Here is a 144179-nt window from a genome sequence, read left to right as displayed (position 1 = left end):
GTGTCTGAGGCCAGATTTGAATTTAGGAAGATGAGTCTTTCTGACTCCAGGCCCAGCACTCTATTCACTACAGTGCCACCTAGCTGCCCAATCAGTGGCTCATTTTTTACTTAAAAAGTCACAACTTTCACACATCTCTCTTATGAAATCCCAGTCCTATTTCAACCATCTCAGTTTCCAAATATTTTTAGGATTTTTTCCTTTTCTTAGTTTTACCCTCTTTAGTTTTAAAGCGTGAATATGTAAGTTGGCTGAGGTACCTATCATTTATTTCTCCACTTAATTTTCCAATAAGGGAGTCTGTTTCTTTGGTGCCCTTGGAACCGTGTTTCTTCACACTCACATTTCTCTATCTTTTAATAAATAAAAGATATTTCTCTGCCTCTTTAAAACATTAAACTCTTCCCTCATAAGCAAGGCATCTCTCCACATTGTTAAGAAAGAGATCCAAGTCCTTAAATCCACACCACAGATCATTTTCTCACCAAAACTGTTTAAAATCCCAACTAAAAGTTGTTTCTTTATATACGTATTTTAGCAGTTTATATTAAAACAAAGTTCTTTTTCTACTGGTATGAAGTATCAAAATATTCATCCACAATAATAATGTTTTAGATCCCTTGACAATCATACAAATCTCCTCCTTTGCACAACACTTTTTCTATCCTTTTCATCATTAATTGGTCCATGTAAGGAAGGGCCTTAAAGAGACAGTGTACTTTATACCTAGCAAAAGCAGCAATGATTGAAGAAAAGGGTCACATCAGACTAACCTTATTTTCTTTTTCTGATAGAGTCTCTGTTGTAACCCAGGCCCATTTGGTGTTTCAGTTCCAGGTTTGAAACAAAATAAAACACTGATAGGTCACCTAACAGTTAATAAAAAGGTGTTTTGGAAATGATATTAAGCAAGATTACAACACTAGTTCAGGTAGATGCACATCCCTTTGTTTCCATAAAAAAAACATGTCTGGTCAGCAGGGTATGTCAGGTATGGTGACTCACATGGCAGTGGGATATTTGCCTAGCCTGAAGGCACTGACTTGTTGTGGGCTGTCCTTTTATGATCAGGCCAAACACATGGCTTGGGGGCCACATGTGACCCACAATACCCTCAAATGCAGCCCCAAACCAAACTAAAATATGATTGGGAAATAGTTAACAAAAATAAATCAAAATACAATAAAATATAGATAATATTACTATGTGGTTTTCTAAGTAATTATGCAGCCCACAGAGATCCTTATGTACAGTTTAGTTGGTCCCTATTTCTGTTTGAGATTGATACCACTGTTCTGGGAAACCAAGAAGCCACAGCAATGATTTAAGCCTTAGTCTTCCATACCAATCAAGTTTCAGGTATAGTGTTCCTGCCTTTTAGGAGTGAAAAAACTAACTTAACTAACATGGCGGCTATTGCTCCTTTTTTACCCTACCCCTTGGTGGTAAGATACTAAAGTTCTTCTAGAGCAGAGGTGTCAAACTTGTGGCCCAAGAATGCCCCAAACAGATTAAAATATAATTGAAAAATGTTTAATAAAATAAATAAAAATACAATAAAATGTAGATAATGTTAATTTGTGGCTTTCTAGGTCGATATGCTATGTGAATCAGCTTCTATTTGAGTTTGAGCTCATTGTTCCAGGATGTGCTACCACTTAAAATGCTTTAGGACCATTACTGAACAACCTTAATCTTGTGGACAAGTAAGCACCACTGCAGTAAGAGATCGAGACAATGAAGGAAGAATAGAAAGGCAAATACAACAAAGGCAAATACAAATACAACAAGCAATAGAATCATCCCTTGAAGAAGTGACCAAATGTAGAGGAGAATAAAGACCAGAAATTCCAAGTTTCACCTTCCCCTTGGAAGGACCAGTTTCCAGATCTTAATGATCTAGTCTATGTTGTAGCTACCGAAATCCAGTTGCAGACCTCTCACTTTTGGTGACTGAAGCCATCCATTACCTAATCCTCATAGATGGTGGCTATTGGGCTAAGGAAGTAGGTAATGTCTCAGGACCTCTCAGGCAATCACAACCTTTTCATGAAAGGCATGAACATCCAAGGAAACTGGATGAGCTATATTTTGACTATGCCAAGCATATTTCACAATAGAAGTCACTCTTCAGCTACCTTCTCCCTCTACCCCTGCAGGCTTCACTTTCCAGACTTCACCACCATGCTTTGGTTGCTCTCTCCCACTGCCCCTATGACCCATTCTCCAACTGGTGTGTTTCTCCCAGAATCCTCATTTTGAAGAAGGGCTCAGACCAGTCGTGCTTCATTCTCCTGACTTCACCACTAACACCCTCTAGGTACCTTCCCCCCTTCCATCCCATTGCTTTTCAGCTCCCTTTAATGTGCTGTCTTCCCTCATTAGAATGTAAGCTCCATGAAGGCAAGGATTCTTTTCTTTCTTGTATTTATATTCCTAGCACTTAGCACAGTGCCTGGTACATAGTCAATACTTAATACAAGTTTGTTGACCTGACTTGAATTCTGTGCCCTACCCATCCTATTAGCAAGAGACTACTTATTATAGACATGTATGGAAAAAGGCTGATAGCATGACCCTAGCCATCACTTCAGCAGCAAGTAGAACCCAGTAAGAGGGAAGCAACTACTATTCAGAGACAGCTAGGTGGTACAAGTGGATAGAGTCTTGAACCAGGAGTCAGGAAGACCCAAGTTCAAACCTAGCCTCAGACATTTAGTAGGTATGTGACCCTGGGCAAGTCACTTAACCCTTGTTTGCCTCAGTTTCCTCTACTATAAAATGGGGTTAATAATAACACCTGCCTCCCATTGTTACTGTGAGAATTAAATGCGATAATATCTGTAAAGCACTTAGCACAGTGCCTAGCACATAGTTGGTTCTTAATAAGTGCTTATTCTCTTCCCCTCCTCCTCCTGTTCAAAAATGGTATAGTGATTGATCACTTTAGGGACCTGCAGCTGCAGAAGCCTGTTGTTTGATCTGGCCACCATTAAGTGCCTGCCAAAGACTCCCCTTAGCCTGATATTCATTGACAGAGAAATTTGATTAAGATTTGTTCTTACCTAGTTACAGTATCAGAGCTAAAATGGTATGGGTTGGCTTCAATCCTACCTTTAAAACTATGTAAATACTTGTATACTAAGATAAGGTCAAAATGGGTCCATGATTTAGACATAAAGGGTGAAAATTAGGACAGCAAGGAATAGTTTACCTGTCAGATCTATGGAGAAGGGAAGAATTTATGACTAAACAAGAGATAGAGAACATTATGAAATGCAAAATGGATAATTTTGATTACATTAAATTAAAAAGTTTTTGCACAAAGCCAATGCAACCAAGATTAGAAGGGAAGCAGAAAGCTGGGAAACAATTTTTATAGCCAGTGTCTCATAAAGGTCTCATTTCAAAAATACATAGAGAACTGAGTCAAATCTATAAAAATACAAGTCATCCTCCAACTGACAAATGGTCAAACGATATGAACAGGCAGTTTTCAGATGAAGAAATCAAAGCCATCTATAGTCATATGAAAAAATGCTCTAAATCACTATTGATTAGAGAAATGCAAATCAAAACAACTCTGAGGTACCACATCACACCTATCAGATTGGCTAATATGACAAAACAGGAAAATGATAAATGTTGGAGAAGATGCAGGAAAATTGGAACATTGATGCATTGTTGGTGGAGTTGTGAACTGATCCAACCATTCTGGAGAACAATTTGGAACTATGCCCAAAGGGATATAAAACTGCGCGTACCCTTTGATCCAGCAATACCACTACTAGGTCTGTATCCCAAAGAGATCATACAAAAGGGAAAAGGACTCACATATATAAAAATATTTATAGCAGCTCTTTTTGTGGTAGTAAAGAATTGGAAATTGAGGGGATGCCCATCCATTGGGGAATGGCTGAGCAAGTTGTGGTATATGAATGCAATGGAATACTATTGGGCTATAAGAAATGATGAACAGGCAGACTTCAGAAAAACCTGGAAAGACTTGCATGAACTGATGGTGAGTGAAGTGAGCAGAACCAGGAGAACACCATACACAGCAACAGCAACGTTGTGCAATGGCTGACTCTGTTAGACTTAGCTCTTCTGAGCAAATCAATGATCTAAGACAATTCCTAAAACACTCGTGATGGAAAATTTCGCTATCCACATCGAGAAAAAGAACTATGGAGTCTGAATGCAGGTTGAAGCATACTATTTTCTGTTTTGTTTTGTTTTGTTGTTTTTGTTGTGTTTTTTTTTGTTTGTTTTTTCTTTCTCGTGATTTCCCCCTTTTGTTCTGATTCTTCTTTCACAACATGACTAATGTGGAAATATGTTTAATATGGTCATACATATATAGCCTATTTTAGATTGCATGCTGTCTTGAGGAAGGGGGAGTGGAAGGAAGCAGGGAAATTTAGAACTCAAAATCTCATAAAAGCAAATGTTGAAAACTAAAAATAAATAATTAATTAGAAAAACCACTACGTAAATATAATTTTGTCTCCACAATTAGAATATAAGCTACTTGAGAGCAAGACTATTTTGCTTTTATCCTTGTAATCCCAGTTCCCAGCATAGTACTTGGTACATAAAGGCAATTAATAAATGCCTATTGATTAATTTAAAATAGGAGAAACAGATCCAATCAGGGTACTGCCAGAAAGAGACCTAGCCTAAGCATTAAGCTTTTCACTCTCCTAATTGTCTTTCTTCTTCATTTTATCAGCAGCTCTGCATTTTTTAAATAAAGATTCAAAGAAGAGTTTACTTCAGGCAGAGCCACACATTTCTAAAATCAGCCTCAAATAAAAATAATTTAGGTCATTTGAAACAAATGCAAAGTATTTTTAACAATAAGAATAATACATGATATTCCATTAAGATTTAAGTCTTTTAGTAAAATTATCCAAGTATTCTTGTTTAAAAGTTTTATCTGTTCATTTTTAGTACTATTAGTTAAGATCAAAATATTAGAGGTTTTATTTTTGTTCTATTCTAGCCTTTTCTATGAATATGGAAAACAACCACAACAATAATAACATTTATATAGTACAAAAGTATCCCCAGATAGACAGTTAAATTCATACCAAAAAACTCAAATACTTTCTAGTTATGTGACTCTGGACCAGTCATTTAACTTAGCCCAAGTATCCTTATCTAGAAAATGAGGAAAGTAATAGTGTTGAGCTCATATGGTAATAGTAGTAAAGATCAAATGAAACTACATATATAAAAGAATGTTTTGTTTTGTTGTTGTCTTTGTATGTTCAATGCATGGCACAAAGCTTGTCAATGTTTGTTAAGGACAATAAATTACGGTGAAATGAATTTAAATTTTTTTTTATTCTCCTTTCTTATATTCTGGTACCTATCAATCTAATTGTTACCATTTTGAAATAAAATGCTCATTTTCAATAAAAAAATGATAAAGGGAAGGAAAACATCCATACACTATTGCTTCAAATGTATGCTGTTATTGTAATAATGGTGAATAAACCTATTTTTAAAGGACCTATTATTCCTATGTTTTAAAGAATCATTTGTGTAACATTTTGGTTGATAACTCTGGGAAAACCTCTACAAGCAAGATGTGAAGAATCAATTCATACTCTCAAAGCGAGGTGGCAATTTTAAGCTTAGACAACTCCTTGAAATAGTCTGCAGTCCTGGAGGGAGACTGTAATCCCAGTGGGAATCAGGAGGACCATGTGCAGAATTTCTCTGAGCTACTTTGATGGCCTGTCAGATCAGCGCCACAATTATTACTTCTTGGCAAACCTGTTCTTCCCTGAGCTACTTTTGCAGGTCCCTTGGCCTTTTCTGTTCACTAATAGTTTCTTTGACATACAGAAAATAAAACTCAGGTAGGAAAAACCATCACTGAATTTGGAGCCAAAGGATGTGGGGTCAAATGCCAGCTATGTTGCTAAACAGCCATGCGATCTTGGGCAAGTCACTTGCTCATCTGTAAAATGAGTGGGTAGGACTAGACAACCTTTAAAGTTCCTTCTGGCTCTGAACTCATTTTGAAATCAGCAGCCATGTGTACAGAACCATCAAGCTCATTATAAGAGCCATTCTTAATCTACACACTGCAGCTCTGTGCGCTTCAGGATCAAGACTACTTACAAGAAACTGTTAAGAAACTGTTGTTTCCTCATCATCTAGTCTCATAAATTTCCAGTTGCCCATGCTATTTCATTTTTTATTCATTTATTGCTAAAATATGAGTCTGAGAGAGTGGTGAGCAACTGATTCTCCAGAAGAAAATCGTTAACTTTTTGAAGGTAAAATGGTTTCTATTTACTAAGTCACCTCTGGAACATATCCCTAAATGTATGACATATTAGGTGATCTCTCCCATTTGGAGAGGTGGTATCAATCAAGCTAGCCCAGGTAACTTAGATGGAAATAAGAGGGTTCAACTCGATGGTGAAGGAAATCTTTACCTTTTGGAGTGTGTTGGTGTCTTACTAAATGATAGTCAAATTCACATCCAAAAAGTTAATGATTTTCTTCCAGAAAATCAACCAACAAGCATTTATCAACTAGTTACCATACGCCAAGCTCTGTGCTAAGAGATGAGGATAGAAAATGTCATTCTTTACTGAGACTATCAAGGCTATTTACCATTAGCTCCCCCTTCTCCCCTTCCCCACATCTCAAAACTCCTCCATATCAATCTTCCATTTTCTCCTTTTTTACTTCACTCTCTAATGAAGAGGTAGCCCTTCTCCTTGCCCAAATCAGCTCCTCTACTTTCAACCTCAAACACCTCACCTACCATCTCCTCCAGCCCATTGCCTCTCCCTCTACCCAATCATTCTTCTCCTAACACTTCTCTAACCTTCAGTCTCTCCTGTATTGGAGTCTTTCTTGTCACCTACAGACATGCCTCAGTATCCTCCATCATTAGAAAACCCTTACTACCTGACCCTCCCATACTCTCAGGCTACTGTCCCTTATTTCTTTTCCCTTCCACAGACAAACTCTTAAAAAACTGTCTACACTCTTTGTCCACTTCCTCTCCTCCACTCAATTCTCGTCTACTTCCAATCTGACCTCCAACTCAACTCAAACTGCTCTTTCCAAAGTTACCAACTCCAATGGCCTTTATTCAAGCTTCATCTCTCTTGACCTCTCCACAACATCTGGTCATATTGATTACCCTCTCCTCTGGGACATTCATTCCTAATCAGATTTATGAGACAGTGATATCATCTCTTGATTATTCGCCTAACAGTATGGCTGCTTCTAGGTCTTCTTATGTGCGTCACTATCCACATCTCCCTTTAACGTGCCTGTACTTAAGGCTCTGTCCCGAGTATTTCACTTTATACCAACTCTCAGGGACAAGACACTCTAGCTCCTATAGATTCAATTTTCATCTCTGATCTCCAGACTTACACATCCAGCCTTAGTCTCTCTCCCGAGTTCTAGCTTAACATCATAAACTGCCTATTTAAAATTTCATACTTGATGTCCCACAGGCATCTTAAACTCAACACAGCTAAAATTACCCCCATTATCTTCCCTCACACAACCCATGCCTATTCCTAACTGTCCTGTTTCAGACAGGGCCATCCTTCCAGTTATCCTCAACTCCTCCTTCTCATTCACCTCTCATATCTCATTATATACCAATATCTTCTCTCTCTTCACATACCCACTCCCCTACTTCAAGTTTCAAAATTCCGCATCTGGACTACTGCAATCAAGAGCCTCCTGACTGGTCTCACTGCTTAAAATTGCTCTCTTCTCCAATACATCTTCCACACCAGTAGTAGAGTATCAAACTCAAATAGTAATAAGGCCCACTAAATCATACATAGGGACCCATGTAGGGGCATAATGACTTAGAAAATCACATATTAACATTATCTATGTTTTATTGTAATCTTATTTTGTTAAACTAGATTTACAATTCCATTTTGATCTGGTTCAGGAGTACTATGGGTTACAGGTGACCCACAGGCTCCATGTTTGTCCCTGCTGCTCTACATAATTGTCCACGTGAGAAGCCTAAAGTTAAGTTCTGATCATGACACTATGCTGCTCAATAAATTCTAACTCAGTGCTTCTTAAACTTTTTTTTCCCCACTCGAGACCCCTTCAGTGCTTCTCAAACTGTGGGTTTGTCACAACCCACTAAAGACGTGCTGCTTTAGTCGAATTTCTCCCTATTCTCACAGAGATCAACTACACACTTTTCTTTTTGGATCACAGGATTACAGATTTAGAATCCAATGAACCTCAGAAGTCATCTAGTCTAAATCATTTAGAGATTAGGAACCTTAGGTCCAGAGAAGTTAAGCAATTTGCCCAAAGTCACACAGCTGGCAAAGTCCAAATTCAAGCTCCGGTACTCTTCATAGTGTGGCTCCACCCTACACATTACCCCCTTCCCTTCATGTACTCTATGCTAACAATAAACTAACCTTACCACTAATTCTTACACAAACACCCCATCTCTAGTCTCCATGCCCTGGCACAGGCTATCCCCTCTGCCTAAAATGAGCTTTCTCCTCACTTCTGCCTCTCAGAGTACCTAGCTTCTTTCAAAGTTTAGCTGAACATAACTTTTTCACTTTCTTTTTCTTGCCCCCCCCACTTTTTTGCAAAATGGCTTCTATGGAAGCATGTTTTGCATGACTTTACATGTATAATTGATATCATATTGCTTGTCTTCTCGATGGGTGAGGGAGGGAGAAAATTTGGAACTCAAAATGTTTAAAAAGGAATGCTGAAAATAAATCATTTTTAAAGAAAAAAAATGACAGAGTTTAGCTGAAGTGTCCTTCAATTAGGCCATAGCTGTTAGTGCCACCTCCAAATTACATTGACTTTATTTGCTCTGCATTCTGTGTATGCCTATATGTATATGTCTTCTTTCCTCTGCCAGAAGGTAAATTCCTTGAAGGTAAGAATTGTTTCATTTTTGCCTCTGTATCCTCAGCACCTAGCACAGTTACAAGCACATAACAAGTGCTAAACCATTTCTTGTTAATTGATTAAAAAGCAAAATTGTCCCTGGCCTTGAGGAGTTTACGTTCTGTTGAGGTTTACAGTCTTTCTTGGCCATAGTTGTTATGTTGTCTCCTCCATCAGAATGAGCTCCTTGAGAGTGAGGACTGTCATTTTGCCTTTCTTTGAATCCCCAATATTTAGCCCAATGACTGATACATAGAAAGTGCTTAATAAATGCTAGTTGAATGACTTCTAATGGGGGACACAACTGTATACATATATCAGTTGTCTACAGGGGGTCTAGTCACCCAAACCTGCTAAATTTCTTCAAATATTCATTCCAAGAACCAAGGAAGGTGAGATATTTTTCTCAGATATATTCCCAGGGAAGTGGGAGTTATGTAGAGACATAGGATGTCACCTCAACCATCTCATTTCAAAAAGGAAGCTTAAGCCCACAGAGGCCAAATAATTTAAAGTCACAAAGCAAGTTGATGGCAGAACAAAACCTAGACCCAAGTTAGGGGGCCTAACTTCCAGTCAAAATTTCAAAGGTAGATGGGACCTCAGCGGCTATTCAGTCCAATCTACTCCCCCAAAAGAATCCCCACTACAACATATCCAACAAGTGGCCGTGTGGGTTCTGCTTAAAGCCCTTTAAAGGGGGAGAATATGCTACTCTCTAGGTGGCCCACTGTGCTTTTGGATAACTCTAATCAGTAGGAAGCTTTTCCTTAGATTGAGTGAAAATCTGTCTCATTGCAAAACCCAACCATTGCTTCTAGTTTGGGCCTCTGAGTCAAATAGAACAAGTCTAATCCCTACTCACCATGACAGCTCTTCAAACATCTGGAAGAGAACTGTCAAACTTTCCCTAAGTTTTCTCTTTTCTAGGCTAAGCAACCCAAGTCCTTTCAACCAATTTTTATATGGCATGATCTCAAGATCCTTCCTGTGTTTTCCTGGGAGCTCCCCTCTGGACATGCTCACACTGTTGGCTCATACTGACCTTACAATCCATAACAACATCCAGATCCTTAAAAAATCTACTCATCTCTCCAGTCTTGTGTTTTTGACTTTTTTAACCTCAGTACTTTACATTTTTTCCTACTAAATTTTCATCTTATTCAATTTAGCCTAAAAGTCTAGCCTGTCAATCATTTTTAGATCTTCATTTTGCCACTCAATGTATTGGCTAGGCTTCCATATTTTGCGATACCTGCAAAGGTGATAAGCTAGTCATCTATGTCTTTATCTAAGTCATTGACAAAAAAAAATTAAGTAGCACAACACCCAAGGACAGATTCCTAAGGCACTCTAGTGCAGCAGTCCTTCCCAGGTGATATCAAACCACTCTTGGAGCACGCCCATTAAATCAGTGCTAAACCCACCTAATTGTATATCACCTAGCCCATCAGTATAGGACATTTGCCAAATGCTTTGCTTAAATCTAGAAAATTCTTATTTATAGAATATTTCCCTTTGTGATTTCAGAATTTCACCTTTAAAAGTTTCCTGTTGCTCCTAAGTTTACTTCCATATGGCATGAGATTCTATTTTTCCTTGCTCTTAACCCTTTGAAATCTGCTTTTCAAAAACTCTTTGAGCACCAGACTATACTTAAATTATCTCTCATGCTCTACACCACAAATTCTGAGATATAATGGTTACTTTCTACTCACCTCCTCAACCCTCCAAGATTCCCATCATTGCTACCCCGCCACCAAATCTTCCTGGTTACAGAAAATTGAATCCAAAATTTCTTTCACTGGGTCTTCTACCTTGCGAAACTTCAAATTATCATTTACTCAAGCCAAGAAATTATTAGCTGCTCTGCTTTTGATTAATAAGTGGAAGGGAATCAGCATTTATTAAGTATCTACTATGTTCCAGGCACTGTGCTAAGCACTTTACAAATAATATTTCATTTGAGGAAGAGCTCCGGCAGATGTCTGGATAACTGAAATGCCCTGTAACTTCCAGGGAATACTGTGGAATGCTCTTAGCCCCATCTAGCCAAACTCCCAGGAATTAGGTTCCTGGAAGCCCAAGGGGAAGCTTGGCCATCATCACTATATCATACCTCTGTTCTGGGCTCATCTTCTATTTCCCAAGTCCTAATCTATTTCAGTTTTCTACCCAGGTTGTGGTTTATGATACTGTCCAAAGACAATATCCCTTCTCCTGCCACCACTGACCTACAAATGATCCCTGCCTCCCTCCTGTTTCTAGGCTCCCGGTGAGTATATTTTTAGTTTATAAAACTGCTATACCTTCCCTTCAAATTTTTTTTCCTTTAACAAAGTAATAAAACACATCTTCCAGAGCCATATTATATTCATGAGCTCCTTACAAAAAAATCCCAGTGATGCCTCAAAATTGCTTCCTTGCATTAAGATCTCTAGTTTATTTTTCTTGTTGCCCAAACTTTATGCATTTGTATATAGACATCTTAGGCAACTGGTATTATTGCTGGTTCCTTTCTTGGATTTTGTTTCTTATGAATTTCTGGATATTTTTATCGCTATTCTTTGTTCTATGTTATCATTACTCTCCATGGTATCTCACTAGGCAAATATGCTAAGGCACTTTTGTCCCTCTCAGTTTCTTTTCAGTTTAAAGCTCTTTTGATTAGATTTGCAAGACTCCAGGCAAATGTATTCTCCTCTTCCCTTCTTAGAACCCTTCTACCCCTGTTTGGGAGTCTATTGTTCCTACATTTGAAGAGTATATTCCTATATTACAATACTTGCTTCATTCTGAAATGTACGCTTTATGTTTATATTTTAACACTGTGATCTGAGGTTGTTTTTTCAATATCTCCAGAACAATTACAGGAAAAAAAAAACACAAAAGAAAACTTGCATTGAAAGTGATATTGATCAGATATTCCACAAAATACTGGTTATTGTACATAAGGCACCAATTCACAATGTTTATGATTCCTATGATTCTCCTGACTAGATAACAAATAGAGACAGGCAAGAATTTAAAAATCAAAAGGTGTTAAAACAAACACTCCATTGCCAGAAATAAGTAGTGGGAAGAACACTGGACTGGGAGTCAAGGCAGCCATGAAAAAGCCAAAGCTCTACCTGAATCTGGAACCCAGGAGTCCTGCCTGTGCCACTGAATGAGTGTGCCATCCTGGGGCATTTTCTTCACCTCTCTGGACTTCAGTTACCCTTCCTAGTTAAGTGAGGGTGTGCACTTAGGTCTGCCTTGAGGTTAATTAACACTCAAACTTTCTCTGATTCTTGCAGCTGGATTCATTTCCCCCCTTTCAATGTCTTCTCCGAATGTCTCTTCTCATTCTTTAGTGCCTCTAACCTGCAGCCCCCTACTATCTTGAGGAGATGAAGATAGATGTGTCCACGTGTTTGAGACACTGAGGTATGAGTTAATGAATTAGCGAAGGAGGTAGAATATGGACAATGAGAAATGAGGGAGCTCCTGGAGTCATGTACATTAGGGGTCATCTTGCCTTGTTCTCTTTGGAGAATTCCAGATTTGGTGTAGCATTTGACTACGTGATTAAATCTCCCTTAGTCTCCCTATACCCCTTTCTGAATCCCCATGCTCTCCATTTGGTTATTCTTCTTTTAGATTGCAACAGACAAAAGAAACATCCAATCCATATGCTCTTATGATTCTTCACCTGGTCCTGGAGGCTGCCTATACGTTTGCACAGCTCAAGTTTATATTGCAACACTGTTGATCTCCATCCAGTTCTCAGATATTTTGAGCTTGGAACTGTTCTGGCTTTCTCCTCAAGATAAAATTTTCTGTATGCTGCCTCCCTCTGGCAGCATTTTGCCACTCTAGTGTTCTCCCAGACTCCTCCACTCCAGTGCTTTGTTCCACTGTGACCCCCCAGTCTTGTCTGATATTTGCAGCCCTAGAGGATACTTATCTAGCTCTTGCCATATAATTTAATGAACTCGTTATTTTTGAGGCCCATCCCCAATATATGTATATAGACTCATACTATAGTACTAATGATTATGTACATTCTAAAATACAGGCAAATTGCAATTTTTTCAAAGGATGAGATAAAGATGAAATAATATTTAAGTCTAGAGTCAATAGGGAGCCACTGGAATTTACAGAGCAGGGGAACAACGGCTAGATCTACACTTTTAAAAATCACTACGACTTTGTGGGGGTGGATTGTACTAGGGAGAGATTAGAAAATCAATTAGGTTGCTATTTCAATAGTTTAAGAAAGGTGATGAGGGACAGAATTAAGGCAGCTGCTGCATAAGAGAGAAGAGGACACATCAGAGAGCCATAGAAATGACAAGATTTGGCAACAAAAAGGATTATGTGGGGTGAAGGAAAGTGAGGAACTGAAGATTGACAAAAAGACTGCAAATCGGGGTAACTGGAAGGAAGGCGATTCCCTCTACTGTAATAGAAAAGGTTGGAACAAGGCTGGGTTTTAAGGGAAAAGAAAATATGATGAGATCTGTGACAGGTCACAAATTATCCATGCTTGCTCATCCTGTACAATTCAGTCTGCCCCACCCCCTAGTTCCCAAATAGGAGAGGTGGGGATATTATTCACAATGTGGGGAGGTTGCCATGGACATAAGATAATCTGGAGGGCAGGGATGGATATAATGGAGGTGTGTGGAATTTTCTCAATGACACCAGTGCAGCTGGGACTGTAGGTACCTGGGTAGTAATGGTCAGGTTATAACTGCACTGGGGGGCTTATGCCTATCTCAAAAGGGGAGAGGTTAATTTGAAAGGAGAAAAAGAGTGTTAGGGGATTAGGGTAGGGATGATTGGAGACTCAAGCCATGAGACTGGCTGTCATGGAGATGATAGGACTAAACCATCCAAATGTAGGGTTTATCCTACGTGCCCCTCCCACCTCCCCCCACCCTGAGGTCAGGCCAAAGGTTCGCTTTATGTATTTCACTTGTGTGCCCTGGAATCTGATTCTTTAAGACCAACCAAAGTCTCTTACATTTACAAAAGACTTCACATTTTTTGTTGTTATTGTCGAGTCATTTCAGTTATGTCCAACTCTTCATGACCCCATGTGGGTTATTCTTGGCAGAGATACTGGAGTGCTTTGCCATTTCCTGCTACAACTCATTTTATAGATGAGGAAACTAAGGCAAGCAGGGTGAAGTGACTTGCCCAGGGTCACACAGCTAGGAAGCCTCTGAGGCCAGATTTGAACTCAGGAAGAGGAGTCTGGTTCCAAGCCCAGTGCTCTGTCCACTGCACCACAGTTACAAAACGCTTTTCCAGACTTTATGTTAGTTGATCCTCTCAATCTGACTGTGACATAGGGAGGAGGAATTCTTAGCCTCATTTAACAGAGGAGGAAACCTAGGTAAACAGAGGAGACTTGTCAAAGGTCCCGTAAGCGGCAGAAGCAGCTCTCAAACTCAGACTTCCTGTCTCCGAGGCAAGAACTCTACCATACTATATTTATTAACAGTAACGATGATAGCTGACATAGATGTAAGTGCTTTAAGGTTTGCAAAAAACTTTACATACACTATCTCATTAAAATATCACCCCAATCCTGTTGTACAACTTCATTTAAAGAGGAAGACTCTGGGGTCCTGGGGGAATTAGTTGTGCCAAAAGTCACAGAGCAAGGCCCTTAGGCAGTACAGACTACCACCATAAGCACCAAGTCTCACTGGGTCAGGCCTGGGCCTCCTTCCCCATCCCTAGGCAGAGCCAAAGCATGGGTCCCATGCTCAAAGTCCTCTCTCACCATTCTGTCACTGGCTTGCTAGGGTGCAGTTCCACCCTCACCCCAACACCAACTAGCACAGTACAGCCACCATGCCTTCCCTTGCCTTCTTGTTTAGACTACTACAATGGCTTCCCAGCTTCCCTTTAAATTTAATCACTGGAAATAGCTCACGTCACGTCACCTCACCTTAGCTGGAACGCCAGTTATAGTGCCTCCCAAAATAATAAAACACAAATGAAGCCTCAGTTCTATGCAGCCCCTTTTGATCCTATGGTGATAGCGGCAATGCTGCAAAAAGAGAGATGTAAAGGGGAAGCATGGGAAGCTAGGTGACGCTGCAGTGGATAGAATGCCAAGCCTTGAGTCAGGAAGATTCATCTTCCTGAAGTCAAATCTGGCCTCAGATACTTACTAGCTGCGTGACCCCAGCTGGGCAAGTCACTTCACCCTGTTTGCTCCAGTTTCCACATCCGTAAAATGAGCTGGAGAAGGACATGGCAAAGCACTCCAATATCTCTGCCAAGAAAACTTTAAATGGAATCACAAAGAGTTAAAACTGATTAAATGACAAAGGCATTAAAAATGCAATTAGACTAGACCATTCATAAACTTCAGTTTAATTGTTTATACTTCAAATGAAGATTTTTTTTTTCTCATGGCCAGTGAGTTAGTATCCTGCTGGAAGAACTTAATCATATCCATCATGATTTTCTCACTATAAAAGAAACCAGAAGACAAAAGGCTTAATGAAAGGATTGACTACCTAGCTCTCTTCACTGAGGTAAATAAAGCAGTGAGTGGAGCTGCTTTTGTACTTAGCCCAAAGGCATAAAGAAACATCATTTCAAGATTTATTTGGTTACCTTGTCTAGCAGTGATATCAATGAGCAAAAAGAAAGAGAGGTCATGAAGACACTGGAACTTATGTGCCAACATCTTTTTTCATTTGAGGATGAAGTACAGAAATCTTATGAAGAACCTGAAAAGATCCTTCAAAACAAGTTGACAGATACCTTGGTATTCGATGCCTTAATTGCAAAGATGACTACAGGGAAGGCTGGCCAAAAACTTATGGAAAATACAGGTCAAGAACTGAACGATGCCAGAGGTTTGCAGAATATTTGGGAACCTCATACTTGTATTGCAAATGCTATCCTCAGTAAGAAAGGCAGAAGGTGCTAGATATAGCAAGACCTGAAATCATTACTGAAAGCGAAATGAGCAATCTCACTGAACGGGAACCATTGAGTTACAGTTATAGGTGCTCTTTTGGAATCAGGTATCAGCTCAGTTGCTGGACAGAGAGAATTTCAAAACAGGAAATGCATAAAATCCAAATACTGCATCTGATTTATCACTTTTTCTTAGAGAAATCTGAATTCCTAAAGGGAACTTTTTGGGTTGGTTTTTTGTCTTTGTTCCCCCAGGGCCTAGCACAGGATCAGGCATACAGTATGCACTTAATAAATGCTTATTCAATTGATAAAAGACAGTTGACACTAGAAGGAGGTCAAATGAAGAGAGAAAGCAGGCAAGGGCAACCTCTGCTTAGAGTACAAGTTCATTTGCCAAGCATTATAGGAGAAATAAGTGGAAAAAGTACAAGCATTATCAACTCCCCCCCACACACACACCCTTAGAGAAGAAACGGAATCAATTCTCTAGTTCATAGCCTCTACAGAGGATTCTGGGGAAAATGTCACCATGTATATTGATACCAGCTCCTCACTTCAAAGCATGCAGTTCACATTACTAAAAGAAAGATCATCTTAATGAAAACAAAAGAAAAACAACAGTAAATTCCCAGTCACTTACCTCTCTCTGAATAAGGGGCTTCCTCTACCTCCCCAACAACCTAAAGCTGGCTCACAGCAAGCCCGGCTGCTCCCAGCACTTATCATCAGGAGCTACTACTCTCAATCAAAGCTCCTCTTGCCCTCTTACGTGCTTCATCGCTTCCAGCAAGGGTGCCTAGTGTGACCCTCTCTTGTTCACTCAGATGCCAGTGAAGGCAAAAAACATGCCAAACTTTTTTCTGCCCTTGGGTCTTAGTCTTTGACTTCACACTAGTGAGGGGGGAAGGAAGGCTAACTAGGAGGAAGAGGCTCAGGAGTTTCCCTGCTGGCTGAAAACACCATACACCCTATGTCACTGCTTCAGGAGTTTCTTTTCTCACTGACTTTACTACCACAGAGTTATTTGCCACAGAGTTTGCTGGCATCTTCGATGTCTGACCAAGCTCTAATACTCCATAGCACCTGTTTCAGTCACCTTCATGACCATTGGAACAAATTGTTTTCATCCTTTCCACCATGGAAACTCTTCACAAGCTTGGAAGAGACATCCCTCTAACTCATCAACAGATTTGAGGCCTGTCAGTTACCCTCAACCTGGTTTAGCCCATCTGCCGTAACTGTTTGACCAGGGTGTGACTGCTGCTCATGCTAGAGCTTCTTGGAGCCACAGGTGAGAGATGAGTGAAGGTGGACACAAAAAGTGGATGAGCTGGGTCAAAGGGTATGCACATTTTTGTAGCCCTTTGGGCATAGTTCCAAATTGCTCTCCAAAATTTAATTAACAAAAATATTTTTTTCTCCCTCCCACCTTTTCCCCATTCTCATTGGAGAAGGAAGGAAGGAAGGAAAGATTTATTAAGTGTTTATTATGTACCAAGCATTTGCAGATGACATGATGTTATACCAAGGGAATCCTAAAGAATCAACTAAAAAACTAGTGGAAATAATTAACAACTTCAGCAAAGTTGCAGGACATAAAATAAACCCACACAAATTACCAGCATTTCTATATATTACCAACAAAGTCCAGAAGCAAGAGATAGAAAGAGAAAATCCATTTAAAATTATTATAGACAACATAAAATACTTGGGAGTCTATGTGCCAAGACAAATCCATGAACTATATGAACACAATTACAAAAACTTTTCACACAAATAAAGTCAGATCTAAACACTGGCAAAAAATTAATTGCTCATGAGTAGGCCAACCCGATGTAATAAAAATGACAATTTTACCTAAATTCATTTACTTATTCATTACTATATCAAACTACCAAAAATTATTTTATAGAGCTAGAAAAGAAGTCATAACAAAATTCATCTGGAAGAACAAAAGGTCAAGAATATCAAGGGAATTAATGGGAAAAAAACATGAAGGAAGGTGGACTAACTGTACCAGATCTAAAACTATATTATAAAGTGGTAGTGACCAAAATAATCTGGTACTGGCTAAGAGTTAGAATGGTGGATCAGTGGGATACATTGTGTACACAATACACAGTAGATAATAACCATAGTAATCTAGTATTTGATAAACACAAAGATCCCAGCTTTTGGACAAGAACTCACTATTTAACAAAACCTGCTGGGACAACTGGAAATTAGTATGGCAGAAACTAGGTATAGACCAACATCTCATACTATATACCAAGATAAGGTCAAAACAGGTTCGTGATTTAGACATAAAGAGTGATACCATATGCAAATTAAGGGAGCATGGAATAGTTGACCTGTCAGACCTACGGATAAAGGAAGAATTTATGACCCAACAAGAGATATAGAGTATATGGGATATAAAATGGATAATTTTGATCACATTAAATTAAAAAAGTTTTGCACAAAACCAATGCATCCAGATTAGAAGGAAAGCAGAAAGCAGGGGGGGAAATTGTATAGCAAGTGTCTCTGATAAAGGTCTCATTTCTAAAATATATAGAGAACTGAGTCAAATTTATAAGAATACACGTCATTCCACAACTGATAAATGGTCAAAGGAGATGAACAGGCAGTTTTCAGATGAAGAAATCAAAGCCATCTATAGTCATACGAAAAAATGTTTTAAATCACTATTGATTAGAGGAATGCACATTGAAATAACACTGAGGTACTGCCTTACAACTATTAGATTGGCTAATATGACAGAAAAGGAAAATGACAAATGTTGGAGGGGATGTGAGAAAACTGGGACACTAATGTATTGTTGGTGGAATTGTGAACTAGTCCAATCATTCTGGAGAACAATTTGCAATTATGCCCAACGGGCTATAAAACTATGCATACCCTTTGATCCAGCAATACCACTACTAGGTCTGTATCCCAAAGGGATAAAAAAAGGGAGTAAGTACCTATATGTAAAAAAAAAATATTTATAGCAACTCTTTTTGTGGTAGCAAAGAATTAGAGATCGAGGGGATGTCCATTAATTGAGGAATGGCTGAACAAGTTGTGGTATATGATTTTGATGGAATACTATTGTGCTATAAGAATGATAAACAGAGAAAAAAGAGAAATGACGAGCAGGATGCTTTCAGAAAAACCTGGAAAGACTTACATGAACTGATAAGAAAGCGAAGTGAGCAAAACCAGGAGACTACTGTACACAGTAACAGCAATATTATATGATGATCAACTGTGAATAATTTAGCTATCCTTAGTAATACAAAGACTCAAGACAATTTTGAAAGACTTGTGATGAAAAACTCTATCCACCTTCAGAGAAAAAGCTGATGGAGTCTGAATGTAGATCAAAGCACACTATTTTTTACTTTATTTTTTGTCTGTGTTTTCTTTCACAGCATGACTATTATAGAAATGTTTTGCATGACTGTAAATATATAATACATCAAATTGCTTGCTGTTTCAAGGAGAGTGGATGGGAGGGAGATAATTTAGAACTCAAAATTAAAAAAAACAAATGTTAAAAATAATTTTTATGTAATTTAAAAAAATAAAATATTTTTTAAAAAGAAAGAGGAAGAGGGGACCAGGGTGTAGGGGTAGGTTTTGATGTAAGTCTGTGTTGTGTTCTTGGATCGGCTAGTGTAGCCTAGCACTAGCCTGGGAGGTGAATGACAGGAGTACTGAGTGAGGTCTGGGTCAGTGAACCTCTGTTCATGGGTTATAGATTTTTTTTTACTTTGTTTTGGATTCTTGGTGTTCTAGACCATGGAAATAGCTGAAGATGGTTTATTTTCAGTATTGAGGAAGTTTGAGAAGTTATGGGGATCAGAGAAAATGTCTGGTCCACTATCTTATTATTCTCATGACATGGAAACTCCTGAATGTTTTAAAAGAGAAAGGAGAATTATGAGAGCAAAACTTATATCCTACACAGCAAAAATAACGAATGGAATAGAAAAACTGGAATTTGCAATGGAAAGCCTCACCAAAGAAATGAAAGAAAACAACAGCAAAAAAAAAATCCCTCTATCAATTTTGGATAAGGCTAACAGAAAGATAAACAAAAGGGTAAATATGAACTTAATAAATTTCTGGAGAAACTAGAACTACAAGATTTATGGCATCTTTTAAATGAGATAGCAAAAGGATATATATACATATATACACATATATACATATATATATATATACACACACATATATCTATACATAGACATACACATTTCTCTGCATGACATGGACCTTTTACAAAAGCTGACTGTGTACCAGGGCACAGAAATATTGCTAGCAAATGTAAAAATGAAGAAACACTTAATATATCTTTTATAGACCGTAGTGCAAGACAACTCAACATTGGTTCTGGGACCACAAACAAAAGACTCAGATCCATATGGAGACCTAACAATGAAATCTTAAATAATGAGTGGGTCAAAGAACAAATCATAGAAAAATAACTGTGTAAAAGAAAATGATAATAATAAAACAACATTCTAATATATTTGTGATGCAGCTAAAGTATTCCTGAGGGGGAAATCATATCCATATGATCATACATTAACAAAATAGAAAAAGAGAAGATTAATAAGCTGAATATGCATTTTATATTAGAAAATCAACATAAACCCATTAAAGAGGAGATATTAAAATTAAAGGAGAAATAAATAATTTGGAAACAAAAAATCAAGTGGAAATGATAACTAAAACTAAAAGCTTGTTCTTTGAAAAAAATCTAATAACATTAATGAATCCTTAGCTAATCTGATTACAAAAAAAGAGCAGAAAATCAAATCTATAAAATGGCAAATGAGCAAGGTGAAATCACAGTAAAAAAAATAAAAAGAATAATCAGAACATACTATGGACAATTATATACTATCCAAACCAAGATCACAAAAGAAATAGAGGAATACCTTCAAAAATATAAATTATAAAAGCTATTAGAAGACCAGAAAGAGATCTTAAAATCATTCAATTTCAGAAAAGAAAATAAATCAAGTTCTAAAGGAGCTACCAAAGAAAAGAAAATTCCTAGTCCTGATGGATCCACAGGAGAATTATCAAACTTTTAAAGAATAGTTAGTACCCATACCTCACAAATTATTCTCAAAAATTCAGAAAGAAGGGCAGCTAGGTGGCATAGTGGATAGTGCACTGGCCCTGAAGTCAGGAGGACCTGAGTTCAAATATGGCTTCAGACCAAACACCTGACACTTACTAGCTGTGTGACCCTGTACAAGTCACTTAATCCCAATTGCCTAAAAAAAAAAAATCAGAAAGAAAGCTACTGAAATCCTTTTATGAGACAAATATAGTCCTAAAATCTAAACTAGGGAACGATAAAACACAGAAAGAAAACTATTGATCAATATCATCAATGAACATTGATTCAAAAACTTTAGACAAAATCCTTTCAGACTACAGTGATTTATCCAAGAAATCATTTATGATGATCAAATAGGATTTATACCAGGGATACAAAGATGGTTCAACTTTAGGAAAACAATCAATAAAATTAGTCATATTAAAAACCAAAACATTCAAAACCACACAATCATCTCAACAGATGCAGAAAAAGTCTTTGACAAAGTACAACCCTACATAGCATAGGCATAAAGAGACTTTCTTTTAATATCATAAAAAGCATCTATCTAAAACCAGTAATGAGTATCATATACAATGAGGATACACTAAAGCCTTTCCTAATAAATAAGGGAATGAAGCAAGAATGCCTACTCTCCCCACCATTATGTGATATGGTTCTGGAAATTCTGTTGTTGTTCTATAATTTCAGTCATTTCTAACTTCTTGTGACTTCTCTGGGGTTTTCTTGACAAAATTACTGGCGTGATTTGCCTTTTTTTTTCCTCTAGCTCATTTTACAGATGATAAATAATACCCTGCCAAAAGCAGTTCTCTAGACTTACAGGGAAAATCGAATGGCTAAATTGAGGGTGGAATTAAAGTTTGCATTACTGTTAACTTTTAATTAATTAATGAAACTGCCTACCCTTGACAACACAACACTCAGAGAAAACACTTCTGACAAACAATTCTAAGCCAAAACGTGTGTTACTTCTGCTGCTCTGGGACCTGTTATGTCAAGCAATCTGATCAAAAGCAGGAAGAAGTGTTTAAGGTGATTAGGACATCCAAGAGAGAGTTCTAACTGAAAACATTCGATTCTAACCTGATATTTCACAGGTACTTCTGAGGAAGTATTCCTGTTAGTACATCAAAATGAGGTGAGATGCTGGGTCATCCAAACAGTAATGCTAAGCTTAAAAATTAGTCAATTAGGAATAAAAGAGTATGAGGTGAGGTGGGTGGGCTCTTCTCCAAACAGTCTCTCTTCTTTCTGGAGCAGGACAACTTCAGAGCCCAGGTTTCTGTGAAGAAAAGACTGGGATATCTTCAAGTATTTGAAAGTCCATCATGTGGAATAGGAAACAAAAATCACCGCCCAGCATTAGTTATCCAAGAGTGAAATGCTCTAGTCTCTCACCTCCAACTCATTTCTTAAGCCTTTGCAATCTGTCTCCCATTCCAATGCACTAAAACTATTCTCTCCAAGATCCATAACCATCTCTTTATTGAGAAATTCAATGGCTTTTTCTCAGTCCTTATCCTTTTTCTTACCTCTCACTCTTGTATTTATAGCCTCAGTGTCCAGCATACTGCCTTGCATACAGTAGCCACTTAATAAATATTTTGTTGTACTGAACCCAGATGTCTTGATGTGAGGGATTCAAAGCACTAAGCTTCAAGTCATCATCTCAACAAATATTTGCCAAGTACTTGCTGTATGCAAGATACTGTGAGGGATAAATACAGCAATGAATAATTCGGGGTTCCCAGCCCTCATTAACAGCTAGGTGGCGCTGCAGTGGATAGAGTGCTGGGCTTTGAGTCAGGAAGACTCATTTTCTTGAGTTCAAATCTGGCCTCAGACATTTAAGTAACTGTGTGACCCTGGGCAAGCCACTTAACCCTGTCTGCCTCAGTTTCCTCATCTGTAAAATGAGCTGTAGAAGGAAATGGCAAAGTACTCCAGTATCTCTGCCAAGAAAACTCCAAATGGAGTCATGAGGAGTTGGACACAACTAAAAAATTACTTAACAACAAGCCCTCGTTAAGCTTATAGTCTGGTGAAAGAGCTGAGACATTTAGGGGAAGTAGTATAATGTTCAAATGTGGCAAATGCATAAGAAAAACATAAAGCACTAACAATGCTGAGGAACCAAAATTCCTCTCTGGATAAGATAATTAGGGAAGGCTTCTTGCAAGAGGCAGCAGATTTAGATCCCGAAAGATGAACAGTTCACATAGACAAGATGGCAAAGAATTTCAGAGGTGCAAAGATCTGTAGTGGACATCTAGTTCAACTCATGCCTAAACAGAAATTCCTTTTACAAGGTCACCATAATTGGTCATGTATCCTTTGCTTGAAGAGCTCCAATGAGGGATAACATACTAAGGCCCCTAGCAGCTCATTCTACCTTGGGATAACTCTCATTTTTAGAAAGTTTTGCCTTACAGCAAATCTAAATTTGCTTTCTTTCCACTTCTCTTCATTGCTCCTAATTCTCACCTCTGGAGAGGACAGAACATACCTAATCCTTCCTCCCCATGACAGTCTTTTAAAGACAGGTACCATTTCTGCCCCACTCGTACCCTACCCCCATCTTCTGTCCCCTCTCCCCTTGCCTCATCAAGTGCTAGTTTTCTTCTGGCTAAACATCCTCAGTTCTTTCACCTCATTGTCATTTGATCTGGAAGCTCTTCACTATCCTAATTCTATCCCTTCTTTATTCCTAGGTGAGAGACCTTTCTTAATGCAGTCTAATAGGACCACATTAGCTTTCTGGCTATCTGTACTGAAGGATCTCACTGTAGGTTCATATCGAAGTTAGAGTCCAAGCCAAAGATAAAGAAGAAGGCATTATTCCAAGGCAGAAGACTGCAAAGACAGCCAGGACGTGGGAAAGTAGGGAAAAGTAAGCTTTCTGGTTGGGCTTGAACACAGACTACATGAAGAAATAAATTTAGAAAAGTAGATTAGAGCCAAGAGAATAAAGGGCCTGGATTTACATATTAAGTAGTTAGAACTTTATTTGGTAGACAATCAGAATTCATTGAAGGCTTTACAACAGAACAGCAACAAGATATGATTCCTCTGCATTAGGAATTTTAATCTGGCCGGATGCTTTAGAGGGAGGAGAACCTGCAAGTAGGGGAGCCAGTTAGGAAGCCACAAATAGTCCAGAGGAATAGAGAAAAGGGGACAAACTGATATAAGTAATATAATGGATGTAGAAACAGGATTTGGTGAGTGACTGGACATAGGAGCAAAAGATAAAAAAGTTTCAAAAATGACCGAGGTATCAAGCCTGGGTGACTGAGAAAATAAATGAGGATGTTCTTGATAGTAATACAGCAGTTAGGAAAATAAGCAGGTTGCAGGGTGTGGGAAAAGGAAGAGGGTGCATTTAGTTTTACACAACCGTTTCAGGTTCTGAACACTTTACTGGGACGTTGGGTAAACTCTGCTTAAAAGTTACATTTTAATTGGATGATGAACATTATCACTTATCATTCTCTATCGAAAAAGTCATATAATCTTTTCTTAAGCTTATAGCTTAATAAAGGATGTTTATAGGCCTTCTGCTTGAAGTGGTTTAAAGTTGTGCATTGAAGGAGTGCCCATATAGTTCCTAAAGAGTACAGTCTTCCCTATGTTATAAAACCCTAAATGGATCCATCTCAGAGATGAAGTTTATTGTCTGCTCCTCTTACTCTGTCTTATAATTCTGAAAACTTGGATTTCAATTTCGGGTCTGGTCTGAAATGAGACAGCATTTGATAATTTTATATTCATCATGAAGGCATCAAAATATAATTTTCTACAATTGACAACTACTTGCAGAGGAGAAAAACACAGAAACAATATAGGATTTGCAGGTCAGATCTTTTTTTAATTGGGACTTTTCAGTGAAATCTGACTGTCTACATCAGTGTTGACCTCAATATACAAAAACAGTTGCTAGGTGACACAGTGGATAGAGCCCTGGACCTGGAGTCAGGAAGACCTGAATTCAAATCCAGCTTCAGATATTTTACTAACTGTGTGACCCTGGGCAAGTTACTGCCTCAGTTTCCATCTATAAAATGAGGATAATAATAGCACCTATCTCACAGGGTTGTTGTGAGGACCAAATGAGATAATAATTGAAAAGCACTTAGCACAGTACCTGGCACATAGTAGTGCTATATAAGGTAGTTGTTATCATGATTATTATTATTAGCTAGTGCCCTCTCCCACCCCAAATTACCTTGCTTCTATTCCGCTTTTACCCATGAGTATATGTTGACTCCACTAACAAATTATAAGCTCCTTAAGGGCAGAGACCGTTTCTCTTTGATCCTGTTATCCCCAGTATCATGTACAGTGTCTGGCAGACAACAGATGGTTAATAAATTCTTATTAATTGATGATGGCCCAGCTTTAAGGACTATTTCAAGCCTCTCCTCCTTCATTAGGCATTTGTGAACTACTCCATCCTACTCTGATCTTTTTCTTCTACAAGTCCTATTATGCTTATAATCAGTATTAGAATCATAGTTTCATAGTTTGGATGGACTTTAGAGGTTGACTAGTCTAAAGCCCCTTTCATTTTAATGATGAGAGAATTGAATAGAGAGAAGTTAAGTGACTTGGCGAAGGTCACCAAGCTAGGAAGTAGCATGGCCATGATTAGATCCCAGGTCCTCTGACACTATGTTAATTGCTCTTTCTACTACACTAAAGTGCCCTCTGATATTTCCATTTATCTCGTTTGTGTCTCCTCAGCTAGACTGAAAACTGCTTGGGAGCAAGGACTATGTGATATATGAAACAACTTATGTGGCAGTGGGTTGATCAGGGCAAACCATGATCATTTGAGATGCTCCTCCATTCACTTTATGAAATTAAAGGGTATGAACCTTTATCAGAAAAGGGTACCTTCCACATCACACCTATCAGATTGGCCAACATGACAAAACAGGACAATGATAAATGTTGGAGGAGATGTGGGAAAATTGGAACACTAATGCATTGTTGGTGGAGTTGTGAACTGATCCAACCATTTTGGAGAGCAATTTGGAACTATGTCCAAAGGGCTATAAAATTGTGCGTACCCTTTGATGCAGCAATACCACTTATAGGTTTGTATCCCAAAGAGATCATAAAAATGGGAAGAGGACTCACATGTACAAAAATATTCATAGCAGCTCTTTTTTGTGGTGGCCACGAATTGGAAATTGAGAGATGCCCATCAATTGGGGAATGGCTGAACAAGTTGTGGTATATGACTGTAATGGAATACTATTGTGGTATAAGAAATGATGAGCAGACAGACTTCTGAAAAACCTGAAAAGACATATATGAACTGATGTTGAGTGAAATGAGCAGAACCAGGAGAACATTATACACAGTAACAGCCACATTGTGTGATGACTGACTTTGATAGACTTGGCTTTTCTCAGCAATGCAAGGATCTAAGCCAACTCCAAAAGACTCCTGATGGAAAATGCTATCTATATCCAGAGAAAAAAACTATGAAATCTGAATGCATATGGAAGCATACTGTTTGCTCTCCTATTCTTTTGTTGTTTTGTTTTATTGCTTCATTCTGATGGTTCCTCCAATCAGTTCTAATTCTTCTTTACATCATGACTAATGGGAAAATATGCTTAATATGAATATATAACTAGAGCCTATATCAGATTGCATGCCATCTTGGGGAGGGGAGAGGAAAAAGAGGGGGAGAAAATTTAAAACTCAAAATGTTATGGAAATGAATATTAAAAACTAAAATTTAATTAATTAATTATTTTTAAAAAAGAAAAAAAGAAAAGAGTACCTAGATATGTGCTGGATATGTGCTCTTACTCCTTGGTGAAGGGCATGTACTTTGCTGGGAAGACATAATAGCTCCTGATTTGTCTCCATGACTGAAGGCTATCAAAGATGACCAGTGACTAAGATTCATTGTGGAGGAACATCTCTCCTAGATGGTCTATAAAGGTTGTGGAAATGGCACTCTCTCTTTTAGGCCTTTGTCTTCTGTGAATCTTCCATCACCTTCTTTCCTTTAGACTTCCACTAATATTTCCCTCTCTCTCCCCTACTCCTGTCCCTCTAGAAGCAATAGGGACTTAGTTGAAAAACATATGGCAATGGCTATCAGCCTGTGTATGCCTAGGCAGATCCAAACCTTGCCCTCAAATCTCTGGCACCCTTTCTGCTTCCTTTTCTGAGCATTGGCTCATGGCAATCAATCCTGAGAAAAAGACATTTTCAGCCTTGGTTACTACCCTGTGAGACTGTGAGGTCCTGAGAAATGATATCCATAACACCACTTCTCAGAGGAGAATATCACTGCCAGAATCATCCTATGGCTGCAGGAATAAAGAAAGTCATGCCCAGCTGACCCAGAGATCTGGACTTTGTGAATTGTTTAGGCAATGAAGAACAAAGATTAACATGAAATATCTGAGGAGCAGTCCTACAAAGACCCTTCACCCTTTCAAGGGGATTTTGACAAATTTAATTGTCTATTTGAAATGTGTTGCTTCTATGTTTCTTAGTGAGTCTTTAATATCTTAAACAGTTTCTGTGGTAGAAGAAATCAACTGATATACTGTAAAGGATAGTCATATTGTACATTGAGCACTTTTTCGAGAAAGGATCATGTTATCTCTATTTTGAGAAGGCCATAGATATGAGCCATACCTAAATTTTGTTTTAGAGATTTCCCTCAAGTTAGTCTGGGGTGAGGGCAATGATCTGGAGAGCAAGAAAAACATGGCGCCCTGACTTATTGTGGTCAGGACCCATTCCAGGATAAATCTAGATCTATGTGAACCCAGAAACAAGCTCTCTTGTGGACAGGGCCTCTTAAGAATAAAAGAAAATCTACTCCACATGCTCTCACTAACTGAAGCTACTAGTTCAGCCCAGTTAGGTCCTGTATGTCTCTGCTGGGCTCACCTACTCTCTGTCTGCCCCCTCCAGTTGGCACCATTCCACTCCTGTTATGAATCTCTTCTTGCTCTCATCTCCCTATATCCATGCTCATTTTTTCAAAGAGATTTTAGTTCCTACTTTGCACTCTCCTGCTTTTGGCCTTAGAGAGCAACATGCCTACCTCGTTCTCCCTAAACAAGAGAAGTTCACTTCATCCTCCTTCCCTACTTTTCTGTCTATGTGTAGTCTGAAAAGCCCACATAGAAATCCCTTCAAGTCTACAAGAACCAGAAATCAAAGGATTCTTATGTCCACATGAACATTACAGGCCACTAAGTCTCTATGCCCTTTGATGCTCCAAAGATGGGCTACAATAATTCTTCACTAATATTTGTATAGTGCTACCGGGTTACAGGGTGCTTCCATAGACACTGTCCCATTCAGACCTCATAACAACCTGTCAAGGTAGGTAATGCAAATATTATTATTCCAATTTCACAGATGAGGAAACTGAAACTCAAGCATGTCAAATGGTTTGCCCAAAGTCACACAACTAATAAATGGTACAGCTAGGACTCATCCACATCTGCTGCCTCCCAATTCGGTGAACTTTCCACTGCTATATAGTTCTTCTCCATACTCCTATAGCAACTAACACAATGAGGGACACATTAGTCAAATTCTTGTAAGTTCATTGATTCACCAGCAGCAATATATGAAGCTATTATATTATAACCTCTGAATCATCTTTATTTTCCTCTGGAAGATAGGGCAAACACAATAAAGAGAAATGGAATTATTTGGCCAAGGGAAAACATGGAAGGATTCCTACTCCTATCTGTGCAGGTCTCAAACTAGACAACATCCTAGCCAGCTAAATGCCAGCTCTGGCTCAGTGTGTCCTCCCAAGCAGTGGTTTGTACAACATCTTTTATCTAATAATTCTATTAGTGAGTGGCCTGACAAGGGTTCTGTGAAACTCCCTTTCTCCTTACATCTTTGAAAAACATTCAAATGACAGACAGTTGCCCAAAGTTGCCTGTCTTCTCCAAATATCCTGGAATGAACTGCTTCGCTCAGAATGCCACTGACTGTCAAGATCAATCTGTTTTCTCCAACTTCTTCTTGTGCATTCTCGTGTGGATTTCTTTCAGCTCACACTCGGGCTTGGCTGTCTCAACTAATACCCTAAGACGTTTGACTGCACCATTAACGTGGGATGTTTCCACCTCTCGTTTTAAACTCTTCAAATAGATACAGAAGACCAATATGGTCTGGAATCAGAGGTGGGGAAAAACAGCAACATTCAGGTGAGTACAATGCAGTGTTTTCTTTCTAATGCTCTAAACTCGTACAGTCTACCAAAGTTTTCAATATTTTTCTACCTTTGATAGTTCTTCATTCTTCTGAGTTAAATAGATTGCCTTAAGAACCTAGGGGCAGGGGAAGCAAAGAATGACAAAGGCTTAATCATTAGCAAATTCTTACCTCTAGTATCCACATCTGATTTTTTAGCCAAAGAGTGGTCTGATTTTTCAAAAGTCCCTCATCTGCTTAAAAAATGGCCATCACTTCATCCCTTATTAGACCAACTGGATTTTAGTAGGTACATGATTATCAAATCTTTTTCCCTTGTTAGGAATAATTTGCTCATTTTCCACTTTAGTAGGATTTAAGAATGTGCTAGGGATGATGACTGAGGTAAGTGACCTGGATAGGAATCCCTGAGGAATAATCCCTAATGGAAAAAAGCACTCACCTGAATATGAATCCTGGGCTTCATATTCAGTCAAAAGACCTGAATAGGAATCCTGGGCTTCACCACTTAAGGACCTTGAGATCTTAGGCAAGTCATTTAACTCTTTGAGGCCTCAATTTCCTTAACTATGACATGGAGATTAAAATATACACAGTTCCTACCTTATACGGTTGCTGTAGAGGTAAAATTATCTCATACATATAAACTGAAAGCATGATAGAAAATGGAAGCTACATTTATCAGAAGGAAAAATATTTGTTACTAGTAGGAGTAGACATCACTGTTGTTGAGTTGTTTCCCTCATATCCAACTCCTTGTGACCCCATTTGGGGTTTTCTTGGCAGAGATACTGGAGTGGTTTGCCATTTCCTTCTCCAGTTCATTTTACAAATGAGGCAAACTGGGTGAAATGACTTGCCCAGGGTCACATAGCTAGTAAGTGTCTAAGACAAGATTTGAACTCAGGAAGATGGGTCTTCTTAACTCCAGGACTGGCTGGCACTCTATCCACTGCACTACTTAGCTGCCCTGGGAACAGAATTGAGTACTGAATTTAAGAAAACAAACTCCTTTTTTTCTGAAATTGACCACAGTGGATAGAGTGTGCCAAAATCCAGAGCTTCCAAGCCAAAAAGAATACTTCAAGCAGCTAGAAAGAATGAATTCAAGTACTGAGGAGTCACAGTCAGGATCACAAACAATTTAAGACTATAAAGAAGCAGAGAACTTGGAATATGATATTCTAGAAGAAAGATATGGGTTTACAGTCAAGAATAACTTACCCAGAAAAGCTAAGTATAAGCAACAAGGGAAAAAAATAGACCTTTAATGAAATATAGAACTTCCAAGCATCCTCGATGAAAAGACCAGCACTGCAGAGAAACTTTGAAGTTCAAACATAGAAGTGAAGAGAAATATTAAAGGTACACATAAATGAACAATGATAAAAGACTTAATAAAGAAAAACTCCTTATGTTCAAATAAAGGGAGATAATATATGTGTTCCCTCTGAAACTTATCATCATCAGGTTTTATGGAGGAGATTCAATAAGACAAGGCCTAGGATTGGTTCTTAAGATCTTGATGGACTTAAGAAAAGAATGGAGAGGGAAGAGAAATAAATTGGACGCTGGAGTTGGGAGGTGGGGTGGAAGATTAAAGGAAATTGTCACATGCAATCAGAGTGCACAAGTAGAAATCTAAATAAACTAGGAGGAGGGGAGGGGAGCTTCTGACACTTGAAACTCATTCTTATCTGAACTGGTCAAAAAAAGGAAGAATACACACACAGTTGGGTGTATAATTACATTTCAACAGGGAAATAGGGGGAAGGGGAAAAGGAGAAAATTAGAGGAAAGGTACATTAAGTGAAATATTAGTTCTACATAAAACAAACTCTAAGGATAATCAGAAATATTTATAGATCTTTTTGAGGTGGCAAAGAATGGGAAACTGAGGTGGCATTCATAAATTAAAGAATGGATAAACATGTTATGGTACATACATGTGATGGAACAGTATTGTGCTGACCTCTTATCAGAATAATGACCAGCCAGGATTCCAGAGGACTAATGATGAAACATACTATTCACCTCCTGTGGTTGTGTGGTTTGTCCTTTGTTCTCGAAGAGGACCATGGTATCAAGGAGATGATGATATGACTTGCAGTTGACTTTGATTTGAGTGAGGGAAGGTTGTGCAAAGTCACCAGCCTCACTTTCTCCTCCAGAACCATCTAGGTCCAGTGGCCAGATATTGATCAGGACTACTGGAGATGGCCCAGGATGCAGTGGGACACCTTGGCTCTTTTAAGCTAAGGTCTTTTCAGGTTCTAGATATAGAGGTGAAGGACTCAGAATATAGAATGAGACAATTTTTTTTTATCATAGCCAATATGGAAATTTGTTTTCATTGACTATACATGTTTGTAATAGGGAAAAAAAAAACAACTGTGAATAGTCTTTGACCCAGTGATACCAATAGGAGGCCTTTATCGAAAAAGATTTTAAAAAAAGAGGCAAAAGTCTTATTCAGAGAGTCCAAAAGTCTTAGTGCAGTTTATAGAGCTTTAATAATTTGAAATTGACTAAGACTTCTGGGACATCATGTAATATACAAAAATATTTATAGCATCTCTTTCTATGGTAACGAAGAACTAGAAACTAAGAGGGTACCTATCATTAGGGATGGTTAAATAAATTGTGGTATATTAACATAATAGAATACTATTGTCCTTAAAGAAATGATGAATGGTGTGGTTTCCAAAAAGACTCGCATGAACTGATACGGAGGGGAATGAGTAGAATCATGAAGACAAAATATGTAATAACAATATTGTAAAGACAGACAACTTGGAAAGACTTAACTCTGGTCAATGAAATGACCTACTACAATTTCAGAGGAGCAGTGACAAAAAACGCCATCTCCTTCTAGCCAGAGAGGACATGGACTAAATATACAGAATGAGACACATTTTTATTATTTCTTCTGTGAGAATTTGTTTTGTTTAACTATGCATATTCATTACAAGGGTTTTTTTTTCCTCCTTTTTTCAAGCTGGGGTGGAGAGAAAGGAGAGAGAGAAAATATGCATGTTAATTGAAAAAAAATTAAATAAGAAAAAGTTAATTGAATTGCAGGGAGAAATAGGCAATTAAACTATAATAGTATAGCACCTCAGTGACCCCTTTCAGACCTAGACAAATCTAACAAAGAAGATAAACAAGAAAGAAATTAAGAATTTTTAGAGAATTTGAGAAACGTTAGATATGACAGATGTTTAGTGATTCTTGAATGAGAACAGAAAAGACTTTATATTTTCTCAGGACTGTATGGCACTTTTGCAAAACCTGACCATGAATTAGGGCAGGAAATCCTCAGAAACAAATGTAGAAAAGCAGATTCTATATTAAGTGTCTTTTACCAATCATAATGCAACAAAATTCTATTCAACAATGGACCTCTGAAGAAAAGAGTCATAATGTTCAATAAATCTAAATAATTCAACTATTGTGGTAAAGACTCACTATTCAATAAAGACTTCTAGGAAAACTGGAAAAAATCTAACAGAAATTAGATTGAGACCAACATCTCACGCCACAAACCAAAATAAGTTCCAAATAGATGACCTAGATATAAAATATTAACTCATAGAGAAATTAAGGGAACAAGGAAGAAAATGCCTTTTGTAACTATCAAATCGGTAAATATTCATGAACAAACAAGGTACAGAGAGGGTCACAGAATATGAAATGGACACTTTTGATTAAATACATTTAAAAAGTTTTGCACAAAGCCAATGCAGCTAAAATGAAAAAAGAAACAGTTTAATTGGGAAAAGCATCTTTGCAACCAGTTTCTGTGATAAAGTTCTCATATTTAACATGTATTAATAACTAATTCAAACAGATGAGAATAAGAACCATTCTCAAGAAGATACATGGTCAAAAAAGATAAAGAGGCCATTTTCAAAGGACAAAATCCAAGCTATCCAAAATGCTCCAAATTAGAGTAGATAAATTAAAACAACTCTGAGGTTCTACCTCTTAGTCATCTTACTGGCAAAAGACAACAAAAGAAGAAAATGACATTTGCTGGAGAAGTTGTGGGAAAACATTTACACTAATGTATTCTTGGTAGAACTATGAATTTGTTTAGCCATTCTGGAAAGCAATTTGCAGATATGTCCCCAAAGTCACTAAATTATGTGTAACCTTTGACCCAGCAATACCACTATTTGGCCCCCTATCCAAAAAGATCAAAGAAAGACGAAAAGGACCCGTATATACTTAAACTCACTAAGCTTCAATTTTCTTATCTGTAAAACTAAGGAAATAACATCACAGGATTGCTATTAGGAGCAAAGGAGATAATGTATACAAAGTGCTTTGCAAATTTTTGAGTAACATAAGCATCAGGTGCCAGTGAACAAGCACTTATTAAGTGCCACATGGGTGCCAGGCATTGTGCTAGGTGCTGAGGATATCAAGACAAAAAAATGCAACCATCCCAGGCTTAAAGTAGCTTATATTCCATTGGGAATATGACATATATACATGTAAGTATATGGCAAGTAAATACAAGGTAATTGGTGGGAAGCAGGGAGATACTAGCAGCTAGGAGGAATCAAGGAAGATATTATTATCATTTCACCATCATTATTATTTCTTCATGAGCCTGAGGCTTGGGGGTGCACCTGGTGTCATCTCTAAACTTCCTCATTATGTGGCAATCAATTTCTATATACCTCTAAATGGAGTTCTGGCATATTATCTTTTAAAGGCTGCCAACTCCTAGTGTAGAAATAACATTTTTGTTATTTAAAAATGTTTTGAAAATCCATTTCCTCTCCATCTTTAATTCAGCCACATAAGCTATCATATTTTCTAGTGCCTGATATTCAGACAATTCAGTCAATAGATTCTGACAGGGATATATGGGAAGGTGCCGTCCCAACTGATTCCAATATTTTTGAAGTGCAGTCCAGCACCGCACTAGTTTGCAGCAACTTTTCCTTTTTGCTGCATCCTCTAATAGGGAAGCCAACAGTTTAATAATGTCTGGACCATCTATAAAACAGTCTGACTTATAAGAAGACAAAAAAAGATGTCAAAGAAGGCAGAAATATTTATCCTTAACCAGCTGTTAGGAAGAGCTATTGTGTCAGAGCTCAACTCCTGCTAGCAAGAGAAAAGGCATAACAAATAAGCACAGGGAAGGCTACCAGTCTTGGTACATTTTCAGAATTGGCATATAATACCTTGGGTGGTTGGCATGGACTCTTTAAGTGTGTTATGGTTCAAGGTACATTATTCATTCCAAACAATGCTCTTCCCAAGAAAATCCTTTGGTGTGATCAACTCTTAGGAGCTTTTGTCCCAAAATTCTTTGGGCGAGCAGAGAGGTGAGCTGTGACAGAAAGAGGGAATAAAGCAACTGTGGTGATCATTCATTTGGTTTCCTTCACTCTAGTCATTTGTAAGGCATCACTGCAAATGACGTGGCTGTGCCTCCAAGTAGAAGTCAAAAGCTCATACAGTCATTAGAGTCATTAGAGTCAAAAGACCAGGACAACCTAAGACAGAGGCTCAAAAGTTCATTCAGGCAATCCCCTATTATTGACTTACTAAGCTAGGAGTCAGAGTACACACAACCCACCTTTGAAAGAGAGGTGCCCTCTGAATTACCAGGGAAGACTCACTGGATGGAGGGGAGAGGGGTGGTGGCAGAGGAGGGGCATTATAACCAGAAATGAATGTAATGTAAAAATTAATGTATGAATAGGTCGAAGTCCTCTTCTAAGTCTGGGAACCAGATGGTCTTCTGATTTGTGGACATCAGCACAGTCGAAAAGACATGGTTTCCAAATCAGAAGTCCCTATTGTTGTTTCAAACTAGCTCTCTCTTGCTAAAGGCAAAGTAGTATAGTAACTGGAGTGTGGGACTTAGAGTCAGGAAGACCTTTGTTCATCTTCCACCTCTGCCACTCATTATCTGTGGAACCACGGGTAAGACTCTTGACCTCTCTGAGTCTCAGTTTGCTCATCTATAAAATAGAGATAACCATAGCTTTGGTAGCTTCCTCAGGGGGCTGCTGCACTCTGAAAACTCTTAAGTGCTATATAAATGTCCCTTATTACTATGCCAGCCTTCCACTGCCCATTGCCTCAGTCCCTTTAGTTAAGTACAGGAGCTGCAGGCTCTCTTTGGGTTCCAACAGAAAGGAATTCCAGAAGAGGGTCTCCTGCCACAGAAGGTTAAAAGAAATTCGAGAAAATAAAGGCTACATATAAAAGGCAACCAAATGGAAGAATAGAAAGGATTGCTCTCCTTAGCCTCCTCTCATGCTCTAATGCTGGGGTGGGGAACCTGTGGCCCTCAGGCCATATGTGACCTTCTAGATCCTTAAGTGTAAGCCTTTTGACTAAATCCAAATTTTACAGAACAAACTTAGTTTGGATTTGGATTCAGTCAAAAGGCTGCACTTCAGGACCTAGAAGGCTACAGGTTCCTTGTTCTGTAAAATTTGGATTCAGTCAAAAGGCTTACACTTAAGGATCTAGAAGGGCACATGTGGCCTGAAGGCTGCAGGTTCCCCACCTCTGCTCTAATGCTTCTAGTTTTTCCAAAAGTAGCAAAAATAGATCCCCATTAGGCACCAGAACAAGCACAATTCAAGTCATCAAGAGAAAAGGAATCCAATCAAAACCCAGTGGGCTCCCTTAGTGAAAAGTTTGTCCTCTTGTAAGTAGAAGGAATACTATATCTCTATGGCAGCTCCAACTCAAAACTTGTGGTCTTGGTATAACCAGTGCTCTTCTTCTGCTTGTCTCCTGATAGAGATGAAAGCCATCACACTGTGCTAAGGTCCTAAGGTACTAGTTAACCTTCTCTGATGTAGTTTTGTTTTCTAAGAGGAAAGCTGAAAAGGATGGCTAACTCCCTGCATTGCTTCTCTTCTGGAGTATTGGAGTATTGCAGGAAAGGAAGAAATCCTTTTCTACCCCAAGGAAACACTGATGACAAAACGCAACAGAAGCACATTGCTGAGGAAGGCACGTGTTTGCCCACAGCCTGAGAGGACAGAGCCTAAGAGGAAACTTTCCAAGCTCAAGAGACAGCAGCAGCTGGAACACTGATTGATTTTTTGTGTAAGTACATGAATGGCAGCAGTCGCAGCAAAGTGTGTGTGCCCACTCAGGCTGAGGGGACTTCATGAACAGTGCTCCTGAACCACAAACTCCTGTGTGAAAGAGAGGACAATTCAAGTTACTATGCATCATGATCTCAAAACTGAACTTTCTAGCAAGAGAAGGGAGATTCTTTGTAGAGCCAGCCTTGGCCATTGCCTTATGGATAACCTCATATCTACGAAATCCCAAATCAGAGACTTTAGAGAACAGTCTCCATAGAAAGTGAACTCTGAATATAATACTTTTTGAGGGAAGAAGAAGATTGTCTAAGTGACCTCCGAGGTTAGGACAGCACTAAAGCGAATCCTGACCCTTGACTTCGAGACCTCAGCACCTCCTTCCATTACCATGAATGATTCAGACAGTACATGTAGGATGGGAAGGAATGCTGCTTGTTTGGTAGCCCTAAAATATGATTGTCTTCTGGGGGAGCCTACTGCCTATGTGTTTTCAGTATCTGCTCAGAAGATCCTGTGAGTTCCTGGGCATCTTAGACATTTTCAGTGGATTGAGTGAATAAAGGCTTTTCTACCTCAGTCGCATCTGTTTCTATGACTGCTTATATGAGAGGTGGAGACCCTTTTATCCACATTTGGGGAAGCCTAGACAAAGCTGTACCTAAATTATATTTGAAGATTTCCTAGAGAAAACTCCAGGAGGCATAATGAGCCAAAAGAGAAAATGCTCCTTCTTGGACCAGCACCCAGGATGGGATGTGATCTTTGGGAGCCCACAGGATTTAGGGGGCCTTGGGCTATGTATGCAGAGAATCACGAGGTCAGCTCTGCTCATGCTCTACTACATATTGCATTAGTAACAATAGTAGTTCACATCTCTATGACACTGTAAGGTTTATACAACATGTTTCTTATAGTAACCCTATAACATGACAGAGTACCATTATCCCCATTTTACAGGTGAGTAAACAGCCCCAGAAATATGAAATAACTTATCCATGGTAACACAGCCAGCCAATGTTGAAGGTGGAATTCATTACCAGGTCTTCTAACTCCAAGCTCAGCTCTCTCCTGACCCCCAGTCCAGAGGGAATGTAATAGAAAGAGCATTCAACTTGGCTTCTAAAAATTCCTGAATGTAAAACCATCACCTCCTCAAGGGCAAAGACCTCCTAATTCTTTAGGTAACCTTGCAGCTAGGTGGAGCAGTGGATAAAGTGCTGGGTCTGCAGTCAGGAAGACCTGAGTTCAAATCCAGCCTTCAGACACTTACTAACTATGTGACACTGGGCAAGTCACTTAACCCTGTTTGCTTCGGTTTACTCATCTGCAAAATGAGCTGGGGAAGAAAATGGCAAACCCCTCCAGAATCTTTGCCAAGAAAACTCCAAATGGGGTCATGAAGAGTTGGACACGACTGAAACTACTGAACAGCAACAACAACAACAAACTTTGCATAAATTAGTATACAATAAGCACTCTATAAATGCTTGGTGACCAATGCAAGCATAATAAACACAACCCTATTTAAAGGAAGATTTGATTGCAGACTTCAGAAATACAGATGAATAGGAATCCTGATAGTTGGCCTAATATTCTAATTTATTCTAATAATAATAATTCTAATTTAAATAAATTTTCTAATTTAACTGTTATTCAATCTTCATTTTCAATACTTTCTCAGGAACCAAACTGTTGGGATTTTCCCTGACATGTATTTAAATCAAGTTCACTAGACCATGTTATTAGAAGTTCTTGGTTATAAATTTTGTCTTCCCACTGTCATTTAGAGGCCTTCAGGATGATATCAACACATACATATAGTCCCTTCCAAGTCAACATTTGCAATTTGGTACTGGTATTAGCATTATGAAATTCTACTTTTACTAAGTAACTTCCAACTGATGAAAGACATTAGAGAGGAGAAAAGAGAATTGTTCAAACCTCTATCACAAAGAGTTGCCTTTTCTATTTAACTGCACAATTCTGTTTATTTTCCTGGGACTGAAGAACAAATTATCAATTATGGGCAGATGGACATTAGCATAATCTATAAAGCCAGAAGACATTAAAATGCTCTGTATCTATCACCATTGATTAGTAGCAGAACATTTCATTAGTCTTTATATAAATAACTCTCCGTAACAGAGTCAGGTTTTTGACAAAGCAAAAGTATCTCTCTCACTCTCTCTTTCTTTTATTTTTTTTTTCAAAGAAAGAAAATATTTTCCAGATCCCCAGCCATGGAGTAAAATGTTTCCAAAGAGAAGTTCTAATTTGGCTGTTACTGATCTATTCTAAACAAGGATGAAACACATCCACTTTAAAGAAGCCAGTCCATTTAGACACAGACTTAGAAGTGCAACAGGAATCATCTTTTATGGGCTAACCAATTTGGGATTTCTAACGAAACAGTGAATGGTTTAAGGGATATAGCTGTTTTCTGCCTCCAGAAAGGAAAGCTTACATTTTCAAATATGGTTAGCTTTGAAAATCTTCCCTTGGATTTAGCTTGACAGGTCTTTGACAGCTTCTATTCTACTGGCCTTCATTAAGTTCCATACGCCACTCCCCATAAACATATCACCCCCTCCCCACCCAGCCACCAAAAAAGAAATCTAAGCTCCTGGATAACAAGACCTAAGCGCCTGCATGGACATGTTTGCTTCGGTTTACTCGGACAAGATTTCCCTTACAAAAATGCATGGGCATCTACTTCAGATGTTTCTGCTTCCTGGTCCACTTGACATAGCTAATGTTAAATTCAAGAGGCCTGTTTTTCCCCTGGGCAAAATTCATGTCAAGTTCTGGGAGTTGTAACAAACATGCCCACAAGTTGTATTAATCTGCTATGGTAGACTTGCTCTCATTGTCATGAGGCACTGTGGTTCATTGGAGAGTCTTGGCTTAGCCTCGGCAGGCTTTCTTGGCAGCCACAGCCTAGATCCTTCTCTGAGCTCAATTTTTGTCTGTACCATTATGTGTTATTTTTGCATCGTACAGACAAAAAGGATCTAGGCTATAGCTGCCAGGAAAGGCTTCAGAGAAGAAGTCTATAGAGAAGGCTTTTTCTCATCCAGGGTCCTTCTGTCCTTTCTTTTCTGGCAGGTAATCAATCCATTAATCAACAACCATTCATGAAGCATTTATACTGTGTGTCAGTCACTACACTAGATATTATGTTCATTTCAACTGTCTAACTCTAAAGAATAACAAATAAGAGACGGTATAGCCTAGGAAATTTGCTTGGAAGGCACAGAACATAGAACCTCTTCCTCTCAATGACTTTCCATGTGACCTTCAGCAAATTCCTTTCCCTCTCTCAGCCTCAGTATCTTCCTCTATAAAATAAGGGGATTGGAATAAATGATTTCTGTTTCCTTCCAGCTTTAACAGTCCATTATTCTTTGAATTTCAAAGTGAGTTTTGGGACCAGGGAAGGCTGGATAACAACATAGGAAGGTGGTAGAGAAGACATTTGGGGCAGGCTGCATCTTGTAAGGTTATAGCCGCTACATAGGACTGTCCCAAGTGACATAAAGATTATTCAATTATGAGCTTTCTAATTATATGTAGAATTAATAAAGAAGTGATGGATAACATTTCTATAAGCCTTTAAGGTTTTCAAAGCAGTTTACATACATTATCTCATTTGATCCTCCCCAAAACCCCTTAAAGTACAGGCTATTATTATGTCCATTTGACAAAGGAGGATACTGAGGCTTATAGAAGTTGAGTGACTTGTCTATGGTCACATAGCTAGTAAATAAGAGAGGCAGGATTTATCCCAGGTCTTCTAGATTCCAAGTTCAATATTCTAGCCACTGTACCACACTATCTCTCTTTTTTCTTTTTTTAAAATTATATATATATATATATATTACTTACATATTTTTAACATTCTTTTCTTTTTAAATTTTGAGTTCCAGATTCTTTCCCTTCCTCCCAACCCTCCCCTACCCACTGAGAAGGCAAATAATATGATATCAATAATACATGTGAAATCATACAAAACATATTTCCATATTAGCTATATCACCAAAAAAAACCAACAGAAAGAAAGATGAAGGAAAAAAAAGCAAGAAAATTATACTTCCATTTGCACACAGAGTTCATCAATTCTCTCTCTGAAGGTGGATAGCATTTTTTCATCATGAGTCCTTTGGAACTGTCTTGGATCATTGTCTTGATCAGAGTAGCCAAGTCTTTCACATTTGATCATTGTTACAATATTGCTGTTATTATACACAATAATTTCCCAGTTCTTCTCACTTCACTTTGCATCAGTTCACAGAGGTCTTGCCGTTTTCCCCCCTGAAACTACCTCCGTTGTCATTTCTTATAGCACAATGTCTCGTATTACAATCATATGCCACACGTTGTTCAGCCATTTTCCAATTGATGGGCATCCCCTCAATGTCTAATTCTTTGACACAACAAAAAGAGATGCTATAAATATTTTCATACAAATATATCCTTTTCCTTTTTCTTTGATCTCTTTGGGGTACAAACCTAGTAGTGCTATTGCTGAATCAAAGGATATGCACAGTTCTATCGTCCTTGGGGCATAGTTCCAGATCGTTCTCCAGAATGGTTGGACCAGTTCAATACTCCACCAAAGTTCATTAATGTACCTATTTTCTCTCATTCCCCCCAGCATTTGTCATTTCTGATAGGTGTGAGGTGGTACCTTAGTACTATTTGAATTTGTCTTTCTCTAATCAATAGTGATTTAGAGCACTTTTCATATGACTGTAGATAGCTTTGATTTCTTCTTCTGAAAACTGCCTGTTCATATCCTTTGACCATTTATCAGTTGGGGAATGGCTCTTATTTTTATAAAGTTGACTCAGTTCTGTATTCAGTATATATTTGAGAAATGAGGCCTTTATCACAGTAAAAAAAATGTTTAATATTACTTCATTGTGTATGATACATCCTAGCAAAATGTAGTCTCCCTGATTATATTTTTCAAATAGGTTTAATTTTGTTTTTGCTTTGTCTGTGATCATGATTGCCACCCCTTCCCTCTTCACATTAGCTGAAGCATAATAGACTCTGCTCTAGCCCTTCATTTCAATTCTCTGTGTGTCCTTCAGTCCCAAGTGTGTCTCTTGTACTCTGGTATTATTGGATTCTGGTTTCCAATGCATTCTGTTTTCCACTTCCATTCTATGGGTTGGCTCATGCCATTCACATTCACAGTCATAATCACCAACTTAACATTTCCCTCTATCTCTTTTTCTTCTGTTAATCCTTCTCTCTGTCTTTTTCTTCTGTTCCTCCTCAAAATTCTGTCTTGCTTCTGATTACTGCCTCCCCAAATGCCCCCTTCCCTTCATTATCCTCTCCCACCCATATCCCCTTCCCCTCCTATCTCCTCCTATTGGTGGCATAGATTTCTACACTCAGCTGAGTGTATATATATATATATCCATCCCTCTTTGAACCACTTCTGATGAGACTGAGGTTCAAACCCCATCCCCATTTTCCCCTGCACTATAAAAGTTCTTCTTTGCATACCTTCTTTATGTGAGCAAATCTGCACCATTCTACCTCTCCCTCACAGTAACTCTTTTAGTAGTAAGTCATATAACTAAGTAGTACCATTCAGTGTGATGACTTTGAGAGGCTCTTTGCCTTCCAATTTTTTTCTACAATAAAGTATATCAGGGCATGTGATGTAAGTTGGTGAGGCAATGGTGACAGGTGGCCTTTTTCCTTGGTTTGATTTTTTTTTATTCTGCACAAGTGGGTTCATAAGAAACCAGGTCTAGTGTTACTAGAGTTAATTCTTTGGTTCAGGTCTACTATAGAATGGCCTAAAGTATCCTAAGCTAATCATGGTCCCAAATCTTTAGGTTGGTCTTAGAAGAAACTCAGCTTCGCAAACACCATTTTTTGTTGGTAAAAGACCATGGGTGTCTTGTACCTGGGCCTGACTTAAACTTGAGCAGGAAGGGCAATGACAGTACTTGCTAAAAAGATTTAGAAGAATGAGCTAAAAACGAGATGAAAATAACTCCTGTGACTCTGAGCCAAAGAAGACCCTGGAGAAAGCTAAAGTCAATGAGCCACAAGGCCTTGCCCTACCCCCTTTTCCCCCATCAGGAATAATCCCTTGGAAATGGCCTGTCAGGAGTATGATTTTTCACACCCACTATGGGTTTTGGCAGCATGCCTTGGCCTACTGTAACCTTGTTCAGTCACTCAGATCCCAGAACCACTGCTAATAAACAGGGGGCATTTTAAAAGCCTTTAGCAGCTGTGAAAATTCATACCAATGGCAATCCATTTTATAGTGATTATTTCTGTGTTTTCTTTTTAATTTAAAGAAATGAGAGGCATCATGGTATAGAGAACAGCGGGCTTATCTTATACTCAGGGAGGCCTAGCTCCCATAAGTCCTGCCTCTGACACATACTACCCATGTGATCAGAGGCAAGCCACCTGACCTCTCTGTGCCCCAGACAATTCTAAATTACAGATGAATTGCCACACTGTAGTGATGGAGAGTTTGCACACTGGGAATTCCACACACTGATAAAATCGGAGGTTGGAACATAGAAGCTCAGAGTATGATGGGAGCAACTAGCACAATAGCCCACTGAAAGCATGAGCACCCTGCATAGCATCCCTAACAGATGTCCATTCAACCTCCTCTTTGACATTTTAAAGAACACTAAGGCAATCCTGGAATAGAGTGATAGTCATTCAGAGCAAGGCACTGAACACTTCTAAAGAAAGTCATCCAGCTGTGGTGACTGGGTTCACTAATTTATGCTATATCACTTCAACTAGATCCTTACTAATGTACCACCTTTCATTTTTCCCTGCTTTTCTGCCTATTGCCCTCAGCAGGTGTTCCAAACTTTTTCTTCTCTTTTCCATCCCATATACTCTTCTTCCTCCAATTGTGTCTACTTAGAGGACCTTGCCTTTATCAAGGAAATAGAGGTAATTTGTCCTAAATTCCCTCATATCCCCTATGTCATGCCTAAAAACCACTCAATATCACCTCTCATTTTCTCCTCTTTAATTCCAGGTTCTGAGGAACAGACAGCTCTTCTCCCTGCCAAGGCCATCCTTTCTACTTCAGCTCTTGATCTCACCCCCCCCTTGTCATCCACCTTTTCCTTCCATAATTTCTCCATCTCCTTTTGTTTTTGATCTTTCCTTATCCACTGAATGCTTCCCTGTTGCCTACAAATGTGCCCTCCTCTTCTTAAAAGAGGTCACTTCATATATAGAGAACTGAATCAAATTTATGAGAACATAAGCCATTCCGTAACTGACAAAAGGTCAAAGGATATGAACAGGCAGTTTTCAGATGATGAAATCAAAGCTATCTATAGGCATATGAAGAAGTACTCCAAATCACTTTTAATTAGAGAAATGCAAATTAAAACAACTCTGAAAAACCACCTCACACCAATCAGATTAGCTAATATGGCAAAAAAGGAAAATGACAAATATTGGAGAGGGTGTGGGAAAATTGGGACATCAATGCACTGTAGGTGGAGGTATGAACTGATACAACCGCTCTGGAGAAAAATTTGGAACTATGCCCAAACGGCAACCAAACTGTGCATACCCTTTGATCCAGCAATAACACTACAAGGTCTGTATCTAAAATAGACCATAAAAAGGGAAAAGGGATCTACATGTGCAAAAATATTTAGAGCAGCCCTTTTCTTGGTGGCAAAATATTGAAAACTGGGGGGATGCCTATCTGTTGGGGAATGTCTGAACAAGTCATTGTATATGAATGTGATAGAATACTATTGTGCAATAAGAAATGATGAACAGGCAGATTTCAGAAGAACCTGGAAAAACTCGTATAAACTGATGCAAAGTGAAATGAGCAGAACTAGAAAAACATTGTACGTAGTATCAGCAACATCACGTGATGATCAACTATGAATGACAGCTCCCCTCAGCAACACAATGATCTAAGACAAGTACAAAGGACTTATGAAGGAAAATGCTATCCACATCCAGATATAGAACTGATGGACTCAGAATGCAGATCAAAGCATATTTTTTCCACTTACTTTATTCTTTTTTAATGGTTTTATTTCCTTTTGATCTGTTTTTTCTTCCACAAGTGTGACAAACATGATAATATGTTTTACATGATAGCACATGTACGAACTCTATCAAATTATCTACCATTTTCAGTAGAGGGGAGGGGAGGGAGGGAGAAAAATTTGGAATTCAAAATCTCAAACTCAAAATGAATGCTAAATTTTTTTCTTGACATGTAATTGGGGGAAAATAAAATACTATTTATATAAAAAATAAAGAAAAAAGAAAAAAAGAAAGACAAAAAATGGTCATTTGACTCCACCTTTCCCTCAAATTCTCCTCTTATATCTCTTATCTTTTCTACTATCAAACACATAAAAAATATCATCTACATAATTTCCCCTTAATTTGATGACATAAGAGGGCACAATGGAGCCTATCTCTACCATATATACTTCAGCAAACATATAAAAGGGAGTCATATAGAATGATAATACCAAAGAGAAACAAAAATAAGTTGCTTCATCCAGTCCAGGACTGTTAAAAAAAATTACCAGAAGACTATAGAGTGGTCTCCCTAGGGAAGCTAACCTGAACTCCAATAAACACACTCTAAATTAGGTGTTCCAGGGTATCAGAAGTCAGCATGAGAACAGACAATTGGTCCTGAGACCAGAGAGATCTGTCAGAACAGAAACTATGGAAAGAGTCATACCTCAGAGGTCATTTCATAGGAAGAAAATTCCCAGCTATGTGCTTCTTAGAGCACTAGAAGCTACAGCATCTGGGCACATATTAGGGTGACTTATAGGAGGCCTGGGACTAGTAGAGTCTCCAGCATTTAACTGGGTCCTGTCAGGGACACAGAAGGGAAGAGAACCAAATACTGATTTGGGAGGGTGCAAAGAAAAGGAGGCAAAGACAAGTTAAAGTCAGTTGCCACACTGGAACACCATCAGAATGAGACAGAAGCTAGGGGCTGAAGCAGATTGTGGGGTAGAGGTAGGGGTGGAACTAGAAATAGCCACCCCCTCATGAACCACAGAGGCAGTGTCATCCAGAATGCAGAGGGGACTGGACCAAACAGGGTCCACTAAACTCACCCAAGAGTACAAGATAAGGTAGTAACTAATTATGGCCAAAAGTCTAAATTCAGGAACTGATATTGTAAATATAAATAAACAGAAGAAAATACCAAACACAATTAAGAAATATTATGAGTTAAAAGAAATCCAAGAGACAAAATCAGGTGAAGACAGCAACTCCACAACAGGTTCAAGCAGAGCTTCAGAGGGGAAAAACACAGCTTGGCATGAGGACTATAAGAGTGGCCAGAAAAAAAATGAAAGAAGAAATAAAAGTTAAATTAGAATTGAAATAAGAATTCTAGAAGAAAATATTAGAAGGAAAATAAATAGCTTAGAACAAAAACTGCAAAATCGTACCCGAGTAGTAGACTGAAAAACAGAATATAGAAAACAGAAACACATGAGACAACAAGAAATACTAGAACAAAGTCTAAAGATAAAAAAAATAAAAAGAAATGTAAGGTATCCTCTATCAAAAACAACTGACCTGGGATATAAAAACAAGAAAGAAAATTTAAGAATCATCAAACTTCCTAAAAAGTATGGCCAAACATCAAACCCAGATACCTTGTATCATATTTCAAAAAATCATAAAAGAAAGCTGTGAGGATTTGTTAGAACCAGAGGACAAAGTGAAATAGAATGAATCCGTGAATCAGCTCGTGAAAGAAATCCCCAAATGAAAACTCTCGGGAATGTTATAACAAAAAACTAGAGCATCCAAGTCAGCTAAAAAATATCGCAAAATGTCAGAAAGAAAAAGTTCAAGTAATAGGGAAGCATAGTCAGGATCTCTAAAGAGCATACTATAACTCCTATAAAGAAGAAAATATCTTGGAAAATAATATTCTAAAAGTAAAAGGATAAAATCTTTATAGCCAAGAATAATCTATCCAACAAAATGAGTATAAATCCTACAGGGAAGAGGGAGTGAACCTTTAAAAGAATAGAGGACTTTCAAGTATTTCTGATTAAAAGACCAGAGCTGAATAGAAGTTTTGAAATACAAAAACACAAGTCAGAAAAAACAGAAGGAAAAAACTAGAAAGGTAACCACATTTAAGCAATTAGGAGGGGCTGCAGGATAATAAAGGACTAACATTATAATCAGAGGAAAAGAGACAAGTGTCCCTGCCACTATCTTCAAGAGTCATAGAGTTAAAAAAAATGAGCACAGGGTCTAGGTATACTATGGTTTTGCCCCCAATCAGCTAAATTAGGTCAGACATCTATGAGTAAAGACAGCAAAAGAAAGGAAAATGAATGAATACTTGATGGGGCAGAAGACCCTATAGATACCAAGAGAACATGGAATCCTAGCAAGATGTTCCTGAATGGTTTTAAAAAGCAATAAGAATTGCGAAAGCAGAATTGATGGTCTGTACAGCAAAAAATGACCAACAGAATAGAAAAACTTGAAAGAAACAAAAGAGAATAACTGATTAGGAATTCAAATACACAAAAGGATGATCTGGAAGAAGACAAGCAGAGAAGAAAAAAATAATGTTGAACAAAACCATGATCTCCATAAAAGTAAAATATACCGATCGTGAAGATGGGATACACAGAGCCAATTTAAGGTTTATAAGTCTACCAGAAGAATACAAGTTTTTTTTTTAAAGAAACTCCATAATTCAAGAAATAATATAAGGAAACTTCCCAGAGACTCTGAAGAAAGAAAAAAAGCATCAGTTGAAACAACGCACATATCACCTACAGCTGAGGGAGAGGGAACTATGATGTAAAGTCCAAGAGTTTACATTTAATAATTTTTATTTTTAATAATTTAATAATTCCAGTGACAACAAATTCTGCAAGTGACCAGGAGAAGACCTTTAAGTAAAAAAGAAAGGAATTTCAAATAATACAAGATGATTCTAGACTCACCAGAAACCAGAGGAGGAAATGGAATAATGTGTTCCAAAGGGCAAAGCAGCACAAGATACAGAAACACAATAATAATAATAAACATTAATGAAAAAAAAAGATGCATGTTCAATAAAAAACATTCCTAGAAAGAAAAACAGACCTGAGCAAATTATTTGCTTTTCAAACATTCCCCCAAACTGAAATAAAAGTAAACAAATATAGCAACCAAGGGCAACTACAACAAAATAATAACAGATAGACCATTAAGAGATTTCTAGGTACACAAGGAGACAAGAGTAAAAGAGAAACTCAAACAGAATTGATGGGAGAGAAATAGGCTTGAAATATCATATATTAAACTCACAATATCCAGACAGGAATCAATGTTTTGTGGGACTAACTTATAGAGTGGAGGGCACATAAAAAGGGGAGAGCAGCAGAAGAAAATATAAAGGACCATATGATACACTTTAATCAAATCAAAGGTTAACAGTAAAGGAAAAATAACTCTTGTAGTCTCTCAGGAAGAATAGAGCCTACTGGGAAATGGGAGAAGAGGCAAAGGGAGGGAATGAAAAAGGGAAAAAAGAAAGGAAAATCTTGTTTTAAGTGATGGGAGCAGGTATCACTGATGAATGGGAGAACGGGACCTTACAAAGGGTCTGCAGTGATGTGGTGTTTCAAGAGACTACTCAGCCTACCCCAGGAGAATGAAAATCAGAGTTCCTGAAGTCAATTCCCACAAGAGTAGGAGGGTATGGCCCCAAAGAAGATATTTTATAGCACATGGGGGAAAATGACAGTGGGAAGGGTAAAGATCAAAAATGAACTGCACAATAAGAGACATAAGAAAATTCCTACCATGAGGTAATATCTTCTCATCACCTAAAGGAACTGGAATTTCTAAGAGTGAGAAACAACAACACAAAAAAGGGAAGGAGGGGCGGCAGGGGGGACACAAGATGTATAAGGCAATAACAAAGAAAATATTTTAAAAAGGGAACTCAGAGGCAGCTAGGTGACACAATGGATACAGCACTGGCACTGGAGTCAGGAGGACCTGAGTTCAAATCAGGCCACAATACTTCCTAGCCGTGTGATTCTGGGCAAGTCACTTAACCCCAACTGCCTCACACAAAAAAACACCAACAACAACAACACACAGCTAAAAAAAGGGGGGGGGGACCCAAGATAATTACCTTAGAAGCTTAGATTCCATGAAGAATTAATAAATAAGGACTAAATTAATATAAGAGTCATGAATCAAAGTCTAGAATAGACAGAAAGAGAAGATAAATAAGAGAATGAAAGAAAGAAATCCTTTATCAAAAGACAGAAAAAGTAAAATTTTTAAAAAAAGAACTAACCAATAAAACAAGTTTAAGGGAAGGAGAGGAAGGAGGATCTTATGTAACTACGTAACTAAAACAGAAACAAAGAGGAGAATAACTAAATAACTAGATTCAAAGATAAAAGAAAAAAAGGTTAATAAATAAAATTCCAAAACTAGGGAAGAGGGTAACAAAGGAGAAGAATTGGGGCTTGAGGGTGAGGGGAAGAGAGGCAGTGTTAATATAGTTAGCTTAAAGTAGACTAAGCAAAAATAACAGAAGAGTCAAAGTACTGTGTTCATAGAGGAAGAGGAGAAAATCCTAACTTAGAAAAAATATTAGAGACAAATGGAGGGAATTTATAAACATAAAACTCATAACTGTAAATGTAAATGGATTAAACAATCAAATAAAATGAAAAGGGGAAATAGATTAGATAAAAAAAGAAAATCTCTCAATCTGTTGCTTACACGAAACATTTTAAAAAGAAAGATATATAGAGAATAAAAATGGGTAGCTAGAATGAAATTTACCATGCATCAGGTGAATCTAAAAAAAGCAGGAAATGAAAGCATGGTATCAGACAGAGCAGAAACATACATTCACAACATAAGATAAACAAAGAAACTACATTATGCTGAAAGGAATCACAAACAACATACCAATATCAATATTAAACTTATATCTTCCAATATTAAATTTAGAAAGGAAAAATTAACTGAATTACAAGAGTACATACACTTTTTTTTAAATTGGCAGATTTTAACGTTCCTTTGTCATTTTTAATTTCTTCTACATTTGCATTATTTTGATCTTTGCTCTGACAAGTTTGTGGTAAGACTATATACAGATAACTGATTAAAGAATGACTCTTACATCAGCAACAAGTCATTGATTGTCATTTAAAATATAATCAATTTCATTTTATTATGCTGTTCAATTCTACATTCAGCATTTTCTGATTATACTCTCAACGAATGTATTCAAGATCTATAGGCAGTAGGCTTCTGTGAATCTTTAGCATCCCATCCCTTTTTTCTTGAACTATGTTTTCTAATATATGTTTCTAAAATATGTTTTTCTATTTTTGTACTGAAATTCAAGAATATGTTGACTTAATTTTGTGGCTCTTATTAAGTTCTTCATAGAGTTTCTTTTACCTTTTCATCCTTTGCATAGATATCAATACATAAGCTACAATTGCTTTATGGTGTTCTTTTCAGAAATATCTATCATGGGCACTGCAATATGAGCTAACCAGGTGTTCTACAAAATCATATTTCTTGGTTCCTTGAGTATGTGATAAAATTAACATTTAAATAAAATTAATACCTTTATTTGCTTCTCCCAGGTGAAATCACCCTTCCATTTAGCAATAACTTTCTTCTAATTTTCTGATTTTATTTAAGCGAGATTGTCAACATTAATACAATTTAGTTTCTCCAATAGTATGTACACTCATTAGTCACGAGATAGTTATTTTACATTTAGAATAGCAAGGGCAAAGACAAAGCTTAGAGATGGCCCAAAAACTATGATTCTTAGAACTCTCTGTCCTCTTTTTCTGTAACTTTCACGCTGTCACTTTCAGTACATTCCATTTTATATTTTTTTTCTTTGTATCATGGGTTGCTTTGGCCAAAGAACTCATCACTAAGTGTCCAGTCTACTAGTGATGATTCTCTCCATGCTTAACTAGGCTAGTTCTCAGAATGCACACTCAGATTGTTGCCAGGCCTGCACTGGATGCCTATGAATAATGGGAAAATCTGCCAGAGTTTGTGCTCCACGGCAGTAGCCTTCAAGGAACCACAATGAAGCATCTGAACAGGTACAGTGCTCAACTTGGATTCAAATCCTACCTCAGACCATCAGTAGCTAAACAAGTCATTTAACCTCTCTGTACTTCCATGTCTTCATCTGTAAAATGAGGATGTTAGACTCAATGACCTCAAAGGTCTCTTCTAGCTCTAAATCTATGATCCTAATTAACATGTATGCAGCTATGTAAATACATCATTTAAAGAGGCAATGTTAATAACTAGAAAGATGAGGAAAAACCTCAAGAAAGAGATGGCACCTGAGGTGTGCTTTGAAGAAAGCTAGAACTACTAGAAACTGGAGATGACAAAGGACAGAGAGCAAGAAAAAACTTGTTCAGAAGTGCAGATACAGGAGATGGAATGTCATGTATGAGAAATATATAAAAGAGAATGATATGACATAATTCTGGAAAGGTTGATAAGGAACCCATATTGTAGAAGACTTTAAATTACAGCCTGAGGATTTTGTATTCTATTCTAGAGGCAATAGGGAGCCAGTGAAGATTTGAAGGGAGGAGCAGAGCCAAGATGGCAGATTAAAGGCAGCAACTCAGGTGAACTTTCCCAACATTCCACTCCAAACAACTTTAAAATAATGCCTCAAATCAAATTTTGGAGTGGCAGGGCCAAAAAAAAGCTTGGAGTGAGAAATTTTTTCCACCATAAGACAACCTAGGAGGTCAGTATAAGAGCTGTGCCACTAGCATGGGGGTGGGGCAGAGTACATGCGACAACTACACCAGCATCAGGACAACAGCACTAAAAGCAGCTTCAGGAGCTCTTAGCCCAGAGATGGTAAGGGGGTCAGACAACTGTTCAGAAAGAGATAACAGGGAAGCCTTTCCTAGTACTGGGTACAGCTGGCACTGACTGGCAACTCTGTTGCCCGTTGCAGTTCTAGATCTTGGTTCCAGGGCAGAGAAGAGCATTTGTGATCAATCACAAGGAGCAGGGCATCTGGCCAGCCACAGTCCCAGGGCCAAGTGGTGCACTAGTATTTGTAGCTGCAGGAAAGAAGGTGCCCTTCCTAGATAAAGATCAGAGCAAAAACCAGGAATGCAGTGACCACACCTTTCCCTGGATCACATCATCTTGGAAGCACTGAAAACTAGCAGACCGCCCAAAACAGGAAAGTGGGAAAAAAATTTTTGCAACAAGTTTCTCTGATAAAGGTGTCATTTGGCTATGAACTGAGCCAAATTTATAAAAAATAAGAGCCATTACCTAGTTGATAAATGGTCAAAGGATATGAAATAGCAGTTTTCAAAAGAAGAAATCAAAGCCATCTATAGTCATATGAAAAAAATGCCCTAAATCACTAGTGATTAGAGAAATGCAAATTGAAAGAACTCTGAGGTACCACTTCACACATATTAAAAAGGACATATGTTGGAGGGGATGAGGTAAAATAGGCACACTAATGAACTGTTGGTCTAAGTATTCTAGAGAACAATTTTAAACTGTGCCCAAAGGGCTATAAAATTGTATATATACTTTGACCCAGAAATATCACCAGTAGGTCTATACTTCAAAGAGATCAAAGAAAAAGGGAAAGGATCTATATTAGGCCTGCACAACCTGCAGCCCACAGGCCGTAAGTTGTGCAGGCCTGATCTGTATGTACAAAAATATTTTTAGCAACTTTTTGAGGCAGCAAGGATTTGGAAATTGAGGAGATGCCCATAAATGGGGAACGGCTGAACAAGTTGTGGTATATAGTTGTGGAGTAATATTGTGTTATAAGAAATGATGAGGGGGATAGGTTCAGCAAAACATGGGAAGACCTGTATGAACTGAAGCAAAGGGAAGTGAGCAGAACCAGGAGATCATTGTACACAGTAACAACAAAATTGTAATGATGATCAACTGTGAAAGACTTAGCTTTCCTGATCAATACAGTGATCTAAGACAATTCCAAAGGACTTATGATATATATAAACTGTATTGGATTGTTTACCATCTCAGGGAGGGGGAAAGGCAGGGATGAAGGGAGGGATAAAATTTGAAACTCAAAACTTAAAAAAAAAGTTTTTAAAAAATTGTTTTAACAGATAATTGGGGGAAAAATAAAATATTTTAAAAAAACAAAGGACTTATGATGAAAAAAATGCTATCCACCTCTAGAGAGCGATCTGATGAACTCTGAATGCAAACTGAAGCATAGGTTTCTCACTTTCTTTATTTTTCTTGCTTTCTTGTGATATAGCCAATATAGAAATATGTTTTGCATGATTTTACATGTATAATTGATATCATATTGTTTGCCTTTTTAGTGGGTGGGGGGAGGGGTGGGAGGATGAGGGAGAGAAATTAGAATTTTTTTTTAAAGTTAAAATAAATAATAAATTGAAAAAATTTAAAATAAAAAAAAATTAATGTACCTTAGGAAGGAAAAATATTTTTCTATAAAGGGGTGATATAGTCAAATCTTTGTATGTTGTAAAGGGGATTCTTTTGGGGGTAGTGGTGAAGTAAAAGGCCACTAAAGTTTCTTTCATGTCTCAAATTCTATGATTCTGTAAAAATAAGGAGAAAATAAATGGCAGTCCCTTCCCTCAGCAAGTTTACTATCTAAACAAACATATAGAAAGAATGAACTGAGAGCCATTAGAAAATAACCTATCAGTAGAATGAAACTAACACATGACAATTTGGGGAGGATAAAATAAGGGATTAATCAGGGAGATGTTTGAATGAATAATCTAGGAATGTTTCTATAAATAAGTTAAATTTTTAACTTTATTTTTTTTCAATTAACAAAACTCTATTTTCTCTCCCTTCCTCTTCTACCACAACCAAAAAAGAAAAGCCAAAACCTTTGTGACAAATAAACAGTCAAGCAAAACAAATTCTTGTATTGCCTATATATAAAGCCACAGATACATATATGTGTGTGTATGTATGTATGTGTGTATGTGTATATACATATTATATGTGTATATATGGGGTGTATTTGTGTGAGTGCATGTATACATATATGTATATAAGCATAAACACGCTCACATATAAACTGTCTACTAAAACCAGCTTGGACCCACTTGTAAGAGCCAATTGTTTTCAATGTGAGCATTTATACTTCGGAAATTGGCAAATACTTCAAATCCTGATGTATTGCTTTATTCATTGTCTAGACTTAAGAAAGTGATGGGAAAAAACTAAGTTTTGAGCTCTGTTTTGAAAGAAATGATGTAAACACATTGGTAGAAAGGTTGAGGAAATGAGATTGTCAGGCTACAAGCAGAATTTGAGATAGCTGATATTCCAATAAAAACTCATCCAGATGTCAAGATTAACTACCTATGACCTCCACATAGCCAATCTTCAGCTATCCAGTCTCTGAAGGAACTCCATGGGGGTTCCTAAAAGCAAGAGTGACAACAGGAAACCTATCCCACAGGCTAACCCTAAGCTCCTCTAAGGTTCTCTTAACATTCTCTTTTATCCATAGATATTTGTCCTGAGCCACCAAAGTGGCTATATTGTACCAATAAGGCAATGACCAATAGCCCTTGAACCATCAATGGGAACAGCTAGTGAAATCCAACACAGAGCTTTGCAGATGGCATACTGGGTCACACAGGTAATAGGACGAGGATTATTATTTTTAAGAGCTTGTTATATCAGAATTTTTCTCGTTAGGCTTAAAGCATGCAAGTCATAATATCTGCTATTTCTGTAGAAAATGTGTCAGGAGAGAAAAGGATAGCACCCTCATGACAGCATCTGCTCTAAGGATCCATTTCACCATTAAGCATATAACTGAATGAGAAAAACATCTGTGCCTAGTACAGCAGATGTAGTCCCCAAACCCAAATGCAAGAAAGGATGGAAATTCAGAGGGGAAGGGCAAACAGAAAGAGGCATTGCCTGTCAGCCTCAGAAACGGGGTTTGGAACTGGGCGGCTTCATTGAATGGTATATAACCTTTACTTTCCAAATGTGATACCCTCTGTGGAAAACAGCAAAATGTCATGCACACAAATTATGCAGTGGGTGTTGCAATTAAAAATGGAAAGAAATAAGTGAAATGATAGCAAATGGAGGCAGAATGATTCATTAAACTTTTAAATCTCTAATAAATATTGGCAGCATTTCATTGTTAAAACAGATGATCCTAAGGAGCTCATGGGTTATGTATTTTTCAAACTGGCAAATACCCAACAAGCAGGGGGTGTTTAGGAATTGCACAAAACTCTACAAATAGTTGAGAACACCAGCTTGAAAGCATAACTGTGATAAAGAAGGATATATTTAAATACTGATTCAGGGAGCTGAAAGCTAAGTACTGATTAGCCATCTTTTCCAAATACTGCTGGGGAAGAAAAGAAACTCCTGCTTGACCTTAGCAAGTGATGCTATGCCTCTCCTTTGATAACAAATCTCCAGTGTAAATTCACCTCCTCTTATATGACATGGTTCTGCTCTGGGTAGCAAGGGAACAGAACTCAAAGGAATCCTAGTGCTGGCTGCTCCCTTTGAGTCCCTACCACCTGAAGGACTAGGGTAACTGAAGATGGTTCTCCTTATTTTTCACTCTTCAGTTGCTTAGCAGTCTCTTTTCCCAAAGTGATTACTTGCAAGAGGAACTAATCTGAACCATTCAAAGATCCAAAGAAATGATGAGTTCCACCAGAAGGCCTAGTGTTTCCCCAACTGATGTCAAAGTTGAACAGTTTATACTTCAATACTTCAAAGGATCCATTATCTTATTGTTGTGGGTACTCATTATAATGGGATCACAACTCATCCACACCTTCTAATCTTGGGTAATTCCTGTCCATGTCCCACCACACTTTCTCCACAGGGGATCAATTCAAAGTGATGTATTCCTTTCCTTCCTCTAGCCCAGTGGTTCTTAACATTTTTTGTGTCCTGGATTCCTTTGGCAGTCTGGTGATACCTATGGACATTTTCTCAGAATAAGGTTTTTAAATGCATAAAACAAAACACATAGGTGTACAAAGGTAACCAAGTATTTAGAAATACAAGTTATTAAAATTTTTAAAAATTTTAAAAAATACAAGTTCACAGAATCCAGGTTTAAAATCCCCGTCTTTTAACATTCTGTGGTTATCAGTTCAACATTTGGGCTGTACTTGTATGATCCCTTACTCCTGCTCTCTGAGTCTAGTAAGGTGGCAGAAGGTAAGCTCCTTAAGGGCAAAGATGATTTTCCATTTCCATCTTTGTAAACCCAGATAGCACAATGCCTTGCACATGGCAGACACTTAATAAATCCTTGATAAACTGAACTGAGCTGACTGGTCCAGCTTCTTTGAATGACTTATAAATAAATAACCTACATCTACAAAATGCATTTTAGCTATAAATAACTTCACATACATTATTTCAGTTGATCTTCATAATAATCTCTGTGATGTAGGAAAGAGGTATTATTGTGTCTATATTAGATTGGAGGAAATTTAGATTCTAAGATGTTATTTGACTTGTGCAACGTCATACACCTATTAGCCTTGATCATCGAATGTGCATTGCCTCAGTCAAACTGAGACCTGTTAAAGATCTTAGCTTAAAAAGGCCAAGGTCTCTCACTGTATCCAGGGCCACCTCCAGTCGTCATGATCTATATCTCACCACTGGACCCAGGTGGCTCCAGAGGAGAAAGTGAGGCTAGTGACTTTGCACAGCTCTCCCTCACTTAAATCCAATTCACTTGCATGTCATGACATCACTTCTTTGATGTCATGGCCCTCCTTGAGAACAAAGGACAAACAACAATCTCTGTGAGTAGAAACAGGAGGTGCCCCACTGGGGACCCAACTGGAACTGGCCAGCTGGGCAACACAGCTCTCTTTCTGAAAATATACTACAAAATCACTAAGATTTTAATAGTAAGAGAAATGTAGATTAAAATAACTCTGAGATGTTACCTCACAATGAACAAATTGGCAAAGATGAAAAAAATATGAACAATTGATACTGGAGAGGTGATGACAAGGCAGGCATGCTAACACTCTGTCAGTGGAGCTGTGAAATGATTCAACTACTCTGAATAAGTTTTTGAAATTTTGTAAGAAAAGTGTCCAGACCCTTTGACCCAGCAAACCCACTACTGCACACATACCATAAAGAAGTCAAAAACAGAAACAAAGGTCTAACACAGGCCAAAATATTCATAGCAACACTCTGTGTACTAGTAAAGAAGTAGACACCAAATGGGAGCCTAACAACTGGGGGAAGGATGATTTTAAAAAATTAATTATATGAATACAAGGGAATGTTATTGTGCACTAAATGTGGGAATGGATGCCAACTGAAATAAGCAGAACTAAAGGAATAAAATGTACAAAGACTATAATAATACAAATGAAAAGGTCACTAAAAGGAAGTCAAACACTGTATAACTGAAAAATCAATGAAGGTCCTAGAAAACAAATAATGGCACACATCTTCCTCCTTATAGAATAGAGGTGGGGCACTACTGTGGCAAAATATTGTTTACATTGTCAGAAGCAGTCACCGTATAAAATATTTTTGCCTAATTGCTTTTTTTCATCAAAAGCAAGGGTTCAATCTGGAATTGGGGGATAGGTGGAGGGTTTTTTCTCCAGAAATGACTGAGATGTAAAGTCAAAGGATATCAATAACATTTTTTAAAAGATATACCACCCAGATTGTCAGGAGTAGGGCTACCAGGTATTGTCTATGTCCCACATGATATTACTAGGTAACTGCTATCAAATTTCTTTCTCTATACCAAGAAAAACAGAGTATGAAGGTGTGCCACCTTTAGAGTTTTGCAAATTTGGAGGATGAAAAGCGTAAGTAACACAGAAAGATGCAAGGGTAAGTCCCATTCAGGTTGAATTTCTATCTTGTAAAAGGTAAATTCAATTCAGACTTGAGTGAATCTTGTTGGACCTCATGTAGGAATGCAAAGTTCTGAGTAGCTCATTTTTGCATATGAAAAGATCAGGAAAGTAGTTAAGCAGTCAGTAAAGAGATGAGCTTGACCCCAGAGCAAAGTTTGTCCAAGTACATTTTCCCCAACCATTCATTTGCATGGAGCAACAAGAAAGACTGGGGCCAAAAATTTGGAGCCCTAGAACTGTTTGATGATCTGGGGGCAAATATCCATTGCCTGGTTATTTCCTAGCCTGGTGACATGAACATTTGGAAATTTACTGACTAGTTGCCACAAATAGGATAAGGTCTCTCCCCAAGGGGACCAGTTCTGTGCCAGGAAGAGGCACAGAAAGGAGAGGCTAAGTCTAAAAACATGACCTGGGAGGTAGACTTCAGAGGCAAGACTATAAGGGAACTGAATCAGGAAGGCTTTTTACCAGTCTTTGAGTAAGGATTCCTGCTCTTCCTAAAAGGGCATACCAGTACCTCAGCTGAGGGTTGCAGCTGAAGATGGAGGCAGTGAAGACCAATATAGTTGGCCATCAAAAAACAAACCCAGGGAGGCCAGAAAATAGATCCATGCAATAGAAATGCTCTACCTATGAAAAGCAAGCCTATCCCTGCATCAAAGCAATCTACTAAGCACAGACACCATACCCAGCAAGAAGCAGCATGGTGGACATTGTAAGGAGAAAACCCTAAGAGCTCTCTGGGGCTACTCTAGAGGCTGTGAGCTGCCTTGATCATATGTGTTCCCTACATGTACGCCTCACTACCAGTGAATTCTAGGGATGTGGCTCCTCTTCCCATTGATGCTGGATGTACTTGTGGGAAAGTGTTCCCCAAATTTATGGGAAGAAGGGTTTGCAATTATTATCCTTATTATGCCATTCAGTAAATGCCTTTGCTTTGAGTTAATTATGTCTATTGGTTATTAAAGGAATACTTACTAGGGAAGGTTTGTGAGCTATAGTTTAAGGAGTATGGAACCACAAATTACCCTTTGTACCTGGAATAGTAGCCACCCTTTGAGTTAGTCTGAGTTGGTGGGGAGCTAGCATAACCAGAGAAAGGAAACAAGGATTTATTTACTATGTGCCAGACACTGGGAGGTAGATGCTATTATTGTTCCTTTTTTAGAGTTAAGGAAACTGAGGCAGACACAGGTTAAGTCATCTGCCCAGGGTCAGACAGCTAGTAAGTGTCTACCTACTACACCATCAGCTGGCCATAGGACAACAGCTTCCTAAGGCAGACTAATTCTGTCCTATAGACACCTCTATATTTGACTTAGTTGTGGGTTTCAACAAAGCATTCAGCATTTTGGATTTTCCATAAATCTTCTGAAGGCCAAGTTCATCAGTGTTGACAAAGTAATTTATTAATGTCTAACACTTCCACCAAACTATTTTAACCCCCCCCCAAATATTGTCTCTCTCTCTCTCTCTCTCTCTCTCTCTCTCTCTCTCTCTCACACACACACACACACACACACACACACAGCCCCCCACACCATGTGTAATGTAGAGTCATCTTGATAAGATAGTATGGGCAAAATGAAAACATAGGTATTGTTCAAAACTATAATAATGAACATTTAATAATAATAATAATGCTAATAACAGCTGTTAATTATACTGCATTTCAAGATTTTTCCAATGCTTATATACATTCTCTCATTTGAGCTTCACAATCACACTGAATGGTCTGCATTGCAATCATTAGTATCCTCATTTTACAGATGTGGAAACTGAGGCTCAGAAAGGTGAAGTAGTCTGCCAAGGATCACACAGCAAGTTAGTGTTAGGATTTGAACTAGGATCTTTATGATGATAAGTCCAGAACTCTTTGTCCTCATCTCTTTTATCATCAATACTTCATGGGAAGAATCATGATGCAATAGAAAAAGCAGTGATTCTGACATCAGAAGACCTGGGTTCAAATCCCACATCTGCTTCTCACTCTGCACAATCTCGAACAAATTACTTCACTTTCCCCTCAGTTAAGTGAGGGGATTGGACTAGATGATTTTAAGGTCCCCTCCAATTCTAAATATATGACCCTATCATCTTTAGCTTCAATGTCAAGGTCTATAGGTGGCACAATCTTCCATTCTTCCAAGGCAGGGGTTCTTAACCTTTTTTATTTGTCAGAGGAATCTAAATGTGGGTGCTCCCAACAATGAGAGATATCACAACCCATCCATGCCTTCTTATCCTGGACGATTTCTGTCAATGTCCTGCCATATATTTTCCACAGAGATCAATCCAGTGTTCTGTGGACCTTCATTCTTCTGGCTGTCTGCTGAGGGCTTATGAACATCTTCTCAGAATAATGGTTTTAAATGAATAATATAAAAGGCACAGGATTGCAAAGAAAACCAATTATGTTGATACATAGCTATCAAAATACATGTTTTAAAAAGAAAACAAGTGCCCAGACATATGGATAAGAGAATTACCTGGGACTCATTTTCCTGAATATTTCATATCCCAGTGCTTCTCTTCAACCTAATTAACCTGAGTCAGCTTTTCCTATGACCTCTGTAATGTTTGGTTTGGTTTGTTTTTTAACTAGTTTTATAGGACATACTGGAAAGGAGGGAAATATTCCTGAATGGAAGAACATGATAATCAGTTATGCAAACTATTTCATTGCCTGTTATCCCATGGATTATACTTCCATTTTTCATATTAATGTTTTTTATGTTTTTCAATTAGTCATGGCAAATTAACTGTCCTTGCCTTAGCATTGGAAAGGACAGTTCAGTTAGCCTCAGTGGAGCATTTCTCTAGTTCTGTCTTGTTAATTCTTGTCAGATCTCTTTCAAGGCATTAAAATCAAATATTTTTGAGTGAACAGAATGAGTGCATAAATGAACAAATAGGGTTGCAGTGGGCACTGTCTCATGGGAGAAATAATTTATTAACTCAATAATTATAGGATTATATCAGTTTTGAAATTGTTTAAGGGTGAAAACTAATTTTAACCTGTATCAAAATGGAGTCAGAAACATTATAAACTCCTTGAGAGCAGGAATCATGTCTTATTCAACTTTTTCTTTTTATCTCTACAACACCTAAGGCAGTCTTCTGCACATAGGAGACAATCATTAAATGTTTACTGAGTGAATTAAAATAAAAATACAGTCTAATCTTCTATTCTACTATTTGCAGTACATATATATCATGAAATAGTAAATGAACCAAAAGCCATTTATATTTGACTTTGGAAAGTGCACACACAGGCACACACACAAAACACTGACTGTATGTGTGTGCGTATGTGTGGTGGTGTGTGTGTATTTTTACCAAAAATGTTTATTTAATGAAATACATTTTAAAATTGCTAATTATGAAAGTATTTATTTTAAATTTCTTTAGGAGCACAGGAAGACCAGAGAAAATATGTTATCTTACATCTCATAATGGTTAACTATCTGGTATGGCATAAAATGCACAAAAGAATTAAATTTCAAGTACAGAATGAATATACTTGACATTATCACATCATGAGACTAAAACTGACTACTGATTTCTATCTGTTCACTGTTGAAAGGATTTGGTGGTAGAGTGAAAAAACAAACAAACAAACAGGGCAGCTAGGTGGCGCTACAGTGAATAGAGTGCCAGGCTTGGAGTCAGGAAGACTCCTCTTCCTGAGTTCAAATCCAATCTCAGACACTTACTAGCTGTGTGATCCTAGGTAAGTTACTTCACTCTGTTTGCCTCAATTTCCTCATCTGTAAAATGAGCTGGAGAAGGAAATGACAAACCACTCCATGATCTTTGCCAAGAAAACCCCACATGGGGTCATGAAGAGTCAGACACAACTGAACAATAACAAAACAAGCACATTTTTTAACAAGGTCACAAGAAAGAGAACATGTTTAAACTTGTAAAATATATCGATACTTGCTTCACATTTGGTTTTAGCCTCAAGATCAAAATATACTGCACGTCCCAAAAACTTCATAAAGTTTAAAGCTGCCCTACGACTTTGGAGAAATCTTGTATAATGCACTGGCAGGTGTGCAACTTCTGACATACTTGTCATCATGCTTTTATGCAAAAACTATTTTATATGAACTAAAACCAGCCCAAGACTCATACTTTGTTTGAGTTAATTTTAAAAATACTTATTTCATATTCCCTGAATGAATATACACTGGAGTAGAGTGCAGAATACCATCAGGATACTGACATTTTAATAGCACTACATGGTTTGAAGAACACTTTTCTTTCACCACCTTTATGACTTAGGAAATGCAAGTACAATTATCCCATTCTACAGATAAAGAAATTGAGGAAGATTAAGCGACTTATTCATGGCCACACAGCTTATAAATCTGGGAACCAGCATGTGAACTCTGTTCTCCTGATTTCAATTCCCCACTGCAACAGTGAGTGGATGGGATCCTTCAATTACTCATGGTATTTTCATCTAATATCTCAGCACTGGATAAGAAGAGAAATCCAGGATTAGATACTGGACTCAAAAAATCCACAAGGCAAGTTAAATGCCCAAAGGAAACATCCAGTGCTTCTTGGGATACCTGAAACCCTCAGTCTATAAATGATTTCATCTTAGAAGGAGAAGTCATGTTCATACTCCACCTTATCTAGTGCTAACAGTATAAGCACCGTTGCTAGAAAATGCCAGGCTGTGGGCAGTATGAGTAACTCCTGTGGTGCCCAATTCTTGTATACTGCCACTCCTTGTTTTCTTTGACATTACACATAGCTGCTCCATCACTGAGGAAATTGGTTGAAATTGGCCACAGAAAATGCATGTACCTCTAGGCAGCACTGGCAAGGTACTTGGATCAACCGACCAGCTAGTTTGTGACCTGCTTGATAGTCATTTTGTAGAGGCTCTGGAAAGAAACTGATGAAAAGAGGACTCTTTTTCAACAATCGCGGTCTGCTACCTGATCAATGACCATGTCACTAGAGGGCTTAAGAGAAAAATAAAGAATAACGAAAATAGAATTTATAGGCTGCACAGAAGAAATAATTAGCAGAATAGAAAAACTTGAATCTATGACAGCAAGTCTCTCCAAAGAAATAAATGAGGGAACAACAGGCTGGGAACACAAACACACAGAACCGAAGTACTTATCTGGAAGAAGAGGAGCAGAAAGTGATAGCATTAAAAAAATTACTTCTATGCAAGCAAAACACATTGATCTCAAAGACAGATCAATGCATAGAGACAACTTAAGGATTATAGGTCTCCCAGAAGAACACAAAAAGTCAAAAAATCCAAATACCGTAATGTAAGAACTAATATAAGAAAACTGTCCGGGACTCCTGAACACAGAAAACAAAGTACCAATCAAAAGGACCCACTGATCATTTCCAAGAAAAAACAAAAAAACAAAACCTATAACACAAACTGCAAGACTTGTAAACCTTGACAGAACAACAAATTTCCTAAAAATTAGAATGAATTAAATAGAAGTCAGTAACTATCAGAGACAACTAGGGATATTGAAACAAAGTCAAAAGACTAAAAAAAGAACATGTATAAAGTATCTCATAGAAAAAAATATAGAAAATTGATCAAGGAGAAAAAAAAAATTAAGAATTATTGGACCACCTGAATGCCTTGACCAAAAAAAAGAGCCTCAATATCATATTTCAAGGAATCATAGCAAAGTACTTCCCAAATCTTTTATTATTAGAGGGCAAAGTAGAAATGGAAAGAATTCACCAGTCACCTCTTGAAACAAAAATCCAAAACCAAAACTCCCAGAAACATCATAGTCAAAATCCAGAGCTTTCAGGTCAAAGAAAAAAAATGCAAATAGCCAGAAACAAAGAATTCCAATATCAAGGAGCCACAGGTAGGGCTGCACATGATTTAGCAACCACCAGATACAGGACCAGAAAGCTTGGAACACAGTATTCTAGAAGGCAAAGGATATATGCTTACAACCAAGAAAAACTTATCCAGCAAAATAAGGATTATGGACCTTTAATGAAAGAGAGGACTTCCAAGCATTCTTAATCAAAAGACCAGAGCAATGGAAAAACTTTGAAGTTCAAACACAAAAGTTAAGATAAATATATCAACGTAAACATGAATGAACAATCAGAAGGGACTAAACAGAGATAAAATGTTTACAGTTAAATATGGAGAGATGATATACCTGTCCCTTCTGAACCCAATCATCATCAGGGTTCACAGAGAAAGTCCAATTAGACAGGTTCAAAGAATGACTCTGTTGTCTTGATGATCTTAAAAGAAGAATGGAAAGAGAGAGAAGCAAAATACACTGAGGTGGGGGAGGAAGAGGAAGGTCAAAGAAAATTATCTCACATAATTGGGATGCCAAAGTAGAATTCTATACAAACAAGGAAGGAGTAGGGGGAGCAGCTGATATTTGAGCCTTATTCCCATCTGAACTGGTCAAAGGGAGAAAAAACACACATACACACACAGGTATAGAAATACATTTCACTAAACAGGCAAACAAGAAGGAAAGGGGAGAAGCAATAGGAGAAATAAGATGGAGAGTAGATTAAGGGAGAGATTTATTTGAGGCAAAACAAACTCTAACTAAGGATGTACAAAAACATTTGGAGCTTTTTTTGTGATAGCAAAGAATGGGAATCTGAGGGGGCTGCCCACCTGTTGGGAGAGTAACAACAAATTACAGTGTGTGTGTGTGTGTGTGTGTGTGTGTGTGTAATGTTATATAATACTATCATGCTGTAAGAAATTATGAAGAAGCTAGTTTCAGAGAAAAATGGGAAGACTTGTGTAAATTGATGCAGTGAAGTGAACAGAACTAGGAGAACAATTTATGCACTGACAAAAATAAAGATAAACAACTTTGAAAGAACGAGGTACTTCAATCAGTATAATGACCAACCATATTCCAGAAGACTAATGATGATACGCTACCCATACGCTAGAAGTCTCAAGGAGAATACAGAATGAAATATATATGTTTTTGTACGTGACCATGCAGAAATTTGTTTTGCTTGACTATAAAGCTTAGCAACAGGGGTATTGTTTTTCTCTATTGTCAACTGGGAGTGGGGTTAGGGTAAAAGGGAGAGAGAGGGTGGTTTTTGCTAATTTAAAATGTATCTGCATATCTATATTTTTTAATAAATAGAGAGGTAGAACAGTGGAACAGGGTAGAAGAATAAGAATCAGAAAAAATGGAAATCAACAATACAGTGTTGAATAAATTGGAAAAACAGAAATTACTTAGGAAAGAACTCTCGATTTGATTAAAACTGCTAGAAAATTGGAAAGCTTCCCAGGTTACTTCAAGTGACATGAGAGAAAAGAGAGACAAAAGGAAAAGACTACTGAACAGGGAGAAGATGGTCATAGAGGGAAGGAGCCATTGGAGATATGATGAAGGGAGAGAGAGAAGGGGGAGGGCCACTGGGAGATAGGAAAGAGTCATAATGGGAAGATACCATTGAAAATGGAGAGGGATGAGACAGAAAGAAAGGATCACTGGGGATGCGAAGGGGAGGAAGAAGGAAAGAGGAATGGGACTATGAGGGATAGGGGAGGAGAAGAAGAGGAAGAGAGACAGAAGGAAGAGACCATTAGTGAAAGAACATAGATGAGGAAGGGAACATTAAGGAGTATGGGAAAAAGAAATAAGGGGAAGAGAGAGGGAGAGGGGGGAGAGGGGGGAAGAGAGAGAAAAAAGAGAGAGAAAGGGAGAGAGAGACAGAGACAGAGACAGAGAAAGAGAGAGAGAGAGGACCATTGGCAGGGGCAGGAGTGGGGAGAGGAATAAAGAGAAGGGATTACTGATGGGGGGAGAGGGAGGCAAGGATCAGAAAATGGAAGAAGAGAAGGTGAAACAGAAGAGGTGATTGGGGCAGTGAGAGAAAAAAACAAATGGAAGGCATCATTGGGGAATAGGGGAGAGACAAAGGGAAGAGATCATTGGGGAGGAGGGAGGAAGAGAAAGAGGGAACTAACCACTGGCGATGGTAGGGAGTTAGAGAAAGAAGAAGGGATCAGTTCTGTTGAAGCGATATTAGAGAGAAAAGGAAGGAAACATTGGAGAGGGATTAGATGGTGACAGAAGGAACAACTGATGATATGGGGGAAGGGTGGAAGAGAGACAAAGGAAAGGGACAACTGGGAAGGTAAGAGAGATTCATAAAAGGAAGAAACCAGTGAGGACTGAAGGAGAAACACAGAGATAGAACCACTGGGGATAGGAAAGGGAGGTAAAGATTCCTCTTGGAGGGACAGAGATGGGTGGGGAAGAAACCACTGGGTTGGGTGGGGAAAGAAATAAAGAAAAGGAAGAGAGAAAGTGGGAAGGGACTTTTTTGGAGGGGGTGAATATGAATAAAGGGAAGGGATTGCTGAGGAAGGAAGAGACAGACAGTGAGAAGAATGAGGAGGAGAGAGGAACAGTGAAAATGGAGAGAGGAGGAGGGGGAGTGTCTGCCTTGGAGGGGTATTTGGAGAACATGCTTTATAAACTTTCAAGTTCTATATAAACGTGAACTATTGCTATTGTGTGAAACTGTGCTGGTAAGACATGTCAACTGTGGCTGGTTTGTTCTCTGAAATACCTTTATAGTAGAGGAACATGAATGGTTCCCTTATATGGTTCATGTGTGTTAGACTGTGGTGGACCAAGCATGGGATAGAGGTACCACCCTAGAAGGCTAAGAAATCCAAAGGTCTTTGATATGAGAAGTTTTACTCTCTTTTTGTCCCTGAACACTGTCACAAAAAGGTTGTCAAAGATTGCACAACTTTATTTTTATATTCTCAAAGAGAGTTTTCCAGACCATAGTCTCCTGAATTTTAGCCAATGAAAAGACTTTGGGAGTTGGGCAGAGGAGATGGTAGATAATTTGAGGGCAACAAAAGATTAATCTTATATATGTAACAGACATACACAGAGAGACAGAGAGCCATTGACAACAAGGGAGGGGGGAGACATATATAAGTAACCCGTACATATGTAACCCAGCCTTGAATAGTTTTGTGTGGTGCTATATATGAAGAAGGAGATGTGATTCTCAATTGGCAGAAAGAATTCTGTACTTTCAATGATCTTTTGCATAATTAGTGTTTAGTGGGGAGGGTCAAAATTGGCACCTGTAACAGAAGGGCTACCCTCTCCCATAAAAACAATTAGGGAAGTAGCTTTTGTTATGAATCTATTATATCGCTAAACAAGAGATATTGGTAAATAGATATAATCTGAGCCTGACGACCTTCTAGGAGAGTGAAGGAGAGATTGCTCAGCCTCAGCTGTCCCAAACCTTGGCTACCCCTCTCCCCACTGCTGGCCGGGTAGCATGCAGGCATGACCCTCCTCCATTTTCTTACCAGCAGGCCAGACTTCAGATCATGAAGGAACATAGATTTTTCTAGCAAAAAAAATAAAATATTTCCCCTAAAAATTTTTTAGAGGGAGTTAGAACAGATTTTCTCCCCAGTGTCTCATAATATAAATTCTAGTTAAGCATAAGCATATTTGGAGGCAACCTTGCCAATTTCACCAAACGTCAGCAATTTTGAATAATAGCTACAAAGGAAAGGAGAGAGTTTGAGCCTCTTCCTCCTGGAACCCCACATATGTCCAAAGGCCAGGTGCCTTTGTTTGGACTTTCAGAACCAGTGTTGCAGAGCTCCAGAGAAATCTGGTGACAGAGCTGCATCCCTCGCCCGCTAATGCTGCATAATGTGCCGATCAGGCAGCAACACTTCACTGGTTTTGCCACTCACTTATATAATCAGACTTTTATGCTGATTGAGTCTCCAAGTTTAATACTCAAGATCCATAGTTTGCTACCTTTTCTGCATATTTTATTAGTGAAAAGGTATACCTTGCTGATCCAATCTCATATTTCAAAGATCCAGCTGCAGAGTTTGCTGATTAAGCCAGATAACTTAGTGCAACTCTATGCATAAACAAGCACTTAATCAATAATCAAGCCACCTACTTTAGTGAAATCAGAGTAAATACTTTGATAGGTAACTTTAAAAAAATCCTGTCTCATATGTTTATTAAAAGATGAGGTAGTGGTCTTATTATAGCTCCTTTTCCATCTTGTAGTTTAAAGAAGTAGTTAATCCTGTGCGCTCAGAAATGCAAGAAAATTCATTTCTATTTGTTTTTCCCTCTGTTGCTCCAAATATCTTTGTGTACTTCTTCTGTTTTTCTAAAAGGTCCCTTGAAATGAAGACTTGCCCTCTTTAATCACAGAAGGAAAGTCCATCTACAAGCCTGGCAGCAGAGGCCCACTTTCCAAACCATTCCAAGTGTGACTTTGTCAGATCTTTCAGCAATGATGTAATTGACATAAACCCAGGAATATGCATAATTCTGCTTGTACTGCCATAGAATTATATCATGGATGCTGAGTTTCCACTAAAAGTTCAGGTCTAGACAGGTGAACAATTCTTTGGTGCCTTGTATAATGCAGGACATTTCTGATTCAATGGCAAAGGCCTTTCCAGTGTGTGTGTGTGTGTGTGTGTGTGTGTGTGTGTGTGTGTGTGTGGGGGGAAATGAGGGGGGTGGTAGAGGGAGGGGAGAATGCATATTTTCCAAAGTATGTTACATCAATTTTAAGAAAATCTCAAAAATAGGTACACCAAAAAATCAGAGCTTTGACATATGAAATCAAAAGGATGTTGGTGACTAGGAGGTATTTTTATATGTACCCCATGTTACATGGTTGGATAACTCCACAGAACTGGGCACCCATAATGGAGGCAAAACCAGACTAAATGAGGCAGATGTTTTCACTGACTCCCTCCCACTCGCAGAAATCTGATTTACACAGAAATGAGACATTGCTTGCTCCACGTTACTGGAGTACAGCTTTCATCACTTAGCACTATCAGAAAGGCAATTACAGTCACCACACATCCCTTATATCTTAGTCAATTCCACTGCCTACAAATGTGTCAGCTTGGATTTGAAGTGCTAAGATTGAAACTGCCACTAGTACAAAACAAAATGTTTTATTATTGTGTATTTCAGGTCAAACAATATCTGAACTCATTTTACACCTGTGTTCTCAGAAAAATGATTACTCATTGTATATTTTATTTTCATTATTTTAAATTCACCTTTTTTAGTATGACAGTTATATTTTTAATGGAAATTGCAAAATGGTTGCCTTGAAAGGACAGTAAGCTCTTTTATCTGTTGGGTCCTAGATCACTGAAGGTATATTATCTTATTCAATCGCTTTAATTTTTTTTTAAAAATTAATCTATTTCAACTTAAACTGGAATCTCCCCAAGACTATGCGTGATTGATTATATTGGCTTTTCTAAGGCTTGAAGCACTGACTCAGAAAACAATATAGCAAATTAGTTCCTTTTTATACATATAAATACATATACATACATATGTGCATATACACATACATACATGTGTGTATATAAACTTGAGCAAATTTCTTTCCCCATATGGGCTTCAGTTAATAAACTATAAAGTAAAGACACTGGATTTGAAAGGCTCTAAGTTCCTTCCAGCTCAAGTGTTTTGTTTCTCAACTCTGACTCATCTCTGAAATGGACCTGCTCACCTTCACCTCCTAAAATCACTAGCTTCCTTTCAAGTACAACTCAGTTGCCACTTTATATACACAAGGCTTTTCCTTATTTCCCCAGTTATTAGTAACCTTTCCCTCTCAAAGTTACTTTGTGTATTCTTTGAGAGCCAGGGTTGGAGTCAGGAAAACCTGACTTTAAATCCTGCCTCAGATACTCACTAGCTGTGTGACCCTGGGCATGCCACTTAACTGCTCCCAGGCTCAGTTTCCTCATCTGTAAAATGGGGATAATAATAGCCTCTACCTCCTCAGGTTGTTGTGAGGATCACATGAAATAATTTACGTAAAACACTTTAAAAACCTTGAAGCATTATATAAATACTTGTAATATAATAGAATGTAAACTCCTTGGTTTCAGGGACTGTTTCATTTGCGTCATTGTATCACCAGCACCTAGCCTAATGCCTTGCAGAGAGTGGGTGTTTAACAAATACTTGATGAGTTGAATTAAGTTATTGAATCTCCTAAGAATGACGAGAATGAAGACAATTGTTCATCCTCCAAGGAGCTGCTTAGAATTAAACCTTGAAGTTGGATAATGGTTTTGATTAATCTGCAGATCACATAAGGTAAGAAATGGGCATGAAAAGTAGCCCTTTCTCCAACTTTTAGGATAGGGGGAAAGAGGGCTCAACACAAATGTTCCTTCAGATATTAACGATTTAGCTAAGAGGTGCAAAGAGTTCTTTACCCAGTTGGGTGCAAACATTTCTCTGGTTATTTTCCATTCTATTGTTCATCTTATCAGCTGTCCCTTTTCCACTTGGGGATGAATTTAATTCAGTGTCAAGCTTGTAAGGTAGCATGCTTCTGTGTTGCAATGAATGGTTCAGAAACGCAATGGATAGGAGTACAAATTCTAATTCTAGGTCTGGCATTGACTTGCTCTGCCATCCTAGAAGATGTCCCTGTCTCCTTTCTTACTTTAATACTTCAGGGATCTATGCTTTGGGTGACATGGGCACCTCTTCCTTTGATGCCAGATTATGATCCATGGGCAGCTTAGTAAATGAGCTTCAAAAGTTGCTATGAATGAAAAATTCATCACCTTCTCACCAATCTAGTGAAGAGCTTCCTAAAATTTAGTTAAACTAGTCCAGGGGTGGGAATCTGTGGCCTCAAGGCCACATGTGGCCCTCTAGATCTTTGGGTGCAGCCTTTTGACTGAGTCTAAGTTTTATAGAACAAATCCTTTTGTTCTATGAAGTTTGGATTCAGTCAAAGGGCCGCTCTTGAGGACCTAGAGGGCCACGTGTATTCTCAAGGCCATAGGTTCCCCACTCCTGGACTAGTCCTTAAATAAAAACCATACAGTCTCTTACCAGATCCATAATCAAACACTTTCCAGCTTGATAGTATCTGACAAAGCCTGGCTCTGCTGGCATAGGATTACTTTTATGACACAATAGGAATTCGATTAGAATTCTAGTGGAAGGATGCCTACTTTATCATTTTCAAAAGATGGAGCTAACAACAAAATGAATTACTTTTAACGTGCTTCTGTCCCATAAGGAGGAACTTGTTTGACTAAGTAAAATAAAGCTGTACCATGCCCTGATTAGAATACACCTGCAGCACCTTTTTCAGTTCTGGGAGCCACATTTTAGGAAGGATCTTGACAAGCTGGAGCACATCCAATGTAGGGCAACAAGAATCAGGAGGTAACTGTAGACAATGTTGGGGTGCAAGAATGTTTAGGGATGTTTAACCTGCAGAAGACATGAGAAGAGAAGGAGGGGAGACACAAGAACTGTCTTCAAGTATTTGAAGGGCAGTCATGTGAAGGAGGGATTAGATTCACTGACTTGGCCCCAGAGAACAAAAAGAGGAAAAACAGATGAAAGTCGCAGGTTTCTGTCTCAAGTAAAAATAGACCAGAACAAAGCAAAAAAAACAAAAAACAAAAAACCAAACCACCCTTTTTTAACAGAAATATCCAGATGTGAAAAAGGCTGTCTGGGAGAAAGACACTAAAGGTCTTCATTTTGCTCAAGTAAGTTTATTATCAGATGGCCTCTAAGGTCCCTCCCAGTTCTGAGATTGTGTGATTCTGTGTAGACAAGGCTAACAATAGTCATCTAGGGTTACACATGGTGCCCCACAAAATTCTACCCTACTGCTCAGTAACAACCTTTAACTGCAATCTGAAATGGAAAAATAATTCCCAAGGCTACCACCCTAAGGAGAAGAGAAAACAAAGAGCAAGAAGGCACCTAAGTAATATGGACCAAGTCTTTGGAAGTTCTCCTTTTATAACACTCAAACAGCAAAATTAGCTATGAAAGACTGATGCACAGGCACATGATACCTAGCACATACGGCTAAGTGAGCGCTGATCCTCAGAGTTAGATGTTGATCGCAATGGTGCAGTCATTACTCAACCCATGTTGGGACTCTTCTTGGGAAACTGTCTACAATGCTATTAATAAGTCACTCAAAAAAACTGGTGTTCTTACCTTATAGTCACAGATTATAAAATTTTATAAGAAGGAGTCAATTAATAGAAAATCAGGTCGGTCAAAACAGAAATCAATACATTCTGGATCATAGACTTAAAGGCATAAGGGACTATAGAGGTGACTTAGTCCAGGATCTTTATTTTACAAATAAAGAAAATGAAGCTTAGAGAGGTTAATTATGGTTCACATTTATATAGTACTTGAAGGTTTTAAACCACTTTCCTCAGAACACCCACTGAGAAAGGTAGTACAAGTATTATTATTCCTATTTTACAGATGAGGAAACTGAGGTCCTGAAAGCAGAAGGGATTTGCCCAAAGCCACTCAATTAGTAAGTGGTGGAGCTGGGATATGAAGTCCTCTTTAGGTCTTCTGACTCCAAATCCAGCAGGCTTTTCACTACACCATGCTGCTGGACTCATCTCCCAAGCACCCTCTGCAACCTGGTCATTTGTCTAAAATATTACTAGGATAAGGAAAGGAAAGGTTTCTTAAGATGCTGCACTTGTGACTTCATGTGATTTGTCTTGATATCCTGATGGAGTAGCTCCTCAAAGTATCCAGGCTTTGGCAAAGCTTTGACCACTAACATTTTTGAAGATGATGACAATGATTCATGATCTACATTTGAACAGAGTTGCCTATTAGCCATGATTTTAGTTACCTCTGCTTCCAGAAAAAAAAAAAGTCATCTACTTCAAACACAATACCTGTGCAGGTCATTCCTTAAAGATGAGTGACATACCTTTCTGTTCAGTTCCTTTTGGCACCCTCAGCAAGTGAGTACTAAAGAATTTCCTCTGATTTTCTAACAGCTCAATTCTAGTGTGAAGTGCTCAATTATCCCTTGCAAGTCTGCTGTGCACATTAGCGGTTTGTTTTATTTTCTCCGCACAGGTTTGGAGGTTGGCATTATTTCCCAGAAGTTGTAACTTTATCTTGTCCATACCCTGCTATAAAGCAGTTTCCATCTCATTAGCTTGTTCATTTTTTCCTTCGTGAGCCTGTACAGTATTTTTTAATGTCAGAAAAAAGAGTGTTAACAAGAAATTAGAGTCATCAGAAATGCCAGATTCTCTGAGCAGTCACATTGTAGTGTGAGTGTGATCCTTGGAAGGCAATTCGAACCCATTTTGCCTTGGATTAAAAAACCTGGGTTCAAATTTCAGCCCCACTATTTACTGTATCATAACCTCTATGAGTTCCACTTTTCTCAGCTTTACAAAGATCAGAATATTAGTACAAGCTACCTATTTATCATCCTAGGGATGTTGGGAGGTGAATATGAGATAATGCATATGTTGCTAGGGTTGTCCATCAACATGTAGCATGGGAGTATCTTGGTGTGGCCCAGAGGGAGGCAGAATAGACATCCCTAGTCTCTTTTCCCCTCCCTTTCCCTCCTTCCTTCCCCCCCCTTCTCCAAAGGAAACTTTAATTACTGCCAGGAGGGGAAATAGGAAGTTGGGGCCAGAGGCTGACCATTCTGCTCTCCTCAGAGACAGGGGATACCAGACTAGAATTATATCTATCTGCTCCTTTTAAATTCTGTTAAACTAAGGGATGTCAAGGTTCAAGCTAACTACTGCTCACTGTTCATTTAATGGAGGGAAGGAAGGACCTCAAGCTTTATTTTATATCCAAGACTTGATTCTCTTCCCTTCAAATATCAATTCTACAGTGAATACAAATAGCAATTAGCAAAGAAAACCATTTATTCAATTTAATAACAAACAAATCAGAGAAAGTATACCTAGGAGACTATATACCAGCCAATACAAAATGAAGGAGTTCTCCAAGTAGGAGTGAGTCAGTCCCATATCTCACCCAAAGGGGAGTTTCTCAAAGTCTCTAGCATAGCAAGCTGGGGTTAGGGACAAGATAGAGACTGCCAGCTTCTCTCATGCCAGCGTCTTCCCAGAACCTTTTCCTTTACCAACCTGAAGTGGGATTGACATCTTCCATCTTCTCTCTTGAAGCTAGAAGCCTTCTAGAAGATCCCAAAGCAACTACAGAGCCCAAAGAGACTCAAAGAAAGTATCGAGATTTAAAGATACTGAAGAGCTCTCCTCTCTCCCACCTCCCCCCAAATCTGCCCTGACTCTCATGCAGGCCCAGAACACTATCTCTCTTACTGAGGAGAGAGTTCCATGACAATGGTCTCTGTGACTCAGGTTATACATATGAATGTGCTTTGATTAGAAAGTAAGAAGGTAAGGTGAAGAAGTCTACCCTTTCTACAAGCTACCATTCTCTTCACCTGATTACACAGAGAGTTCCAAAAATATTCCAGGTACCTGGTGCTCCACTTAAAAGATGAATAGATTACCCCCAAAAGACAGAGAAAATATATGACAGGAGGATTCAAATATGACAGGAGAACACACATATCTCATTTGAGACTTATAATAGCCCTGGGATGGGGAAGGTAGTACAAATATCATAATGCCCATTTTGCAGATTAGGAAAATGAGGCTCATAGAGGTTATGACAGAGGAACTTGAGCTTCTCGTAAAAGGAGGAAAACTTGACCTGTCTGAAACTTGGTGGGATAAAATGTATGACTGGGATAAACCCTAAGTGAGTATGATACTCAGAAGAAAAAGCACAGGTTAAAGTGGTGTGGAGTAGTACCACATATTAAGAAAGTATATTCACGTGAGAAAATCTAGGAACTGTAGGGAGAAAGGATAGTGGAAACATTTGGGTGAAGATCAGTGGACAGAAAAAGAGAAATAACTTTATCACTGGAGTATATTAAAGACCACCTGGACAAAAAGAGGAAATAGATGAGGAGTTTGGGAAAGTGATCATAAGCCTGTTACAAAGGCATAAAATACTTGTGATGGGAGGGGCCCATTTTTCCAGATACATGCTGGTATATGGTTGTTCTTTCCATTTACATTGTTGAAGTCATTGTGTATGTTGTGTTCTTATCTTTGTTAAATTCACTCTGCATTAGTTCATGTAGATTTTTCCAGGTTTCCCTACATTCATATATACATACATATATATACATATATATATATATATATATATATATATAATTTATTATAGCACAGTAATATCCCATTACATTCATGTACGACCATTTGTTCAGCCATTCCCAAACTGATGGGCATCTACTTTGTTTCCAAGTCTTTGCTATCACAAAAGAGTGCTATTGTAGATATTTTGGTGTTTGCTCTTACTGATGAATTTCTTGGAGTATAAACCTAGTAAGAGAGTCTGGTTCAAAGGATATAGCGACATTTCAGTGACTTCATTTGTATAATTCCATATTATTTTCCAAAAGGGCTGCACCATTTCACAGCTCCACCAACAATGTATTAGTGTATCTACCATTCCACAACCTCTCCAAAATTGACTATTGCTATTTTTTGGTCATTTTTTGCCCATTGAAGTGTGTGAGGTGAAACCTCAGGGTTGTTCTGATTTGTATTTCTACTATTATTAGTGATTTGGAATATTCTTTCATCTGACTGTAAATACTTTGCAATTCTTTTGAGAACTGTCTTTTTCATATCCTTTGACCATTTATCTACTTTGTTGTTGTTGTTGTTCAGTCATTTTTCAGTTTGTGCCCCATTTGGGGTTTTCTTGGCAAAGATATTGAAGTGGTTTGCCATTTCCTTCTCCAGCTAATTTTACAAATGAGGAAACTGAGACAAACAAGGTTAAGGGATTTGCTGAGGGTTACACATCTAGTAAGTATCTGAGGCCAGGTTTTAATTCAGGAAAAGGAATCTTCCTGAATCCAGGTCATGTATTCTATCCACTGTGCCAACTAGCTACTCCAATTTTATCTGTTGAGGAATGGTGTGTATATATGTGTGTGTGTGTGTGTGTGTGTATGTATGTATGCATGCATGTATATGTATATATGTATGTATGTATATGTATATATGTATGTATGTATGTATGTATGCATGTATGGAGAGAGAGAGAAAGACTTTATATGAGAGAAAGATCAAATCCTTATCAGAGAAATTTGATACAAAGATTTTTCCCATTCAATTACTTCCCTTCTTGGGGGCAGCTAGGTGGCGCAGCGGTTAGAGCACCAGCTCTGAAGTCAGGACGACCTGAGTTCAAATCCGGCCTCAGACCAAACACTTGACACTTACTAGCTGTGTGACCCTAGGCAAGTCACTTAACCCCAATTGCCTAAAAACAAAACAAAACAACAACAACAACAACAACAACAATTACTTCCCTTCTTATCTTAGGTACCTTAATTTTGTCTGTGCAGAAGCTTTTCAGTTTCATATAGTCAAAGTTATCTATTTTATCTTTTGTAATTGCTTCTGCTGCTTGTTTGGTTAAAAATATATCTCCTGCCTGTAGCTGTGATGAGTTTCTCTTCTACTTTTTATAGTATGACTTTTAATATTAACTTGATATTCATATTAAAGACAGATTAGACAATAATACTGGTTTAATGGCCAGACTCAAAGAGTAGTCATTCATGGTTCAATGATAACTTGGCAGGAGATCTTCAGCATAGTTCATTTGCTCTTAGTTGTTTAAAAACTTTATTAATGGATTTAATAAAGGAATAGATGTCATGCTCAACAAATTTGCAGTTGACAAAAATCTGGGAAGCACAGCTAATGCTGAATGGAAAAATCAGGATGCAAAAAGATGTTGACAACCTAGAGCAGGGGTTGACAAAACTGTACCTTGAGACATGCAGCTGCTGTTTCTGTATGGCCCTCCAGATAAGAATAATTTTTCAACACTTTATTTATAAATGTAAAATCCATTCTTAGCTGTATTCAAAAAGAGGCATCAGGATTTTGCTACTGGGTCATAGTTTACTGACCCTCGACCTACAGCATGGGCTTTATCTAACAAGATGAAATTCATTAGGGATAAATGTAAAGTCTTACAACTGGGTACAAAAAAATCTACTCACAAGTATGAAAGGGAGGTATGTGTTTAGACAGTATTTCTCCCCCTCTAAACCCACTCCTCCTCCAGTCTTGCTTGTTTCTATTGGGAATACCATCACTTTTCTCATCACCCAGGTTGGCAGCCCTGAGTCATCCCTCTCCCTCACCCTTACATCTAGTCAGCTGCCAAGTTTTATCAATTTTACCTCTATAACATCCCTTGTATTTTTACGCTTCTCTGTATTCATAGTTACTACATTAATTTAGGCCCTACTTCTTCAATAGTCTTCTAATTTATCTCCCTATTTCCAGTCTTTCCCTCTCCAAGCCATTCAATACAATTAAATAACATTTACTTAGCATCTACTGGGAGCAGCTAGGTGGCACTGCAGTGGATATAGTGCCAGGACTGTAATCAGGAACATCAAATCCAGCCACAGACACTACTTATTAACTGTGTGACCCTGGATAAATAATTTAACCATTTGCCTCAGTTTCCTCATCTGTCAAAATGGGCTGGAGAAGGAAATAGCAAATCTTTCCAGTATCTTTGCCAAGAAAACCCCAAATGGGGTCACAAAGTGTCAGACTGAAATGACTGAACAACAAAAAAGCATCTACTATGTACATGGTACTGGAGATAGAAAGAACAAAGACAAAAAACTACTATCTTCAAGATGCTTGTTATCTACCAACCTCCACGTAGCTGCCAGTATACTCTTCCAAAATCATATATCTGACCTCATTTTACTCCCCAGTCTTCTCCTCTCCAGCTTCCCTGGGACCTGGATCAGAGAACATGTCCCAGAGGACTTACTCCTTTCATCTCTGGAACTTCTGCTCAGAGGATACTCCCTGTCCTGGTTGGTGAGTATATCACAGAGCCCACTATTTTAGGCTGGGTCAACTACAAGCATACTTCACTTGATCCTCACACCATGCACCAAACCCCAGTGGGTTAGTTTTCATTTTGAAAAGTTATACAAAGCCCCAACCCAAATGAATTATCTAGGTTACATTTCTCTGTACTGTGGGAGGTTAAATTAAGGTTTTAAAATTTAAGGTATTTTGATTTTAAAATCTTATTGGATCCACAGACTACCAGGAGAAGTACAAGTAAACAAATTACCAAGAGGAAGTGATTAATGTCACAGAATTTTAGATGAACTCATAAAATTTTCTTGCATTTTATAATCAGAGAATTTTAGAGCTGGAAGGGACTTCAGACATTGTTTAGTCTAGCCTCATAATTTTTCAGATTAAAAAAGTCTCCCAAAGGTAAGGACTTATATAAAATTTGATAGCTAATTAAAGTTAGAGTTAAGATTAGAACCCAAAGAAGCAATGTAGAGTATACTAAGGTCACTGGGTTTGCTGTTGAAGTACCCGGGTTCAAATCTTATCTCTTCTACTTATGAACTGTGGGAAGTTTAGCAAGGTCACTTCATTTCTCCAGGCCATAGTTTTCTCCTCTAAAGAGTGAGGCTGATGATGACTTTACACAGCCCCCCCTCCACTTGAATCCAATTCACTTGCCAGTCAAGACATTACCCTCTTGATGTCATTGGTCCTCTTTGAGAACGAAGGACAAACAACAACAACCACAGTTTTCTCCTCTATAAAATGAAGGAGTTGGATTGAGTGACCTATAAGGTCCCTTGAAGATCTAAATTCTCCAAACTCATTTCTAACTCATGCTATTTCCACTATACCATAGTGCTTCTCTATTGAAAAACTTCCATCTCATTCATGGTAGATGTAAATCTACATATATATTTACATCACATGAACTACTCTTATTGGTGAAATCGGTGTGGTAACAAGCTTGGTGAACTGTGAGATAACTAGAATTTACAGGCAAAGAGAGATCATATTCATTGCAATAGAGCTCTATCCTTACATGTTGTTAGTTTTATTCTAATACAAATATTTAAATTTGAGCATTTACCTGAGTGCTTGTCAAATTAATTACTCTCTTTAAATAAAGTTTTATCTTTAGGTAATACTCATTTGTTTATTATTGGTCATCCCCAGATGGAAAGAAAAACCAGAAGGGAAATAAGTTCTGAAAATGAAATGTTTCCAAATCAATATAATTAATTGCATCTGGCATGAGGCTATTTCCTTATGTTAAATATTTTTGAAAAATAAATATCAGATCCATTTGCATCTTTTGAGAACTTTCTTTGTTCTAGTTAATTAAATATCATAAGTTCAAAAGTAGTAACATCTTTCTCACCAACTAAATAAATGTTATTTAGATTGCCTACAAGCAAGCTTCATGAAAGTTCATTAAGAATATAAAAATTTGCCTTAATTTTGTAGTCTATTTCTTTCAAAGAGAGTACGAATAACTATTAAAACTGGATCCAAGTTTTCCATCACATAAAAATGCCAAAAGTGATAGCAAAGCTACTAAGCTGAATGATTCAACCTTAACTTATAACAGTTTCCCTATTTTGACATTTAACTATTGATTAACCATTTAAAAATTCCTCTACCACCTCTTCTCACCCTTGTACTTGCCATCTATTGAAGTCAAAGTCATCTTTCCAACTCTCTCAATTGCTGTGGTACCTGGTTCATGGTGTCCCTCTCTACTACATTCCCAGTGAACTAGAGTTACTAAAAAGATACTGGTTGCCTTTATAGAAAAGTGGAATTCTGAGCTAGAACCCAGGTAGCATAGGCCTAAACCACAGTATAGACAAGGCCAGAAAACTCCTGTAGAAGGTGAGACCTAATCTTAGCCACCACATCTAAGGCCAAACAAAGATTGCCCATTTCATCAGGAAGCGAGTGTTGTCTGACCAAAGAACAAACCTTCAATCCAGTAACTGAGGTTGGGAATTTGAGTAAACAAAAGAAAACACCAAACACAATAAAGAAATAACTTGGTCTGAGATAAGTTCAAGGTGTAAATGCAGAAGAAGAGATTAACTCCATAAGAAATTCAAGGGCAGCTTCAGAGAGGAGACTGTCCTGGTCAGAAGAACTACAAGAGTACCTAAAAGAAATAAAACAAGAGATATAAAGCATAATGATAAAAGTTCATTCCCCAATTGATAAATGGTCAAAGGATATGAACAGGCAGTTTTGTGATGAAGAAATCAAAACTATATATAGTCATATGAAAAAATGCTTTAAATCACTATTGGAGAAATGCAAATTAAAACAACTTTGAGATATCATCTTATACCTGTCATATTGGCTAAAATGATAAAGGGGGAAAGTGACAAATGTTGGAGCGGATGTGGAAAAATTGGGACACTAATTCACTGCTGGTGGAACTGTGAACTGATCCAATCATTTTGAAAAGCAATCTGGAGTCATGCCCAAAGAGTTATAAAATAATGTATACCCTTTGTCCCAGAAATACCACTATTAGGTTTGTTTCCCAAGATGATTAGGGGAAAAGAAAAAGAACTTATATGTTCAAAAATATTTACAGCAGCTTTCTTTGTGGTGGCAAAGAACTAGAAATTAAGAAGATCCCCTTCAATTGTGGAATGGCTAAAAAAGTTGTGGTATGTGATTATGATGGGATACTACTATGCTACAAGAAATGATGAGCTCGTTGATTTAAAAAAAAATGGAAAGACTTACATGAAATAATGAAAAGTGAAATGAGCAGAACCAAGAGAACATTATACATAACAACAGAAGTACTGTTATAAGAACAACTTTGAATAATTAGTTCATCTTGAGTATCATAAATACTGAAAAACTACAAAGAACCTGTGAAGGAAGATGCTATCCACCTCCAGAGATAGAACTGATAAACAGAAGTATGTACAGTATGATTTTACATGCACATACACACACATACTTGCTTCTAATGGTAGCCTTCTCCAGGGCACAGTGGGGTGAGAGAGAGAAAAAAAATTTTGATGCACAGCAGAGAACAAAAGAAAACTTAGAAGGAAGCACAGAAAGGCAAAGTAGCTTTAAAAATGATGAGTCTAATACCAAAATGGAAATTCTAAAAATCAAAGAAAAGATTAACAAAACAACGCAAAAACATAAGCGAATAAATGAATAAAACTAGTTATTTTTGAAGCATAAAATTAGATGTGAATATCCTGATCTGATTTTTCAAATGAAAAAGGAATACCATACTAGAGTCAAAAAGGGAAAAAAATCTCAACAAATGAGGAAAAAAAATAAAGAAAATTACTGGAAATTAGTTTATCCAGTTATATGCTGATGAAGCAATAACTTAAATGAAATGGATGTTTATTTACAAAAATGTAAAATGCCCGTGTTAATGTAAGAAGATAAAATTTAAATACTCCCATCTCAGAAAAAATAAATTGAACAGTCCATAAATGAATTTTCTCAAAGGAAAAAAAAAAGTACCAGATAGATTTATAAGTAAATTTTATCAAACATTTAAAGAACAATTAAATCTAATATTATGCACTGTTTCCAAAGATAGAAAAATATGGGAGCCTTCTAACTTTCTTCTATAATACAAATATAGTCCTGATACTTAAACCAAGGTAAGTCAAAACAAAGAAAACTATAGCTCAGTATCTCTAATGAACATTGGCACAATAATTTTAAATGAAATATAAGCAAAATGACTCTAGAAAAATACACTGTATCCCAAAAGTCTTAGAGCAGTTTTAAGATTAGGAATGCAAAGTTGGTTAAATATTAGGAAAATTATCAACATATAAGATGATATTAATAATAATAGGAAAAGTCATATTATATCTATAGATGCAGAAAAATCTTGGGACAAAATACAATATGTATTTTCCTAGGAATACTAGAAAACAGGAATAAATGGATTTTTAAAAATATGATTAAATAGTATCTATTTAAAACCAAGAGCCAGTATAAAACTATGCATACCCTTTGATCTAGCAACACCACTTCTAGGTCTGTGTCCCAAAGACATCATTTAAAGGACCCACATGCACAAAAGTATTTATTGTAGCTCTTTTTGTGGTAGCCAAGAACTGGAAATTGAGAGGATGCCCATCAATTGGGAAATGGCTGAACAAGATGTGGTATATGAATGTAATGGAATATTATTGTTCCATAAGAAATGATGAGCAGGCAAACTTCAGAAAAACCTGGAAAGACTCACATAAACTGATGCTGAGTGAAATTAACAGAACCAGGAGAACATTATACGCAGTAATAGCAACATTGTGAGATGGCTAATTTTGACAGATTTAGTTCTTCTCAGCAATGCAAGGATCTAAGACACAACTTCAAAAGACTCATGATGGAAAATGCTATCCACATCCAGAAAAAAGAATTATGGAGTCTGAATGCAGATTGTTTTTGTTTTTGTTTTTGTTTTTTTTTTTTCTGAATGCAGATTGAAGCACACTATTTGTTCTCTCTCTCTCTCTTTTTTTGTTTATTTCTTCTTTTTCATGGTTCCTTCCATTGGTTCTAATCCTTCTTTACAACATGATTAATGTGAAAATATATTTAAAAATAAATAAAACCAAAAGCCAGAACTACACATTTTTGGGATAAAAGTAGGGAGAGGCCTTTCCAACAAGATTAGGGGTAAAAAATGTCCAACAAATTCCTATAGTGCTAGAAATGTAGAGCTATATTAGTGAGACCAAAAAAAAAAACCCAGAAAATTTCATTGCTTAGGCAAAGGAAAAATAAAAATATTACTTTTTTTTTTGGCTAGGCAACAGGGTTAAGTGATTTGCCCAGGGTCACACAGCTAGTAAGTGTCAAGTGTCTGAGGCTGGATTTGAACTCAGGTCCTCCTGACTTCAGGGCCGGTGCTCTATCCACTGTGCCACCTAGCTGCCCCCAAAATATCACTTTTTGCAGATGATACGATGTACTTACAGAACTCTAAAGTGTTAAATAAAAATATTAATCAAAATAAAAACTTCATCAAAGTTTTAGAAATTAAAGAAATCTAAATAAAATATAAGCCTTTCTGTATATTACTAACAAAATGTACCTGGAAGAGATAGAAAGAGAAATTCCTCAGTCTTATTTTTTAAAAAGCAGTGAACGATGCTCAAATAGTGTTGATATAAATGTCTTCATTAGAGATGAGGAAAAGTTAAAAGAAAAGTACCCTAACCCAGATAGGAATCAGGGTTGGTGAGCACCTATAGAGAAGGGAAGAACTATGGGGCAAAGTGTTTCACAACATCTCCCTGAAGAACCTTTTTGGCACCACCTATGTAGATCTGGGGGCAGCTAGGTCATGCAGTGGATAGAGCACTCACCCTGGAGTCAGGAAGGCTCATCCTCATGAGTTCAAATCCTGCCTCAGACTCTTAGCAGCTGTGTGACCCTGAGCAAGTCATTTAACTCTGTTTGCCTCAGTTCTTCATCTGTAAAAATGAGCTAGAAAAGGAAACATCAAACCATTCCAGTATCTTTGCCAAGAAAATCCCAAACGCAATCACAAAGAATTGGACACGACTGAAACAACTGAACAGCAAGAACAAAAAAAAAATGTAGATCTGAGAGACTGCTAGAAGAAACTGACAAAAATATGTGAAGAGCAACTTTCAGGCATGTGGCCCATGAGGTCTCTAAAAGAAATTATTCTAAACAAGCATTCACAATAGGCATCAGACAAGTAGCTGGGAAGGAATGAATTTAAAAGAACATTTTCCTAAATCAGAAACAATCGAACAAGTGTTGCAGGGCTTCAGGGCACAGCAACAAAGACATCTGGTTAGCGGTGCAAGGAAAGCTCTTTGGTATCTAAGGCAGACAAGCAACTACTGTACAGAGTGAGGGCTACAGAGGCGAGATATGACTAACAGTGGCAGAGGTAACACTGAAGCAGACAGCTAGAAGGCAGAGTTGGTTGTGATCGACAGTGCTACAGGTAGAGCCTGGAACTGAGGAGGCAAGAAAGTGCCCAGTTATTTCAGCAGAAATTCTAGACTGCCCTGGCTCCAGTTTCTCCAAAGCATGGGCCCTTCTTTCTAACTCCAGGGATTGGTTAATTTTTCCTTACCGGCAAAGGATTCTGGGGAGAGGAAATAGTGAGAGAAGGGGAGGAAAGTATTTTCCACCGGAATGAGGGTTTGGGAACAATTTTATTGCAGGGTTTTTTCTGTCATGTTTGGTCAATATGGTTCAATTACATTATTATGAAATTATTATTTGATTTCAGTGATTTGCTTGGACTATGAGAAAAGTCTGCACAGGATGAAGGTTTAAGCCAAGAATCTATTTTTCTTCCCTCATTCTCAACCTAAGTATAAGGGGGGTGGGGGGAGGGAGACAGCAGCACAGACTCATAGAAAAGATAGAGACACATTCCCATTGCGTATAATTACAGAGTAGCCTACTTCAATGAAGCTCTGTTGAACAGGGCTACCATCAAGCCCCAAATGAGATAACACTACAAGACTTTATGACATTGCTCCAAACAGTTTTAAGGGCATAAGCTCAGGAAGAAAAAAGAAATTGATTTTCAACATTTGCGTACTTTCAAATCAGCCCAGTATACTCTTGAATACTGATAATGTCACCATAAATGTGCTCAAGCACTCCCTCAAGCCTTAAGGATTCTGTGCACTGATTTATACAGAATTTTAAAACACAAGGCTTTGGCAAGGCCTTCCATCCCTTTCCACTGCTCAGAAGATTCAACCTTTCTATTTTAAAAACAGCCTTATTTCATCAAAGCAAGCTTCAAAGTCATCAAGATTCTATCTCTGACCCCACCACTTGACACTGTATAATAGCAAAGTTAAGGACTGTGACTGATCTTCACCAGGAAATTCTGAGAATTGGCAGTGATTCAGGGTCTGGGCCTGAGTACGATTTACACTCTTGGCATCCTACTCAGGATAGCCTCCAACTTCCTCCTGGTATCCCTGGCATGAGGGACTCAGATGACTCAAGCTCTTTCCCCTCACACGCCCTCCCCCAACACACACACACACACACACACACACACACACACACACACACATGCTAACCAATAGTTATCATTCCATCAGTGGTCACTCAGGAAATCTGCCCCAGGCCATAATTTGCACCAGACAAATTCCTCATCGCCTACATCTCTTCCTTGCATTCTTTTTCTGAATCATCATCATTTAGAAAAATTATTGCCAGCAGTGTATGATTCCCTGTAACACATGCTTATCATGGCCTGGGAAATGACTAATTTCTCATACTCCTTGTTTGTTTCTTGAAAAATGAGCAGGCCTCTTCTTTTGACAGAAAGTCTTTTTATTTTCTTCTGTTTTTCTGTCAGGACAGTATGCTGTTGGATTGTATGGTATTTTGTTTTCCTTGCTAAGAAAATCTGCACAGGGGATTTCAACTTCATACTTCAGACCTTAGTTGAAGTATTTACCCCTTGAAAGTGATTATCAAAGATTTTCTAAATAGTGTGAAATTTGGTAATTTGGTAATGCTGCTCAATGGAAAAGCAAGGGATATATTCAGGGTGTCCCCAAAGTCTTGGTGTATTTTAAAGTTACTAAAGCTTTAAAATGCACTACGACTTTTGGGACACCATGTGTGTATTCACTTATATGTTTGTATACACTTATATGCCATGTACATATATATTTATATACATATATATATATACATATGCATATATATAAACAGATAAGTTTAACTGCATTTAGTCATTTGTCTCAAAACAGTCCTTCAAATTTTCCATTTCCCCCTATGAAAGTTGTAGACAAAGTAAGAGGAAAAAAAAGCTGGAAGCGATATTACTGATCTCCTCACTCTATAAATAAATATTCAATCCCCTCATTCTATAAATAAGGAAACAAAGTCACAAGAAGGCATCTAGGTGGCACTACAGTGGATAGAGTGTCAGGCCTGGAGTCAGGAAGATCTGAGTTCAAATCTAGCCTCAGACACTTGCTAGCTGTGTGACCCTGGGCAAGTCACTTCACCCTGTTTGCTTCAGTTTCCTCATCTGTAAAATGAGCTGGAGAAGAAAATGGCAAACCACTGCGGTATCTTTGCCAAGAAAACCCCAAATAGGGTCCCAAAGAGTCAAAAATGACTGAACAAGAAGGCACAGAGAAGAGAAGGGACCTGTAAAAGGTCACATTGAAAGTTGGCATCAGATGTAGGATTAGAGACACAGACTCTTAATACCTAATCCAATGGGAAAGGGGAAGCAGGTCAAGGCAATGGGGAATGAGTCTGTTACAGCAGCTAAGGATTTCCTTCAAGGAGAAGCAACAGAAACCAGGAGCTGAAAAAAAGATAGAGGGAAGAGTTAGGGCTTGGGGATAGGGCATCTGGCCCAAGCCCAAGAACAGGACACTCAAGTTTTAGAAATAACCTTAGCACTTTCAGCTTATTTTTTGGTCTGTGTATTTTTTCCAAGACTTTTCTTTCAAGAAATGTAGGTGCTAACAAAAAGAAAAATCCTTCTGCAGAAACATAGACCAAACACACTGGACATCAACAGAGAGGAGGGTCATCCATCAGAAGGTCATAGGAATTTGAAATAATCAGAGGCTTAATCATAATAAACTGGGATTGAACTGAGGTACTGATACACAACTGCAGTAGGACCTTGGGGCAGACCTAGGCACAACTATGTGGTCAATGTATTCCAATGATAATGAGGATGGAACATAGTGGGCCATTTCAGGAATGACATTTGGGGAGGGGCAAAGCAGCCATGGCTGAGAGTTTAATGGGCCTAGGATATAGACACGATGTGCCTTAGTGATTAAGAAGTCCTGAACTTACAAAAGAAGTTGGAAATTTTAGTTATGTTGTCTATTGCAGGCTTGCTCGCAACAGCTATTAGCTAGAGTTATGTGGGCTAATAAAATATTTCTTTTGGTTCTTTCATGACTTGGGGAAAGCCATAGAGGAAAGGTCAGAGACCAACATAATCACAAATATCAAGTTAAAACCAAACAGGTGGGGGACACAGCTGGAGTGCTATATGGAATCAAAATTCAGAGGAAAGGAAAGCCATTACAGTGGTTGAGGACCATAGCCAAGGGAAAGAAAGCCACTTTATTACAGGCACAACAAAGAAGTGAGTTGGTCAAGGCTTTGCCACACTCCTTTAGCAAGGTTTTTGTTTCTTTAACCTCTTTTCTGAAGGAACTTTACCCTCACTGGTTCATTTGGTACCGAGATTTAAAGGAGCACACCTGACAATGGGGTATTCCTTCAGACCACCTCAACACCCATAAATATAGCCTTGTCTGGGCTGGGCTTTATCTTGGGATAAAGGGCTAACCTAAGTGTATGCCTTCTGAAGGACCTATTGTTGGCCACTCAATGAGAACAAGAGTGAATTGGGTTTAAGGCATGGTCTTTAAGAAAGAAATCTAGCCAGTAAATACCAAGATAGCTAGTTAGGTTTCAGCCATCATAATTTACCTTCTTTTGGGCAGAACACCTTCAGATAAGGGCATGATAACCCATGTGGGGTGGGGGGAGAGGAAAAGGAGGGGAGGGAAGGAGAGGGGAGGGGAGGAGAGGGGAGGGGAGAAGAGGGAAGGAGAGGGGAGAAGATGAGTTGGCCAACTAGAACTAGCCACTTAATGGTTATTTTTTGGGTCCTGATGGCTCAGAATGAATGCAAATAGTAATGTCTCTTTCCACCAGCAACCTTAAGGGTCTTCCCCTCCCAGTTTGATTTTTTTTTTTATTAAAGGGGTCATCCCTTGACTCATTTCTTAAATAGGCCTAATCACTGAATGGGCATTGCCTCAATCAAAGTGAGAACTCCGAAAGACCTTGGCTTAAAAAGGCCAAAGTCTCCCAGTGCATCCTCAGCCATCTCCATTTGTCCTGATCTATATCTGGCCATTGGACTCAGATGGCTCTGGAGGAGAAAGTGAGGCTGGAGACTTTGCACAGCTCTCCCTCAATCAAATCAAAGTCAATTGCAAGTCATGGCACCATCTTCCTGATGTCATGATCCTCTTCGAGAACAAAGGACAAACCACAATGCCTCCTGAGGCAAGTTTCTGATGATTTTCGGCCTAACTTCTTACCAGATATGTTTTGTCCTTTCTGGTGCAGCAGGGCACAAATGGATGGAAAATGGGGAAGGAACAACAACCACATGGGAGTCCAGCAGAATGTAAGTGTCAATGCAAGGAAGCTTTTGGATAGAATGAAATAGATCCCTGCCTATGCAGCCAGAAGTAAAATGTCAGCAGGGAGGAAAGGAAGATTGTGCCTAAGTGGTTGAACCACTCACTGTTTGAGAGCTGGACATCATGAATTATAAAGAAACACTGCAGTTGTTCCAGTCATTTCAGCAAATGACATTTTCTGCATAATAGATATTTACTAGGGTTCATTGTGCCAATGAAATCATACGTCCAATCCTTACCACTACTATAGCTTACGGTGTGTCAAGTTAATACTGTGGGATTATTTTGATTCTATTGGATAGATAAATGCTAAGAATTTTCTTTCTCTTATAATGAAGATCACACTAATGTAGAATACTCACATACTGTAAGCACAATAAAAAAAACCCTTGGGAAAGAATAATAAGTAAACTGGGGAGGTCGCAGACAACACTCAAGCACCATAATAAATAGCTGTTATTTAGCTAAAGCAAAGGGAAAATCATGAATGTCAAAAGAATTGAAGAAACAGATTTCTCTGACACTGTCGGTTATGCTAATTTTAAAACACACGGTATCCACCAGACCTCCCATTGCTAATATTCACATTTTTCTTACCCAGAATAGATATAAATTGTTTTTTAAAAGTTCCTCAGATTAAATACACATGACTAAATTGAAAGCAATGTGATCCCATCTCAATAGTGAAAGGATTTATTTTTGATGTGCTCCCCTGTATCTGACAAGATGCTAACAGCACCCCAGCAGTAAATTGGCTGTGATGGCCCATTAATGGTACCTCTCATGTCTTTGAATGTCATATAAACAAAAAGAGCTGTACCTTTCCATTCCTTTCAATCCCCTTTTCAAATGAAAGAATATGGGCATGAAGGCCCAGCTTCCTTCCTTCCCATTAGTGCCAACAACTGCACTCCTCTCCTTTCAGACTTACCTCTTAGGAATTCGTGTTATAAGAAGACTTTTGGGCACCCAGCATTTTTACTGTTACAAAAAGCTGTGATTTTAGCACAAGTGCAACCTTAGAGCTGAGTTTAATGTAGTTAGTTGGGAGGTAACAGAGAATAGCTTAATATCCCTAAGTATTCCATGCAAATCACAGCTTTGGGGCAATAATTAGGAGTTTTAAAGAGTATGCCATCTCTTCATAGGCCAGCTTTTACAGCGTGGGCTATTTTAAAGTTGGAGGAGAATGTTCAAGGTTGGAAGGAGAGTCTACAAAAAGTAGAATATGATCACAAAGAATAAATAGAATCTCCTTCTAATTCTAATACACAGGCAATTCTCATGCATCAGAGCAGGAAAAGCTATAGAGCCCCAAACCTATTTCAATACCTCAACAATTTCATGATTTTGTTAAGGAAGGTGCTTTTTCCCCTGATGTAGATCACCGCCCTCTTTATACCTTAGTAGACAGCCTTAATGAGATGCTGAGGCCAAGAGAATGACAGAATCATAGAATGTGGGAGCTGAAAGAGACTGCACTGACCTTGATGGCCAATCCATACATTAAAGGAATCCCCTCTGCACTAAAGTCAACAACGGGTTGTGGCCATCCCTCTGATGAGAAGCCTCTCTGAATTGAGCTACATCGGTCCTTGTGTTTGACAGAGAATTCTTAAGAATGTATTTACCTAGAGATGGACTGAACAAAATATCTCAATTTCAGACATGTAGCAATCCAGAATTCCTTTATTTGCCCCTATGTGTTGCATAAGGCCCATGTGCTAATCCATTGGGTGACACCTGTTATATGAGACCCAGCTGCCAAACTGTTTCCCAAAGAATTTAGTTTCATATGAAAAGTACTTCTCTCATCTAGATCAGCCATGAGGCTGAAAGGTACCCATCCAGTGTCCCACTTCAAAGAAATATTATCTCGGCCTCCCCGCTTTGTGTGAAATCTAAGCTATTCCCCTATCTTTTCTATCAGTCTTTTAAAATTCTTTTTGCTAGCACACTGTAGCTCTTGTTGCCGTGGGGTTTCCAATGGTCCCACACTTAGGCCTTTTGCAGTTTACAGTCCCTGGATGATTAACAGGCTCATGGGGGAAGGCTTTCCAGATTAAAAGGACCTACAATTGTTAGTGCTCTGCAGACACAACCTTCAAGAACCCTGGGTCATTTCCACCCCACAATGAGACATCAAAGGAGTACTGTAGTAGAAGAGACACATCATCCTTGACAGATACAGAAAAAAATCTTGCCTTAATATAGAGTTGCCATGGCAGCCCCAGGGCCACAGGCTTGGGAGAATATAAAGAAAAAAGGCATAGGGTTTTCCTACCTCCTAACTATTCCAGGCCAACCTTTGAACATGATCATAGGGGTATTTCCAGGTAAATGGGTGGAGAACATTGGACACAGGATGGTGAACTCCCAAACTTGTCAAGTCAGATGATCAATCTGTGATAATAAAAGAGAAACAAAATAATGGATAGCTATCAATAAATCAAAAAATTAAAAAATAATTCACAATTAGCATAAACAATCAGACTAATATGGATGATGAATCTTATTAATTATTAAGTGCATTTAGTAAGCATTTACTATGTGGCAAGTACCACGCTACGTGCTGAGAATACAAAGACAGAAATGAAATTGTTTCTGCCCTTAAGGACTTTATAAAAAAAAATCGACGTGCATGTAGTTAAGTACGTCTATAATACGGACACAAAGGGGAAACTGAATTGACCTATCAGGCCATCCCAGGGAGTGTGCCCCTGAAAGTCCTCTAGAAACTTCCAGAAATTCCAAGGACACGCGTGATTCAGCATTTCATCACAGTGAAGATGATAAACCTCTTGGCTGCCTCTGGACAGCACCAAACAGATTTGGCATTTGAGTAGGAGGTGGTAAACTTTGAGTTGTCCCTTGGTCCTTCCTCTGTCCATGACAGACACAGGGAGTGGAGTGTTGCGTCAATCGAAAAAAAAAGATAACAGCTTCCAGCGGGTCCTCTCTTCCTTTGGATATTTAGAAGGGTGGGATGACAGAACTCCAAAACTTCCAGTGAGGGGAATGAAAGGGATGACTCATACCTGGGTCCCTGGATGCCTTTTCCATATTGTGTTTGCTCTTCTCTGATCTTAGGTGAATGAGTCTCTTATCTTGAAATGGATGTGTCCAGGCTTGGAGGTGACCATGTGAGCTTGAAAATTCTGTAGGTCCTGGATCCACTGAGTAAAGCTGCCTGGTTTCAAGGGCCATTTCTTCATCAAAGAAGAGACCACTAAGAAGAAGAGGACTGACCCCAAACTGGCTGTTTTGCCAGAGGAGTACTTAGAATTGTTTGGACAGTGCAGCATCGAGGTAAAATGTAAAATACCTAATTAGCAACTCTATAAACTACCTCATGTTCTGATGAGGTTTAAGCAGAGGTGTGCCAGCTACAAGCAGATTGTAAAAAGCCAATTGTTAAATTTTCAGTGTGAGCACTTATAGCCCAGAAATTGTCATTCAGTAGAAATCAGGGCTTGATTTATGTTTTGTTGACTGTCTAGACTTAAGAAAGTGTTAGTAACGCATATTAAACTTTAAAGTATGTGCACACTCTCATAACTTACATTTATATAGTAGCTATATTCGTAGTGCTTTAAGGTTTGCAAAGTGCTTTATATCTATTATCTCATTTGAGGCACGTGACCCCCCTAGGTTTAAGTACCAGCCCTCTAGGAGATTGTAACAGTGGTTATAAGTTACTGAATCCTATTTTTAAGTTGTTCTGTTAATGTGTGCTATTAGTCTTTTACATTTAGCATTCTTTTTTTTTTCTCTAGGAAATAAATACCTCTCCCATATCTGGTTCATATTGTACATTGAGTATCTTCCTATTCTGCTGTTTTTGGAAATCTTACTACTTTCCTTTGATAGCTCCCATCCATGTCCTGTCCCTTAACTGTTAGTGTACTGTACTTACCCCAGGGCTCTGTACTGGGCATTCTTCTCTTTACATTCTTTTTCAATGACATCATCACCTCCCATGGGTTCAAGTATAAGCTATACAGATGACTCTCAGCTCCAACCCTGGTATCTTTCTTGAACCCCAATCCTATAACACTAACTAACTACATGTCCTGTAGACATCTCAAATTTAACATTTACAAAACAGAACCCATTATCATCTCCCCTCCTCAAAAGAAAATTCATCCCTATTTGTAACTTCCCTATTTTTATCAAATAATCTATAATCCTTCCATTTCCCCAGGTTCTTAACCTTGGTGTCACTTATTTGTTGAATACAAGAAAAGTTGCAAAATATATAATCTTTTTCTTTGCTACTTTTTTATATGGAAATATTCTCTCCTTGTAGGTATTCATTAAATTCAAAATAGAAAAACAATTGAAAGAAATATTGCTAAATATAACATCCAAAATACGTATCATCAAAAAAGGAGGTGGGGCAGTCATGCAGCAAGAGTAAGAGAGAACAAATGGACATCCCCACATGCTGTTCCATGGAACAATGAAATACCTAGAAGAAGGCCTCCAGCATGTTAGGTAGATCCTCCATGGAGGATTTTGGAAAGAACATAGATAAGAATCACACACAGGGGAAGAAGGTGTGGAAGACTGTGATCTGCACTGATGGAGGGAGTACCCACTCGAATGAAATATCCGACAAAAAGTAACAAAGCATTTGGGGGTCAAAATACGTGATCAGAAGTGGTCCTCTTGTCAACCGAAAATCACTGTATTCCTACTGTAAGAAACTTGACACTCATACGTACATTTCTTTCATTTACTTTGTTAGCATTAGCAGATCCCTATCTACTTTTTCTTTTCCTTTCAGTAGCTTAATGGGAAACTTCACATATGTTCATGTCATTCTAATTTCGTTACTTGACACATAAAAGGCTTTTACAGAAAGGCAAAGGATACATGACAATATAGAACATTTCTAAATTACAAGTTACGTAAAAGTCAGGTTGTCATTTCAGAAACACAAACTTTAAAACCAAAGAGAATAGGAGAAACAGTAACTGGAGAGAACTGTACAAGCAATTTTCTTTCTTCTATTGTTTCTTTGTAAATAAGTGCTTTTTTCACCAAAATATACTGGAGTATCACAAAACATTGCACCAGGAGGGACTGTCATGCCGTGGATCTTTGGGATCATAGAATGATAGTGCTGGAAAGGACCTTAGAGGTCATCAAGTTCCACAGAGGTGAGATGACTTGGCCATAGTCACAGTAGTAAGTTGAAGAGTAGATATTGAAACCCAGGTCCTCAGACTCCAAATCCAGTGCGTTTTGTATCACACCGGGAATAAAATTCACATAGATACAAGTGTGATGGGAGCTTGCCTTTACCAATTTTTCCACATGAACACATGAGTTTTCAAAGCTGAGAGCTTTACCTTATAACCTGACCCACTCGAAAAATAAATTTGCTATTAGACAGGTATGTATCACAATAATATCTGATGTATCTGATGCAATCCCACCAGAGATGGATTTTTCTATCTTTTATCATCTTTGTCAATTTGATGGGTATAAGGTGATACCTTAGAGATGTTTTAAGTTTCACGTTTCTGATAAATAGCAATTTTGAACACTTTTTCAGCCAGTTGCTGTTAGTTTACATTTCTGCTTCAGAAAACTGATTTCATATACTTTGAGGATTTATCTATTGGGGAATGTCTCTTACTATTACGTATCTTCTTATCAATTTCCTAAAGATGTTAAGTGTTAGACTTTTAAAGCAAAGAATTTTTTCAGTGAGTAGTTTTTATTTATTTGTCTTTAAGTGCAGAATCTGCATTTCAGAGCTAGAAGGGCCCTTAGAGATCAGGACATTTTAGAGATATGTAAACTAAAGCCCGGGGAGGAGGAGTCAGATGCCCTAAAATATACAGGTAATAAATAGCAGAGGCCTTCCTCCAAATCCAGGAATTTGCATTCCATCCTGCTACATTAGGACAAGAAAGTAGCCTATACAGCAGCCAATGGCCCAGCATCCACAGACTCGAGGAGGGTACCACTTTGTGGAAGTTGATAACTTTCAGTAATGAGTCAATTCATTTGAAATATAAGGAAAGAAGAGAAGCTACAAAAAAAAGAAGAACAGAGAAAATATTAGAACATTGGGTTCTTTGTTCTGGGATTGAAGATTTTTTAAACTTATCTTCTCAGATGGACGCAGTGTTGCACAGTGGTTAGCATACTGAGCAAGATGCAGGTTCAAATCTCACTTCTGATACTTAGTAATTGTGTGAGTCTGAGCAAGTCACTTAACCTCTATATCTATCAGGCTTAGGACTGATCTACTAAGGGATTTTCTATACCTGTAGTTCCCAGCTGAAAAAATTATAAATTCTGTATCTGCATAGCTTATATTTGTCCCAGACTATATCCAAATTGTATCTTTTCCTATCTTTTCCATATCTCAAATATTAGTCTTATTAGTTTGAACAGAAGCAGCTAGGTGGTGCAGTGGATAGAGCTCTGGGCCTTAGAGTTGGGAAGACCAGTGATCAAATGTGACCTCGGACATTTACTAGTTCTATAACTCTGAGCAAGTCATTAACCTCTATCTGCCTCAGCTTCCTCATCTGTAAAATGGAATAATAAAAGCACCTACCTCCTAGGGTTGTTGCAAGGCTCAAATTAAACACTATTTGTAAAGCATTTATTTAGCACAGTGCCCATTACAGAGTAGGCACCTAATAAATCCTTGTTTCCTTCTTTTCTTCCTTCCTTTGAACATGGGTCTTACCATCCTAACTCAGAGAACAATTTCATAAGGCAGGAGCCATCTGTAGGAGTTGGAGAATACTATTACTCAGACTTTTAATCGTTTTGTGGCTAGTTTTTTTTTTTAGTTTTCCTAAGCATCTATTTCCATATTTCTCTTACTCTTCAACTGCTTAGCTCAGTTGGTTAAAATAACACTACCTAAAGTTTACATAGAGCTTAAAGGCAAGTAGATGGCACAATGGTTAGAGCATTAGACCTGGAGTCAGGAAGAGCTGAGTTCGTATATGGGCTCAGATACTTTCTAGCTATGTGACCCTGGACAAGTCACCTACTCTCTCTTTGCCTGAGTTTGCCCATCAACAAAATGAGGATAACAATAGTACCTATCTCCCCAGGTAATTATAAGGATCAAAATGAGATATCTGTAAAGCGTTTTGCAAAATATAAAGTGCTCTATAAATACTGGCTTTTATTATTTACTTACAAAGCACATTGGTACCCTTTCTTTCATTTGATTTTCACAACAATCATACATGATATATTGGCATCATTTTACATTCCTTACAATGATAGATTAGACTGCTATCCTCAATATCCTTATCAGCACACTTGTGGTATTTTTTTTTCATTTCTTTCTCTCTTTCTGGTGGGTATAACATTCTAAAGTTGCCTGGATATGAATTTTTGTGATTATTATCACCATCTTTCCATGTGGTCTTGCTACTCCCTCTATATAACATTTCATTTCCCCATCACCATACTTTACATAGGCTGTGGATGTCCCAGGTCTGGAAGGCATTCTTCCTCAGAGCAGAGGTATCACCATCTAGGGGAAACCTTTCAGCATCCCTAATGCTAGTTTGCACTTGCTTTACATATATCTTGTATTTACTTATACATGTACACGGTGCTTCCCCCAAGATAATACAAGCTTTCTGAAAGCAGGGACTGCTTTGGTTTTGTCTTTGTATGCTCAGCATCTGCTGGATGCCCAGCAGCACTGGGCACAGAGTAGACACTTGATAAATGCTTATTGAATACACAGAGCAGATGGATGCCACCGATCTGTAACTTTCTGCAGATTGGTCAATAGCTTAGAGCCTTAAGAGAGTTTCCTAAGGCTCAAAGAGTTTAAGTGATGTGTCCCTGGTCATATAGCTAGTAAGTGTCAGAAGTGGAATCAGAACCCAGGTCTTCTGACTCCAAGTCCAGTACCAGGTCCACACTATGTTATAATCAGCAGAGAAGTTATTAACCCATTTTTACTGACAAAGAAGTTGAAACTAACATAGAGTAAGCAACATGGCCAAGGTCCACAGTTGTATGGGAACGTCCAGCTAAACCTAGGTCTTAACTCGCAGTCAAATGGGCTTTCTACTATATCATACCAACTCTCTATAGGATGTGCTTCTAGAGCTTTTCAGAATCTGATCTATGAACTGACCACTGGTATTCTACAAGTTGATCCTTGTAATTATGACAATGGCCATAATTTCATTTCTGTTGTGAAATAATAATGACTGTGGTTTTCAATACAAACTAAGCTACTTCATTAGTGCCCCATCCAAAATAATCACAATATTTCCATTCAGTTTCATGAGGTGTTTTGACAGAAGGGAGAAGGACAGTGGCAATTGGGAACAAGTGTTCCTGACATATTAAATATTTAAGAAACATCCATGAAGTAGACTCTTTTGTACTGATGAAGTATACAAGGTTATCACCTGGGATGGATGAAGAAAACATCACTCTGCAATATGTCCAGAGTTTCTCTTTTCTGGCTCCAACTTAGAGCTCCACTTCAGACAACTTGCTCAAAAACACTGGTCAGTGCAAATTCATCCCCACTCCAGGAAAAAAAAATCTCAAAAAGCATTTTAGAGAGGTGTAAACTAAGGCCAAGGGAGGAGGAGTCAGTTGCCCTAAAGCATACAAGTAATAAGTAGCAGAGGCCTTCCTTCAAATTCAGGGCTCTCTCCACTCCATCCTGCTACATTAGGACAAGAGAGTAGCCTCTACAGCACCCAATGGCCTACCATCCATGGACTCTAGGAGGGGCCCCTCTATGGAAGCTACTAACTTTTAGTAGTGAGCCATCCTCCCAGTGGTGGATCAATAAACATTATATTCCTATATGAAGGCCAACACGTGTGAGATTTCAATATATGGCTGTCACTTCTACAGAAATACAAAGGACTAGGAAATACATTCACATCATAATCACCCATCTGTAGAGAGTGAATATCCTATGGGCAAAAATCACACATCATGAAAAGACAGAGTAACTCCTGCAAGGTTAACCTGACCTACTTGGAGTCACTCACTTTAGCAGGCAATTACATCCACACCCACAGCCATGTGGCTCAGTCTAATCCATCCTTAGGGAAATGTCCTATGTAGCCTATGGATAAAGGACACTGATCTGTATGTAAAGGTCAGTGATCTCATTGATGACTGGTTAATCACAAAGAGAATTACTACTGAAAAATGGATAAGGCTGCATAACTGAATTTCATTTCCTCTAGGAAAAAGGTTTGTCCTAAAAGTTAGTTAACAGTAAGTGTGGTGAATAATTTGAGTAATAATTAAGGTGCATAATTTAAGTAAAATGGAATGTTACTACTCACCCATTCTAGGAAATGCCTCCAATTAGTTCAATGAAAATTCCTGTAACTGGAAGAGAATGGAAGGTATCGGGAATGGGGCAGCAGGAGAAGTGATAAAAACAAAACAGACAGACAAGAAGGCAGATGAAATTGCTAGAACCACACAAAAACAACCGGCCAGCTGGGAGGCCCAACATTCCTTGGGATAAATTAGGAAAATGTAAAAGTTACAGTGACTCTTTTGGATCAGCCTCAGGGTAGCAGCTGCCATATTACTCATGCCAGGTCATAGAGGCAGAATGATGTCATTACATCATAAGTGAAAGAGGCCCACATTTGGAGGCAATAGAACAGGGTTCAAGCTGGGACTATAGTACCTGGGTGACCTTAGGCAAATTCTTTCCCCTCTCTGACCTCACGTTTCTTCTTCTGTAAAATGACAGGACTAGAGTAGATCAGAGAATTGCAGAGTTGAAAGGGACCTCAGAGGCCACCAATCTAGTCCAGCCCACACCTTAGCAAGAATTCCCTCTCCTATATCACTTATAAGTAGGCACCCAGCCTCCGCTTGAAGCCCTCCAGAGTAAAGGAACTAACACCTCCCAAAGGCAGCCCATTCTTCTCAGGGACAGCTTTAGTCATTAAGAAGCTTCTTCTTTATTTCAAATCTAAATCTGTCTCTTTGCAATTATTAAGCATTGTTCCTAGGCCTTCCCTTTAGAGCCAAATAGAATAATCAATCAGCCAAGGAGTCTGATTCATCTTCCATATGACAGCTTTTTAAATATTTGAATACAGCTATCATGTCATCCCTAAGTCTTCTCTTCTCCAAACTAAATATCCTCAGTTCCTTCACTCAATCCTGATCAAATATTGGCTCAAGGTTCTTGACTACTGTCATTGTCCCCATATGCCCACTCTCCACCTTATAAAAAAATCACTGACATGTAGATAGTCTTTTAAAGTTTGCAAAGCATTTTGCATACATTATATCAAAAATAATGCAGCTATTATCTTCATTTTACAGAAACGGAGTCCCAGAGAGGTTATATGAGTTGCTCATGGTCAAAAGCTATTAGCATGTCAGAGGGAAGATTAGCATCCAGATTTTCCTGACTCTAAGTTCAGGACTTTATCTACTACATCATTCTTTCCATTATAATGTCCTTTCTAAAATATAGCACCCCAAAATGAATACAATACTCCAGATGTGGGCAAAGCAGGGCAGAGTACAACAGTACTGTCACTTGCCTAGTGCTATACTCCAAGCTTCTCTAAATGTAGACTAAGGTGGTGGTGATGGTGGTTGTTAGATATCACATTGCTTACTCATATTAAGCTTGTAAAGTCACTAAAACCCTCAGATTGTTTTCAAAACTATTGTCTAGCCATACCACTCCCATCTCATAAATGTATAACTGACTTTTTGAAAACAAGGAGTAGGGCTAGAAATCCGAAAAGGATAAATGTAAATGTATTAGGTTCATCCTGCTGTTCCAGCCTGTCAAAATCTTTTTGGATTGTGACTGTTATCTGGTATGTTAGCTGTCCCTCCCAGGATTTTGTCATCTGCAGTTTTGATAAGCATATCATTTATATCTTTATCCAAATAACTGATAAAAGTTTTTAAAGAGCCAAGCACAGAATCTTGGAGCACTCTACTGGAGACCTTCTTCCAAGCTAACGTTGAACCATTAATAAGTAAATTTGAGCATGGTTATTCAATCAGCTCTGAAATCATCTAACTGTATTATATTGTCTAGCCTCCATCTCTCCATTTTTTTTGCCAGAATAACATGAGACACTTTAACAAATGTCTTACTAAATCAGAGGAAACAGTATGTTCAACACTGCCCTTATTAAACAGTGTAGCAAAGGAGAAACAAACAAATAGTAAGTTTTTTTTAAATCAAATCTAGTTTTAACTCCTTGCACCTCTGTCCTTGACTTTTTCTTATACAGCTCCTAGAACTATGATTCTAAATACTGACCTTCTACACACAATCCTACAACCAAAACAGCATTATAAATAAAATTGCAGAGAGAGTTAGGTAGCTGCCAATGTGCACGTATAAGAGACACAGTAAGGATCAGTGAGTCTATCAGTGCGGAGACTCTCTTTACTTACGTAGATCACAAGCCATATAGAATTTGGTAGAGTTACATTTGTGTATATGTGCATTCATTAACTTTAATGGCACATAGTGGGTTCTTAATATATACTTGATTGTCATAGGGAGTTTCTGGAGTCTCAGAGAGATTTGCCCATGGTTGCCTAACTAGTGTCAGAAGCAAGTTTTGGAGCCCAATTTTCCTGACTCCAAGTATAGTCATACAGGAAAGAATAAAAAAGAATTCTACGCAGCAACAAAGACCAAGTTGACTTTTGGTGTTACAAATTTATAGCAGAGCCCATTGGCATGATTGTATAATTTTTTTTTTCCGGTATTGCTAAGGAGCACATGAGTAAGACCAGAAAAAGCAGATGGTAGCAGTTACCTAGGATTCATAATTAGAAGGGCTCACATGGCCATGGTACAGGGTGTTAAGTTTTGGGGGGTTTTTGTTTTTGTTTTTTAAAGAGAATAGTGTATAGTTGAAAAAATATATGGTTGAGTTTGAGAAAGGAGGAATATTAGATAAAAGAAAGGGTGATGGAATAGAAGAACAGGATCAGGGTAGGAGGATATGTAGGGTTCATGAGAGTGAAGAAAATAGGTTTAGAAATGAGACAGAGTAAGAGTTAAATGGATAAGAGTTTGTAGTTGGAAAAAGGAATTTTAGAGTTGAAAATCAGGAGATAGGACAGTCATGGTAAGATGGTAAGATTTTTAGTGTGAGTATCCTTCCGTGTGACTGAGTCAGAATAAAGATGCAGGCCACTGGAGTGGCTGGACTTTATTTTTTAATATATTTTCATATATTTTGTTAAATATTTCCCAATTACATATAAAATATTTGAATATTCATTTTTTTTTTAGTTTTGAGTTCCAAATTCTCTTCCTCCCTCCCTCTCCTCACCCACCCCTTGAGAAGGCAAGCAATATATCAATTATACAGCTGAAGTCATGAAAAATATATTCCCATACTATGTTGCTGGATGTTAGAGGTCAGTGTACTTGAATGAACATGTACATGCATACTTAAGTCTCCAGATATGAGGACAAGGGCTGGAGAAGAAAGGAAACCTCGGATATTGAACTTGAAGTAGAGAAAATAACATTGTTCAATCATTTCAGTCGTGTCCAACTCTCTGTGACCCCATTTGGGGTTTTCCTGGCAAAGATCCTGGAGTGGTTTTGCCATTTCCTTCTCTAGCTCATTTTTACAGATGAGGAAACTGAGGTAAACAAGATGAAATGACTTGCCCAGAGTCACACAGCTAGGAAGTGTCTGAGGTCTCATTTGAATTCAGGTCCTCCTGATTCCAGGTCCAGAACTCTACCCATTTTGCCACTTAGCCACTACAATACCTGGAATGGGTGATATAGATGGATGGAGCAAACATCAAAGGAGGGAAGGTTGCTGAGTGATGGTGGCAAAGAAACAATCTGGAAAGCAATAGTGAAGAAAAAGGAGTAACTGTCTCCTCCAGGTTCACTGTGTCAAGGTAGAGGCGGATGAGAAAACAAGCACCAAGGCCAGAGATGTTAGTTAGAGATTCTGTGTCTTCTGGGGAAAGCTAGGTATCTATGAGTGTAAGAAGTTGCAAAGTGTGGGCTGAACTGTAGTGAAGAGCTTATGAGCAATAGAATGGAGGTTCTGAGTAGGCACAATGAATCAGGAGGGCAGAGGAGGTCATAGGATATGAAGATTGGGATAAGAGTATGAGGAGAAATAGCAATGGAAAGGATTTTTGGCACGGTAGATGGCGACTTTCAATTATAGGTATAAGTGGAAGAAGAGGTAGGAGTGTAGCAGCCTTTGGATAAGGGAAGAACCAGTCAATCAGTGTCCCTACTCTACAGGATCCTATGACTGAGTTTGGCATCAGGTCAAGGCCAGTAGCATCAACTTTGGCAGGTAGTCACTCCAAACACTAGGAATCTGGAAGTAGAAATGGTAGGGGGAGGCAGCAGGGAGTTCTATTCAGGCTTTTGAGTCAGCAAATACCTGATATTTGGGTCCTCTGGCCCTATAACCTCAGTCCAAGAAGGCAAAGGATATGGTATATGAAGACAATATTCCATAGATGAAGCAAGTACTCAGCTCCTAGTTTCTAAAGTATAGTTATTAACAGTAACAAAATCTACCAAATGCGATACCATCCTTAAAGAATGTCCTTTAAAAGGCTAGTCATTCATGACTGACTTCCATTTCTCAAATCAATGGAATTTAGCGAATAGAGAGTACTGAACTTAGAATCAAGGAGACCTGGGTTTACTTCTCCCTCAGACACTAGCAGAGTGACAATGGGCAAATCACTTAGTTTCTCTGAGCCTCAGGTAACTCTAAGCATTATCTACTAAATGATGTTCTCACCAGTGGAATCATAATTTCTTGAGGTAGAGGCTGTCTCATATCACTGAAACCAACTCCCCCCTAAAATTAATGATATTCCTGAGGCTTCTATCACTGTATGCATTTGTCTTCATCTAACAAAAAAGCAAATAGCTACACTAGTGATTTTCATAACAGCCATATGCAGTGTGGACCAGATGTTTCATCTTAGTGAGTTAGAAGAGATAATTTTCCATATATTTTGATAAAAGTTCAAATTTATTCAAGACTGTGGATACACTGGTTTTATTTTACAGCAGTGGAATAGTTTTAACAAAATTTCAACCATATGACCCACAAGACTTATGATTCAACATACATTTCAGACCCTCGCCATATTCCAAATGACCCGTGTTGATAAGTCTCATTTCTAAGTGTTTGGCAGATTGCCCGAACAGATACCAGACATCACCCCCCCCCCCATGCTTTGTATTTTCTTTTAGAGGAAAAATGTAATACACTGATTTGGAAATTTTGTTCAAATTCAATTAGAGCAATCATTGAAGATAAAAGAATTAAGAAAGGTCACTTTGTGTATTGATTTTGGTGGGTCTAATTTGGTCAGATTCAAATACTAATACCTTACTTAATATCACCATCCCAAATGAATGGATTCATTTAATCAATTGTGATAAGAAAAAACCAAGAGAGTGTTCTTGGTAAATTAATTTTTAGTGAAGAAATCCTGTCACTTCTTATGACTATCAAAGCAAACTTAAAGCTTGGAGGAAAAAAACAAAACTAAGAGTTGCAAATCAAAAAGGTATTAAGATATCAATCACTTTGATATAATTTTTTTTCTTAATTCAGGAAGATCATGGATCAAACAAAAGGCAATAATGTTATAATAGCACTACTAAATAAACCCCTACCTATTTGTCATAATAGAAGGATAAGAATTTTTTTTGCAAGCATTACATTTTTACCTTGTTTTTAATTACAGTACTACATCTTTCTCTAAAGCAATTATACAAGAGAGAACTAAAAGTAACATAATTCCAGAAGCCACTCTTCAAATGAGACCATTATTGGATTGCTCATGAGTATTTTGACCTATGCAGCCTACAAATCTTACTGGCCAAGTTGCAGTAAAAATGAATTTTTCTTTCTGCATCTGGAATATCTGGAGTTTTATTTAATCAAATCTCACATGTCAAGAAGATCAGGTCTTGTGGAGACAGATTGCAAGACCAGGTGCTACCAGCACTAGACTTGGAGATAGAAGTATTTGAACCAGTCTGAGTTAACACACTTAAGAGGGAAGAAGCAGCGTTGCCAGATTAAATATAAAGTTAATTGCTGATCATTTAAGGTCTTTAAAACATTCAATTTAATTCTGCTAACTTATATGTGCTTTTCTACATAGAAGTGATGACGGTTTTACATGGTAGTGAAAAGTCACTTTTTCCTAAACAAATTTCTTGTTTGGTGCTATCTCCCCATGAAAATACGGCCTGTGTTATGCCCTTCTCTTGGACATACTATGGCTGTACCTCACATACCCTCACAGAGCTTAGACGGCGCTTCTGAATCACATATGGCATCCTTTTGTAGTTTATCTGTTATTGACCTAACTTTATTGACTTTATCTCCATTGCTCAATTTCTCAACATACTGAGTGGGCAGGGAACCCAGTCCCACCTTATTCTGTCTCAAAGGGGGCCTGCCCTCCCATCTCAATCAGCTTCATCTGGTTTCAATCTAAAGGGCAAAGACCAAGCAGGTGTCCAACTCTACAATTACCTGCAAGCTAAACTGCAATGAGCACCAACGGTCCTGCCGAGTGTGCTCTGGGCCAGGTAGACATGTTTACTATCCCTTTGTGAATCAACTGCACCAGGGGCTTGGCTTCTGGGCCATGTAGGATCAGTTGAGAGCCCTGCTACCCCTGAATTTTGAACATAAACAAACTAAAAATAGTACAGATTCCTCTATATTTGCAACGTCCTTGCCATGTGCAATGCTACTGAATTTTCATGACCTTCAAAATATGAGAAAATCTAGCTGAGCAATGTATCTCTATATAGATAGATACACATACATATACATAAACACATGATTTTGAGTTAGTAAAAATGGCTATCGACTCCATTTTAAATTCAGAAAAGTATTCTGCATAGTTTCCAAATTATCTTTTTTTCTTTAAAAAAATTTTTATACAGAAAGCAAATTGTTCTGTCGGGGAGCAAAGGCCCCTCACTGACTGATGCAGGAGACAGCAGAATCAATGGAAATGGATCCTTATGGGGATTTTGGTAGACAATTTAGCTCAGAAATCTAGGGAGGCGCTTTCAGGGAGAGGCGCTTACATCCCTGCCCTGATTCCCTTCTGATCCATACTCCAGCGAGGATGGGCGCGCCATTGTTCCAAAGCAGGTCGCCTGAGAACCAAAGGAGGTTAATGGGAGAAAGCCGTCAAGTCAACCAAGACCGTTTACTGAGCGCCCATGGTGAGTACAGCAGCGTAGCAGGTCCTGTTGGGGACTGGCGGGGTTGAAGAAACAAAAGAAAGCGACCCGGCTTCCCAGCGCCCGACAGCACCCCAGGGCCTGAAGCACCCCAGGGCTCGAAGCACCCCAGGGCCACTACTTCTTAGTTAGGGGTTCCTTTTTCCTGAGCTCAGGAACAGCAGAGAGTAGCGAGGACTGTATTCCAGTGCCTTAATATCCCCAGATATTTGTGCCTGGCACACAATAAGCACTTTAATAAATGCTTACTGACTGACGGGAGTGGGGGGAGGAGCAACCAGCTTCTGAAGGAAGCAAGGTATAACCTAGCAACGTGTATGAAACCAGCTGCCCTCAGAGTCTTAGAGGTCCAAAGAGCCAAAGGCAGGCTGCTCTCAGATCTCGGGAGCCAAAAGCAGCCCTTCAAAATGCCTAAAATGGCGAACAAACCCAAATGGCGTAGGGGGGAATCCAGAAGGATGGAGCCAGAGTTACCCAAGGCAGGCTTCCTGGAGTCAAGTCTTCAGATGACGGAAAGGAAGAGGCTAGATTGGGAGGTGAGGCAGAACATTGTCCTGTGGAGGAAGTTGCTCCTTACCTTGAGCTACTTTTTGCTGGAAATTCTGATCACCTTGAAGGTGTGGTGATGGTGGCAAAGCCTCCTGGCATTAGCTCTACTTCTGCTCATCATGCTTGGGGCTACCTGTTATATCGAAGGAGCTCACTGAGGGTATGTGCACTATGTGGAGAAAAACCTGCTGTGGTGTGGCTACTGGGTTGGCCTAGGAATTTTCTCCTCTGTTGGCCTCAGAACAGGTCTCCATACTTTTCTGCTCTATCTGGGCCCTCACATTGCTTCCGTTACCCTGGCTGCTTATGAGTGCAACGGTGTGAACTTCCCAGAGCCACCCTATCCTGATAGGATTATTTGCCCAGATGACAAAGACATTGAAGGAACTGTCTCTTTATGGACCATCCTCTCAAAGGTTAGGCTTAAAGCCTGCATGTGGCGTGCTGGCACAGCTGTCGGAGAACTGCCCCCTTATTTCATGGCCAGGGCAGCCCGACTGTCAGGGCTTGAAGGTGATGATGAAGAGTGTGAAGAGTTTGAAGAGATGCTGGAAGATTATGAATTTCCTCAGGGTGTTGCTTCCTGGACTAAGCAAGCTGTACAGAATATAGTCAAGAAGGCTGGGTTTTTTGGAATATTGGCTGTGCTTCAATTCCAAATCCTCTGTTTGATCTAGCAGGGATAGCATGTGGACACTTCCTGGTTCCTTTTTGGACCTTCTTTGGTGCAATCCTCATCAGAAAAGCCCTAGTGAAGATGCACATCCAGAAACTCTTTGTTGGTAGACCTTCAGCAAACACATCATGGAACAGGTGGTGGCTTTCATTGGTTCTGTGCCCAGTTTAGGTCCTTCTTTGCAGAAACCATTCCAAGACTACTTAGAAGCACAGAGGCTGAAGCTTCACCACAAAACTGAGATAAAGAGCATGCCAGAAAGAGAAAACTGGCTGTCCTGGATTTTTGAGAAGCTGGTTGTTGTGATGGTGTCCTACTTCAGATTAGCTGTCATTAATTCCATTGCACAAAGCTATGCCAAACAAATCCAATAGCGAATGAACTCAAAGGAAAAAGTGAATTAAGGTGAAGTTTAATATGTGCATTCACAGAAAAAAGAATTAATGGAATCAACTTGAATTAGACTGTTCTATAAAAAAAAGAAAAAAATCCTTTTTTCCACAATAATAAAGTTTTTCTTTATGGGGGATGAAGAAAAACATTGGCTTTGAAGGCAATTATTCCATACTTTTCATTGAGAGAACTGTATATAAAGGTTAGATATCCAGTCTATTTCATTCTGAGTTGGGTTTTCTTAGAGTTATGTGGTATATGGCATATAGGTATATGGATTTAAAGTTACTTCCAAGATGAATGCACAGTTGCCAAATTAATTCAGTCACTTCTGTCCAAAAACACAACCATTTAATAAACTTTGTCTTGGCGTTAGTAGACATTTTGTTTTCTAATCCATACAACATGCGTATGATAACTCAAATATAGTATTGTTGGGCTTGCAAATCGTTCTCATACTATACTTTTTGACAGATAAATCTAATTACAATCATTCTCATACTATAATTTTTTATAGATAAATCTAATGTATCTATCACGAAACTTAATACTCTCTTCTTCCTCACTCACCCACCAAAGATGACATCATTTACTGCATTGGAGAGGAACTGTCCTTTTACGCTGAGACAGCACAAGCAAAATTTGGTTGGTGTCTCATGAGTAAGTCCATGCTATTTTGTTGGTCTTCATATTTAAGATGAAATCTAGAAGAAACTTTCTAAAGTCATTTGGATATTTTAAAAAAGTATAAGTGGAGGAGGTAAGAAATCAAGTACTTAACACAGTTCATTTTTATTAGTAAAGAATAGTAAGATTGTTAGAGCAAGAAGAAATCTTGGAGATCAGCTTTTCAACACCCTTATCTAATTGACGCCAGAGAGCAAAAGGAACTTGCCCAAAGCCATGAAGGTAGTAAATGCCAAAACCAGATCCAGAAACCAAGTCTCTTGATTCCCAGAATTTTCTTTCCACTACCTCTGTGCTCTTTCCACTACCTCTCCACAAAGTATTTAGCAACACTTCATTCTGGATTAATGCCCCTGTATGGTAGACACATCAGATGGATTTTTTTTTTAAGATTTGTGTATTATATAGAATTATGTATATTGTTAATATGCTCATAGGATATTGAAGTATAAGGAACCTTAGTAGATCAACTAGTCCTACCCGATTTCATTTAATTATTTTAATTTTTATATTATTTAATGTCTCTATTGGTTCCTCTGCAGATTTAAATAATCAGACATTGCAATCATAAAGCAAACAATCTAAATTTCCTATTCTTTAGGGAAGAGTAATGGAGAGAAGAAAAATGCCCTTACCCTAGAAGTATTTTTTCCCATTCTAAGTAAATAAACATTAAAATTGCCATAATAAGAATCAGTGACATTTTTCACTATTCTAAAGATTTGTTACTTGATACAAGCTTCTGAGTTGCTTGGCAGCATGAAGTCTAAGCCTTGTTAGGATATTTTATTTATTTTGAAATAAATAAATTTATTTTGAATTGGATTTATTTTGAAATAAATAAATGAACATTTTACCAACAGAAAGCTCTCCATCATTTAAGATCAGAGATAACAGAGTCACAGAACTTTAGAGATAGAAGGAGTTTCAGAGGTTATTTAGTCCAACCCAAATCTGGCCAAAAATCTCCTCCACGTCACAGGTATAGACTGGATGAATCCCTAAAGTTCTTTGCAGCTTGAAACTCTATAATCCTATGATCGGCCATGTTGCAATATAGCCCAGGGCTCATAAATATACTTGTTATTAATCTCCCCAGTGGGTGATGTTGTACAGTTTTTGATGACTATCGCATTGCTACAAACTGGGTTCCAATGTGGTCTTTATTATACTTATTTTCTTCCTGCTACCTCCTTTTAGCTCCTCACAGAACCATTCTTTAGCATTCTGATATCATGCATTCTTCTTCCATTACTGTATCTCCAAATTGAATGTCCAAAGTCTATGGCTTCATTATCAGAGGATGCCCTGTGCTCTAGGTCCTTTGTAACTGCTATAGCTTCTTCACTTAATATGCTAGTTGTTAATTACCTTTGCAAAGAATGGGTGATCATTTCATATGTGTGAGGACTAATTACATGACATCTTCCTGAAACTGCTACGGGAAACAATATAGCTTTCCTAAACAGCCATGTACAGTAATACAATTACATTGATGGATAGCTGACATTTCTGCAACATTTTAGGACTCATGATGTACCTTCCTCAACAACTCTATGAGGTTGACAAGAAGAGAATGGCTGACCAATCAGGTCTTTTGTAGAGGGAATCCCTGTTTAAGAACAAGATTGACTAGATCTAGAATCCAAAGGTCCTTTCTAATTCTGAAATTATGTGATTCTATGACTCCTGGTTCCCTATTCAGTGCTCTTCTCATGGTACCATCCTTTAGGATATATAAGTATCTTGGGACCCAAGGACGGGGGGGGGGAGGAGGGAGGGAGAGAAAGAGGGGGGGGAGAGAGAGAGAAAGAGAGAGAGAGAGAGAGAGAATAGATGAGAAAACATTTATTAAGTGCTTACGATATGCCAGGACCTGTGCTACGTGCTGGAGATGCAAATACAAGCAAGTAAGACAATCTCTGCCCTTAAAGAGCTTACATTTTAATGGGGAAAAGACAACACACAAAAGGGGAATGAAAAGGATGAGAGGGAGAAGTACTGTTGGGTGCCATGTTCTGAAGATGGCTAGGAAGTGAGATAAAGGCCTGGATCTAGGCAAGATACAAGAAAAGCCCACCCAGTTCCAAGGGCAGAGTACTTTGTATATTTTCTATCGATCACTGACCACATTGGGAGGGCTTAATAAAAATAAATTTAAAACATCATAACCAGCAACAAAAAGCAAATAAGAACATTCCACTCTTTTTTCCTGGCATGCATCTGTCAAGAAATAATATAGAAAGCTCTGTCCAACCAAAGTCATTTCTACTGTGGTCTCTTTCTTTACAAGCAGGAAGATTTAGATTTATAACCTATAAACAGTATCAGAAGGGACAGAACAACAGAACGAAAAAGGATTACTTGAGCCAGCTGTAAAATAACAAATATAATAATCAATGAGATATTGACCTTAAAATACTCTTAGGAATGAAACTCAAAGGCAAATGCAGCATTTTTAGGAACTGGACTGGATTATTAGACTTACCTAATGGCTTCTGTGCATTTGTTAATAACTTTCAAGCATTTCAAATCTATTACTCCTACACAACAGACAGTTGGTATGTGGTTGTTGAAGGGAAGTGAACCATATTCACAGCATCACAAAATCTCAGAGTTTGAAAGCACCTTAAAAGCCATGTACTCCAACCCATAAACCATCATATCCCTGACAAGTAGTTACTAAGGCTTTGCTTGAACCCATCCAATGAAGAGGAACCCATCACCTCCAAGGCAACCCGTTCCATTTTGGGTTAGTTCTAAGCCCAAACCTGTCTTCTGCTCCTAGTAACTTCCCTAAGGTCAAGTGGAACAAATCTAATTCTGTGTCCAGGTGAGAGCCCTTTATATACTTCAAAATAAAAATTTAAAAACCACTCATTAAGGACCTATTATGTTCAAGGCACTGTGCTAGGCACTAGGGGATAAAAAGACACAAATGAAAACCACTCATGTAAACAGAGACAGGGAAAGAGTGCTGTATCTGGAGTCAGAGGAACTAAACTGAAATCTTGGTTTTGCTACTACTTCAATGTATAGCATTAGGCAAGTTACCTAACCCCTCTGGGCTTCAGTTTCTTCCTCTATAAAATAAGGGCCTTGCACTAACAAATTTCTAAAGTCCCTTTCAGTTCTAAATCTATGATCCTTTAAAGAGCTTACATCCAATTAGGAGATAATACTCAAAAATAGCTGTCATATTTCTTCGAGTCTTTTCTTTTCCTGGATGAACTTAGCCAGTTCCTCCAACCAATCCTCATATTGCATGTGGATGAGGCCCTTCATTATGCTGGTCACACTTTCCTGGACACTTTCCAGATATCAATGTCCTTCCTGAAATGTAGCATCCAGAACTGATCATAGTACCGCAGACATGGTCTAACCAGGTCATGGGACAGCGGGATTATCACAGCCTCGTCCTAGACACTCTGCCTCTCTTCATGCAGCCCAAGATCACATTAACTTTTTTTTTTGCCACCACATTACCCTCTTAACTCCAGTTTAATTTGCAGTCCACTAAAACCACCAAATTAAATTATCATCCAGTCACACCTCCCCCATCTTTTACTTCCAGCCATAATTTGGACCATTAGCAGGTGAGCTAAAAAGCCCAAAGTACTTCTGTAATTCTTATGAGTTTGGTCTGAGGCAGTTAATTTATTCTAATAAAAATGTATAAATTGAGATGAAATAGGAGAGGTCGAGTTGATTAATTATTTACTGATCATGAAGGGATTACTATTATGCACAAAATCGTAAATCACCATAATAATTAAGCTCCTTGAGGGCAGGGACTATTTCATTTCGCCTTTGGATCTTGGGCACCTAGCACAGTGCCTGGGAAACAAGCACATAAGAAGTACGTACTAAATATTTGTTGATTGGTTGTTTTTTATTAGCAATAGGATTATTAATATGGAGACTATAGGTAAATTTAATCTTATACTCCCTCATATTGGTATTTAATTTTTTACATGTGTACATATATCTCATCCCCCAAAGAGAATACAAGCTTACCAAGGGCAGGGATCATGTCATATTTCTTTTTTCTCTCTAACACCTAACGTGGGGTAATAATAATAATAGTAATAATGACAACAATAGTTTACTTTTATAAAGGACTTTACAGTTTGCATGCATTACTTCATTTGAAACTCATGACAACCTAGGTAGTAGGCACTTAATAGCACCAGAGTATCACAAAAGTCACCTGTTCCCACACCTCCCAGAAGCAGTACTCAATTTCCCCAACAAGGAGATTAAACTTCTACTTGATGCCACCAAGGACTGGAAATTTACCGCCTCTTGAAGGAGTTCATTCTATTGTTGGATGGCTTGAACTTTTTAGAAATATTTCCCTCTTTTAAGCCAAAGTCTACCTCTATAATTTCTATATGTTGGGCCCAATATGTTAAGTAAATGAATGAATGCATGCATGAATAAAAATACTAAATAAAATCTCATTGCTACAGACATTTAACTATGACAAATATACAGTTTTTAAAAAATAAACTACAGTTCTTCCCAATTCATTTCTGTGATGCAAGGGAAAAATAAAGCAGAATTATTATAAAAAAGGGAGGCTTTCCAGAAATCGGGGTTGTTGAAAACAATAATTTGCTAAACACTGCAGTGCGGTATAGACTGGATATGTTTTCTTAAATTCAAACTGACATTTAAGGATATGAGAGTTAATCAAAGGTGAAAGTGGTGACAAGATGAGATGCTCCCAACCTTTGTGATGAGTATAAAGTTGGCGACCAATCTATAATTAAAAGTCAAGTCTACAGATAAAACAAGTTTACTTAAACAATGGATCAGGTAGTGCTGTCTCAGAAGTAAGTTGTTTGTGACTCAGGGACCAAAATCCATTTATAAAATTGATAAGACTAAGATAGCAAAGGCAAAATGTATACCGAACTCCAAAAGGATAGCACTTTATTTACAGCTCAATCATGATAGAAGAAAACCTAATGCCAAAGAAATGAGCTGATTTGTAGCCACGTCAGCCATATTAGCTATAAATATTATCAGTGTGTGTATGTGTAAAAGCAGCTTTTTTCCTATTCTGTTTTGTGGGGAAAACACTGATCACTGAAATGTACCATCTCTTTGTGTGTGATTTAACAATTATTCATTCCTATATATTTACCTCCTGATCTTTTTTTTTAAATTGAGACTTCCACATTCCTTCCCTCTTGAATTCAATAATCTTCAAGACATTGAGCTTACTTGAATTGTTTATAAGCAGATCATTTATTTGTACAGCTGAAGGGGAAGTTAATTAGAGCATATAAAATCACAAAGGGGTTGGAGAGGGGAAGTATGGACTGGTTCATCATATCATAAATAGTAGAGATCAGAGACTCATAGACTCAGAGAAGGCCAGAGCTTGAAGACACCTTAGAGACCATCAAGTTCCACAACATTTTACAGGTGAGAAAACCGAGGCCCAGAAAGGATATCCTTTGCCCAAGGTCACACAGCTAGCAACTGACAGAACCAGTACTGAAATGCAGACCTTCACAACTCCAAAGCTCTTTCCACTACACCGGTGGTTCATTTCTATAGTTACGCTATAAGAGTGTTTAGTGGGGATAGGATATTTTCAGTTATGATTGTGGTATAAAAAACAAAAGGCATCAATAAAACTTTTAAAAATGTGTTGAGGGTACCCATATAGAATTGGGGTTATCCATCTTTTATTTTTGCCACTTGATCAGCTCACCTCCATTTTGAGCCAGACAACTCCTCAAATGCAAAAAGAAAAGGATTAATAATATCTAAGTGGGAAACTTTGGTGTAATCTACAAGTCTTTGGCCATTCATTCTTCCTGAACCATTTTCCCATGTATTTCTTCCCATCCTCATCTCCCCCTACCACCTTTTGCACTGAAGTCACCAAGTATTAGAGTGTATATTGATTTACTATGGAGGGTATTATTAAGTTCTTTACAGATTATCTCTACCACTTCATCCTCAACAACTAATGTCGGCAAATAAGCTACAATTGTTTTCATGATGGTCTTTTTGAATTTATCATTCAACTTCAACTTCCTTATTTCTTCTGATTTCACTTACAATAGCAAGAATGCCAAGAGTGATAAGATTCAGCTCGTCCATCAATATATTCACTCATTGGTCATTGGACATGGACCTCACAATTAGAGTACCAATAGCCAAATTAAAGTTTCTTGATCATTTTAAAACTGTGTTATTCTTAGTTCTCTCTGCCTCCTTTTAGACCACTCTACCACCATCACTACAGAAGTAAGTAGTGTTGCACAGAACCAAGGGGTATATCTTTTTGTTTTCCTTTGTTTCCTAGGTTGCAGCGTCCAAAAAAAAAATTAACACCAAGTGGCCAACCTACTAATGATGTTGGTCCTCACATTAGTCTGAAATCAAAAGCCCACTTTACCATAACACAGAATTCTATACAGTAATTTCCAAAGACTGAGTCCGATAATTTCTTTCATCATTCAAAAGTACTCATGTAAAAAAAAAAATACCAGAACAAACACATATAGAAACCCAACAAAAATGTCGAAGGAAGATCACCACCAAGCAGATCACATTTTATAAGAGAAGAAGGTTTTCCATTCAATTACACTCCTCTTTTCCAAAGTTTTAGTATATCAGAAAGTTTATTCGGAAATGTTTGACTTTGGATTTCATTGTAGTTGAGACACCATATGGACACAGTATAGTCTGACTCGTAATCAGAGACAAAAGGCAACAGATGCCAGAGTTCCATAAGTCCTCAGATCATAAAACACATGGCTTGTGAAGCCCAGGGCCTCAGCATGATGATAAGTTCTCCATGGTGGTTTAGATAAGTAATTCAGAGAAGGCATCTAAAACAGAAAGTATATCACACAGGGCGTACCGTCGCCAAGAAACATAAACAGGCCCCTACAAAAGCTTCCAATTATTATTGGAAAAAGGAAATGAGATTCTTTTAGGGCATTACTTCATACGGAGTTATTTGGCCAATGACAAACCTAGAGAGATCTAAATGGATCTGTAATTAGGATGGGGTTACCAGAGGTTTACCCAGTCTAAGGTACCCAATGTTAAAATTACCATGGCAAGGTATTCACAGATTTTTGTTGTTGTTCTGATCCGGTCCCATATTAGTGGCCACTTCCTTTTCTGCATGACTTGTTTCATGTCTAACTTCTCTATCATTAGAAGGAAAATGTGCCTACATCTATATTTGGGGTATAAGTTGCAAAGTGGCAAAATCAGACTTGATGGCAGGAAAAACCTAACAGCTATATTTACCCATGGATGGAATGAGCTGCCTTAGGAGGTTATGGGCTCCCCCTCATTGAGGGTCTTTAAGCAGCTGAAACTGGATGATTACTCATTAGGTATGTTGTGGTGGGATATGGATTGGACTATTGGATTATAAGCCTGCTGAGATTCTTTCCAACTCTAAATTCTGTGATTCTGTGATCTGTTCCCAAAGAGATAACAATTTAAAATTTAGAGTTGTAAGGCATCTTAAAAGGTCAGCAGAATCTTCAACCCAATAAGGAAATCCTCTTTATAGCATCTCTGACAGTCATCCAGCATCTGCTGAAGTACTTCTAATGGCAGAGAACTACCTTATGAGGGATGCCCCCAGCCTTCTATTGCTTCCATAATGTGTGGGATGAAAGAAAACAGGTGGATTCTTTCTTCCATTTATTATGATTGCTTTAAGTCACTTTGGATATCAGAGAATGATCATGAAATTATTTTTCAATAAGATTCACTGCTCAAGTATTAATGCAGAAGCACTGATATCTCACAATTAAGAAATGGATGGCTGGCTCCAAATAGAAACTATATTTTATGAGAAAACTGCATTCACAAAATAATATCAAAATAAAAGTCAGATCCCAGCTGGGTCACTGAGCATAGAAAAGCAGTAAAGAGGATGGAAAGAGCACGAGTAAATCTAATACCATGCATTTACATATGTATTAAATTCAGCTAAACTTGGACGAGTTACATAGCTGTAATTACCAGGATAATTATGCCTCAGAAGTGACTAGTTCTCCATTGATTACCTCTACTCTTTCTATTTTGTAATCTTACCATATCCTATTTAAAAAGTTTTTCATTGGTTATAATGCTTTGGTTTGTTATTTTCTTTTAAATATCAATGAAAATGCTTTACATTCTCCATTTTCTTCATTTAAGAAAATACATACATCATAAATGGCAGCAAGATTTACCCACTAAAGAGCTCTCTTGGATGGTAATGCCCATTATTACCTGTTATTAGCACAGAGGAACTAAGGATGGGGGAGTGCAGCCTGGAGACTAGAGGTGGATATAGGGGATCAAGCCAGGAAGTTACAATTTGGATAGTCTTAAATGTTAATTTCATTTCCCGTCATGTCATGTCCTATTTTTCAATTATGAATAAATAAATATTTAAGCCAAATCTGATCCTTGAAAAGCCAATTGTTTAAAATAATCTCTTCTCAAGGATATACCTGATTTTTAATGGCAACTCTTCAGTGGTCCTGTTTGAGAGTAATAAGTGGTGACAGCCATAGCTGGTTTATAGTATTTCACTGAGATAACAGAGTTAAGCCCTGGATCTTCCTAATTTACTGTGAATTCTATTTATAGGATACACACAGGCATCTTGCTTTAAGGAAAACAAGAATATAAAAGGCCAAACTTAAGAAACCAATACATTATCTTTGGTTTGCAGTGTTCTCATTACAAGAAGATTCTTGCCTTACAAAAAGATTCCCCATAGAATTATTTTATGTGAGGAGCTTCCCATGAGCATTTGCAAGTAGATTCACAGGTTATTCACTGCTAGATACAGGGGCTTAGAGGCTAAGAAAATTTTGCCAGTATTAAGAGCTCCTGTCCATTAAAGATCACTCAGAAATGAGGAGAGAGCATCTTTGAAACGATCATGTTTGTCAAGGAGAAAATGAGAATTGGATTTGCACAATTTAGATTTAGCACTTTTTGTAACTGTGTCTATTTCCATAAAGTACAGTAAGAAAAAGCGCCACTCATGTTGCAAACTTCACAGATTTTTATTATGAACAAGTATCATGGTTCTAAGCAATGACCAGAAACTGAAGGATTGATGGCCCACAGGGAAAGAGTGGGAACAGGCAGTTTGAAAATAATAACAGCTGAAATTAATTCAGAGTCGTAAGGTTGATAAAGCCTTTCACACAAGTCATCTCTTTTGTGATCAGCGTTATTTATTCAACACCACATAGTTTGGAGAAATGAAGCCTGCTGATTGGAATGGGGTTAGGGAGATGGTCAAGGGAGTTATCACGTAGATGATCTTAAGTGGCAATTTCATTTCCTGCCATTTTAAAACAAAACAATTCAGCTAGTAGCATTAGGAATCAGTACCTGGTTGAAAATTTCTAGCTGTCCTCCTTGCTACCTAGGCGACTTTGGGTCTGTCCCTTTCCCTTTCTGAGCCTCAATCTTTCAGATCTCCTCTGTAAAATGAGAGGGTGGGACTGGACAATCTCGAAGGGCCATTTCAACTCTACAGCAATGATCTTATGATGGATTTGCCAGCTATTTCCAGCACCTCAATAATGAAGTAGGATTTACTTTTCAGCAATCAAATCACGTGCTCAATGCTTTTCAAATAGACATGGCCTCCCTAGGTCATTTGTTATTCTAAAACATTGCTAATTACTAGAACACAGCCTTAGAACCTTATGAAATATGTAACCTTTTCTCTCCTCTAATGTATGCCAAATAGGGATACGCTGAAAAAACTGAGGATGTTTAGCCTAGAAAATAGGAGACTTGGTGGGAGGAATGGCATGGTAGCTATCCTTAAGTATTTGAAGGGTTGTCATGTGGAAGAGAGCTTCACAGAACAAACTTACTCTGTTTCACCCCAAAAGACAGAACTAGAACAAAGGGTGAAAGTTTCAAGAAGGTAAATTTGGGCTGGGAGTTCCCAGTTGTCAGAGAGGTTTAGTGACTATTCAGCGCCACACAACTAGCATGTGTAGGAGGCATGTCTGGGACTCAGGTTTTCCTGAGGCCAAGACCATTATGCTATCCATTACACTCTGTTGCCCCCTCTGCTATATATAGTGCGTCCAAGAAAGGGGTTCCAGAATGAAGCTTAACAGGGCTTCTTGCTACAGAGATAGTATATATCTATATTACTTCTTTTCAGAAGAGCAATTTTCTCCCTACCAATAAATCCATGGGGGAGAAATATGACTCGTCACTAAAATACACTGCCATAGCAGATTCTGGATCACTGTGGTGCCCTTTATGTTTATGACGGCACTGCTCAGAAAATGTGGTTTGTAAAATAAGCAGGAGCTTTGCAGGTACTCCATCATGTTAAGTGTATTTTTCATAATGTGTATGCTAATGTCCCTCCTTTGAAGCCTGTTAAGACTGTTCTCCACTGACCCTGGAGCCCATGGATGTGGACCAAAGATAGCTAGCTACCCAATTCACAAAGAGGCCCATGTGACCCCTCCCCACCCCCACTTCCCATTCTTTTCTTGACCATGGGTCTCCAGTGACAGCCAAGCAACATTTCCTAAAGAATCACATCTTCTCCCCATTAGAGTATTAGCTTGGATGTACAGCAATGCCCTGTAGGAATGTACAGACAGATCATGACTTGGCTTTCCCAAAAGAGGACAGTGCTTCAATTTCTGTGAAAATATTGCATTCAGCAAAATTAAAGAGCTATAGAACTTAAAAACTTAAAAAAGCTTCAAACCATTTTGAGGCTGTCCTGAAATCTTAGTATATTAACAACCTCTTAATGTCAACATATGCAGTCTACCTCCAGAGGGAATTCAAAAATGACTCTCCTTGGATAAATCTTCCTGAAATTTTGCAGTTGCCAACCCTCTTTGGAATACTGGACTGGCTAATTGAGATGCCCTAGGGATGCACTTCTAGTAGAGTAGCTAGCTAAGAGGCACTGTTTAGCTGAGCCTGCAGGGGCTGATGACCTACAACAATTTCCATTTTTTGCCTGACTTTTCAATGGTGGAATCAGGCCCTTCAATTCTTTCATTCATTGGCCCATCAGGGCTCCCTAAAATCTAGCGCTCATCTGCTAATTATTTCTGATTTACCCTGTATACAGCTTGTTTGTACATAGTTGCTTGCATGTTGCCTCCCCATTAGATTACGAGCTCCTTGAGGGCAGGTACTGTCTTTTACCTTTCTTTGTACTTCCAATGCTTAACACAGTGCCTAGCACGTGGTGGTTGCCTAATTAATGTTTATTCACTGACTACCTGGAGAAAGTTGCTACTTAAAATATTGTTGCTTCTGCCTCTAGTCTATGGTTTCCCCAAATAAAGGTAGATAGTTTTGGTTTTTTAAGGCACCCAATGTGCAAACATGAATCAGATATGGAACAGGTAGTTTATTACCATAAAGAAAAGAGAATGCTAAGCAGTAAAGATCATAGAATGGTTAGAATAGAATCCAACAACTCATCACTAATAGTACAGTCATTTGGAAGTACAATCATTCAAGCCTTATTGGGACAAACAGTTTTGCAAGGCTACTAATTAGCTAATTTACATTTCACCTGCACGGTGTGATCAAATGCTAAGTGATTCAAACCCGATCATCCTTTCTGGTGGCTTCTTGCTCCCTAATGCCAGCTGATTCACTGGTGCCAGCTCACATCTACTACCGTGGCCACTGTAAGCACAATTAACCATTCTGGTGAACACTATAGCCACTGTCTTGCTGACCTCATAGAAGTTTTTGATGTTCACAAAGCCCATCCTAGAGGAAAGGAAACACAAAAGATGAGGTAAGGCAGCCATGGGCCTCTACTACTAGCTTGGCTAGTTGAGTCTATGCTCTACTTGGAGGTGGGGATGAGGCAGTGGTTGTGAGACTGGCATCAAAGAGGGCCCTGGCTCCACTATGATGCTAGTGGAGGGAAGGACCCTTCCTTCACTTGCCATGGGGGGTGTGGCAGCGGGATCACATCTTATCTTCTCAGGAACTGTCTCCAAAAAAGCACTAGCCAGAAGCTGCCTCTCCTCCCAGGTGTAGAATTCTGTGTCATCAGCTTTTCTGTCTCAGTAACCAATCAGGGTCAACTCAATCTAGCAATGAGTTACATATAGCTGGAAGCAAGCAAATGATATCTGTGCATTCTCCAAGGGGTAGAAAGGAGGGAACTGTTTGATGGTGTTCCACTTAGAAGCAGAATATTAAGTGCTGAGTTCTTTCAGTATTTGGTAATACATACACCTTCTGGGTTCCAAAAAAAAAAAAACCTCCTTAATATCTTATATAAACATTTAATAATACTAAATACCCAAAGAGATGCAGAACATTGTCATGGAAAGTGCTAGGCTTGAAGTTAGGGAGATTGGCTCAGAACTCACCTTCAACATTAGTTAGGGCAAGTCATTTAATATCTGTGTGCCCCAGGCAACTCTCTAGTTATCTGGGTCTTATCACTAAGCCCCACATTTGTAATTTGGTGGAAGGAATTCCCATAAAGGCAAGGTGACTCCCCATATCTGGAATGCACTTCCGCCTCGCCTCTCCCTCACAGAACCCCTAGCTCCCTTCAAAACACAGCTCAGGTGGGCCACCTGGTACCCCAGGGAGACTTTTCTCATTCTCCCAAGCTGTTTGCCCAGCTTCTTCCCTTGAAATTACTTTGCATACTCTGTATATACTTTGTATTTACTTACTTGTGGACACACTGCATTCTCCCCCCAATAGAATGTAAGCCTCTCAAGGGCAAGGATGGTTTCATTTTTGTCTTTGTATACCTAGCATCCAGCACAGCAGGGCTTGGGACACAGAAGATGTTTAATCAATGTCAAATTGGATTCCACATACTGATGAGATCTATCATGTATAGAACCTCCCTAAGCTAACCTTACATTATCAGAAATACTCCATAGTAGAGTAGAGTCAGGTAAATACGGCAACACTCCATTCATTTCCTGGGATCTCAATGATGAATAAACCTCTGCAAAAGACCTTTTCCACAGGAGTAGATTTTCTGACTGGATTGCTATTTTGACTTTCAAAATCGTTTCATCCCTTCATATGTTTATATTAAAATATGAAAATTGCATTTTATATATAATATGCTTATTATTTAGTCAGCTATGTGATCTTAATAGATTTATATTCTATCACTTCTTGAGAAGGGAGCTGTTCAGGCCTATAGTTGAAAGATCTTGTTCTAATTCCACTTAAAATTTTACTAGAGTAAAAATAAATGTACGAGATTCTATTAATCTGAAGAATTTTTTGTTTAGAATATTACTATAATGTGCTCTATAAAGGAAATAAATTACGTCATTTTCCACTTGGTTTTCATAGTCTACAATCAGCTTTCAAATACTGAGAAGAATTAGGGAGTAGCAATGAAATGATGAACACACAAAGTTAACGGACACAGCTCCATAAATCTGCCTCTCTATTACTATCAGTGAAACTCTTGAAAGTACTGTGTTTTACAACTTGGGATCATTCAGAGGGCATGTAGGAAGTTTGGCTCTGCATAGTTTTCTATAATGAATAAAAATTTATAAGATTATAGATTTAGAACTAGAAGGAACCTTTAAAGTCATATGTGTGTAGATCAGGCTTTGGTCTCCCTCTCTCAACTCCCACTGGCCTAGTAGGTTAGGTACACATAGGTAGTTAGCTATCTCTCCACTCAGAGTTTGGGGGAAACCTTGAGAGGCTGGGGCATTTTTGCTACTATAGCTCATGAGCCCCTATCCAGTATGTTCTCCATTAATTATTAGTTGATGTCAATTAACCAACCCAAATTAATTAGCTTTTAGAGATGGGTATTTACTAAGATGGTACAATAAGGAGAGTTGGCATAGAACATCTCTCTATACCAGGCGAACACTGTTCCACAAGAATGTCAGGCTAAGAATTTCAGGACTTGTGTAGTAAAGGAGTAAACTCTCAACTCCTGATTACCGATAACCTTTTTCTCTCCTTCACAGAGAATCCATGAAGTTCTTAGCCATGACGTAGCTTCTGCTGAGCGCCTTGTAGATTCCAAAAGCTGTCTTTGCTCAGGGTGTCTAATTTGTCTTCAATGTGTCTCTGAGCTGCTGATATAGTATCCCAATATTGCCATTAGATAATGCTGGTCCAGGGACACTTCTAGCATTGCAAATTGAAATTCCCAAATTTACCAACCTTTCACAGGGGGCCATGTTGCAGGAGGTCAGCATGCTACAGGCCTGATCCAAAACAATTACTTAGAATACTGGGAGAACTGGGACTGGTTGCCTTGGTACAGATACTCCCCAGAACTGAACCTTATGCTCCTGATGTGGTCTGATCAAAGCAGGGGAGAGCAGTATTATCACACTTCCCTAGTCCTGGATATATTTCTCTTTTAATGTAACCCAAGATTTAATTGGCTTTTTTAACTCCTACTACATGCTTTTAACTCCTGTTAAACTTTTAGTCCCACTTTACTTTCACATAAGCAGCTGCCATACTCCTCCCATATTGTGCTTGTTAAGTCGAGAATCAAAGAATTATGTATATTCACAAATACTAGACAGTAAAGTTTGAAATCACATGCAAATTCTAAATGCAAAGACAAGAAATGTCATCACTGAGTTAGTGGACACAGAGGTGACAGAGGAGAGTGAATAAAAGGGCCCTTGCTCACTCAATAATCGTGTTAGCTGTGAGGAATAATATTAATCAAATACCATATTTATTTTATGCCTTATGCTTAAAGAATATTATGCAAAGAGATAAGCGTATGATTACAAAAGCCTTTCATCTTTCAAAAATTTTCTGCCTTTGGAGCAAAGGGAAAAGTCTATGTAGCTTCAAGAGATATTCCCAAGCACAATGGTATCATCACATTGGTACACACAGAGAGCAAATAAGAGGTCACAGAATGGTCTCATCTCCGTAAATATTAGCATAAAATTAGAGCTAAGCTGAGAAAATCTAGAGAAAGCCAGATCTCATTTGAAATGAACTTTTGGATATGAATCTCCAAAGTGGAATTAGTAGAAAAACTAAATAAAATTATTTTTAAGATCGTCATTGTTTTTCATGTCTGTCTCTTTAACAAAATACACACCTAAATGTATGGAGCCTGCTCCTCTGAGTAGCTTGTGATCAGTGGTTCAGAAATGCCAACAGGCCACAATACTGTAACGTTGCAAGTGGTTGGAGCATGTAGAAATGTCAGTACATCTGCTTTGGTCTCGTAATGCCATTCCTGATTAGTTGGTTTTCTTTCACTCTGTTTCTATATAACATATATTTCTACATATGTTGTTTTTTCATTCCGTCTAGGGTAACTGCTGATGTCACAGAAAGCCACACAACTCAGGTCTTTATTAAAGGAGGCTTGTAATTTGAGGCTGGGGGGGGGGGGCTGTCCCTTTCTCTAGGCTCATGGTGCAAGCACTGTGGTCCATATTTTACATATGAGGCTCATAAAGGCCAAGGTCATACTCTTTATAAGTCACAGGGCCAAGACTTAAACCAAGATCTTCCAACTTTAAGTCCAATACTCTTCCCCTTATGCCATACTGCTTGATTTACCACTAATTCATGACATACCACCCTAGCACATCCCAGCTATCTGGCAGTCTGTCTAGGCAAGCCAGCATAGGTGAAGCAACAAGGCACCCTGAGTGAGAAACAGGAAGCAGAACGTGCCAGGGAAGTTAAAACTACTGTTACCACCTCAGCCGTCACTTCTCCTCCAACCCTGATGGTGATGGCCCAGGCCCTTAAACCAAAAGCTTTGGTCCTGTTTCCAGGCTCCACAGCTAGCATTGAGGGGAGCAATCACTGTGGAGAAGGGGCTTACCTTCTTTATCACCACTAACAGCCATTGCTGACCAAATGCCACCGAGAGGCTGGCAAACCCAAAAATCCAATGAGTGGTAGCAATACCCAGATAATTGGTCCTGATTCTAGCCATATAGTCATCATCCCAGGAAGAAATTCTTGTGGAGAAAAGAAAAGCCATTCCAACTCAGAGCTGAAACATTCCCTAAGAGTTATCTCCCTCATTAGAATGTGAGCTCTTTGAGATTAGGGAGTCTCTTACTTTTTTTATTTATATTCCCAACATTTAGCATAGTGTTTTGTACATAGTAAGCACTTAATAAATACTCTTCAGTCATTTATCATCAAACAGAGCAGTGAGGAGGTACTTGCTTCATTGGCTCCTTCTAGGGGCTTATCATCATTCCAGTCTTGGAATGGGCACAAAATGGGTTATGATTTCACATGTAGCCAAAACAGTTCTGGGGAACTGTTTCTATGTACTGGTAACAGCTGTAGAAAATAGCCATCATTTTAACACCAAGGAGATGAAATATAGTGATCTTCTTTGGCCTTGTTGAGGATCTTCACAATCTTCAATACCCCAGACAATGACTCAGAGGTCAAGGTACTCTGAAAGTCAAATACAGGTGTTTCCTGAGCTCATCTCTAGGTCCTGTTCCAGTACTCAGCACAATGTTTGGCACATAGTAGGTGCTTAATAAATGTTTATTGGTTGATTGACTGCTCCTCATCTTCTTTCAATTTTTCTTTTAAAATTCCACCCAAACTTTCCTCTAAATGCCTGCAGTCATGGGAAGTATAGAGGTGCCTTTCAGGTCAGAAGGTTGTTAAGGGTTGATAGGAAAAGTCAAACTACCTATTTTTCAAATCCTTGTCCCCAGAAAGGCAGAACTCTTTGGGACTCTTAAATCCAGGCAATTCTCCCTTGGATTCTATTAAGTTGCTCTGGTTGGATATTTATTGGGCCACACAGCCATTTCCTTGGGTGGTTCTCATCCTTTAGTTTTGTTGTACAAAGGTATTACCTTTTTTGTGTCATTATTATCCCCATTACAATGATCTACAGTCATATGCCTCTCAACGTGTAATAAATTGTGGTTAAAAGGAAAATTCATGATTCACCATCAGTGCCTTCTTTTATAGGGTGATAATTCTCCCAAATAGTTCCCGGCCAGACAGACAATTAGATGGTGTACACATGGCTTTTATTAGCATTTGAACTACCACATACCTGCTCTAATGAATATGATGCATTGGCTATGAAAGCATTCAGCACAGTCATTTCTAAAGGTTGCTAATGCCACAAGGAGAATAGATTTCCCTGCCCCAGCCTATGTTGGTGGGCAAGGAACACATCAACGTTATGAGTTTCCTCCACTGAAGTGAGACAGGCACCATGTAATAAGATTTGATCTGCAGCATGATCTGATTCAATTCAATGTATCAATTGCCTACTATGTGCTAGATGTTGCTAATACAAAGACAAAAGCGAAAAGTAGCTACTTTGAGGAAGCTCACATTGAGGGGGGGAGGAACAAAATGTATACACATAAGTAAATACGAAATCTATACTAATTGAATGTAAAGTAATTTCAAGGGTGGGACATTAACAATTTGAGGGGAGAGGTAGCAAGCACTATTCATATTGAACCTTGACTGGGCTGGGGATACCAGGAGGCAGAGGTGAAGGAGAGCCTTTCATACACGGGGCACAGCCTAGGCAAAGACACACAGGTAGGAAATGGAATGTACAAGGAATTGCAAATACCTCAATCTGACTAGAACATCCAAAGTTTAAGGGAGAATAATTTGCAATCCATCTGGGAAAATGTGATCACCAACTGCAAGGGACTTTAGAAGTCATCTTGTCCACCCTTCTTATTCTATAGAAATAAAGAGGAAACAAGAGTCCAAAGACGTCAAGTGACGTCCCAAGGTCATTGGATCACGGGACGACAGATTCACAGTTGGAAGGGATCCCAAGGGCCACATACTCCAAACCCCTCATTTTCATAGATGAGGGAACTGAGGCCCAGAGAGGTTAGGTGATGCCCAAAGTAACACAGGCAGAAGTTGCAAGGATGGTATTGCACAAGTGTCAATTAGATATTTTTATTTCACCCTTTTTACTCATGCACTCAAAATAAGAGTTGAATAGTTCTAAAGTTGAAATTGTATTCATGGGTGGCTGAGATGTGAACCCCAGTACTGTGATTTGACCTCCAACCTTCCTTCCAGGGCACCATTCTGCCTCCTCCTAATCTTTCTCAAGACAAAAAATACAAATCAACAGGCAGAATAGAACATGCAAATTAGCCCTCATGATCCCAAAGTGGAAAGAAGAAAGAAGGACAAGAGCCTCTGGCTAAGTAAGAACTGAAGCCTTACTAGGCTGAAATCACTAACTTGATTGTACTCAATGGCTTTTTTTTCCTTTTCACCTTCACGCTAACCTAGATACACTACTGCATCTCTAACAGTTTTAAATGCAGCTAAATGGAGTTTTAGCTGATTTCAGCTTTCACTGTCTCTTAGGAAGCTCATGTACCAGAACATCTATCCTGGAGAGTTGTACTCATGGAGAAGGTGAGTAGCAAAAATAAAACCATGATCATAAAATTCATAATGAAATCTAAGAATAAAATATTCCTCTTCTTCAGACCAATCTTAGGCAATGACTCTTTCATAGGCATTCGTTGTGCCTTGGCTATTTTCAAATATATGAAAATGTAATCTAATAAATGAAATAAATTCAAATAAATGAAAATGTCTCAAAATCCATAACTGGAATGTAACAAATATCCAGTTAATTAATGACAATCTAAGAGTTTTGCACAGTAGTGTACTGTTCTTTTTTGAATGTGGATTTTCCTTTCCCTAGTTCGACTCACCTGAAAATGTTCAAGGTCAGCGGCTAGCATAATGCACACGGGGAATGGGTATTATGTAATTAGGAGAGCAGCCTAGAGTAGTCTATTGTTTAACAAACAAAAGTGGGACATTCAGCAGCCCACATAATTATGGGTCCCTCTTCACAAAGGGACATTGGTTTGAGCCCCATCGCTTCCTGTCAGATCAGAATTACGGTCTGTGAAATTGAAAGTAAGTTCATGAATTTCAATGTCCTGACCACGTGGTGCTGGTCCTCTCCAGAGGTGCATGCCCCAAGGAAGAACAAGGAGTGCTCTATGGGGGTTGATGTTGGCAATCAGTCAATGAAATCAAGGCTGAAACTCAAAATGTTTCTACACTCACACATTGAGTTGATTTTGTTTTGTAATGGTTGAATTAAGCTAAAAAGCTGGGGGACTTTTTGTTTGTTCATTTTTTTTAAATAACCAGTCCCCTCTGGCTGAGTGAATTCTCAACTGGCTGTTTTCCACTTGGTTTGTCTGTAGATGCAACCTAGACCAAGAATCTGTGGCATGATCTGGGACTTCATCAGTGTAGTGAACTCCCTCCACTATCATTAATCTATAACTTAGTAGATAAATTCAAGGGAGTTTGTCTGAGGCACATAGAGGTGTGAGTCAACTGATCACGCAGCTAGTAAGTGTTAGAGTCAAGATTTTAACCCAGGTTCTCCTAACTCCAATCCCAGCACTCTACTCACTTTGTCATGTTCATTTCTATGTTGGTAATTGTCAAATCTACTTATCCTCTACTGGTGTCCAGTATCGAATCTCTAATTTTCTATTTGACACCTTTAACCAGTTGTCTTGTAGACGTCTTAAACTTAACATATTCAAAGCCGACCTCATTATCTTCCCCCCCCAAAAGCGCCCCCCTAAACTTCCCTATTACTGTTGAGGGCACCGCCATCCACTCAGTCAGCCAGGCTCACGGTCTAGATATCATCCTCCACTCTTCATTGTCCCACATGCCCCACATCCAATCTGTTGCAAAGGCTTGTCAATTGATTTTACTGAAGCAACATCTCTTGCAAGAACAAAAAACAAAAAAAAACAAAAAACAAAAAACCTCTTTTCTCCTCTGATACTGACACTTTCAGAGTGCAGGCCCTTATGGCCCCACATAGCACACTGGTTTGTCCACCTGCCACAAGCAGTACGTCTGAGTTAGTATCTCAGACACATCGTCTGGGCTTATTCTACAATAAGCCAAGCAATCTAGATCTGAGAAGAAAAAAAGGAGAAGAAATCGCCATTAATATTGCTATTCCTATTAATAATCAGCAAGCACATCAAGTGAATTTTAGCTTGAAGTACCCTCAACACAAGAGCCTCTAGCTTGTTCCTAAGGAAATATGAATAGATTAGCACATTAAAAACACTGGTGTATGTATGTATATATATGCATGTATGTATACATACATGCATATATATACATATATATGCAGCATCTATTACCCTGAAGCAGTGCCTCATTTTGTAGACCTAGAGAGCAAAGTTCATATCCATATGATAGTTATGCCCCCCCCCCGATAGTCCCCAGGAGATGGGGTACACTCAGAGCAAGTTTGAAAACTTTTTCTACAAATTTCCTCATCAGACTGTAGTATAGGCCAAGCTACCCACCTTACAGTGAAGGTTCAGAACTCTCCTGCGCACAGTTAGATAAAGGGGGTGCAATTTTCCAATCTTACCAAAAGCACACAAATGCTTTGTCCCATCTCTGCTTTTTGATTACATAGCACTTTGCATTATTATTCCCACTTTGCAGATAAGAAAACAGCCATTTAACTCATGACATAAAATGCTTTCCATAGACTCTAAGGGCAGACTGAAGCATTTTTTCCTCTTTATTTTTCTTGCTTTTTTTCTCACAACATGACTAAGGTGGAAATATGTTTTGCATGACTTCATATGTATAATGGGTATCGTATTTCTTATCTTCTCACTGGGTAGGGGAGGGGTTAGAGGGAGGGAAAGAATTTGGAACTCAAAATAATTTTTTAATGTTAAAAAAAAGAAAGTTGCCATTTAAAGAGGGAAAGTGATTTACCCAAAGTCACATAGACTTGAACCCAGATCTTTCAACTCCAGGTCCAAAGCTCTTTCTGCACTATCTCACTGCCTACCCATAGTTCTCTTCCTTACTTGTAAGGCATGAGATTTGAAATCCCTAATCAGACCACTTCCTTGGACTAAGACATTGCCTTAGAATGCCTATTCCATGGGAGGAAGCACCATATTAGCCCATCAGGACCCATTGGAGCACTGGCATGGGTTAGTCTACCAGCTTCTATAGGTACTACTTTAAGGAGCAGAAAGCCAAGGGAATAGAGACTGTTTTGTGCTTCTATCTGTTCCCCTGGTGGTAGCACAGTGTCTTTTATATACGAGGTGCTTGATAAATGTTGTTGTTGAAGTGAATGGGAACAGAAGAAAGGAGCAAGGGGAATAGATGGCATGAGGACAGGTCCGGGTGTGAAGGACAACAACGGGGGGCCTGAATAATCCATATAAGCATAGGGCACAGAAATTACCAGCCATTCATACTTTTAAAAAAAATTCCTGTAGTGCTTTACAATTTATAAAGTATTATCACATCTATGATTTTATTTGCATCTCAAAATAACCATAAAAAGTTGGCAGTGGAAGTATTATTATCCCTATTTTATAGATGAGGCAACTGAGGCATATAGAGCTTTGCTTCCTGTATTGATTAATTCCTAATTGATTAATAGCAGTTAGCTAATAAGGAATAAGTTGATATTCTTGAAAATACTTTCAATGATGGCAAATTTTTGTTCTGTGATGGTAGATAGATTTTGGAAATAGACTAAAGTCATTTGGAGCCAAGTCATAGCCCTCATGAAGTTATTTTGTATTTTCTGGCTTATTTGTCTGTTTCCCCACTCCATGCCCACCCCCTAGACTATAAGCCCTTTGAGGGCAAGGGTTGTTTCATTTCTGGCTTTGTATATCCATTACACAGCACCCATGGGTTTAAACATGTTTGCTGAAGTGAATATAGTTGGTGATTCAGGGAAGGGGTAGTAACATTTTGGTAAAAAAAACAAGTTGTGACTCCAAAGGAATGAGACAGACTTTCTCATATGTTTCTTCGGCTGGCTCTGAAGAGAATTCTCAGAAGGAAGGATAGAAATTTTGGCAGCAAAACTGTGCATGGCCCCTAGAGGCAATGACACAAGCCTAGATATAGAAGTTCTGGTATGCTGGTTACAATAACAGCTTCCATATTTGATATTCACACCTCTCGAATTCTTACCATATCTCTCTTGAGGGAAATGGGTATGAGCCTCATTTTACTCCACAGGGCAAATAGAAGACTGAACTAAGAGTGTCCTGGTGAATGTTTAACAACTGGCTCTCTGCGAGGGGGAGGGGGTGTTACATATGGCACGCTTTTAAATTTAATCTGCATTATTAATATTTTCTACATCACTTTCTTAATTCTAGCCAGTCGATAAAATAAAAAATCAAGCCTTCATTTGTAGTGTTTGCCTATTTCTAAGGTGTATATGCTTACACTGCAAATTTAACAATAGGCTCTCTAGAGTTTATATGAGCTGGCTCTACCACACTCTGTAGAGAAGTGATCTTTGACCAGTCCATTCTCTCTGAGTATAAGTTTCCTCATTTGTGAGATTATTTCTAAGCTCTTCTCCAACTGTGATATTTGGAGATTACAGTATTCTACTAAAATGAAAACTAGAATGAGAAAGAAAAGTGATTAGCACAAAGACAAAATGCAGCCGGGATGTGAGCATTTCACATCAATACTTCCTCAAAGAGAGGCAGTGTAGAGTAGTTCATGAACAGATAGTAGCCTTGGAGTCAATGAGACCCGCTCTGAAGTTCAGCCTCCACTCCATACTAGCCATGTGACCATGGAAAAATCAACTAACCTCTAAGTGCTCAAGACAAGTCTCTAAGACTCTAAGATACAGAGGAGGAGCTCAACTGCATCTGCAGAGGGAGTTTCTACATTCGAAATTCCCTACACAGTGAAATCCTAGGTCCAGACCAAACATCATCAAATGATGAGTTTATTTTTGGTTGATAACATTTTAGAAGTTATCCAACTACACTTCAAGTTTCAAAAACAGTTTTCAAGGAGAGGAAGGAAGAAGGTTTTTCCAGCCCTGGATGCAAAAGTCTCATTTCACCTAGTTGCCTCCATGGCATCAAAGAAAGATTCCCTGTGGGATTTGCATCACTTTTTACCCTTGTCATCTGAGCAAACAGCATCAGGCTAAACCAAATTAAAATACCATTGAGAAATATTGAACAAAATAAATAAAAGCAAATAAAACATAGATAATGTGACATCTTAAAACTAAGTCAATATATGACCGTCAGGGATCCTTTAGTGGTTCACTGATCAAGGCGCCCTCAGAGTTTTCTTCCAGATCACAATCATAATACCGTGAACCTTTCCCCAAAGAGGTCCAACCAGCTCAGCATCAAAAAGAGAAGAACATGATGGAAAGATGACCAAAGTGGATGAAAGGGGAAATTAAGAGAGAAAAAAAATTAAGTCTATGGCTTGATAGGGGATACAAGGGAAAGGAAAGAGAATAAGCATTTATATAGTGCCTACTATGCCAGGCACTATGCTAAGCACTTTACAAATATTATCTCATTTGATCCTCACACTACCCTACTATTATCCCCACTTTACAGTTGAGAAAACAGAGGGTAAGTGACTTGCCCTGCACAAAGCTAATAAGTGTCTAAGGCTAGATTTGAACTCAAGTGTTCCTGACACCAGCCCCAGTGCTCTATCCACTGGGCCACCTAGTTGCCCCAAATTATCAAGATAACTTGATACATACATATGTATATATATATATATATGTATAATGTATACACACAGACACGCACACAGAGACACACTCACCCACCACATATGTGTGTATATATATATGATATCTATCTATCTATCTCTATATCTATATATATATAGAGAGAGAGAGAGAGATATTATATGTACACACATCATATTAGCCATGGATTTCAGGGCATTTTTTAATTTGCCATGACTTTCCAATGATGCTAGGGTTTTAAAACCAAAATGAAGATGGTAACTGGTTTTGCTGCCATTTCACATTTTAATTTAGGAGAGTGAATCAAAAGTATACCCATCATGACCTTTATTAACTTGTCATTATCTCTTCCTCCACATTGTCTAATTATCTTTTTTTCTAATATCATTTTTGTTCAAGTCCATTGAGTTTCATAATAATATATTCAGAAACAAAGTTGCTGTTTTACCAGAATCATTTTATAAATTAAGTTAAATACAGGCAAAATTTATGGATTAATTCACCTTCAGACTCTAATTTTGTTTTCTGAAATGATTCAGTCAAGAAGGCATTTTTGTTGTAATTTACTAGCAGTGACATAGGTATAGATTAATTATAGACAGAGGTATAGAATAATCAGTAAAACTTGGGGATATGGCCTGGGAGAAAACCAAGGGATTTTCATAGGGTTGGGGAACCTGAGGCCTCAAGGCCACATGTGGCCTTCTAGGTCGTTGGGTATGTCCCTTTGACTGAGTCCAAGTTTTATGGAACAAATCCTTTTATCAAGGGGATTTGTTCTGTGAAGTTGGATTCAGTTAAAGGGCTCCACTTGAGGACCTAAAGGGCCACACAGGTTTCTCACCCCTGGCATTAAGGGATTTGAAGAAAGAGTACAGACAAAGAAAAGGGCTTAGTAAAGGAAAATAGAGGGAGAGGTGGTAAATCAACAGATTATGATGAGATAAGGAAGAAAAGGAGGTGAAGGGACCCTTGCAGATGACTTGTTTACTACTTTACATTAAACAACAAGCTCTTTTTAAACAAGAGAGCTGACCTTGGCACCATGAAGACCCATCCCACCTCTGGCACATACTGGCTGTGACTTAGCAAGTTACTTCATCTCTCACTGTACTCTAAGTAGCTCTCTAAGACCACTGAGGTGCAGAGAATGCCAACATGCAGTGGAAGAGAGAATTTCCTCTTCTGTGAGTTCCGTTTAACAATGAAATCACAGGTCCAGTCTCTATCTTTAGGTGCAAGGCATAGTACTCTGAGGATACCTAGGCAAAAAAAAAAAAAAAAAAAACAGTTTCTGCCCTCAAGGAGATTAAATTTTACTAGGAGAAAGCATGTACCCAAAAAAGTAAATACAAAATATACAAGACATATGCAGAGTAATTTGAGCAAGTGGGGGGTTAAAGTAAACTGCGGGGCTCAGGAAAAGCCTTGAAAGGGTCTAGGAATTCTTTGCAAAAGTTATAGTTATTGGCCCATTTTTTCTTACTTTTATCAACTGATAAATAAAAAATATATCAACATCTATAATAAAAGGGGGGACCATGCAGTCCTTGAACACCTGCGGTGGTGGGAAGGGGTCACAAGAACTCAGAATGTGAAGCCTGGGAGCCAAGGCTAAACTTGGTCAACTTTATCATCGTCAACAGGGCCAGCTAAGATGAGATGCATTATACAAAAAAGGCAAATGACTGGTGTCTCCTCTGTTCCTAAGGGTCAGTTGAATTTGGGGCTGAACCCAATGGAGTAGATTTACTTTTGAGAGAAACTGAACCCAAAGAACTAGTAGTCTGGACAGGGGATAATTTGGAACCAGTATATACCTCTCCAGGGCTACCAAGTCAAAACATCTAGGACTTGTCTGGAACAGGGGTCAGTTCTCAGGTGGAGACTTGATTCATTGCTGGCTCTTGTCATTTGAAAAGTTGATAATGTTCTTTTGGGAGACATGAGGGAGGAGGCCTGTCCAGGCATGAGGGTCAGCCTGTGCAAAGGCACAGGGACAAGAGATTGAATACAGTGAATAAGGAGCAATAAATAAGTCGATTTGGCAGGAATATTGAGTGTGTAAGGAGGAGTAATATGAAATGACTCTGGAAAGATGGGATTGAGCCAGATTGTGAAGGGCTTTAAATTACAAGTTGATGAGTTTGTATTTTATTTTAGGGGCAAAGAAAAGTCAATGAAAATTCTCTAATAGGAGACCGCAATGGTCAAACCTGTACTTTTGAAATATCAGTTTGGCAGCTATATGGCTAAGAAATTGGAGTTGGAAGAGGCTGTAGGCAGAGATACCTATTAGGAGGCTACTGCGGTATAAGAAAGGCATGATATGACCTTGACCTAAGGTCTTGGCTGCATAAGTGAATAAGAGTACAATGCAAAAGTTGGAGAGGTGGAATAGACAAAATTTGACAATTAACTGGATATTTGTGGTGAGAGTCACAGACATGTGATCAAGTTATGTGATCCAATTAGCCTGTTATTTATTAGACTTGGTAGACTGAAAAATATTATGAGCTCCTAGAGAATGCATTGGTGACCACCCCCTGGTTATTTCTCTACTTTCCAGGACACTTGCTGTGAGTTAATGTGCTATTAATATGGAAGGAGAGAGAGAGAAAACCCTTTTAATAACAGCTCCTAGTTTCTTTTTGGATTATCTCCTGCAAAAGGCTGATTTACTGTGCGTTTCTTCCATCTGGCAGGAAGCTAATCTAAATATGAATCAATCTATGCAAAAAATAACTCCAGAAAATTTTAGACATTCATAACTTCTCAAAGGTCTCCCCCTCCCCAACAATAGCATTTTTGTCATTCTTTGCAGTTGGGTAAAGTTTTGCAATTGAAATAAATTCAGGCTATTTAAGGAATTGTGCAGCCTAGTACGTAATGCCTTTTTTCCTGCTGCTGATCCAAAGTAACTCTTATTCTCCATATTAGAACATGCATTAGTAATTTTGTTATCTGAAACAGTTTTAGTCATTAAAAAACTTACATTAATGTCATATTCATAACTTGAAAAAAATGACAAAAATTCCTTTTCAAAGATCTGATTCCTATTTTGTTGAAGCATGTTTCTATATTAAGTCTATTTTCTTCTAATGTTACAAGAACCAACTACCTTTTTCAATGTAATATGCCTAATGAAAAAAATCATTTCTCTAGCTCAGCTCATATGTATGGATGTACGTATGTATGTATGTGTATATGTGCTTGGGTTTTCAGCAAGGAACTCCTGACTATACTTGAAATACCACTGTTACTTATTGGTCAAAAATTCAGAAAAGAAAGCCATTCACTCTGCCCAGGACGGTAGAAAGAGTGCTGGATTTTGGAGTCAGAGGACCTGGATTAAATTCCAATCTCTGTTGTTTACTCTCTGGGTGACTTTAGGCAAGTCACTTAAAATCTCTGAGCCTCAGTTTCCTCATTTGTAAAATGAAGGGGGTCAGATTAGGCCACTTGTTGTTGAGTCATTTCAGTCGCATCCAACTCTTCGTGACCCCATTTGGGTTTTTCTTGGCAGAGATACCATAATGGTTTGCCATTTCTTCCTCTATTTCATTTTACAGATGAGAAAATGAAGCAAACAGGGTTAAATGACTTGCCTAGAGTCACAAAGCTAGTAAATGTCTGAGGCCAGATTTGAACCCATGAAGATGAGTCTTCCTGGTTCCAAGCCCACTGCTCCATCCACTATGCCACCTAGCTGTCCTGACTAAGGAACTACTAGCTCTAAATCTATGAGTCTGTGTTGTAGAAAAAAATGAGCTTCAAAGACCTGGAATGTCCTAAAAGCATACTCCATAGCAGCCTCCATACTCCATACATCCACAGCTGTGGATTCCCAGCAGGAAGTGAAGCTATTTATGGCTCATCATACTAATGAAAATAACCAAATTCCTACCAGGTCTTGGTTTTATTTTGTGCTGCCAAGGTACTCATAATTCAACATTTTGGTTTGAATGCATTTATGGTATAGTGGAAATCTGCCTCATGCATCCGTAGACATATTGCCATAGAAAATATATTTCTTATTGAAGTCTCTTTCATTGTGTAATTTAAATTAAATTCTCAGGCTTCATTGCCACAATCTAGTGCATGAGCAGCATCTACTGCTAAGAAGTCCTTGAAAGACCAATGTGATATGGGAATCTCAATGGATAGCCTATGATGCAATAGAATGTGTCCTGGGTTCAGAGTGTGGGGACCTAGGTTCAAATCCTAGATTTGATATGTACAACTTTCGTGAAACTTGGGGAAATCACTTAAATTTCTTGAGCCTCAGTTTCCTCATTTGTAAAATGTGAAGGTAGGAATACATGCCTTCCAAGGCCACTGCTAGCTCTACATAGGAGTCTATTTTTCAATTGGATACTTTTTAACAATAAGCGCTGACATTTATATAGCATTTTAAACTTTGTAATACACTTTACATCTATTCCTTGTTGAGCCCTGCGACCTTGTGAGGTCAGTATTACTCATACTATTATCTTCATTTTACACATGAAGAAAAACATGAAGAGGCCTAGGGAAGCTGAAAAACTTTCTTTCAGCTAGTAAGTGTTAGAGACAATCAGTCAATCAATAAATGTTTATTAAATGCCTACTATGTGTCAGGCACTGTGCTAAGCGTGTGGGATACAAAAAGAGGCAAAAGACAGTCGCTTCACTCAAGAAGCTTACAATTTAATCGGAGAGAGAGCAAGCAAATAAACATTTACAAATAAGCTATATACAGGAAAAATAGGAAATAATTTAAAGAGGGAAGGCACTAGAATTACATGGGTGTGTAGGGTTTGACACTTCCGGTAGACAGACGTTTGGCTACAAAACTCTTGAGGTTTTTTTAAGTCATTTTGTGGCCGCAGGGATCTCTTTCTACTTGAGTGTGACACTACCACCGTAGAAGATGGGATTTGAGATGGGACTTGAAGGAAGCCAGGAACAAAAGAGATAAGAAGGGAGAGCATGGGGGAAAGCAAGAGAAAATGCCTGGAGCCAAGAGACGGAGTATCACACATGCTCAAAGAAACCTTCATGGTCCCTGAAAACAGTTAAGCAGAACTACTTCATAAAGAGACGGCTATTGATAATACCCATCTCTTCCTACTTCTATGGTTTACCAGATGTTAGCAGGAAGTAAGGACGTATGGCTTTACTTTAATAATTTGGCAGCAACACTAGCCATTGTATTTTACCTTATTTGTCCCTTTTTAGTATTAGCATCATTTGCACTGTTATTTGTAGAAATAACCATATCCTGTTCACTCTTTTCTGTTTTATTTATTCTATATCAGTTAATATTCCTTTCTATTGCCATTTAGTAATTGCCAGAGATTTATTAAACCTAACTTTTCTAAATTTCTATTAACAGCTTCAACTTCTTTTTTGTTCATCTTTTTTTTTTTTTAACTAGATTTCACTCGATCTAAAAGGGGATACATAAAGTTCTGTCCCATGGTACAAACCTTCCCATGTTTCTCTGAATTCTTCATAGTCATCATTTCTTATACCACAATAATATTACATTATGTTCATATACTACCATTTGTTCAGCCATTTGCCAATATTAGGCATATAGTTTATGACCAGTTTTTCCTATTATAATTTCATTGATTTTAAATTTCAAAACAAAGTAAATAGTCTAAAATAGGTATCCAGAATCAAAAATGAATATATCTAAAAGCATGACCTAGGAAAGCAAAAATCTAAAAATTAAGTATGCTATTTTTTAAAATTCCCATTGAAATGATGATAATGCATGTATCATCATTTTGCCTGTATTACTTTAAGAAAATCTAAGCCTTTTGCTTCTGTTATTCACTACCGAAGCACAATCTACTCACAACATCATATTTTAACCAGATTCCCACGCTACGGTATTTTTCAAAGAGTCCCTATATGTCCAAAACCAAATAACTTATTCACTTTGGAAGTATTATTATTTTTACATAAGTAGGGATAAAGATTCAAGATAAATTATATAGTCATATCATCTAAGTCTGTATCATCTGCCTATAAGTGATTTTAAATGCCAAAGGATCACAGACATCATAGGCATAAAACTAAAAGGGACCTTAGGGGCCATCTAGTTCAAGCCACTAGTTTCTTATATGAGAAGATTGAGAAGAGAAAAATGAAGCAACTTAACCAAGTCTACACAGTTAGCAGTGGCAGAGCTGGGACTAGATGTCAAGCTTCCTGATTCCCAAGTCAGTGCACTCTTCACAATACCATGCTGACACAGTGTTTGAGCTTGAGCCATAAGAAAAGGGAAAGGGAGCCAAAGAGAAATAAAAGTATAGCAAGTAAGAAGGAAAGATACAATTAACAGTCTTAACCTGGAATATGAATGAGATAAACTCACCCATAAAACAGAAGAGGATAGCAAAATGGATTAGAAAGCAAAATCCAACAATATATTGTGAACAGGAAAAATATTTGAAATAAAGACTCACACAGTTAAAATGAGGAGCTAGAGCAAAAACTATTATGCTGCAAAAGAATATAAAAAGGAGAGGTAACAATCATGATTTCAGAATAAACAAGATTAAAAGCAGATGATTAAAAGAGATAAAGAAATTACATTATGCTTAAAGGCACCATATGAGTCAACATCAATACCATATGTGTGTTTGCACGTATGCAACAAATGGCATATCTAACTACTTAAAGAAAAATTTAAACAGTTTACATCAAGAAGTATACAATAGACTACAACAATTGGGGACCTCAATATACTCCCTTTCAAACAAAAAGGGAAAATGACAATGATTGTAGAGGCTATGGTACACTAAAATACACTGCTGATGAAGTTGTTGATTGGTCCAGCCATGCTGAAAAGCAATTTCAAAATGTGCCTCCCAAGGTCATTAAACTATGCATCTGTTTTGCCATAGCTATACTACGTATTTACCTACACCCCTAAGAAATCAAAGAAAGAGAAAAAGAACCCACACAACAAACATCAACAGTAACTCTTTTTTGGAATGTCAAAGAACTGGAAACAAAGGAGGTATCCATAGATCGGAGAGTGGCTAAAACATTACTGCACATGACAATAATGGAATGCTCTGTGCTATGAAATATGACAAAAGGGACAGTTTCAGAGAAACCTGTAAAGATTTGTATGAACTGATGAAGAGTAAATACAGTGAGAAATAGGAGAACAATTTATACAATAACAAAAACGTTATAAAGTCAGACAACTTAAAACTTAAGAACTCTGATCAATGGAGTGATGAACCATGATTCTAGAAGACTAATGAACAATCACACTATCTACCTCCTGTCAGAGAGGTGATGGATTCAAAATACAGAATGAAACATGCATTTTTGGACATGGCCAATGTGGAAGTTTATTTTGCTCAACTATCTCTATTACAATATCTTTTGTTCTTTTTTCCAATGGGGAGACATGCGAGGCAGAGGAAAAAAAAGATGCTTGTTAACCAAAAAAAACTATTGTTGTTGTTGTACAGTCATTTTCCAGTCATATCTGACCCTTCATGACCCCATTTGGGGTTTTCTTGGCAAAGACATTGGAGTGCTCTACCAGTTCCCTCTTACAGAGGAGGAAACTGAGGCAAATAGGGTGAAATGACTTGCCCAGTGTCACACAGCCAGTAAGTGTCTTAGGCCAGATTTGAACTCATGAAGATGAGTCTTCCTAACTCCAGGCCCAGTACTCTATCCACTGTGCCAGCTAAAAAAATAAATTAGAATAGGATAAAAAAGGGAAGAGAAGTTGTCTAAATTGACTCAAATTTTTTTATTCAATTCCAATCATTTCAATGCTTCCAAATAGCGGAACACACATATTCACCTACTTGCCAACTCCTAGATGTTTTATGCAACCTTGGAATTATGTTAAAAATGTAATTATGCCAATTGTTTTGGGGTTTTTTGCTTCCAGATATCATTTAATAAGATGTTCTTCATAAAATAATCATGGTGGGTAGAGGGTCTACGGCATTCAGGAAAAAAATAGTGAAACATACTGACTAGTATAACTAAAGCCTTCAGGAAGATATGTTGAACAATAAGGCCCTATTCTTCCACAGCTCTGTCAGTTCAGCAATATATGTTGAATCTAACTACACAGAAGCTGGTTTGACAGATGACCTGTCAAGATAGTCAAACTCCTTTGCGTGTGTAGACACAGCCATAACGAACAAAAAAAATTGAAAATAAGAATCATAATTCATCTTCACATGAATGCAATACTTTGGACACATAGGAAGTTCCTCAAAATACAAGCAAGTGATATAGAAATATCCCTGGCATATGAATCTCTACTGCAGCAAGTGAATCTACTACTATGATTGGAAAAGAAGGGAATCTCCCTTTGTTACTGCAGAAGTTCTCTCTTCAATGTTAAGTTTGGAGAGAGAGGGCCCCTAAGATCCCAGGTATTCCAAGTTAGAACTTCCTGTGCATTTTTCCATAAAAACTGTATTATAGGGGCAGCTAGGTGGCATAGTGGATAGAGCACCGGCCCTACAGTCAGGAGGACCTGAGTTCAAATCCGGCCTCAGACCAAACCCTTGATACTTACTAGCTGCTGTGACCCTGGGCAAGTCACTTAACCCCAATTGCCTAAAAAAAATGTTATAAATAGTGATTAAGTTACAAATGTACCCATAGACACCTCCTTAGCACATCACAGACATGAAATATGCAGCTACCAGTTATAACTAGCCATCTTGGTGCCCAGGGCAAGCAACAAGAAACTTTCCCCAAATCAACAATATAATTAATAATGTGAAAATAATGCCAATAGTAACGAAAACAAATTCAGTTGACCAGGAGAAAGAATTTGTTATTATATTGCTGTAGAAGAAGTGAATATCTGTTAAATTTGTGTGTCCTCTAAATTTCAGTGACCTGGGAGCAAAGTCCCATGTACCTGTTCTAGTTATGCATCTGGCACCCGTAACAGCATTCATTTCTACCCCACCATTTTCACTGCGTTAAAATATTTCAGCTAAAAGAATGTAAGCTCCAAAAGTAAGGACTGTTTCATAACTACTTGTTGAATTGGATTGAATGCAAGGAGTTAAAGAGGTATCTATATTGGCAACCTAATAACCATTTAATATGATGTTTTGTTTTTTTTTTAAGGAGAAACAGGTTCTGAGTTCTAAATATGTGATTTACACAGGAACTTTTGTAACAGCCCATTTGTCAGTGGGAAGTGCTTGCTGCATTTATAAACAAAGGCTTCGTTTGAAATTTTTAAAAAATGGTTTTAAAACAGTACTTAGTGTTGGGCATAAACTAAATGCAAACGTAATTTGATAAACAAATCACTAAAATGAATTTTAGTAAAAAAGTATACGTTGTTTCTAAAATTCTGAATTAGTGTTATATTCATTCAAAATAACCTTCTAACTCCCCCTTGGGTTGTTTTCCTCCCCCCTATTCATCCTCTCCTATTTCCATGGAGACCGCAAGCAAGATCAAAATAAGCCTTATTCCTCTCCCAGGCTTTGAGCAGTCAGTTTTCCCTGTTCCATTGGGAGATCATTTGATTAATTTCTGACAATTTCTAAAACAAAGACAGATAAAAGTGTCTCGCTTTTGATTAAATTCTTGGCTAAAACAAAGTGAGCACTGAACATATTAATCAATTTTTAAATACCATGTTTTCAAGCATGTCATTAGCAAAATCTTTTCTTACACCAAAATACTGACATGAAGATTTCCATAAGGTAATGACTGTACAGCTCATATTTGGTCCATGATTCCCCCCACACACACTCACACCCACGTCCACGCCTGGGGTGGGGGGGGGGTCACGAGTATTCTGGGTGAGAGTGTATGTAAGGAGAAATATAGTCAAATAGAGAATTATACTGGGTTTAAACCACACACACTATGCTGGGGTGGGGGAGAAGGGATAGAAGTTGAAGTATGTAAATAATGAAGTTTGACTCAGTTCAACTCTTTCTTACTAGTACTGTAGAGGGAAAAGGCTGTGGATTTCAGGAGGTCACTGGGAGCTGGAGGGGAGGGAAGCGATATAAAATGGAGATGATAATACCTATGGTATTGCCTGCCAGGGAAGCCATTAAAATGACCAATAAAACCTCCTTATTTGCTACCCTTGTGGGTAGTGCTATCTTTCACATTTCCTTACAGTGTACCTGGTACATCAAACCAATAGTGTCTCCAACTGAGTGGGTACTTTATCACTATTTGTTAGGTTGGACTGGAATATCTCATAGGGAGGTCATGAGGATAAAATTCATTGTAACCATGAGGTAGTAACTGTCTGCTCTTATCATCTTTAGATACAAGCTGAGTTACTTAGTCTATAAAATAAGGATAAGAATGCCTAGTGCAAAAGAAGGATCTTGTGAGAAAGGATAAAACAACCGATACATGGAATTATGAATTGTTCTATGATGGTTGGTAGGAAGTACTGTAGACTAGATTTAAGTTTCTCTTTATATTCTCTCTACAAAAAGGGGTGTAGCAGGTAAGCAAATAAGAAAAATAAACAAGATTGTCAGAGAATGTTTAAATTGTTTAAAAAACAAAACCTTACTATACAATCAGCAAAAAAAAAAAAAAAAAAAATTAAGGGCCTATGAAGGACAAGACATTGGGCTAACTCCCTTGATTCTTTGAAGAGGCAACACAGTAGACAAAGCACTGGGCATGGACCCAAAGAGACACCTGGGTTCAAATCCAACCTCAGATGATTACCAGCTGTGTGACTGTGGGCAAGTCATTAAACTTCTGTCTGCCTCAGTTTCCTCCTCTACAAAATAGTGATGATAATAATAGCACCTGTCTCACAGGGTTGTTGTGAGGAGCAAATTGAATAATGTTTAGAAATCACTTTGAAAACCTAAAAGCACTATAGAAATGTTTTACTGTTATTATTACTATTGCAGACAGTGCAGAATAATCAGTATATTTATAATATATACATAATAGAGTGGCACTACAATGGATAGAGCACCAGGCCTGGAGAGAGGAAGACATCTCCCTGAGTTCATATCCAGCCTCAGACATTTACTAATTGTGTGACTCTAGTCAAGTCACTTCACCCTGTTTGCCTCAGTTTCCTCATTTGTAATATGAACTGGAGAAGGAAATGGCAAACCACTCCACTATCTTTGCCAAGAAAATCCCAAATGGGGGGGGGGGGGCAGCTAGATGGCGCAGTGGATAGAGCACTGGCCCTGGAGTCAGAATGACCTGAGTTCAAATCTGGCCTCAGACACATAATACTCACTAGCTGTGTGACCCTGGGCAAGTCACTTAACCCCATTGCCTAGCAAAAAAAAAAAAAAAAAGAAACCCACATAGGGAGACAAGTGAACAACAGTATGATACATGCTGTATATTTATATAATATACACACATGCACACACACACATATATAGTGATTTGAAAACTTAAAGCTCTTTACTGAATTATTATTTTTATTTTAGAAACATTCACAGGTATCCCATGTATTAATCACAAATCATTCTCATGGGATTGTTTGAGGGGAGTACTTAAAAGTACTACAGAAATGCCAGCCACCGTCATGAAGCTCTGTTCTTTAAAGTTCTTCTCCCTAAATACTAGGCAGGAAGTCGGCCTAGCTCTAGTTAGGATGTGGACTTCACAGTAATTAACAGCCATTTAATTCTTTGACAACATTTTTAATTACAACTCTTTAACTGAGTCAGGCTGGCCTTCTCCCCATTCAAATTCAGTTTTTAACTGTTCTCTTATTATTATATGTGAGAAAACAACCATTAGTACAAATTTAACATCGAAAACTTTTACTCATGATAAAATCTAAGAACTTTGTTTTTATTTATCTATCTAAGATTTGGTCTGAGGAATAGGGAGATATTTAAATATTTACAAAATTAGCAAGTAACCAACATTCCAAGTCATTTGTCAAAAATCACCCATAAAATAAATGAAAGCTCTATTATTAAATAGTCTAGTCCTGTTCTCTTGAACTTTGGCCAACTGGGCAAAGATCTCTCCTCTGTGTTTCTATTCATGCAGTTACTGAACAGATCTTGCATAGCCATGGAAATATGGAGAAATCAGAAAAAAAGAAAATGAGTTCAGAGCAAATTATGCCCAATTTCAGCCAATTACATTTGGCAAATGGTGCTGGAGCTTTGCAATTGTCTTCCAACACATAATAAGTAATTGCTTATAAGTGGGCCATTGTCTGATGGTGAAATGAAAGAGCAGGCCCTGGGGTTCAGTTGAACCCTTTTGCTATGGTGGTATTGTGAAATATCTCAGCCCTTGTGATTACTCCAGAGTCTAGTACTATGAAAATTGCAGTAGCTGCTGATTTGTGCAGAGGAAAAGGGGGGAAGGGAATGGAGGCTATTTACGTGAATGGGTCATGGCAGCCAAAAGTGGCTTGTCTTCTTACCTGGTAAAATTACATTTGGCTGCTGTACAATGACTGTCTCTTTTTCACTGCTGATAGAGAAACCTGTGGTAATCTTGATCTCAGCACTGAGAAGTCTACACTGAGAGCCCCATTTACCACTAGAGAAGATTTCTTGGCAGATAATCCACTAAGGCTTATTGCACACTGGGAAAGCCTCCTTGATGGGGAGATTAGAATAGTTATCTCAGGCATTACTGACTGGTGCCACTGACTGGTTTGTAGCAGTGTGTTTCATATTTTGAAATTAGCCTGATATCAGTAAGTGGGATGGCAGGATAAAATAATAATAACTGACATTAACAGAATGTTTTAACGTTTACAAGACTTTTTATAAACATGGTCTTACTTGATCTTAATAACAACTATAAGATTTGGTTCTATTATATTTCCCATTTTATAGATGAGGAAGAGGAAGTTCAGAGATACCAACTAAGTTGCTCAAGGTGAACCAGCCAATGTCAAAGGTGGAATTTAAACCCAGGTCTTTCAGACTCTGATTGCAATTCTCTATCTGCTAGGCCCTGCTACCTCTGATCAACCACATGGCTAAGCTTTCTGGATAGAAATAGGAAGTAGAGTTGAATCAATCAATGCAGTCTCTTAATAAGTAGAGATGGGGAAGTGGACAGACCACATGGTCCAATTTGAGCAAAAATTTCAGGCAGAACAACTCTCAAAAATATTCAACTGCTCAGATGAGGGATACAGAGAAAGTCAAATTTCCATGTGTGAAGGAAAGAAGATAGTTGGGAAATATTCCTACTTCCAACAAAAATGCAAAAAAAAAAATACTGTCCACAAATGAAGAAAAGCAACTCTATCATTTAAAAGAAAGTTGTGTGATAAAATGACAGTCATTTTAAAATATTCTCTTAACAATAGGTGGGGGAGATGAAGGAAAATGACTTTGTAAAAAAGTTATTTGTCTATTTTCCATTGCTTCTTTCTTTCTTATCTTTTAAAAATTATTTATTTATTTTTAACATTCTTTTCTTTTTAAATCTTGAATTCCAAATGCTCTCCCTCCCTCCATCCCAACTCATTCCACAACCACTGAGAAGGCAAGCAATATGATATCATTTATACATGTGAAATCACGCAAAACACATTTTCATGCTAGCCATATTTTCAAAAAAGCAAGAAAAATAAAGTGAGAAAATTTTACTTCAATCTGCACTAAGTTCATCAGTTCTTTTTTTTTCATCATGAGTCCTTTGGGATTATCTTGGACCATTGTATTGATAATAGTAGCCAAGTCTTTCACAGTTGATCATCATTACAACATTGTTGTTACTGTGCACAATGATCTCCTGTTTCTTCTCATTTCACTTTGCATCAGTTCACATAAGTCTTGCCATGTTTTTTTTTTTCTGAAACCACCCCCTCATCATTTCTTATAGCACAATAGTACTCCATCACAATCATATGCCACAATTTGTTCAGCTATTCCCCAAATGATGAGCAATCCATCGATTACCAATTCTTTGCCACCACCAAAAAAGCTGCTATAAATATTTTTGTACATAGAGGTCCTTCCCCTTTTTCTATGATCTCTCTGGTATACTGTCCTAGTAGCGTCATTGCTGGATCAAAGGGTATGCATAGTTTTATAACCCTTTGGGCCTAGTTCCAAATTGTTCTCCAGAATGATTGGACCAGTTCACTAGTCCACCAGCTGTTCATTAGTGTACCTGTTTTCCCCTCATCTCCCCCAGCATTTGTCATTTCTGATAGGTGTGAGGTGGTACCTCAGAGTTGTTTTAATGTGTATTTCTCTAATCACTAGTGATTTAGAGCACTTTTTTCTTATGACTACAGAGAGCTTGATTTCTTTACCTGAAAACTTCCTGTTAATAACTTTTGACCACTTATGCATCGGAGAATGACTTTTACTTTTATAAATTTGACTCAGTTCTATACTCAGTATATATTTGAGAAATGAGGCCTTCGTCAGATAAACTTGCTGTAAAATTATTATTATTATTATTATTATTATTATTACTTCATTGTCTGTGGTATCTTTTAGCATAATGTAGTTTCATGATTGCTACCCCTGCCTTTTTAAAGTCCAGCTGAAGCATAATAGACTCTGCTCAAGTCCTTTATTTTAATTCAGTGTATGTCTTTCTGTTTCAAGTGCATCTTTTATAAACAATATATTGTTGGATTAGAAATGTGTTATTTGCTTCCACTTTACGGGTGAGTTCATCCCATTCACATTCACAGTTATGATTACTGTGTATTTCTTTCTGTCCCATGTTCTTCTGTTT

The 144179-nt window shown here is 38.2% G+C and overlaps 1 pseudogene; it reads left to right on the top strand.

Annotated features, from left to right (window-relative positions):
* Positions 1–103910: 103910 nt before the first annotated feature.
* LOC114028939 lies at positions 103911–105192 on the top strand (annotated as a pseudogene).
* The last annotated feature ends 38987 nt before the right edge of the window (positions 105193–144179 follow it).

This window comes from Vombatus ursinus, unplaced genomic scaffold (genome assembly GCF_900497805.2).
Source record: "Vombatus ursinus unplaced genomic scaffold, bare-nosed wombat genome assembly UNPS02014903.1, whole genome shotgun sequence".
Classification (NCBI taxonomy): Eukaryota; Metazoa; Chordata; class Mammalia; order Diprotodontia; family Vombatidae; genus Vombatus; species Vombatus ursinus.
This window is presented reverse-complemented; position numbering and strand designations above follow the sequence as displayed.